Genomic DNA, 115358 nt, shown 5'->3' with positions numbered 1-115358 from the left:
GTCAATACCTGCCAAGTGTCAATTGTTCAAGCTGAAATAATTTCAATGACGATTTACATTGCGCTAGCGTCTTCAAAATCAATGAAAAATTAAATAGACGATAATGAGCTGAATGAGCGTTAGTCCTTGAACAAACAAAAAGAAACATTTGCATTGTGAGATGCGTGCGTATGTAGCCATATGGTCCGTAATCCCCTTGAGTTAGAGACAGCTTATTGCCAACATATCGTCAGTTATGATTGCTGCGCAGGTTTATTTTATTACTTGTATTATTTGTTACGTTACACCTATCAAAGAAGAAATGTGACGTCTGCCAACAGGTAGGTAATATCAGCAACGCAGAAGCTATGAACATATGTGAACACGCTTGCTGTTTATATGTATAGTTTATATAGGTACTGTATATAGGTAGGTGTAACGGTACTGTTTATATGTAACATGGCTTAATTAGACAATGGAACAAATACTTGATACACGTTTTTAGAGTGAGTCGGTGCACTGAGATGAAGGTGACAGCGGGTTTCCTTCTTTTGCTTTCACTTTCATTGATCAGCGAAAATGGTGTCACTTCACAGGTAAGTCCCCAGATACACAAATATAAATTTCATGTTGCCTTGTAAGGAGGCATATTTACTATGAGATGCCTGAATTTTGGATTAAGTCTCGCATTTTAACTTGTTTGTTGTAGAACCCAGCTACTTCAACCAATATGTTTGATGCTTTTTCTTTCAACCCGCAAGACATGATGGAGCTTCTTTTTGACTCTCTAAACCCGCAATATACTAACAGCTTCAGAGATAAGCATGTGATAGGCAACGCCTCTATCTACCTCGTTAGATTTATTAAACAGGTTAGAATTGGGAGTTGTTTTCACAACGAAGGTTCATAAAATCATTTATACCATAATCATATACAATCTCTGCATCTTGCTGTTTATGATGCCATAGAGGTGTTACTACTGCCAGAGGTGCAGTAAATTTTTTAGGAAGTTGTCTTCTGTCACTCGTTGAGTGCATATTAGCCATAGTTCTTCGAACATAGTTATTTGAGCAGTTTATTTTATCTGACAATGACATGAAATTTTAATGTCAATTTTTTAATTCGAGTTGTCTCCTCTACCACAGTTTTTGAAGATCAAAGTAGTGTCACATAGCTATTTTGTTAAAAATTGTGTCAAATAAAACCTTCAAAGTATGTAACATAGTTTTTTAAAATCGTTCTTATATTTTGGCAAAATAATCCAAATGTAATGTTTGCCAAAATTTACATTGATTTAGTTTAAACAAACCAACATTAAATGGATATTTCGATACTTCATACTTAAAAAAGCCCATAATTTAATCTACATCTTGTTGTTTATGATGCTGTAAAGGTCTTACAACTACCTTGAGAATTTTATTTAGTTTTTTGCATACATATGAAACATCAGACTTTTATTGTAGATTTTTGTCAGTTATTTGTACGGGATAACTTACGTTTTTTTAGGTATTTCCAGACAAAGTTGTTCAGCAGCTGATTGGCTCTAAACTAGGGCAGGAAGTGCTAGATGTAATCGACTCAGAGATGATCGACCTGTATAGGGTGAGTAGATATAAATAGCCACTAAAATAAGCCACACTAAGTTTTGGTGAAACTGAATTGTTTTTCTTTTGGCATGTAACAAACAAAACAATTTTTTGTTATTGTTATTAAGGATAATTTAAAATTATATCGTTTTATTTGCTCAAAGCAACTTAGTCAAATAATTTTGTTTGTTGCATATCTACAGGGTATGAACACAAAAAACGCAACAGTACAAGAGATGTTAGAAACGCTGATGAAATTTGACATGAGCAAGGTAGTGGCAGCGGCAGCAACTCAGTCCCTGTGGAATGTTCAGAGTCTGCTACCTACAGACTTCAAAATTCGACTGAGTGAGATAATTAGTAAACTGGAGAATGATGCGTCAATAGCCAGTGATCTGCAGATTGTCGTGAGTTCATGTGAATCTCAAAATCAGTTTCGCAACCAGCCAATAAAATATATATTAGTCTTGTGTTTAACATCACTGGATATAACTAAATTTGTCTTACAGAAAGTTCTGTAATGCAGGCAAATGAAATTAGAACAATCATCATGAGATGAGCACCATAAGGAGTGTAGGACAACTCTTAAATTAACTTCAGCATTCAAATAATAGGTCAACTACTGAACATGCGCACAGCATATCATTTATGTTGTTATTATTCATAAAAGAGAGAGCATTTTCAGCCAATGAGTCCAGTTTTGTTAATTTATCATTTTTGGAAGAAAGACTATTTTCTGTCAATGAGTCAAATTTTTAGATTTGCTGTGTTTGAAAGAGAAATAAATTTCAATAAATGAGTCCATTTTTTAAATTTATTATGTTTGGAAGAAACAACATTTTTTGTCAATGATTCATTATTATTTATTATGCATAGAAGAGAGATCATATTGAATTCATGAGTTGATTTTTTAATTATTTACAGATTGTGAATATGTCAGGTATTGAGGCTGATGACATAGCTATACAACTGGATAAGGCTCTAAGAGATCAAACAAAGGTGACTACCATCATATTCTCTTCTTTAACAGCTGATATGTGCCACTGACATTTTCCTGGCACAACATCATTAGTAGCCAGTACTTGTCTGAAAGATAAGCTTGTCTCACCGACATGTGACACTTACAAACAAGTGACTCGGATTGACTTATTGGTTGAGTCGGTCATTATATGGGTTACTTTACCTGAATATTTACCAAATGTGGCATCATCTAGCAGGTGACATGGTAGCACATGACATGTGAGAGTTAGCAGAGACTGTTTTTATGCTAAGCATGGTTTTTCTTGCCATACAGTTACTCATGAGGAATTCAAGCTGGGCTGGTGAGTCTGACCTTCAAAAGCTTCGCCTGCTTCTCATGAACTTCAACTACAGAAAGTTTGGTGAAGACCTTGTCCAATCACAGCTGAGTAAAGTTCAAGGTCTAATGTCTGCTGGCATGAAGAACCTTCTTGAAGACTTTATTAAAAAACTGAATGATTCACAGCCTCTCAAAATGGCAGAGACTCTTCCTCAGGTATCTTTTCCGATATAGCGTGTGTATAGTTGTAAAATTTCTAATATATTTTAGACAGTTCAGAGGTAAATATTGTGATAGTGATACACAACTAACTTACAGTAACGTACCTTAACTTATATTAACTTATACTGACTTATATTAGCTTAAACTAGCTTCTGTTAACTTATGTTAACTTATACTAACTTATGTTAACTTATACTAACTTATATTAACTTATACTAACTTATGTTAACTTATACTAACTTATATTAACTTACTCTAACTTATATAAACTTATATTAACTTCTACTGACTTATATTAACTTCTGCACACTCGTGCTTACTTGTGCACAACTGGGGCGCTTCTGTTTGTTAAAGTGATGTAAGGAGAGCTTTGAACAAACATTTAATTTGCTGAGCATTCTCTTTACTCTTAGATTAGGTTCTTCATTGTTTGACAGATATCCCATAATCCCAGGTTATTGTCGAGTTGATAATCAGGTGAAAGCTTTCTACACTGATCCAACTTGGCAGTTTAGAAGTTCCTAACTATCAGCTAATCATATGCAATCACTCACAGCCAATAATTTAACTTTCATTGAAGAAAAATATTCTTAACACATTTTAAATAAATGAAAACATGTACGCTGTCTGCCAGCTGTCTATCTGCTGACTGGCAGCCACTAGCTAGTCTGTCATTCGACAAGAGACTAAACAATCTTCGCAGAACTTTTATACCCAGGGTTTCCCTTTATGAAAGCCACAAAACATCCCCATAATGGAAACACACCTTAGTCACCCTGATGACAAAGGATTGCAAAGCCCTAACACTACATATACACTCTGTACATTCCAATTATACAGTACATATGTTTATATGTAACATAAAATGTATGTTTATATGCATATATATATATATTTAATACATGTATATGTTTAGTGACATAAAATATTTTAAATAAAAGAGATAAATTAAACCTTGTGATTTTCAAAACTTTTTTTTAAAGAAAACAAGTTTCATCCCGCTAGTGAATTAAGTGTGAACTTAATTCATTATACATTTTTTGTCACTCTGATATATAATATATATATAGTTTTTTAGTTTCTATGTTTATGAATTGTGCTGTTTTAGGGTTTACCAATAGTCTACGACTTTCTAAGAGATACGCTAAACATGACTTTCCTTCCTCCTTTCACAAGTAACATGAGTTTTGAGGCCCTCGAATTCCTTGGAGTGTTTGATGCTGTTGAAGAAACCCTAAATAAAACTATGGTCGTAAGTAGTACACTTGTGTCTTTTTTATAGTCTGTCATATGATGCCATATGTCTAGAAACCTATTTTAGGTATATTTTAGTATCTGGATTAAGTTTCGTAAAATATATTATATCCAATTTAAAAAATTGTGATAATGATAATGAAATAACAAATTTTATTTAATGTTTAATTTCAAAAAATTGTAATAATTATTAATGAATTTTCAAAATATTTATATTAATAAATAAAAATTAATTTTGTATTCATAGACTAGTTTGTAGTAGCCTGATGTTGATACTAATTCTGTATATTAAACATTTTTATGTCACTTTGACTTTTACATGATGAATCGATAATGACTTGGTTAATTTCTAAAAGCATCAAAAGATTACCCATAATTCAGTATTTCCTCTTAGCCTTGAAGGCCAAATCAATGACCATCTGCTTTCTTATGTTCAGTTTCTTAATGAGTTTTGGCACCACTGATTATTATGGCAAACTGTCTTAAACCCTCGATTATTTGTACATTTCAGCATATAAACACGGATAAAGATCTTTTATCATGGTGGTCTGACATTCACGATGTCTCCAATACAGAGCGTCTTGTCATGGTTCTTCGTTTAGTTGACTACACAGCTATTGGTCAGGGAATTATGGGAAATATAATTGAAATTATAGACGATGACATGAAGCTGAATCTTCTCATGCGTGTAATAGTTATGCAGGTAATATAGCTGATGTACTATTCACTATTCATTGAAAAATAACTCAATGATAACTTTAGTGTAGGTTTTTTAATCAACTTCATAGACTACTATAACTAGTTACTCTGAACGAGTGTAACTGCTTCTATAACCTATTACTGTTGCTACTCCCACAGATAAATACTGTAAGTACTATTCAAATAACTATCATCACTGCTACTCTAAATTACTGCTACTATAACTGACAATTATAACTGAGTAATTTTACTACTACTACAACTGACCACTAGTAACTGTGACTGGTTACTATGACCAAGTACAATTGCTATTACATGAATTCAAATAGAGGAGTCATTGAATTGGTCCTTATCTGGCTGAAGTATTGGCAGAAAGTATTTTCATTGGCTGAGCTGTTGAACTGACATTTCTTTGGCTGAGCCAATGAACTGAAGTTTTTTTATTGGCTGATCAATTGACCTAAAATATTTTTATTGATTGAGCTATTGAATCTGGCCGTTTATTGGCTGACCATTTGAACAGGAATTTTTTCATTGGCTGAGCCATTAATCTAAAGTTTGCTATTGGCCGAGCTATTGAATCTGATTATAGTATCAGATGAGTCATTTGAACTGTGACTCAGTTTTGTATACAGACTGATACTGACTAATCTGGCATTTTTAGTCATTTGATGCTGTCAGTCTGACAACAGGAAGTGAAATGCTTGTGAACCAGACAGCAGACATCCTTGCACAAACTTTTCATGAAAGTGTAAGTAGCTATATGTAGCATATGCTTGTATCTTTTTGGATCTGTATGGTAAGGTATAAGTACATGATAGTTTGTTGCATTTATGTACATAAAAGTTGACAAATGCTTGTGTTGTTCGGGATCCAATGCCTCCTCATCCAACTTGAAAATAAAATGGATGTTTATACCTACCACTTCTATGGTTTGTGATTTACATGCAATATTCACAGCAATTGACTTGAAAGATTAGATTTATTGATTTATTGGCATATTAATTTACTGCTTATTATGAAAATTTTTGGTTAGGTTTTTGTGGTATTGACGTTTCACTTATTTGCAGCTTTTGAAACAAAGGCAGCATGCAAATTGGACAATATGGGCAAATAGTGAGAGGCTAGGAAAGGTGATTGAAGAGGCGGACTGGGGAAGAATCCTGAGGCTATTAGTAGTGGTTGTAACTAAACAACTGGAGCCAAGTCTATCCCCAACAGAATTACAAGATATCAGGGAGATGCTTGCTCTGGTTCAATCAGGAAATGTGACTGAGGTCAACAGAAGACTCACAATTCAGTTTGACAAGGTGAACTGCTGAGTGAACGTGTCCTATAGTACATCTACATGTATCTTATAGTATTGGGTGGTCTGGGTGTAGCTTAAGGGTCAGGTGATGGTCATAGGTATGGCTTAGAGGTCAAGTAGGCGTAGCTAAAAGGTCATGTGGCTTTGGAGTGCTAAAAGAGATGACACCACAGGTTTGATGTTGTTTGATTCATCTCTTACACATCTTTCTAACTGGAAGTCTTCCATTTCTTTCAGATTTTAACAAAAGAATTACGCTTTATCACCTTCTGTAAAAACTATTAGGACATAATTTGCAGGTTTAGAATAAAGTTTTTTCCTGAGTTGTTCCTTTGGCTGGCGCTATTTCAAAGGAATAGTTATTTTTCGTGAATTTCAGGTGTTTGATCAGCTTTGGAACGGAACTATATCAGCAGATGTTAGTGACCTCAGAGATGATGTCTTGGAAAATATCTCTCATCAGTTGATAGAAACACACCAGGTAGCTGTATATTTGTATTTATTACTGGCTGCGAATATATAATAGACATCCATATCTATTGTGTCTTTATCACTAGCTGTAAATATTGTATAATAGACATCCATATCGATGGTGTATTTATCACTAGCTGTAAATATATAATAGACATCCATATATATTGTGTATTTCTCACTAGCTGTCAATATATATGTAATAGACATTCATATCTATTGTGAAATGTTTATTTCTTCAGCCACAGTAGATGTTTGTTTATTTTATATTGAATTGAAGCTTTGTTCAAATTTTGTTTGTGAAACTCTGTCTGTAGAGACCTATAGTTGGATACAATTAAATTTTTTTATATAATTATGAATTTATAATTTACACTTTTATGTTTTAATAGACATATGATATATTTTATTAATGTTGTTGTAGGTGATAATGAATGGCAATGAAACTGCTGCTACACCCATATTTAAACAGTTTAACAGTAACTACTCCCAGCTCAGTGACCTAGAGAAGCTGGTTTACATATCGATGTCTGAGAATTACACTGAAATAGGAGAGGTAAATCCTTATGCTTTTAAATTTGTGATTTATTCAAAAATATTGTTTCATCCAATCAGTGAACCCAATACTTTTATATAGGTAACCAATCAGAAGATGTGACCGATGTCCTCTAGCTGATGAGTATAGAACTGCTGTATCCAATCAGTAATCAGCTTTGTTTTTAAGGATGATGTAGATTAGCTTCTGTATATTTTCAGATTATATCTCAGCACATGGATAACATTCTGGAAAGAACAGCAGGAGACGTACTGGACACCTTGAAAAGGAAGGATTCCATCATCCCAGCTTTTAAAGATTTTATTTCTTCTGTTAAGCGAGTGGGTTTTATCTGCTCTTATCAACTCTTTACCATCATATTTCATGGTTGTCTAACGAGATGGGAGGCATCATTCGTTTGATTTGTTGTAAAATGAATTATGTGTGTATTTAGTGGTGAAAAGTCAAGTACCGCCCATACATTTACTAAAACTCAGGAAAAACTGTATTTCAATGTATTTACTACTCTCTAAGCTTCCCACAAAATGGTTTTCACACAATAAAAAACATCAAACTAAAAGAATACAACGTTAATACATTAGATTATAAAATTTGTTTACATTCCCTTTCTCATTTGTGTGAGATTTATATAGTAAATCTATATATATATATAGTAGATCTGTATATATATAGGAGATCCAATCGTTTGTGATGCGGATTTTTATTCTTTGATTTCAATCTCTAAAACTGGACAGAGGAAAAACTTAGATTTACTGTAGTTGGAGTGGCTAGTGCTTCCCAACGTAAGTTCTTTATTCTCAGCATCTGTTCCTACATTTACTTAAAAAGTTACAATGTTTGACACGTGAGAAACTGCTTGTTGCTTCAAGAGTTTGTTCAATCAAGTTCATAATCTCACTTCCATTTCAAGAGATAAAATACAAATGGAGTTCATTTCAGTGGCAGATAATAAAGAGATAACTCAAGCTCGCAGTTACACGGGAAAAGTTTCATTTACAATTTGATTTTTAGTTGTTTATTCAAATTGTAAATCATTTTATTTGTTTTCCAATTCAAATCTTAAACTGCTCTTGTATTTATTCAATTCAAATTAAATCAAAAGTACATGCACTCGAACCTTACTAAAAAATTTGATTCAAGTATTTGAATTGATACTGATTTGGGCACAGCTCTGACCACCACCTGATTGAATTATCACAAATGCCTCTATCAGGATAAATACTTTATCAGGATAAACACTCTATCAGGATAAATACCATATCAGGATAACTGCTCTCAGGATAAATACTATATCAGGATAAATGCTCTATCTGAATAAATACTGTATCAGGATAAATACTCTAGCAGGATAAGTACTCTATCATGATAAATAAAGCTGAAAAATGTGAAGGCGTAGAAGATCAGAAATCATTCGTTGTTGATTACATTTTTAAATCATTGTTTATATAATTTTGCCTTTCTTGTGTTTTTCCTGCTTATTATGTACAGAACATGAGGAGATAACCCTAACTTAGGTTGTTTCCAATATGCAAACCAACACTTTCTGTTGCAGCTCTCCATACTGAGCACTAATGTTACCAACTGGATAGACAATATTATCAGCTCTCCACCTATGAATAAAGTCTTACAGAGTATTGACAGTCAAATGCTTGTAGCGGTGAGTACTTCATGTTTGTTGTGTCTCTGATCTCTAAGGCTGTATTATGGCACTTTGGAATTAAATGAACCAGAAAACTTCAGTTTAAGCACATAGTTTTGCAGGTAGAGTTTGATGATAACAGGTTTCCCTGTGCTAACTTGTTTTCTGCAGGTTTTATGAAACTAGATTTTTAAACAAGATGGCGACTTGTATGCAACTGAGATAGTTTTTGTTATTTCTATGGTTTCATAATCTGTTAACCATCTGTAGAGTTATCATGTTTAATTTGTTCTCATTCCTTAGTATGAAGGCATCTCAAGTTCTTGGACAGCTAACTCCAGCAACAGAATGAAGCTTATGGATCTCCTCAAGCACTATGATTACGCTGCTACTGGGGATGCCGTAATACTGGACCTGCTGGCCAGAATGGACAGCATGCTGCCAGCCTCTGCCAGCTCTCTCATCTCTGACTTCATCGACAAAGTGGAACAGAAGAAAAGCTTGTTTGATGTACTGAAGACACTCTGGACAACGGTTTGTGGCTTATTGACTCCCTGATTGTCTCTCTCTGCATGTCTGTTGATGTTTTTGGAGTAGTCCTACCATGTTGTGTTTCTCTTGTAGGTACAAAAGAACTATCCCATAATGGAACAGCTCTCTTTTGATGTCCTCATGCCTGTATCAGACTATCTTGATCAGTGTGTACAAGATCTCTCCAAGGTAAATGAAGGCACATCACGCAATGTGTATTACTAATAAAATATTTATCCTTAAACTCTTCAAGTACAGGTAGTTTAAGGAGTCTATCATTTTCGCATCCTAATTTGGATGGTAATATTACAAATATACCATATATTTCATTTTACATGTAGGTTCAAGCAATTACACGTTTCTCATTTGTTTTTTATGGTCAACTGCAGAACTCAGAGGTAGCCAGTACTCTCTACTTCGAGTCGTCATAAATCGAAGCCTTTGTTCTGAAACTTGAAACATTTTGAAACTTGTTCAAAATGTTACCAATGCAAATATTAAAATTTTATTTTTGGGTAGATCAAATTTTCTTGTCGCGTGATATAGTTTTACTTCAAGCATTGCTTTTGTTTTTCTGGTCTTTTATTTACATGTGGTGCCAAAATTAACCAATTAGATTGTTGACAGTTTGTTAAACCTAGACCTTAACTGGTTATAACCGGATATTTTTCAGGAAGAATTGGAGCTTTGGAAATCAACTTCTGGCAAGTTGCCAAAGGTCTACATATTCCTCAAATCTATCAACTACACACAGCTGTATGAGACAACAAGCAGTGCAGTTGGTATGAGGATGCTGGTCAACTCTCTCCTTGGTCAAGCGGCAGCAACAGTTCCAGATTCGTATCGAACGGGCATGGTTGGGCTCATGAATGTCATGGAGTCTGGTAATCTTTCAGAGGCCATTATAGATACACTCCTTGATGTGAGTCGTACAACCATCGTAATCGTAGCTCATTTCTACACTTTAGTCATTGGGAAGGTGTCACAACTTCAAGATCCTGTAAATTTAAATGAAAGTAACTTTGATATTTTAACTTTTCTAAACTGATTGCAAATTTGTATCCTTGTTTTTAGAAAAAACGATTATTTCAACAGACAACTTAAGAGTTTTTTGAATAGTGCTAATGATTTTTTCATAAACTTTTTTTCATAAAATTATAATAGCATTTGGTTGAAATATTTAATATACAAACAAGAATAATTGTTGTTTGAAAAAATTGATGCTACATAGTTTTAAATTTATTTAATTCAATTTTTTTTAGTCATGTTGGTATTTAAATAAAATAAAACATATGCAGAGACCAGTAAAAAAATTAAATAGCCAAAATATGTACATGTAATATAAACATCATGACTGTATGGCTGAAAGGTGTCATAACTTCAAGATCCTGTGAAGTCCCTTGAAATTTGAATGAAAAGAACTTTGATATTGTCATTTTTTAAACTGATGTCAGTTTTTATTTTTATGGTTTTACAAAAAACAGTTTTAGAAACCAACTCCAGTTTTTGACTAGCGTAATAAATTTCCCATAAAATTTTTCTCTAAAATTATAATAGGATTTGGTTGAAGTATTTAATATAAAAACAAGTACAGGAATACCTCAAAATACGAGCTTAATACGTTGCAAGACTCAGCTTGTATGTCAATGTTCTCGTATCTCTAAGCAATATTTCTTATATAACATAACTAAATACAAATTAATTCGTTCTCATCCTGTAAAAAGACACATAAAACAAGATATTACAATAGAAACATGTTTTAATTGTTGTAATTCACTACCAATGTTCACAAAGAAACAAATACTTATCTAGTGGTTATGATCTGCAATAGACTGCAACATTACAATACTGCATGTTAAAGTATCCATACAGTACATTAAATGTACAGTACTGTATGAAGTTCTCACCTTCGAGACAGTCATAGCTGCTAACAATGATGTAAGAGACTTGATGGCAACATGCTCGGTACGCTACACTTTTGTGAGGCCGCTCACCATAAACTTTAAATTTAAATTTAATAAATTTAGCTTACTAAACAAGCATTTAAAGTTTTAATCGTAATTTTAATTTTGTCTTTTATATTTTTATATTTTATCATCATCTTCCGGCTTGGCACTTTTTGCTTTGCTTTCACTCTCACTTTTAGCAGGCCTTTTTAAAACATTTTTAAACAGATCTGACGAAAAAGACCAAGCGATGCTGTTCTTGAAAGCAGCATCTTGGCTATTGGCCACTTAATGGCCACTGTGAGAATTGGCTCGTATGCTCATATTTCATATTTGTCACGCCTTTCAAGGCAAAACCTTTTATATTTCGAATTTCTCATATGTTTGGGCACCCGTATGTTGATGTAGGACTATATCAAAATGTATGTTATTCTAGTACATTTACTAAGATATATTTTATTTGAATAATACAAATTAAAGTATGTTATTAGAATGTACTTATTAAAATATATGTTTTCTAAATATGTTTAATATGTTTACCACTAGTTTTAGTCGAAAAGTAATCGTATATCTAATTTAGTTATGAGAGAATGCCTAGCTGTGATATCATATTGTATGTATTAAAATATATGTTATTTTGGCATATGTATAAATATGTAGCACTTATCATAATATACATATAAAACATCTTAATATTTGTATAAATTATATATGTTATGCTAGCATATGTATAAAATACATGTCATTTTGTTATAAAAATATATCATCTTAATATATGTATTAACATATGCATTATCAAAATATATGTATTACAATATATTTTTTAATATACTTCATTTAGCACTGGTTCAAAGTAGTTGTGTGTCCAGTCTTTTAAAAAGCTAGTGAAAGGGGATTTCAATTGTTAAACTGGTGCTAAGATTAAAGTATATTCATACATTGTCACAGGTCAATAACTAATTTTTCACTCATTGAGTTTTATATGCAGAGGGTGGAAAACAGCACGGTCATGGTGTGGCTAGTAAACAGCGCTTTGAGCCATAACGTCATCAAATCTATCTCTGACTCCATTCTCCTTACTTATGAGGAAGTGAGAAAGAGGGCCGATTATGAGTGGAGATTGATGTCATCTGAGGAGAAGCTAATGAGGGTGTTGGATAGAGTTGACTGGGTAAGCAGGTTCTAAGGCTATAAGTTTTCTCTCTGAACTAGTCATAGGAGACAAGGTCATTATACGTAAGCTGGCTAGTATGAATTGACGAAATAGAATTACACAGTTTTAGTATGAAAGTGTGCATATTGGGTTATTCTGGGAGGGTTGAAGGACATTGTATCAGATATACTGATGTCAACATTGTGGTGCCGTTCTATGCACACATACGCACAGACGGCCAGACACACATATGGACAGACACATGACACACATACACACAGACGGACAGACACATATATAGACAGACACACAGACGGACAGACACACATATGGACAGGCACACAGATGGATAGACACACGACACACATACATACAGACGGACAGACACACATATGGACAGATGGACAGACACACACACATACGGACAGACACACATATGGACAGACACAACACACAGACAAACAGACACATGACACACATATGATCAGTTGAGACATTACAGTTAATCAAGTGGACAAAGTTATGAACAGACAGACAGTCAAACTGACATAAACACAAAAACAGACTTACAGGCGCTCTTGACTTACATGAATAATAGTAATAATAGTAATAATGAATATGGAACATAAATATCGTATATGCTCATGATAAAGTAAAGTTTGTGAGAGACAATTTTAAGAGAACATTTATGGAGTCTATTTATACATGGGTAATGTTTATGGACATGTTGCTGCCGAGTTGAATAAAATGTTAATATGAAAAAAACTAGTCAAAGTTATTTCACAAAATTACCGGTATCAAATATCAGTGAAAATATGGTATATATTACTTCTAAACAAGCTTAGAACAGCACTTTCGATCATAACATGGCAGCCACCATTGTTGTGCTGCACTGCCACTAACCGGTTTTAAATTTATAAAGAAATATATATAGAAAAATGTTGAGTGAAATTTAGAACTTTAAATTCCGCATTTACTTCGCTTTGTAAATATTTGCTTTTTTGTTCACAAGCCTCGGAGTAGCAAGCAGCTGATTGAGAACAAGAAATGCATAGCTCAAATTTTAGCGTGAGATAACCACTTACTGTTAGTACAAATAATATCGTAAGCAAGTCATTTATTTTTTAGAATTCTATTTATTGTATCAAATGAATCACTTTAAATTTTAAAAGATGTTTTTCTTTTGGATAGCAAAATCAATTCAGATTTGATATAATTATTCCGGAATACTCTGGAATAACGGGTCAACTTATACTTGAGTAATACCTATATTAAGGGAGGAGTAGAATACGTGGGCCTCTAAAAATGCTACCTAATAATTTGTTATCTGAATATATTCTGCCGAAAATGCCAAAAAGACTTCTTATTTCATGGCGTCATGAGTTAAAGCATTTTGTACAATACTATAATGGCATTAAACTCCTGCACAAAACATTTGATAAAAAGTGAGTTTTAAAAGTGTGGCCCATGCATCGACCGGTACGGACACATGGATACATGGACCGGTACGGACACATGGATACATGGACCGGTATGGAGGATACATAGTCCGCCGCCCTAGGATGAGTTTATAGTTTTTAATTCTATACTGCTTTTTTGACAGCTTTTCTCATTATATTCTTGGGTACCGCTTCCGTAAAATTGGGGCATGATTATCGGGAATAATAAAAAATAGGATAGATGGACCACCTTCCCAATCTTCCAGGTATCTGCATTCATGTAGGATACTTGGCCCGCCCGGTTCACCTATCCTACCATGGCGTGGCCCATGTATCCTCAGTCAAAGCATTAGTAATTTGATAATTTTTGAGATTAAAAAGTTTTAAATGTTTGTCTAAATGCATTGATTGGCTCATTTAATGTTCAACTTTGATATAAAATTAAAATCCATAACATTCTTTTAATAATTACAAAGACCCAACCAGTATTGACTTACTAGAAATAGTTAGTTTGCAAGCATAAGGCACCTCACCTGCAGCTCGTTGTATGAATGTTGAAAAATGTTAAAACTAGCAACCGTGGGCTCTTTGTTGATTGGCTAAAAGGATTATGACAGTGGAAAACATTCACAGACAATACAACTCCTACAATAAGGGGTGGTCTATATATCCTCTGTGACCATCTATCCTACTCCTCCCCCGATTCAGTTTTTGATTTAAAACACCTATCGACGACTTATACATAAAATTGACTTAAACATGAGATCGACTCATACACAAGATCAACTTATACACCGGATCGACTTATCCACAAGATCAACTTATACACAAGATCGACTCATACATGAGATCAATTCATACACAAGATCGACTCATACACAAGATCGACTCATACACGAGATCGACTCATACACGAGATCGACTCACACACGAGATCGACTCACACACGAGATCGACTCACATACGAGTGTGTATGGTCGTAAGAATAATAATCAAAGGACCCCACAGGACGGCTGAAAAACAAAAACAAACATCTGCTCAGATTTTGCACTGTTTGTCAATAAATGTGTACATATTTAGAGCTGATCATACAGTAAATTAGTTACACATAGTTAACATTCTTATACATGTAATTGGATGAAAGTAAACTGGTGCCCTTCGGAGTGTTAGCAGTTTCTTAATATATAGTTTGTCTGTTTAGTCTAGTTTTGGTGTAACAGCGGTATCTGAGTTTATCACAGAGTTTAACATATTTAACGAGGTTTTCGAACATACGTAAACATGTATGAAAGTTAATTGGTGGCACTCACAGGATGGATAAAATTAATGCTCAGTAAATAGATTATTTGTTTTGATAATAATTTTGATGAGAAACAGAGTGTCTACAAAACATGCTTATCAAATATGTATAGTATATATAGTTAAAGATGATACAGTTTATGTCATAAATTACAAAGAACATGAAAATTACTAGGTGGTCCTATGATTACGATCATCACTGTATCTATATGGCACAGAGAACTAACAAAGTTACGTCTTGCCTTAAAGAGCACAACTTATCTTTGTCATATGTTTAAAGTGACTTGGAGTTAGCCTTTTTGACACAAACCGAGAGGTCGGGACGTAACAGGAGCGCCCCAAAAGCTCTCATGCGCCTGCAGTAAACGTATCTAGCAATGGCAGGATAGATAAGACACAATAGAATACACGAATATATAGACAGATGCTATTTTAATAAGTGGACCACACAGGAAGACTGAGACGTAAGCACTAAGCTATTCTATAAAATCTTACAGCAAAAACTGATGAATGAAGCTGCCCAGGTAGCCAATCAGACGTCTAGTTCCTTCATCAACCCTCCTTATAGTCAGCAATGCAGCGATGATTTGGATAATCTTGGATTTGCTCTGAGGAATGCCATGTCCGATCCTGCAAGTTACATGTGGGCTCTTAGGTGTAAGTATTTTAGGTCATGTAAGTACTAGCTATGTGTGTGCTGTTTGGTGTAACTTTATACTTCATGTGTGTACTTGGCATGTGTGGGCTTTTAGGTGTAAGTATCTGGGTCAAGTAAGTACTAGCTATATGTAGCTCGTAATTGTAAGCATCTAGCTTATGCGCTAACTATATGCGAGCTGTTAAGTGTAAGTATATAGGTCATGTACTGTAAGTGCTAGCAAGGGAGAAGTAAGTATTTAAGTTATGTAAGTACTAGCTACATGTAGGTTCTTAAGTGTAAGTATATAGATCATGTAAGTACTAACTTTATGTGGACTTTTAGGTGTAAGTTTATAGCTCATGTATGTACTTGGCAGATGTGGGATTTTAGGTGCAAGTATCTGGGTCAAGTAAGTACTAGCTATATGTGGCTTTTAGTTATATCTAGTTTATGTACTACCTATATGTGAGCTGTTAGGTGTAAGTATATAGGTCAAGTATGTGCTTGACATTGTAAGCTCTTAAGTGTAAGTATGTAGGTCATGCTCAATGGTACTAGCTGTATGTACCTGTAAGCACAAAGGTTGTGTATGTACTAGATATATTTGGGCTTTTAGGTGTAAGTGTTTAGCTCATGTAAGTGCGTGGAATAGATGATCCTTCAATTGTAAGTGCTTATATGCGGTAATAGCAGTCTTCTCTGATAACAAATGCTTGGACAGTTCTCTGTCAGGGACATCTCAAACAGCAAAAATACTGCCTACATGCACGGTTGTTTACCCATCATGTATCTTTCACAGTGGCTGATGCTTGGGGTAAGCTGCCCTCTGCACTATTGCAAGCCAGTTTCACCTGGCCAGGAGACATGGACGAATGTGAAGCAGTAAGAGGTGACAGGTTTCGAGTTTTGAATAGCAGCACAGGTGAAATAGAAGTCACTGAAAAAGGAGCCCTCAAAGGTGCCTACACTAGAGCCTTGATTATGGTCAAACTGCCAGCTGGACTTTCTGGGGTTCCTAATATAAATGCAGTGAGTAATTATAACTATTACACATGCATACATACGCAGTGACAAAGTGGGATTCATTAATAAAGATGTCAAGGTACCTACAACACCTGCCACATGGAGTACACTTGTTATATAGTTGGTGCCAGCGATTGGGGTGCCTTTTGTATTTCCTATATTTACCCTAGAGTAGAACTCGTTGCAAAGTTTTGCTCAAATACCTGCAGTACGCATTCATTTAGTCGTATACATAACTATAAACTTGGAGTTATCTTCTTTTTGTCATTTTAAATGATATGTGACCGGCAAAGGACAGTAGTAACGCTTACGTTATAAAGATTTTACATTGCGAACAGTAAAATACAAGTAAATTGCCTAATCTGTTCCAATATCTTTTCAAACTCACCCAAGTGGCCCTTCATATAAGAAAGTCCTGCTTAGGGGAACTACGGGTAAAGAATCTGCAAGCACCCTTAACCACAGGCAACTAAAAACATGAAACTGTGACGCGCATCTCCTGAAGTATGTTAAACATGTCACAAAACTCTTTTATGAAGATCCATAAAAGGGTTTTGTGGTCTCTCTCTCCCGTTTCCTCTCTCTCTTTCTTGCTCTCTCTTTCGCGTTCTCCTTCTCGCTCTCTCTCGCGCTCTCTCTCTCTCTCGCTCTCTCCCCCTCTCTCCCCCTCTCTTTCCCCCTTTCTCTCTCCCCTTCTCTCCCTTCTCTCTCTCTCCCCTCTCTCTCTCCCCCTCTTGCTTTCTCCCCCTCTCGCTCTCTCCCCCTCTTGCTCTCTTCCCCTCTCGCTCCCCCTCTCTCGATCTCTCCCCCTCTCTCCCTCTCTCCCTCCCTCTCTTGCTTTCTCCCCCTTTTTTGCTCTCTCTCCCTCTCTCTCCTCCTCTCTCCCCCCTCTTGCTCTCTCCCCTCTCACTCTCTCCCCCTCTTGCTCTCTCCCCCACTCGCTCCCCCTCTCTCGATCTCTCCCCCTCTCTCTCCCTCTCTCGCTTTCTCCCCCTCTTTTGCTCTCTCTCCCTCTCTCTCTCCTCCTCCTCTCTCCCCCCTCTTGCTCTCTCCCCTCTCGCTCTCTCCCCCTCTTGCTCTCTCCCCCTCTTGCTCTCTCCCCCTCTCGCTCCCCCTCTCTCGCTCTTTCCCCCTCTTGCTCTCTCCCCCTCTCGCTCCCCCTCTCTCTCTCTCCCCCTCTCTCTCTCTCTTTCCCTCTCTCCCCCTCTCTTGCTTTCTTCCCCCTTTCTCTCTCCCCCTCTCTCCCCCTCTCTCTCCCCCTCTCTCTCTCCCCCTCTCTCCTATTGCTCTCTCCCCCTCTCTCTCCCTCTCTCTCTCTTTTCCTATCTCCCTCTTTCTCTCCCTCTCTCTTCATAAGCCTTCATAATCGGTAAATAAAAAATAATTTTTGTTTATTTGATTTATTGTGTGGTCTTCATTGAACAGACTACAATTTCCATAGTAATCCCTTTGATCCGAATACAGCTACATTTGAAATTATTTTAATAGAGGCCTCACAACTTCATCATTAATAAAAGAAGACTTTTTAGTCAATATTAATTTGTAATGAATGATTAAGTTCAGTATGAATATCAAAGCTTTTTATTTTTGTGTAACATTGGAAGTTGTTTTAAATGTACCAACTTTCATGCACTCACAAAATTTTGTGTATGCAATTAATGAGATGACTAAAATATAGGTGAATGTAGGGCTTAAACCCATACCATTCAGCTTATTAAACTCACACCCCAACTGACTGAGCTATTCAGCCACCAACTGAAGTGCTAGAAGAATTGTCTCAAGCCGTGAATACGATCACTTTGTGACAGAAAAAGCCGAGCAGACGGATGGACAATGACCAGCAGACGGATGGACAATGACCAATAATAATATAAATATTTGTCTGTAGGCTACAAGTAACAAGGTGAGCCTCAACTGGGGGATCTGTCTGCCTGCTTCCTGCAACTATTTTGACATCCTGAAATTCATGAAACGTGAGTTCGTCTAGTATCATCACTTCATCTGGTAGCAATCATATGGTGTGATCATTGCTGATGTAAACAATCAGATGTGTTGTGTGATTGATGATAGGGTGTAATCATGCAATGTAATCATTTAGTGTTTTGCCATTGTGCATATTGCAGTCATACCGTGTAATCATATTGCATGTTCACTGATTGTAATCATGGAATGCTTTCATATGTTGTAATCATGCAATGCTTTTATATACTGTAATTAAGTGGTGTAGTGTTCAGTGTGTACTTGCAGTATGTTCATGCAACCTGTTCACGCAGTGTGTTTAAGCTGTGTGTTCATGCAGCGTGTTTATGCAGTGTGTTCATGCAGTGTGTTTATGCAGTGTGTTCATGTAGGGTGTTCATGCAATGTGTTCATGCAGTGTGTTCATGCAATGTGTACTTGCAGTATGTTCATGCAACCTGTTCATGCAGTGTGTTTAAGCAGTGTGTTCATGCAGCGTGTTTATGCAGTGTGTTTATGCAGTGTGTTCATGCAATGTGTTCATGCAGTGTGTTCACGCAATGTGTTCATGCAGTGGGTTCATGCAGCGTGTTCATACAGCATGTTCATGCAGTGTGTTTATGCAGCATGTTTATGCAGTGTGTTCATGCAGCGTGTTCATGCAGCATGTTCATGCAGCGTGTTCATGCAGCGTGTTCATGCAGCGTGTTCATGCAGCGTGTTCATGCAGCGTGTTTCTTCCTGCAACAAACTGATGCTGTGTGTTCATGCCATTAGTTCAGCCAGCGTGTTTGTGCCATGTGTTCATGTATTCCTGCTTCATATTCATACTGTGTTTCACACTGCTTATTCATGTCTTAGCATGCCCTGTGTTCTTGCACCATGTTTATGCTGCATGTTAGTGCAGTGTGTTTACTTTATGTGTTAACTGTTAATGCCATGTCTTTGTGTTCTGGTTCCAATACATGTATATTTTTCGCAACACATCTCATGATGTCAACAAACTAACAGTATTTTCAATTTCTGCTAACAAGTGCCTTGTTCGTCTGTCCAATGCCAAGCTAAGAGGTTAGGAAAAATTATTGCACTGCACAAGAATCGAACACAGATATTTAGGTTCCCAGCGAAGTGCTTTGTAACTGTGTCATTCGATCACCTAGCTGCACCACAGAATAATTATGCAAATACTTATTACACATGATGGTCTCTCGCAGTGTACTGGACTATATGTGTACTAGTTAACATAAAAACAATGGAACTGGTATACGTTTGTAAATGTCTTACTTTGCAGATATGAGAGAACAATTCCAACTTATCAGTAACTTTGTAAACATCTTACTTTGCAGATATGAGAGAACAATTCCAACTTATCAGTAACTTTGTAAACATCTTACTTTGCAGATATGAGAGAACAATTCCAACTTATCAGTAACTTTGTAAACATCTTACTTTGCAGATATGAGAGAACAATTCCAACTTATCAGTAACTTTTCAATATACGCAGTTTTATGAGAGATGCTTTCTAAACTTAATTTATTGTCTACACACATAAATCTATAATATTATATATTAGATGTTTAATAGAATAATTCTTTGTATTTTTAGCTATAGTTTGGTTTACAACAGTTTTTTGCAGTTTTTGTTGTTAGACACTAGTGAATTTTCAAAAATGCTGGTACAATCATGTTTACTGCTATTAAGATTGTGTTTATCCATTCATCTAAAGTTATGGATAGAGGTTGGAAAAAGATTGCATCATGCTGGATTTGAACTCATGACTTTTAGTCTGGCTGCCTGACACACTATTATCTGCACCAATAATTCTCTTTCATCATGCATAGAATAATTGTACGCATAGTTACTTTCTCTACTTTATTAGCACACCTGACGATTTCTTACAGCAAACCAGACTGCCACAGTATTAGTGCACATAGTGTTAGTCCGCAAGCCAATCTCTAGGTTTTAAATATGTCCGTAGCCTGTTACGCATTCACCACGAACTTTGCCAGTAATTGTGACCTATGATTGAAGGATTGGAAGTACTGGGTGCAGAGGTGCCTTACGTAACACCTCGAGCGGAATATCCTGCTATTAAAGGAACCTGGAAAACTGATCCTAAATTCATTGGTGTAACGTAAGTGAAAATTTGACAAGTTAATTTATTCTATGGAAGTAGTTAAAATATTTCAAGGAACCTTGAATAGACTCGCGTTAATATAAATCATTTTGAATAGAGCTGGAAAGAGACCAAGGATTGCAGGGTCGGGCCAGACTCAGGGTCAGCAATGAGGGCCAAGATCGAGTTGGACCGAGTCAGCACACGCAATTTTTTATTCATTTAAGGTTAAGAGATAGTTCTATTACAGCCTAATGTTGTGACATCACGATAAAAGAAACCATTATCACACCAATCATTATATTTTGTGGCTTGGTTTATAGATGCAATCTACAATTTATGGCTAGACATTGGTGGATCAATGCTATTCAATGGGTGATAGATTAATGGCATGACTTCGGCTAGAGTGTTTTTATTACAGATTTTATTTTCAACTCTGCTATTATAATCAACAAAAAGAGATTAGTTAAGAAATACTTTACAAATATAGAAATAGATAAACCAGAGTAGTGAAAAGCAAAAATCCATCACTTCCCTAAAACTTATGGCATTGGTGAAAGAAACTCAAATTAAAAACAATTAGATGCTAGGTTCTTAGACGCGCTTTTAAGTTCCTCAGGATGCCTTCGTTGTAAATGCCTCAATAGTATTGAAGTGGACCCTTCTTCGTAGCTTAACTTGCTTCACCATATTGTACAAATAACTTGGTCTTTCCTTTTCATGACTGGCTTCTTCATGAACTCCCAGACCACCGACATGTTGATTATTTTTTACTAAGAGCGTAGTAATAGTACCTATAGTCCAAAGACTATTGTCGCAGACGTAAAAATATAGTATTGACTCATCTTGTCTTTCCGCGCTAGAACTATGCGCGACTCTATTTCAATTGCACTTAAAAAGTGATATACAATCGCTTTCGTTTAGCCATAAACCTACCCGTGTCTTTGTAAAGGAAGACCCGAGAGTCGGGTGGCCCGACCCGGGCGCCTCTGACCCTGTGGGTCAAGACCAGATGAGCTACTCGTTCCAGCTCTAACTTTGACTGATATGGCACGTTGAATGTTTTCAAGATTTTTTGTTAGATGGATTCTTGATGCTTGCAAGTTATCGCTAGTCTTTTGTAGCTAGCGGTAGAGGTTTTAATCACAATGTTATTGGTCCTGTTAGAAAGAGCAACCTAAACAATAATTTTATATTAAATATAAATTTTTAAGGTTCGCTGATACATTGCATTTTTGTTATCACTTTCACTAATCACTGCAAAGAGTGCAGACAGACGCACAAACCGACATACAGACAGACTGATTCCCAAACAAACACACACAGAGACGCACAAAATCACCGACAGGCGCACATGCAGACATACAGATCGGCACACAGACAGACACACAGACAGCTTCACAGATAGACCCATAGACTCACAGACAGATGCGCAGTCAGACACACATACGGGCTCACAAGCAAACTCCCAGACCAATACACAGACAGACTCCCAAACAAATTTAAGGACAAACTCACGGACAGATGCACAAACTCTTAGACAAACACAGGCAGACTCAGAGACAGACTCACAGACAGTCTCACAAGCAAACACACAAACAGATGCATAGACTGACACGCAAACGGACACACAGACAGAATTATAGACAAACCTGCAGACAGACACCCAAACAGACTCACATACAGACACACAGACAGACAAACAATTGCCAATTAAATAAGAGATCTACACAGGACTGAGAATGAATACTGATGAGTGAAGCTGTTTAGGTGGCCACCCAGACATCAAGTTCTGCCCTTAACTCGCGAATGTAGCAGTGATTCATGTAATCTCTGTTGTAGAGCCTTTTTTGCCGTTGTCATTGCCGTGATTGCCATCTGCACAGTGATTGATCGTTTAGTTCTTTTGAAAATGGAGGAAAGAAAAAAGAGGCAAAAGTCACATGAACTGACTGATCTGAATGGTGTGCTGCCACTTGACAGCAAAGAAAAAGGGATGGATAATGGAGCTTATGTGCATAACGAGAATCATGCTGAGGTCAATGGAAACTGGACAGGTATGACAGATATTTTTTTTATAGAGTTTATAGCAAATATGTACTACAGGAAGCCCTCAATTTTTGCGGCCAATCGGGATTAGTGCCACCCACGATTAGTGAAAATTGGCGGAATAGCAACTAACAAACTCTTATCTGTTGAAATCATTTGAGGGTCAAGGACATTTAAGAGGCATGCGAAAGGGTGTCACAAGCACTTTGCACTTTTACACTTTACAAAATGTAACAGAATAATAGCAAACCGCAGGAATTGCCATCATAACGATGCTCAGGGAGGGATCTCACTGAGTATAGGAGAGAAATTTATGTATTTTATATATTTTATGTATTTTAGTTATATTATTTTTATTGTGAGTAAAACAAGAAAGGGTTTAAACAGCACCAAGCTTCAGTAATGGCACAACAACCACCCATTTGCCACCAGCCCTGACTAACACCCCTAGTTAGTTACCAACTAGTTATTGCCAACAGTGCGCAAACACAGCAGTACCTAATACCAACACCTGTTTGCAAACCCTAACTGCTCAGCAGCTTTCGCTGCTACACGATGATCTCTGTCTGCCCAGACTACCACACGATGAAGGTTACTGTCCGTGAAAGAGAAAGACACGACAGCTCAGTAGCACAGCTTATTTGTTTTCTTCTTCACCACATTTCTGTTTACAGTAATTTAATGCCATTTATTTATAGTGAATTTGGGTAGCTAGTTTTCTGGTTTTCCATGCAAGCCAACTTTTGTATTACAAGCTAATCACAGGGAAGCTTTGAATATTCTCATAATATTCCACTTTTATTTTTTTTAGTCAATGTTTTTCAACTCGTCAAATACTGAAACCGCGAAAATTGAATTACAAAGTAGTGAGCAATTACTGTATTGATAGTTATATCACTTTGCTAATCTTTTGAAAAACATCTTTATCTATAGTAAAGTGCATGTCAATTCTCTAAAATGTCAAACTGTGGTGCCAATTAACTGTAATATTTTTTATTTGATTGATCAATGAGTGTTGATGATTTAATTATAGTTGGAGCTAAGGCTAATGGAGTAACAAAACATGAAGCTCCAACTAAAGAAGCACCAAAGAAATCAAAGAATCCAGGTAATATGTGTTTTGTGGGAATTGACCGTATTAGTAGCTTAGTCACCAATTACCAGTTGCTCTAATTTTGGCATAAAGCGTTTATAATCATGTTAGTAGTTAAAAGTTATCTATATAAAGTGAAAGAACAACTCCTTTTTTTGCTGCAAGCATACTGCTACTTAATTCATTTACTCTTAATGAGAATCTATGTAAATTAGGGGTTGTCTCTATATTAAAGGGACAACTCCTTTGCTTACTGCGGCCATAGAGATACCACTAAAATCCTTTAGCCTAAACGAAAATCTATAGCAATCTATAGCAATTAGGAATTATCTTTACCTTACAAGGACAACTCCTTTGCTAGTTGTAAGCATAAGGATCCTTTACTCAAGTCACTCAGTCTAAATGAATACCTTATTGAAGTTTGGAGTTATCTATATATTAAAAAGACAAATCTTTTATTTATTGCAGGCTTAGGGATACTGTTTCTCAAGTCCTTCAGTCTGTATGAGAATCTACCAAAACTGCTGGACTCATCATCAAAACCAAACCAGCTGCAGGCATTGGATGGCATCAGGTTCCTCAGCATGTCTTGGGTGATCATGGGGCATGTCTATGCATTCATGGGTGTCGGCCCATACACTAGTGAGTTTTACAGGATTTTTACAAACATCTTTTAGAGTGAGCACATAAAACCACTAAATGAGTAATGTTTTTTGTGCTGGGTCAGATGGTAAAATCACAACAAACAAGGTCAATAGCATCAAACAAGCATGGTAATGTTAGCTGGTTAATTTCTGCAACCTTTTGTAATGATTTCGAACTACTTAAAAAATTTGTATATGACGCATTAGAATTTTAGACACTAAAACATTTTCAAATATCATGTTTATTTCATGTCAGTTATAGGTTTGAAAATCTTTCATGATTTGTTTCCAAAGTTTTTCCTCATAATTAGTTACAGGTTTTTAACTTATACCAACTTACATAATATGAAAAAATTGCATTTAACCTATAGCCATTATTTTGAAAGCATGATCACTAGCTCTTTTAACAAGGTTTCACCTATTATCCATTTTCTTAACAGAGAAAAGTTTTTTAAATATATTTATACTGATGGACTAACATTTTCCATTTTTATGAATATCTACTGTACTTCGCAGATTTTTGTATGACCTAATTTGAAAAACATTTCTGTTTAAAATGAAATGGTTGCTAACAAAGTAATATCTATCACACTGTGTAAAACTGAGTGGAAAATGATTCTTTCTCAAAAGCATACTGTAATGTAAAATTGAAACAAGAAAATTTTGTTCTGCAACATGTAATATTAGAATAGCAAGACCAACTCTAAATTCTTTGTCATACAAACAAAATTTACAAAACGGTGTCGGCCAGTTTGACATAGCTAAGTTTGGAACTTGCAAAATTAGATTCATCGAACAATGTTAAATGTGGGCTACTTTATCAAATCTCGGATAAGTTAGTTATACTTGGTCTATGTGTATATGTTTGTGCCTGTGTATGCGTGTGTGCATATGAGCATGTGAGTGAGTGTATGTGTGTGCCTATTTGTGTGTGAGTGTATGTGTGTGTGTGTATGCGTGTGTGTGTTTGCATGCATGAGAGTGTGTGCGCGCATGTTTGTGTGCACATGTGTGTGCGCATGTTTGTGTGCACATGTGTGTGCGCATGTTTGCATGTGTGTCTGTGTGAGTGCATGTGTGTGTTTCATCTTAGCATGAGTAACAAATAGAACCTAGACAAAATAAGTCAAAACCTACTGATGATAGGAGTCTAACAAATATAGAGATATTTTAAAACTTGTGTGAATGTTGATCCGCTCAATGTTCACAAAAGCAATGTTTAACCTTGATGTGTTTAGTTTAACCTTGATGTGTTTAGTTTAACCTTGATGTGTTTAGTTTAACCTTGATGTGTTTAGTTTAACATTGATGTGTTTAGTTTAACCTTGATGTGTTTAGTTTAACCTTGACGTGTTTAGTTTAACCTTGACGTGTTTGGTTTAATATTGATGTGTTTAGTTTAATATTGATGTGTTTAGTTTAACATTGATGTGTTTAATTTAACATTGATGTGTTTAGTTTAACCTTGGTGTGTTTAGTTTAACCTTGATGTGTTTAGTTTAACCTTGATGTGTTTAGTTTAACATTGATGTGTTTAGTTTAACCTTGATGTGTTTAGTTTAACCTTGATGTGTTTAGTTTAACCTTGATGTGTTTAGTTTAACATTGATGTGTTTAGTTTAACCTTGATGTGTTTAGTTTAACCTTGATGTGTTTAGTTTAACCTTGATGTGTTTAGTTTAACATTGATGTGTTTAGTTTAACCTTGATGTGTTTAGTTTAACCTTGATGTGTTTAGTTTAACCTTGATGTGTTTAGTTTAACCTTGATGTGTTTGGTCTAACATTGATGTGTTTAGTTTAACCTTGATGTGTTTAGTTTAACCTTGATGTGTTTAGTTTAACATTGATGTGTTTGGTTTAACCTTGATGTGTTTAGTTTAACCTTGATGTGTTTACTTTAACTGATTGATTGCATTGATTGGTTGCAGAAAATATAGCTGCAGCATTGCAATTTGGCAAAGATGGTGAATGGACATACATGGGAGTGTATGGTGGTCTCTTTGCTGTAGACAGTTTTTTTTTGCTCAGGTAAACAATCAGAGTTTTCTCATCGTGTTGAGGGAGATGAATCTTAATGATGTATGTTATTTGAGTTTTGAATTATCTGATTGTTTATTTAAAAGTGTTTGTTAATGACTTGCAGTGGTCTGCTGGTTGGTTACCTTTTCCTCAAGATGATGGCTAAGGTCAAAGGCAAAGTTTCTTGTTTTATGATGACCATGTACTACGTACACCGTTATATCAGGTGAGTACTTTATGATGGCAATTTGTTATATTTACACCATTATCACCACTGCAAATAATTTGAACTTCCAGTATGGACACCTATTGACTTTGCTTGTTTTCAGGCTGCTGCCAGTGTATGGCGCCTCCATATTAATTGCTGTCGCATATGGCAATTACTACGGGTTTGGTCCTCTGAACAGTTGGTACACAGACCAAAGCCCAAACTTCTGTGACACCAACTGGTGGGTGAATCTTCTCTACATCAACAATGTGTATAAGGCCTCCGAAATGGTATGCTGTTTCATATATTCCTTGTAGCTTGATTGTATACAGCAGTTGTTGGCATGTTATCTTCAGATGCTTACTTTCTGTTTAGAACAAGAACCACAGTAACCCCTCACTTACTTCGCGCTTCAGCTTTGGCATATTCACTACTTCGCGAGGAGAAAATATTTATTAGGAAATGTTAAAATATCAAAAATAAATACAAATAAAATATTAAAATACATCAATTACTTTCATAGTCAATGAGATTTCTTTGCAAGCATCATTGTGATAGTTGCCATGGTTTGCTGCCTTTCTTGTTACGTTTTGTAAAGTGTAAAAGTGCTGTGTTAGTGACACCCTTCACCATGACTCTTAAATGCCCGGGATTCTAAATATTGCCTAATAAGCATGAGGAAAATGCTTACTATTAAGACAAATGTGACTTGATTAAATATTAATCTTTTAGTATCTACTTCGCCAATTTTTACTTTTTGCTGGCGGACAGTCACGACTTACCATGAAAAATGAAATTATTGCCAATAAAGTACTATATATGTATATATATACTATATATATACTATATATATATAGTATATATATGTATATAGTACATATATATATATATATATATATATATATATATATATACTATATATACATATATATAAATGAGGGGTTACTGCATGTTTGATAAACAGATATATAAACCTAGATTGGCCAATAATAGCTATTCCCATTGGTTGCCTTGTCAGACTTAAATAGCATGATGTAACGTCGTTGTATTGTACCTCATGCTTGGCTGCACTGTTGTTTACAATGGAGCTAAAGAGGAAAAGGTGACAAAATCACATTTATTCTCACATAAAAACCTTCTTGGATACATAATCCAGTAAGCCAAAGCGATTCTGTGATAATATCTGATAATCACCTTATATAAAATTATAAAAGTTATGAAATGTTGCACACAAATCATGAGCCATCAGGGCTTTATTTGCCACCCCCTCTCCTATCTCCCTTTTCTCTTTTCGCCTTCCCTCGTCTCCCAAGAAGAAGTGGGAAGGGGAAAGGAGAGAAGAGGGAAAGGAGATGGGGGGCAAATAGCCCACCCACATGAAGAGCCAGACCCTGGTTAGGTAAATAGACTAATATCATGCTGAACTAAACATGACTAAGTATGATGAGTATGCAAGTACATATATGTCTTAAGTCAAAAATGAGACAGAATGATTATTTTACAACTGGCTATGTATCTCGGTCACTAAAGCTGAAGTGTAATGATTGTATCACTAGCATCATGGATGTTACCAACTATGATGTCAACCAAGCAAGAATTCCCTAATCACAGTAAAGAATCGTGGTGGCTTGACTTTGTCTTTGCCTGTGGTGATTGAGATTTGCAACCACAGTGAGAAAGCGATGAGAGTGTTGCTTAGTAGTGCTGGGTTGGTGACAAACTTTCCCAGGCTAGCACTAATTGCCACCATAGAGAGGTTGCTGAGGTTCAACATCATGCTATTGTTTAAGTGTAATCTTCATGCTAGTAGCCTAGCTCGTGAGATAGCAAAGAGATATATTTCGATTAGGGCGCATTATGAAGCTAAGAATAGAGCTGGCATGAGTAGCTCGTCTGGTCTTGGCCCGCCGGGTCAGAGGTGCCCTGGTCGAGCCACCCGACCCTCGGGTCTTCTTATACAAAGACACGGGTAGGTTTATGGCTAAATGAGAGCGATTGTATATCGCTTTTAAGTGCGATTGAAATACAGTTGCGTATAGTCCTAGCGCGAAAGGACCAGGCGAAATAAAACAAGGTGAGTTCAGACTATATTTTTACGTCTGCGACAATAGTCTTTGGACTATAGGTTTCACAGCGTTTTTCGGCAAGAAGTAATCAACATGTCGGTGGTCTTGGAGTTCATGAAGAAGCCAGTCAAGAAAGGGAAATACCAAGTTATTTGTACAATATGCGAAAGCAAGTTAAGTTACAAAGAAGGGTCCACTTCAATACTAATGAGGCATTTACACTGAAGGCATCATGAGGAACTTAAAAGCGTGTCTAAGAACCTTCAATCTAGCAAATTTATTTTACTTTTAGTTTCTTTCACTAATACCAGAAGTTTTAGGGAAGTGATGGATTTTTGCTTTCCCCTATGCTGGGTTATCCATTTCTATATTTGCAAAGTATTTCTTAACTAATCTCTTGTTGATAATAATAGCAGTTGAAAATAAAATCTGTATTAAAAACACAAGCCAAATCATGCCATTAATCTATTACCCATTGAATAGCATTGATCCACCAATGTCTAGCCATAAATAGTAAATTGCATCCATAAACCAAGCCACAAAATATAATGATTGGTGTGATAATGAGTTCTTTTCTTAGGTTATGGATGTCACAACATTAGACTGTAATAGAACTATCTCTTAATCTTGAAGGAATAAAAAGGTCGCGCATGCTGACTCAGTCCGACTCGATCTTGGCCCTCATTGCTCATTGCTGACCCTGAGTCTGACCCGACTCTGCATTTCTTGGTCTCATTCCAGCTCTAGCTAAGAAAGCCACTGATTCCACTTCCCTGATCAGATCAAAACTTCACAGGCTCATCATATTTAGTCATGTTTAGTTCAGCATGATATTAGTCTTTTACCTAGCCAGGGCCTGGCTCTTCGGATGGGTGGGCTATTTGCCTCCCTCTCCTTTTCCCTTTCTCTCTTTTCCCCTTCTCCTTTTTTTCTTAGGAGAAGGGGTAAAAAGAGAAGGGGGATAGGAGAAGGGGTGGCAAATAAAGCTCTGATGGCTCATGATTTGTGTGCAACATTTCATAACTTTTTATAGTTTTAATCTATGGTGGTTATCAGATATTATCACAGAATCGCTTTGGTTCACTGGATTATGTATCCAAGAAGGTTTTTATGTAAAAATAAATGTGATTTTGTCACCTTCTCCTCACTAGCTCCATTGTAAACAACAGCGCAGTGAAGCATTAGGTACAATACAATGACATAACGTCATGCTATTTAAGTCTGACAGACTTTTTCCCTATTGGCCAATCTAGGTTTATATATCTATGTTGATAACTGAACCATCAGTATTCTATGTGTAAATTGTCAACCCTGATCAATATAACACAATTCAAACCAGTGTAGTCTATAGCACCAAATACTTGGTAAAATTTGAAAAATAGTGTGTATAAATCTTCTGATTTTCGAAAATTTACTGAGCTCCTCAACCTACCATATTTAGCTGCATTTCTGTCTTTTTTAGTGCAACGGAGTCAGTTGGTATTTAGCGAATGACATGCAGTTCTATGTCATCTCTCCTCTTCTGCTCATTCCACTCTACTGGTAAGTATGTAGTAAGGGTTATCTCCTCTTAAAAGCACAACTACTAACTCAAACACGTGCCTAAGGCTGTACAAATCAAACAGAAAATTTCAAAATTTATGAAAAATTTTTATGGTTTCAAAACTTTGTTTAAAATTGCTATGAAAAATTAATATCTAAATTGAAATGTCACACAAGGTTTAAAAAAATTCCAAACTAATTTTTGTTTGCCTGAAAATCTAAAGCATTAAATTCAAGCAAGGAAGAACATAAATTTTGTGTATTCGAGTAACACCTGCTTGTAATTCAAATGCTAGAACTTTGTAGTCTTGTAGCTGTTACTGTTGATTCAAGCTGGTAGCTTTCAGTTTGACAACTGCTGTCCGCATCTTTCAGGTTCCCAATGATAGGGATGACGCTCATTGCCTCTCTCTGGATTGCTACGACGGCAACCACAGCATGGCTGTGGAGCCAAGGAAATGGACAATCTCAGATGGTGTAAGAACTTTTATAGCCCCATATTGAATGAATTTGATTAATTTCTTAAATTTAATTAATTATTGATTTTGAAAACGGTAAACTTTTGAACATAAAGTCTCCCTGCTGTAGATGACAGGTTTGTTTGAGTTTTCACTATTAAAGACACGGCATATACTTTTAATCCCAGTTTGACTTTTTCAGATATTTATTTGTATTGTTTTTATTGGATTAGGTTTTTATTCAGACTAATAAAGTTAATAAAGATTACAAAAAAATTTCATACAAGTTTTCTTACTTGATTATTGTATAATTTTTTTATTTCAAGGCATTACGTCTAAAGTTAAGGTTTGACTTTAGTTTTGGCTCATTGTAAAATTTGGTTCAAATTTTGACTAAAGGAATAATAAAATTTATTGTTGCTCAATGGGCCATTATAATTTTTTGTTAAAAGCTGTTTTGATGATGCAGTGCATCAGATTAACTTGACTGTGCTCGTTCATTAGCAACCAGAGCACGACTCCACTCAACTACTGTGAAACAGCTCATTGTACACTTTATGTGAAGCAATTTTTTGTGAACATATTTTTGTTGAAGTATTTATTGGTTAATAGCAATGTAAAGTTATAGCTTAAGCTATATAGCTTAAATTAAGATTAGCTATAATACTAACAACTGTGTAAAATTTTTAAGGTCTTAGGAGCAAAACATGTAAAATATCTTTGACTGAATTTTTTTCAAATGTAGTACTTTTTTTTGCCATAATCAAAATGTGCATTAATTATGTAGGTAATTTTATTCAATTACTTGAAACTATATAATTTTACTTGCTCACTAGTACTGTTTTACGGTACAATTTTGTTTCAGTATTGTAAATTTTTAAGCCATGAATGAACTAAGCTTTACCCATGCAATGTAATCTTGTAAAAACAGCTGCTACATGTATTAGGTTAATAGAATCAATTCTTTTTTGCGAAATTTATTTTGGATTCCTAAATTGTAGCTAGCCGTTTATATTATGGTTTTAGTGATCAGACAGCGATGACTAAAATTTACATAAAGCCCTGGTGCCGTATTGGACCATATTTAATCGGACTTATACTTGCCTACATCCTCTTCAAGAAGGTCAAGATCAAGTCTGTGAGTATTGCTACGCATAATTATTGAAATCTTTTTTATATTAGGAGCAGTTGCAACTGTCATTTTAGTAAGAAAGGGTTTGAGGAAAGTGTATCATGTGTATGCTATGGTGATTTTCCAAGTTAGTCAAGTCTTTAGTTTAAAAAAGATGAAAGACTGTTTTAGTCATTTTTTGTGTCTTACTTTATAGATGCATTTATACAAATGCATTTATAATGTTTATACCGGTATATCTGAGTTTTCGTCTGTCTATCATTTGTGCGTTCAGTTATAGCGACTAAAATCTATGAAAGAAAAATCCGCTTCGCTCTGGTAGTGGAACTTAAACCACCAGTTTTTAAGACACATGAGCTGACCACTATGCTACGTTGTCCATGCAGTACCATGGAGGAATTGCGCACATACTTATGCAGTGCTTGAAAAATTACCATTGGTTACTACTAGCATGCTTGAATATCATGATTGCTTGACTGATCATGATGCGCAACTTTATGATACGTAATACCATGATGCGTAACGTCATGATGCGTAACGTCATGATGCATATCGTCAAGCTGGCGTCACAGGTCTTAATATAATAAAGAATTGGTGATGTAGACTATCTTAAGTTACTAAAAATCTTAGGCAATCATTTTATTATCCGTGGAACGCCAAACATTCATCTAATATACATATACTAGCATATATGTAGTATATACATATACTAGCCGAATGGCCAGCGTTGCATGAGTATTAAAAACAGTTTATAAACAGTGGCAGGTTATGTAGTTGTCTGCCACTTGCCATTAACCTGACACATTGACAATGATTAACTTGAGTAAGCAAGTATCCGTATTGCTAAACTTACTAATGTAAGCCGTGAGAGCAAGCTTTAGTCATATTGCGTTGCATAACGCAAAATGGTACGCCTATTTTAATCGACATAACAGCTTATATTGCCTTAGAATTCAAGGCGTCTGGCATAGTTTAATTGATAAGATAATATCTTATCAATTATTCCCTTATTAGTGAAATGTGTTACTGTAATAACATACAGTAAGTTAAGCGAATTTAATGGTTTTGATCTGCAAGAAAATACAACGTTACAATGTACTAGGTGCAGAACGTACTGTGAAGAGTTCTTACCTACGAGACAGACGTATAACATAAACGTTGAATTTACTTTACATGAATTTAGCTTACTAAACACACATACGGCTATCTTAAAGTTACTTTTAGTACATATTTTACTAAATTAAACTTAATTAAGTTGACTGGACATAAGAAATATTCAATTCTTATTTTATCTTAGAATGTAAATAACTTGATATGATTGGTTTTTTCCTTATTTTCAAAATTTTAAATCAAATAAAATCCAAACAGGTAATCTTTGCATCATTTATTTTGGGAGTTAAAATAGTATGTATTTCTTTTAGTGCATTATGCAAGCGATCTGGTGGATTACATCTTTGGGAATAATTGCTCTTGTCGTATACATCCCTTACGATGCCATGGATAATAAGGGAATATTTGCAAACACCTGGAACACAACTCAAAGGACTCTTTATGAAAGTCTCTGTAAGAATGCATGGGCACTAGCTCTTGGCTGGATTATATTCGCAAGCAATACTGGGTGTGGAGGTATGTTGACAAAGCCGATTAATTCCTGTCAAGGTCGTATCAAGGTCACCTTATACAGTCACTTTTTATTTGTATTAGACAGTTTTTAGAATTTTTATACAGGGTTTTGCTTCAGCTTTTTCATGGTTTTTACGCTTACTACTTGCTATGACATTAGATCATGGTGTTTATTTCATCACCATCGTGAAGTACAGGGCTACAGCGATCTTGATTTAATCTGCTTCAAGATTACAAACATGAAAATATCTATTATGCTTAGAGTAGTTCTCTCTAACCATCACTTATCGCATAAGTGACAAACAACTGCCCATGAACCCAAATACCCCTTTCCACACAGTGGAAAGGGGTATTCATGAGCAAAAAAGGTGCAATTAGATAGTGGTGATGAAGTGATAAGGGGTAGTTTTTTATTAATGTGCAAATCAGTGCAAAGAGTGAATTTTATAACATCTCAGACTAGCCCTCGGAGATGAATAGAAGCGAGTGTACCCCCTGGAGGCTAAAGCTGGGCGAGGGGCAATCAAGTCACTAGAGCTTTTTTTCAGTTGATTAGATCCCAATCGGTTTGTTGTTTTTTTTATTATTGCTAGTTTAAAATCACCTCTATGATTTTGCAGGGTTTATTGGAGATGCTCTGTCATGGGGTGGATGGGCACCACTGTCGAGACTGACTTATGCAGCATACCTCATTCACCCATTCATCCTTGACCTCAACTATAAAAACCGCCGCAACCTTATTTACGTCGGCAATGATGCTCTGGTAGGTAATAAATTGTACTCATGAAAAGTAACAATCGTTAGTTAGTTTTCCTTATAAAAACCTTTAAAAAACTACGATTGGCATGAAAATTTTCATACTGCCTGAAAGTTGTCTTTTCTTTAGAGTTGTCTTTTCTTGCAAGTTGTTTTTTAGAGTTGGGCTCAAAGTGTTGTAAGGTTTACAGAATTCTATTCATATGCATAATGCAAAAAAACAAAGTGATTTTCACCTATAAAAATATGAAAAAGTCTTTGTAGCTATATTTTATACCAGTAAAGCTCCCAGAAAATGAGGATAACATAGCAAGCAATACTATAAAGTGGTTATTTGAATAAAATTTAGTTTGAATAACTTTGAATAGATAGATCAATTATGCTAGCTAAAATCTTGTTATCGCTAAGAATTTGTGTAACAGATTCACAAAAGAATCTATGCCATGAGAAAACAACTCTGGCTTTAATAAAAATTGCCATCAAGTGTCTGGGTAAATCCATCTGGATGTTATTTGCTTGTAGATATTTGATGATATCGCTTTTGTCACCATCACTTACATGGCCTCTTTCCTCCTTCATCTGATTATCGAAGCACCAATGCTTGGAATAGAAAAGATAATTCTACCTCGTAGTAAATAACGCAGATTTCATGATTCAAATCTTCTACGCAGTCAAAAATGCAATAATTGTTGACATTGTTTCATTCTATATCAAATTTCTATATTTTTATGTTTTCACCGTAAAAGTAATATAACAATATACAGTTGGAAAGAACTAATATCTAAGGTGTCTTTTCGACTAGTGCTGCACGATATCTTTGCATGTACATTTGATTATTTGGTCTCTAAATATATCGAATATCGAAAAATATCGAACATTGGAGTTGTCTTCTTTCAATATACCCTACAGAATGAATTTATTCGCAGAGTTAAATTTCGCGAAAATTGCCTTTTCATGCATGTTCGTGGATTAATTTATTCGCAGCTGAACACTGTCACTCTCTATGAAGCGTTAACTCTATTGCGGCTAGCAATAGAGTTAACGCGAATCGGCGTTAACTCTATTGCGGCTAGCAATAGAGTTAACCCTACACATGCGCACACCGCCTGTTTCGGTGTACGCATATACCGAAACGGGATGTACACCACAGCTTGCAACTACGAGTCGATCATGCTAAGCTATAAATCTTTGCTGCGTTCAGAGGTTTTCACGAATATTCATCGACTTGGAGGCCTTTGATGAACCAACAATTTGTGGTAAGTAATGAGTTTTTTTAAAACCATTTACTAAATTAGATGAATTTTACTTTGGTTCTTCGGCAAAATGCAATATTTATTTTTTCCATCCCTACCGCTTCATTATTTGTTTTAGTGTGAGAGAGAGACTTTTCATCATACACGGAAGCACAATGACTGCAAGGGTGGTAGATGTCATTCTTAGAAGATCACCAATCATTCAGGGAGGTCTTGAAATTGAGGTAGAAGTGACTGCAGCTGCTAACGAGAAGAATATATCTGTTTTAAAAAAGGAGCAAAAACGCCTTTACGAGCACAAATCTTTGGCCAACCAGCAGAACTTTGCAATAGTAAGCCACGAGGAGAGTTCTAATAATAACTTTCTTACCAGTCATGTAGTAGCGAGAGAATCGACTTTAACCTCTACCCAAGACAGTGACAGCGCCAGAGGTGCTATTACCAAAATAACTAGTCAGAGAGCACCATTACACGCTAGTATTCACTTATCAAGAGTACCAGTTCAATTTTATTACTAGACAACCGCCATATGGACTAAACTGTTTATATTTACTCCATTCAATGTTTGTAAAATTTTATTTGTATTTGAAATATTTTATTTGTTTACTCAAGTTTGTAATATATTATAATATATCTGTACACGAAATAAAATATATAATATAATCATGTTTGCTGCAGCGATATCAAGGAGTTGTTGTCGATGAAGGGGTCTAGGTTGACTGGTTGCTTCTCTGCCAATATTCCTGCCTTGATGAATATTACTACTTGTCTCTAGTTTTCGTAATCGTAGTAGGTTGTTTCATTGTCAATCTGCAGTAAACACAAAAAAGAAAACATATTAATAAATGCAAAAACATTAGCTGAAATATTTAATGAAAGCGATCAGTTTTTAAACAAAAGAATTAACTAACGCAGTTAATTATGGAAAAACGTATTTACACTGCAAATCAAATACATACCATAATGTCTAGATCAGAATCATGATCCTCCTCACCTTCGCTATTAGAGATTGATGGAGTTGATTTCAATGTAAAACGACTAGGAGAGATTTTTTGCGATGACGAAGCCATGCCGAATAACTTGTGAAAACCTTGAATAATTTTGTAAAATTTGATGCAATCGCAATAAAACTCGAAGCCCCGGAGATGATTTTAAAGAAGTTTTAGAACTCGGCTAGATTTAGTACTTCTGTCTAGCGGCTATTTTTGTGATGATGCCATTCTGCATATCTTGTGACAACCTTGAATAATTTTGTAAAGAAATGTGATGCATTGGCAATGGTGTTAGCTCCAAGCCCAGGCAATGATTTTAAAAATGTTTTAGAACTCAACTACGTTTAGTATTTATGCCTAACGGCTAATTTTTAATTTGATGCAGTAGTTATTCTCCCTTGTGATTAAAAATAGAACTAATTATTCACGGAATTTAATAATTCGGGGAATTGACTGTTCGCGAAATCGCGAATTTTTATAACCAGCGAATACTTTCATCCTGAAGGGTATAGTGTTAGGCCTTTAACATGAGCGATAATGGTTAATATTGGTTGAAAAACAGGAGTTGTCTCCTCTTTACAATAAGGAGACTGGACCACTCCAGTTTGGCAAAATAAAATAAGCTGAAATTTCGATAAAATATTGGCTTCGATATTCATATCGATTTGAAAACTGACCCAATATAAAATCATCCACTAAAATATATCGTCACATCGAATTATATCGCTTTATCGTGCAGCACTGTTTTGGACTAGGTAAGTTCACAAGAGCACCCTAAACATTGGCAAACCTGATAGAGTTAGCCATTGTACTAATGTATCAGTTCAAATTGTATCACAATATAATTTTACCACACATTGTGATAGCTAGTATGTATGCATATGTTGTAAAGAGGTGGCAGCAGATGGGAAGTCGAGGTGGAGAGACATTTACTTTGTACCACAACTCTTGGCAAAGTATGCCCATGTTCTCAGGCTATGAATTGTCCTGTTCGGCAATAAATTGTTTTTAAAAAGAATGGTTTGCTCAATTATAGCCCATGCAAATATCTTTATATATTTTTTCTAAACATAAAGACAAATAAATTTAATTATGAATTATTTACCCTTCACACTCACACTAGCTGAATACCCGGCGTTGCACGGGTATTAAAAATAGCTCATAAACAATGGCAGGTGATGTAGTTGCCTTTGGCTAATTTGAGTGAATTAGTATCCGGATTGCTAAACTTACTAATAGGAGCCGTGAGAGCAAGCTTTAGCGACGTTGCGCCTAACGCAGAGTCGCTTTGCATACTTTAACCCAGATAATGACTCATATCACCTGATGAATTCATATCATGTTGTGTAGCTTGATGGTTTAGCATGTCACCTTGTGAACAGAAGGTTTCGAGATTAAATTTTCTGCAATACAGATTTCTATTCCTAAATTTTAATTGCTGTAACTGGACAGACTAACGATAAACTTTGAGATATACGTAGAAATGTGAGAAGTAAAAATGTTTTGGCAGGTAAATTTTGTAGAATTGTTTCATCAAGAACCAAAACGTTGTAAATTAAATATATACAAAAGCTTTTAACTACTGCTCATACTTCAAATATAATAATTTTATTGCAGTGTGCCCACTAAGTATGGTAATGAATACATTATATGGTCACTTATCAAGAGGCTGACAAAAACCTTGATAGATTGGAGTGCACAAGGAAAGTAAGTGTCACAGAAGAGAATCTTAATATGAATAGGTATCTCGTAAGTTGATGGCTTTAGCATAAATTATCGATATATAATTTAGAGGAATTACGCCAATTCTATACAGCTCATACGCTAAATACACATTCTTGTAGTATTTTCACTTGCTTAAGTTTTCTTATTTTATCAACTATACTGATGCAGATACATGTATATTACAAGTTTAAGATTTATTCTCCAAAAAATACAGCTATACAGTACAGATTGATTTGTTAAAATTTTCATTCATCGCATACTAGCACTATCATGTCAGTGGTACATCTTGAAATGGTAACATTTGTACGTTGAGTAACGTATCGTCATATAACTTTCTACTGACTGTTATCATCCTCATCCCATCGACAAATATTCTTCAAAGTAGAATAGAAGGATAGAAAAGCAATATATTCTAGAGAATATTGGTAAGTATCATTATGTATATTACTTTGTTTAGCTTGATATATCAGGAACCCAACACTGAGAGCGTGATAAGTGGATTTGCCGAGAGTGACGAGTGACATTCATTCGTACAGTTTGCATGTTTGTAAAAGTATTTTGTGGTCGTGATTGGCCGCCGGAATATTATAGGCTCTAACTAACTACTAGCCGCTAACGTTTTTTTAAGTAATATTAATCAGGTTTGTATATACATTTTCTCAATGTTTTGTATTTTTTATTTCTAGTTGTCAGGCTATGCGCTGCTCTTTCTTGAGAGTAGGGGGCCTACTGTTCCTTACCTCTTACACGTAGTTTTTTACTGGCTTTTTGTTGGTGGCTAGTGAAGTAAACCCTATTAGTCAGGGCTAGACAATTCCCAATTCAAGGGCGGGCTGACAACAGACTCGAGGGCGAGCTGATAAACAGACTCGAGGGTGAGCCGATAAACAGACTTGTGGGTGCCTTCTCACAACTTTTACACCCAGGTAAGCCAACCGCAATAATTATTGATGTTCGGTCAAAAGCACTTATAGTTAATGCAGCTATGATAAGCTGGCTGATATCACAACGCCAAAGTCAGAAACAGTGACAAGAATTTGATACACTATTCTCCATTAGGCAATCAAGCAGAGCTATAGTTAAAGAACGCAGTATCTTTAAAACTCACAGCGCCAAGCACTAACGCAACAAACAATGAAAAACTGAAAGGTTATATAGCAAACCAAGAGAAGAATTCACAGCTTATTGGCTGCACAAAAATAAGGTTAACCGTTGCCACAATAAAATATTTCGAACACAAAAACGATACCGTAATATTTGTCACTAACTAATCACGTAAAACGGTTATTAACAATTTTCTGAGCATTTATGGAGTAACATGCAAGTCTTAAAACAGTATGGTAACAAATGATTAACATAAAAAATTTGCTATTATAAACTATACATATATACTACATCAGACACGTGTTAAATGAGTGCCTTGTAACTAACTATTCAAATTTGACTAAACCGCGATAAATCCCATCAGCTAAAACGTAATATACCTAGGTACATAAAAACAGTAACTTTTAGCGGCCAAGTTATAGACAGAACCAGAAAACACATCACCGACTCTATTATGCATGCTGGCAGCCTATAATAGGTATGGAGACCGACTTCTGAGTGCCAGTAGTCCACCTCCCATCTTGGTCCTTTTCAGGGCTACAATTTCTGTTTCAAGAGTTTCTTAGTTCTGTGAAGATAATGGTAAGAATTTCATGTAATAAATATTGTCAATTCTTTTATTATACTATCTAGTTGTACCATAATAGCCGGAATTCATTCAATAATTGTTTATTGTTGCAAAGCAGGCAGTCAGCAAAGCGATGTAATTGGTCAGTTTGACCAGTAACTGACCAATTACATCGCTACATTTATATTGCATAAGTGGGCCAGCTTTATCCTGGCCCACTTATGCAATATAAATACTGCCGCGATTTGTTAAGCAGGGCAGATTGTATTTGGTTTTTAAATGAGACACGTAATACTATTACTAAATTAAAATTGTTTATTTGTTGGAGAAATATCACTTTTGATCATTATTTAATGACTGGCATAAAGCTCAGACAGGATTGCAACAATAATCAGATAACTCAGTAATTTTTTTTTCTCCTGCTGGTTTCAGAAGGTTGTATTTTAGGAAGCGTTGGTTTCAGAGCGGTCTGTTATCATCAGCAGAGCAAAAGTAAGTTAGTTGCAGGAAAGTATTATAGATACACCAAAAAAGAGAATTTTCTCCACCCCACCCGTGCCGAGTGGGGTAAGGTATCTGTTTTCTTTTGTTGTCTTTTAGTTGCTTTGCTTAAAAAACTTTTATTATCAGACTGCATACTCGTTCGTTCCAAAGAAATTTCACTAGCTGCTAAACATTTATGGCAGTGTTGTATAAAAGTATTAGCAAAAACAGATAGAATAATGGAGAAACGCCTAAACACCGGAGACATACGCAATATTACAGCAAACATGACACCTAATACATTAGAGGACCAGCAATTAAGACAGTCCTCATATACTCATCTACAAGCAGCTTAGAGACTTCCTGTGGAAATGGGCCATGAGGAAAGGAACATCAATTGACATGCCAAAAAAACTATTAAAATATATCAGACTTGTACCAGACACGACTAAGACAATTGGAGTTAGTCATCATTTTCCATCATTATAGTCTCATGATGTACTTAAGACAAGCTCACTCAATTGCTAACCCTATGCAACATTACAATGAACATGACACCTAATACATTAGAGAACCAGCAATAAAGACAGTCCTCATATACTCATCTACAAGCAGCTTAGAAACTTCCTGTGGAAATGGCCCATGAGGAAAGGAACATCAATTGACATGCAAACAAAACCATTAAAATATATCAGGCTTGTACTAGACACGACTAAGACAATTGGAGTTAGTCATCATTTTCAATCATTATAGTATCATGATGTTCACAAGTTTACTCAATTGCTAACCCTCTGCAACATAAATAACAGAATCTGAGCACCTTAACACCTTCTCACAGGCTAACAGTGACATCTATAAAAGAGAACAGCTCCAACGACTCGGCGCCGATTGATCTATCTCTTTTTCTTAAGGACCTGCCGAGGCTCTCTCCACCTGCTAAAGTGCGTCCCTCTGCCTCTGAAACCTCCCTCTCTTTTCCCTTTGCGTCTGAAGCCTCTTTCTTTTCCCTACCTATGGAGCCTCTTTTTCCATCATCAGCTTCCATCATCATCTCTTCTACTTCCCTATCTGAGCTACCGAGCCTCTATATATAAGGACTGCCATGACAACCATCTGAATGTTGAAACTCACAGTCGTACAAAACTGAGCAAGCAAACATGGACAACCGTTCGAGTGAGGGTGTAACTTTATTGGCTATTTTCACCTTTTGTCATTAATATTATTGTTTTTAATTTTGTTAGTTGTGTATTTTAATTGTTGTACTTATAGAATAAAGATGTACCTACTGCTGGTAAATATCAGCATTGCTTACAATAGTTTAACACCTTCACCTGAACCAGTAATAATCAAATTAGTTCCCACACGACACATCAAAAGTACACAGCTGAACATAGTCAAAATAGAATGAAATGACAAAGCAAATTCGACACAGATATTGTGTGTAAATTTGGATTAGTTATGCATAACATAATTTCTCCATTTCCACCCATAACAACAGTTCGCTGACTACTAAATTGGCGATAAGATGGAGACATATTCAGATATATGTATTGAATAGTTTATGATGAGCTCTACTAGGGTTGAGGCAGCACCCTAGTTAGTGATAATTGGGGTTTTTCCTTGCATCAATGGCCAAATTAGCAATAATATAAACACTGTTTACAGTTCGTTAAAAACTTGTAAAACATGTTTTTTTAAATAGTATGCGAAGGCGCTATTGTAATGATATACTGCGATTCGTTTGTCTAGTATAGGCGGCGTCTGGAGTCATAGCAGGACGACTGTCGCCATGTATTGTAACTAGAGTTACGTCCGTAGGGAACGCGTCCCGTAGTGACTAGAGCAAATTGTTGAGCTCCGTTTATTCTAGCTTAGTTCCCGAACTCTTTTCGATAGCTCGAGTGAGCTATGAATATGACCCTAGCATCGAATGTTCACACTGGTGTTAATACAAATCGTATAAATATGAAGGCTCCCTGATTCCGTTTATGGATAGTTAACTTTATTCAACTAATCGTGGAACAAAGTCAACGGAAGTGCTGCTAGTTTTCACCATTTGTACCATAAAAGTTCCTGTTAGTTATAATAAAAAGCCAAAATGTCATTGAAAGTTTATATAACTTTGATTTCAGGAAACAACGCGGTATGTAGGTTATTTTCCATTAGTATAAATGTAAGATAATTGAAATACCGATAAGTATTAAGCGACTCTCTCGTTCACTCAACCGTTGCATCAATCATTCGTTTTGATGCAGAAAACCGTTGGGTTTGTTGTTGATGCGTTATTTCGAAATTTTTCCTTTTGATTTTAGTTTTTTTACTTTTTGAAGTTGAGAATGCTTGTGCACATCTTTGGTGTAGCGAGTTCCATGTCCTCAAGGATTGGAAAAGTGCAGAATTGTTTGTGCTCTGGTGATAGAAAGTATGCTTAATCAAATCACGGTAGTGGGCCTATCAGAAATTTATTCTTTTTATTTATGCCATTTTATTTACCACAAACCTGAATTTGGTTTCATAAACCTCATGGGCTGTAATTCTAGGATTATCTTATTCATAACGATAGCCATTCAAATGACCTATAATGCAACAATCTGGAATGTGAAATATACCCGTATAATGTCAAGGCTAATTGCTCACACCCTTGGCTTGGATGTAATGACAACATAGTTGATAAGCAGTGTTTTGTGATAGCGTTCATAAGCAAACAAAAGGTGATTAGAACGAGTTGACCACTCAGTCAGAACAAAACTGAGTACGTTGCTATCTGGAAATACAAAAGCCGCAATAGTGTAGCAGAACACAAAATGTCTGATGCAAAAATGTGTGAAGATACAACTTAAAATTTGTTTATGAACCCCTAGTCATTGACGAGTTGAGCACTGAACAAACAATAACTAAATTGAAGGAGAGTAGGGTGAATAAATTGCTGTCATTTCGCAGCAATGCAATTTTTATAGGCTGTAAGGTGTCATGCTATTACACCATAAACATATTTACTACATTTAATACATTCAGCATCATATATTGATTATGCAAAAATGTGTTATCTACTCAAAAATGGGAACAACCTTCAACATCAGGAATAAAAATATGTCTGTTTTATTCTTGTACCTGACGACCTGTGTGATATGTTTTACTGAAATTATAGGCCAATAGGCTTATTAGGTTAACCTTTGGGGATGCTTAGCTGCACTATAACAATTGATACACTATAGATAACCTGTATGGCTGCACTAGCGGTCTAGCAATCAGCTAGCTGGGCAAATAGTTAGAAAATAGATACCATATTGCTTACATGAGTTTACAGAACATTAATCTTTTTAGACGATACAAAAAAATGGAAATTGGCAATAGAAAAATCACGAGCAACACTTTCATCTATTAATTATATGACTGTCAATTCACTTCACATCTGTAGTAAAGCAAATAATTGCTCATAGATGAGTATTATTTGTTTTACTGCAAAGTGTTTTGGAGATTAGGTAATAAAAACTTTGATCTACTTACCTTTGCAAAAATGTTTTCTGCTAATCAGGAACTTAGATAATTCCTTGAATAATGTTTGTATTCTTTTAGATTAGCAGGCTTCTAATACTTTCAGCTTTTTCGCTTACATGAAATGTTTAGGCTAGTCATAGGTATTTTGCTTAAAAATGAATATCTAGTCGATCATTTGGTAGCGTTGAGTCGCTGCATGTGGATTGCTCCAAGTCACTCCTTAAAGCATTCTTTAACAGAAAGACTTACCAGCTCAGTACATGACAATGTATTAATTTGGTGGTTTGTATACAGAATTCTATTACTTCATCTTTAGTAAAACTTTGTTAGTTGGATTTATCTATGATTTGGTGTAGGTACGGAAAAAGCAGCAGGCAATATTGGACGCATTGGATGTGAGAAACATTGACTACTCAGTGGTAGATGTCAGCGCTCCAGAGAATGAGGAGGAAAGGGCTTACATGAGAGAAAAGGCAAGGCCATCTCAAGGACATAATTGCGCTCTTCCTCCTCAGGTCTTTTACGGAGATGAATATGTCGGGGTACGGATAAATTGTTTTTTAATTCGATTATCTGTATTCAACATGTTTTCTATTGTTGCATTTGCGTTTTACCTGTCCGTGAACCAAGCTATGAGCTGCATGCTCTTTTCAAACTTTCATTCAACATTATCACTCGAAGGTTTGCATTTTTTTAATGGAGTTGTTTTCAACATAGAATGGAGATCAACATGTTGGTGTTACTTGAGAGATCTTTAGCATCTCTTACGTCTCATTGACTGATGCTCTCACAAGTGAGCCCACTTATTGCATTTTGGAAACTTTCTGGAAACGGTCACTATTTCTTTAATGTTTAATAAAAATTATGGTCTGTTAAAAACAGCTTTGAAAGTCTTACTATATTGCCCAGTATGAGTAAAAATGATTACAAAGTATTAATTTTGTATTATAATTGCTTGAAAACAAAATCTCCTTACGCTTGCTCAGACTGTATCATCACTAAAGCATCAGTATGTCTTGCTGACCTTGACCTTGTGACCGAAAATAACCATAGTTTAAAAATAGCTCATACTATGGCAGGTCTCAGCGTTCTACCGGGTTTAATCTAGAGCTTCACGATTTTCAAAAGTCACCAGACCTTTTGATATTACAAATAGATGATTAATGATATACCACGGTATTATTATTGCTAATATTATTATTATTGTTAATATTATTAGGTAAAAGCAGCCGTAAATTTTTGTTAATATTTTTGGTATATTTTAACTTGAAAAGGAACTGTTTTGTGTTCATGACATAGAAATGACATGAACCTGACATGACATGCATAGAAACATTTCATGGGTGCCCATGTGGAAGGCTATGGAATGAGCTTAATATGAGAGTAGAAGGTCCGTGCGTTTTAGTTCCAGTGTCACTCACTCTGAAAATTGTCAGGGTGAGATAAATCGTCATTACACGATTATATCATTTATTGGTGATATGTCTTTAAATGGTGGCGATTTTCAAATCCCCTACCTTAAAAATCCCCACCAAACAATTAAATCGTCGTATCGTGAAGCTCTAGAATAATCTATTCAATAGTGAACTGTTTTATGTTGCCAGATGCATGATATTAAATAAGTTTTCATAGGTATGTACAAGCTATATGTCAGCCGTTTATATCCAATGTTTTGTAGGATTATGAAAAGTTTGCTGAGTCACTAGAGGACAACTCTGTGGAGGCATTTTTCAAACAAGCTCCACAGGTACTTGACTTTGCAGTTCTTCAAATTTGGTAGCTATTTATTTTCATAAATGCTTGTTGGAAGTTTTTCAATGTCTGTTGTAAAGGGCTTCTGATCTGTTCTCGCTGTCACAAGTACCGCAACACTATTGGTATAATGTAGGCGTGTATATAATTAACCAGAATTCACCGGGTAATCTGAACAGGTGATGGCTTTAGCAACTTTAACAAAAAATTGATGACAAAAATTGAAATATTTCATAATTTAATAGTCATACATTAATTCGATCTGCTATCTTGTACTCAGGAGCAGTTTGAAGCATCCATAATAAATAATGGCTCCTTTTGCAGACACGATTTTATTAGATGAAATTTAAAGTAATTGTTCCGCATATTGTACCAAAGTTTTGATATTCCGAAAGCTTTAGAAACCTGGATTAATTTTTCAAGTTTAATGGAGACACGAGTCCAACCTCAGTTTTTGACCGCTATCTGGTCCAGAAGGCGATTTGTTTGAATTCCAAAAATAAAAATTTTTCATTACCAATAGTTAAAATTATTCAATCGGTTTCAAGACTAAAATTAATAGAACTTTAGATTATTTTATGCCAAAAGTTATATTAAGAAAGCAGATAATATATAAAGTACACCGAATTTCTCATTAATATTCTATTGTAAAAAGGCATATCTGTAGGGGGATAATTTTCTCAGAATTTCACGTGAAATTAAAAATACAAAGTGTATAGCAATAGGTGGTGTGTTTTATTGAAATATTACATAAATAAAAAAATGTGTACTAATACACTATGCAAAACACAAAAAATTAGGTCAGTATTTCATAAACCTGAATGAAAGTTCCTGTGTACACCAGTTAAATACCATAATAGTAGCAAAAGAGAGTGTCAGTCGGCACCCGAGTCGTCACATTAGGTTTTCAGCTTATTTCGAGGACGTTTAAGTTCTGAATTTTTGGTCAGCATTTCAATAAAAAAGTCTTAAAACTTTTTGCTTCAACTTTGATTTGTCTGCAATCTAAGTTGGTCTAAAAGTGAAGTTAGACGATGCTGTAAGAGAGCATCATTTGTGAGTGATTTTCATTTCTGTGTTTTTTACTAGCTACTCCATTTTGTTGCTTTGTTAAGTTGCTTGCATTGTAAGCCTCAGGTGGTCAACTCACACTATGCTTGACAACTTACAGCAAGTGAGTGAAACAACCACCACGTTGAGGCTATCACTACTACTAACACTCTTCGCATGTCAAATGATTTCATTTTATTGTGTTTTAGACGTAGTGACTGGTGTTGGCATGGCTCAGTGTGCATCGTATTCATTTCCATTACATCGCGTTCCCTTACATCTCTTCTTTTTTTATCAACTAACCAATTGACTGCTTCATTCAAGGTTGCTGGACGCATGATACTAGCGTGACTTTAGTCCGACCTTGAACAACATTCCACTCTTGGCATAGCTTCAATCAGTTTTTTTGCTGGTATGACAATCTATATTTTACTGCACAATTGTTGTAGACTCGGTGCTTTATTCTATTTTCAAAATACTACAGAGTGGAAGCTTTTTCCTGCTTTTTTTGATGCAATCAAAGTGTAAAGTTCCGGGCCTTAGTAAATGAAGCAGTGTTGCTGGTGATAATTAGTGATATATTTCTGTTTTATTCTATCTTTTCAAGTTATTGTCTCCCAGATGATTATCTAATATACATTTAAAAAGTTTTAGTATTGTTTTTAAGTACTTGAACTATTTTGAATATACCCAGTAGTTTATTTCAACTTTCTATTCCTGCCCAAGATGACTATATATACGCATGTCCTGTTTCATTTGTCTCACGCTAAGCCTGATTATCTAATTAGCAGCACTTAGCCCTAATTCCATGAAGCTTAGCCTGAGAGCGAGAGATGATCATTTAGTTTCCTTGAACTAATATTTAATTTTTTGATTTTGTTCCAAATTATTATATTCTGTATTATGATTTATCCAAATTTTTATTTATTGTACGTTTTGTTCATCTATATCAGGCATGTTACTGAGGTTGAGCCTAGTGTGTCTATGAACAATACATGAGCTACTATCAGGCTATCCGTTGCATACACCAGTTATGTTAATTAGCAGCTAGCTATTCCTATAAAGCTAAAGGTTTAATGAGTCTGGCTAGCTGGCCGGCTTTCCTGTGAGTCACTGGATTTGATACGCGGTGTTAGCGTCGTTGACTTAGAGGAAGAGTTGAGAGAAAGGCATGGATGACATGTGGAAGCGCGGAGCTCTGCTCGCTTTCACTGGCTGGCTCAGCATGATGTTCTGGAGATTTTTAGTAAGGATTTAAGCATGACATCTTCGGTAACTGTGTTTTCTGGTTTGTTATTATTTATGCATGAATCTGTGAGCATATTTGACATTTTAGATTTGTTAGTGAAAGATTCTATCGATGGGATATTCTGAGTGCGTTTTTAGTTTTGCACAATTTGCTTTAGTCACCAGGGTTGGCCGTCAATAGTAGCATCCTAGAATTCAACCCTCTGAAGGAATGCCTGTACTGCTTTTTATTCTTATTAAACTGTTGAAAGTTGCAGTTTACATCTTTTTGGTTCAACTTATCTGATTAACATTGTAGAGGTAGGTTTAAGGTCAACAGTTTTTTCACAGAGGTTAAACTAGTTTATTGCTAGCAAATTACTCTTGTAGCTTTTAGTAGGTTATGGTAGATAGAAGCCTCTGCTATATAGCGTACCAAAAAGCGTAGCCTACTTGTTTTGGTTGAGCGTGTACAGTATTTTTTGTACAATTATATATTTACACTTTCAAACAGATGCTGGGATTTCTCATTTGAATTAGTTACATAATGCTGTTCATAATGAAAGTGCAGTTTAGTTCACATGAAATTTATCTGGAGCAGGTTGCTAAAAACTACATTATAGCCAAAATTCTTCAGAGGGTTAGTAATGCTTTATAGTAGTAGTAGATGGAGACACAAACTGTTGTATATCTATGTCAAGGTCAGGAGCTTTACACATGGTACAATTGGGGTGTTAAGCCTTAAGATTTTAGCCTAAGTTTATATTGAGGCAGCCATGTTATAAACAACTGACTAAATCTATTCATGTCAAGTTCAAACTACGGTGTTTAGTCTGCGGATGATTTTGAGGATGCTTTGGTATGTAGAAACGAAGCTTGAATGACTCTGGAGTTGAAAACGTCAAAGATGAAGTCAGGACTGAAACAAAAGTAAGTGATAAGACAAGAATGCCTTCTTTGATGATTATCTAGGCTTGCCTACTACGGCAAATATAATTATGTTTTTACAGTTGTCTAACTTAGTTAAGTACAAAGATATAAATCTATGTCATACGCGCTACATCATACGCGCTACATCATACGCGCTACATCATACGCGCTACATCATACGCGCTACATCATACGCGCTACATCATACGCGCTACATCATACGCGCTACATCATACGCGCTACATCATACGCGCTACATCATACGCGCTACATCATACGCGCTACATCATGCGCGCTACATCATGCGCGCTACATCATGCGCGCTACATCATGCGCGCTACATCATGCGCGCTACATCATGCGCGCTACATCATGCGCGCTACATCTTGCGCGTAAGATCTTGCGCGCTACATCTTGCGCGCTACATCTTGCGCGTAAGATCTTGCGCGTAAGATCTTGCGCGTAAGATCTTGCGCGTAAGATCTTGCGCGTAAGATCTTGCGCGTAAGATCTTATGCGCTACATCATCTTATGTAGGTTTACATCATCAAAACCTGCAGTTTTGATGACAGGGTTGTCAGCACCATGCAACATGAAGTTAAGCTACGACACTTGCCAAAGATAGTGCTGTTGGCATGTTTGTACGGGTGACGCGCAGTTATCATTATTGCGAGCTCATAATCTACACAAAATTTTACTAAAACATGTTTGGTCACTGGCAGACTTTGATGTTGCTTTCATTTAGGAATTCCGAAACTTGAACTAAAAATCCCTCTTTATCTTAACACTTGGAAGCCTGGACCCAAGTTGATTCGGGGAGTTGTTTTCCATTTGATTCTAAACTAAACTAGGTTGTTTCATTTTGTATTTCTGCATTTTTGAGTTACGGAGGATTAAAAAATTTTAGTCGGTTTTTGGGTAACACTTTTCAGAATAATCTAAAATATCAAGGCACTTCTAAGTGACTGAGAAATTAAAAATGGCTGCTGATAGAACATCAGTTTCTAATAACTCACTGATTGAAATTCTTTGTAGCGAAGGATTAAAATCATACAAAGCTTGAAAGCTTCTCCTCAGCAACAGGAGCTTCACACTAAAACTATTAGTTTTTCTATTGATTACAAATATACAAACTTTATCAGACTTTGTGTACAGCAACCATTATATTTCTTCAGCGACTTTTAAAACATCACTTCTTTGAAAGAGTGAGAAAAACCATGTTCTCTAGTTGATTTTTGTTGTATTTTAGAGTTCTACAAGCTTAGAGCTTTAAAATGCTATTCAGTTTAAAGGAATTGTGCTATTCTAAGCACGTTCACAGTCAGTGGAAAGTTGTTGATACTGGTCAGGTTCTGTGGACCGGCTTGTATATACATGGCTGGGCTTCAAAGTGCTAAATGTGTTAAATGTTGAACTCTATCAGGCTTGGTCTACATCAACCACTATATTTCATCATTGACCTTTACAGCATCACATTTTTGAAAGTTTTGTTCACATTCTTTATTTGTGTTTCTTTCAAGTGATGTTCCCTTCAATAATATCATGATATTTAATTTCTAAGCAATGATTTTGATGATAGAATACTAAATTACAAACACTAAATAGAGAAAAACTAAATTTCTTCACTATTATGTCGATAGAAAATTCAGCTACTATGGCGGAGACTGACAACTAGTTAGACATATGTGTGATCTATTTTAGGAAAGAGAATCTATATTCTATGGATCATTCAAGTCTAATTGAAGATTTTTTTTTCAAACTGCCGAGAAATTATAACTTTTAGCCGAAGGTTTAGCCTATCAGCCATAAAATCTTTCATCTCTCTGTACATGTTCTGCTATACTTCATTCTAAGCTTCAAATAATCGTGGGTAAAAAATCATGCTTTGGTATGATAATCTATAAATTGAGGAAAAATCACTAAATAAAAAGTTCTGTTTGATTGATGATAGGTAATTAATTTTTTAGATATTTTTATAGTAGTTCCTTGCCAACTTTATTTGGCCACCCTGCTCTATAGAATCAAAGTGAAACTAATCAAGGGTCCAGGATAGGGTAGTCTGCTGTTTGATGTTTATATCGATTTTAACGCTTTGTAGTCTAGTCTTGTATATACAAGCAAGTCCCTTGAACTTGGACCGTGTAAACCACTTTCATCAGCTGTGACAGAAAAAAAGTGAAGAAACCAATTAAATACAGTAAATATTTTGTTCACATTTATTGTGAACAAAATACGGCTAATGTGCAATATCAATCTCTGTAGCCTATCAGACTGGCGAATGGAAGGGTCTGTGATCAAATCTTCTTTGGTACGAATTCTTTATTCCAAAATTCTAATAATGGCTATAGCTGGACATACCGTAAACAGATGTCAAACTTTGAAAAATATAGAATATAGATTTATCAGCCAATGTCAAAATGAGAAATGCAAAAATTTCATTTAATATGGTGGCTTCTGCATGAAATATGTTTTGGGTCTATTCTACCATCATTAGGCTTGTCTTGTCCTAGGTAAAAGTCCTAAACAATCAATTTTCAATTGTGTATTTTCAATTTTTGTGTGACTGACTCCAGGCGTCTGAAGAAGACGAGGAAACTCTAAAGGAGAGATCAGATGTGGAAATTGAAGAACAGGAGGAGGTTGGTCAGCATAACTTGCTTTTCTAATGGATGTGTCATTTCGCTGAACAGTAATCAGATAGTTTTTGCATAAGTTTGAAATGTTAGAACCACTTTTTTGTAATGCAATCGAAAGTATTTTTTGTTTTTCTAAAAAACATGAATTTTTAAACTAAGTTGTAATTCATGAAAAATTTTAAGAGCTCCATTTTCATGTTATCCTACCAAAACATTTAAATTGTTTTTTTATTCATTTCAACCTTAACAATAGCAATAATGCGTCCATAATATATTTTCAACTGTCTTGATGTGAATGGCTTCAGGAGTCGGAAGAGAAAGAAAATTCCGAAGAAAGACCAGACATGGAAATTGAAAAACAGGAAAAGGTTAGTAAATAAAACTTGCAGTTTCAAATACATCTTTTCACTGAATGATTGTGGCTCCCACTCATTCAGTGAGGTATTTTTTTTAGACATTGAAAAAAATTTTCAGAAGGATTTTTTGCAAAATTTGTTTTACAAACGTGTTTGTATTGAAAAAACTATTTTGCTTTTTGATGATAAATTTTGAGAGCTCATGATGTCATGCCACGATAAACTAAGATAGTCACAAATCACAAACTAGTTCAAGCTGATTGCTCCACCCATTCCCATCCTCATCATCAGATTGAGGTGGTTTGAAGAGGCTCATCAGTTATTTTCATCACTTGAAGGTCAACTGACAAGATTTTAAATCATATCTATTTAGACCAATAATATCATGATATTTAATTTCTAAGCAATGATTGATGATAGAGGAACAAAGACTATCTTTGCAGGCAAATACACTAACAACGCATGTTTCAAGCTGTAATGTCAAGCGGTAATTTTTTTGGATGGAATAATTGCTAAACATCAACAAGAAGATTAATAAGTGTTGACAAAATAAAATCTTTCGGTATTACTAATGATATACAGCCCCCCAAGGATAGCCGACAGCTGTCATATGGGCGGGGTTAAATGATGGAGCTCTGTTAGGATTATGCTAGCCTGGGTTTCAGAGCTAACACAACTCTTGCGGGGCAGTCGCGTTGCCTTGTTAGGTTTTGAAAAACACGACTCGCTGTTATCGTTTCATTAGCTCATTCAGCCAGTAGACCCCGCGGTTCATAATAGCAAACCTTGAATTTCTACAAGGTAGGGGTGATACCGAATCAAAATAATGCATCCATACAAAATAAGACATTTCAAATTACCTACTTACCTACTAATGGTGACAATATTGGGATACTATATTTATTTGACAACAAAGTGAATTCAACAGATAAGTAAAATAACCACTATAGTTCATAATATTTTTTAATTTACAAGTGGCTTTATTCAGCATATTTGTTTGTTCGGGTTCCGTGTTCGGGTTTATCCCAACAGAGCTCCATCATTAAACCCCGCCCACATGAGAGCCGTCGGCTATCCTTGGGGGCTGTATATCATTGGTATTACAAAGAAGCTGGTTTAATAAAATAATCATAATTTAGTGGTATTTGAAGCAAACACTACTAAATAAGTAACAATCTGTAGCTAGCAATGGTCTAGCTGTTAAAGATTTTATTTCATTTTAGCAGCTTCAGTCTGAAATATGTTTTGGGTCTATTCTACCATCATTAGGCTTGTCTTGTCCTAGTTAAAAGTCCTAAACAATCAATTTTCAAGTGTATTTTCAATTTTTATGTGACTGACTCCAGGCGTCTGAAGAAGACAAGGAAACTCTAAAAGAGAGATCAGATGTGGAAATTGAAGAACAGAAAGAGGTTGGTCAGCAAAATTTGCTTTTCTGATGAATGTGTCATTTCGCTGAACAGTATTCAGATAGTTTTTGTATAATTTCGAAATTTTAGAACCACTTTTTTGTAATGCAATCAAAATTCTTTTTTGTTTTTCTAAAAAAATTATGAATTTTTAAACTAAGTTGCCATTCATGAAAAATTTTAAGAGCTCCATTTTCATGTTATCCTACCAAAATATTTAAATTGTTTTTTCTTCTATTTCATCTCTAACTACCAGCTGAAATGCATCCATAGTATATTTTTAATTGTTTTGATGATGTGAATGGCTTTAGGAGTCGGAAGAAAAAGAAAATTTCAAAGAAAGGCCAGACACGGAAGTTGAAAAACAGGAAAAGGTTAGTAAATTAAACTTGCAGTTTCGATATATGTTATTCTACTGAATGATCGTAACTCGCGACCATTCAGTAAAGTGATTTTTTTAGGCACTTTAAAAATTTCCAGACTAAAATCTTTGCAAAATTTTTCTACAAAAATGATTGTTTTGTAAAACTATTTTGTTTATTGATAAAAAATTCTGAGAGCTCATGATGTCATGTCGCGCTAAACTAGAATAGTCACAAATCACAAACTAGTTCAAACTGGTTGCTCCACCCATTCTCATCCTCATCATCAGATTGAGGGGGTTTGAAGAGGCTCCTCAGTTATTTTCATCACTTGAAGGTCAACTGGTGGCATTTTAAATTACAACTATTTATATCAACGTTATCATGATATTTAATTTTTCAACAATGATTTTAGTGTTAGAAGAACAAAAACTAGCTTTGCAAGGCAAATACATTAACGACGCAATTGATGGAGGAATGGCTAAACATCAAGTTAAATAGGTGTGGACAAAATAGAATCTTTGGATATTAAAATGAAGCTGGTTTAATAAAATAATCAGTGTAGTGGAATTTCAAGCAGCCAAAACGAGCAATAATATGTGGCCAGTAATGGTCTAGCTCAAGGATGGCCAAATAATTTTGACCAATGTTCGTTACAGACAAATTTGACGAATGAAGGATCCAAACAAGCTAAAGATGTGTATCTTTATTTTTTATCATACATAAACATGCAATTAGTTTTGTACATCTTAAACAAGGCGTCAAATACGATTTTACAAAATTTTGCTCGTATACATAATTTGACTGACTAAAAATCAGTGAATAAATAATATTATTTATAACATATAATTAAATAATATAACAATATAAATAATATTGCACTGCTATAAATATGTCTGATATCAGTGAGGAAAATGAGGAGTGGGCTTTGACTTCACAACACTATCAAAAAGCAGGTTTTTGCTACTTACAGCGACTCTTACAGTTTTACTCTAATTTTTACAAAATTCATTGCTGAAAACAAGGAATTTACTAAAATTCAAAGAAAAGTTTACAAAAATCTTTTTTAAAACAAATTTAAAAAAATACTTTAAAAAACTTTTCCGACAGCTAACTTGAAAGATCCACAAAAAAGCTACAAAAATCTGAATCCAGATCTGAATCAGCCATTTGGCCATAGCTGGTCTCGCTGTTGAGGATTAACAACAAGGATATAGCTGCAGTCTCATTAAAGAATTAGTAGGAGTTGCTCAATCCCGTCCTTGCTGTGAATCTATCTGTTAGTTCATGGTGTACGACACTTGGTTTGTTGTACACGTTCAGTTTTATTGATAACACATTTTATCTTTTTGTCCACAAAATAGTTTGCGATCACCTGCTGCCATTTATAAAGGCATTTATGAGTCTTTTAAAATTGTGCCGATTTCAGTTACACTTATTTGACACGCATTTTTATAGAACTACTATAAAGGTTTTTAGTTTTTATTTTTGAAACCAGTCGTACGTTAGGTTTCACATTGGATCTTTGCCTATTATGAATGCAAAAAATGATGTCAAACAATTTTGCGATTTAAACATGCTTAAAAAGTGCACAAATTTTTTCTAGTCCAGTTATTCTAACAAAACTTAAAATACGAATTTGAATTTCATAAAAGCAAAACTAGAATTTTTCGAGTAATTGTTTACTAATGTGGTCTGATTTAAAAGTTTCGTTTCATTGCTTGCCTCTCCAGCCAAAAGTAAAATAAATTAAGACAACCGTTTTATTGCAGTTTAAGGTGGTCGACTATACAATGCCGTAAAAAAGTTAACCACTGCGCGGTTGATATATACTCTTTCAAAAAACTCATTTTAGAAAGATCATAGTATTTATATAACTTATTGATTATTTGTGATATTTGTACCTTGCTCGAGCAGCTTCAATTATGTTTATTTGAGCTTAACAGATCTTGTCTTAAAATGTTTTTGTAACGTAGCCTTTTTTTTCACATTGACTAGGGAGGAGCTTTAATGCCCCTCACTGCTTGAAGGTAATATTTATTCAGTTGTCCAATATTGAGGCTACGCCGTATCAGTAAGCCATCCCAGCAGAGTAGACTTACTATCTATCTGCTGATGATCACTTCAGTGTCTGAATATAGCAAATACAATAAAAAGTTCTATTATATTTTTTGTGAAAAATTTTTCAGTAAGTGTTTATTTTAGATTAAAGATTGATATTTTGCAACCACGATAAAGGTCACTTCAAAAGCATATTGCACTTTTTGGTGTGAAAATTTTTTCATTTATTTCTGCAAATTTTGAAACAGTTTTGAAATTTTTTGAATTTTGAAGTTTTGTAAACAGTTCTCTGATTGGCTATGTTGGACACTCTATTACATATAAACACTTTGATGGCAAATCAATTTTCAACTAAAGTAGTATTTATTTTGTGATTTTGTAACGAACATAATACACAGCCATGTATACGTACAGGTGTCTGCCGAGGAGGGTTCAGGTGCAGACGAGGCTACTGATGATTCAAATCCAACAGAAGACAAGCCTACTGAGGTAAGCGAATTAATATTTCAGTACCGGTGTCAATATATCAAATGCACACATGGGATGAGGGATGAAACTGATGGGTGGCGTGTGAGACAAAAATGAATGAAGACACAAGGCTCAATAAATATGGCCAGATATCAACTTTTGTTGCTTAGTTCTGATTGGTTGATAGTGACTCAACTTTTACTACTTTTGTTTTAATATAACAGGAAGTCTTAAACATTTATGTGGAAGTATTTAGCACCAGAATAGTTGTAATAAGCTTATACCCTGTGCCTCACGATTCTCAAGCATATAAATGAATAGATAACAGCCGAAGTGCAAAACACAAAAATCTTTTTATTGGATTCTGTCCAATTTGTTGCTACATTTTGTGATCTATTATCGGTTATCATTAAAAAGTTATGGATTTATCAAGACAGCTTACAGTCGGTCATTTTTATAAGATTGAGTGTGAGAACCTGTGCAATAGCTTGTGTTTTTCCAGCAGGTTTTATAATTGCACAAGTAAACAAGTCTGAAGTTGCTAGTTTTTGAAAAACGTTTTGGTAATGCTCCACAAGATTCTTTTGATAACCATTTCACTCGCAAATATATAACTATACCAAAGTCGAATAATGAAGTTTCATTGGTTCTTATTTGACATTCAAATTATTCAGACAAAATGAATTAGAACAGTAAAAATTGACAAGTGTCTTAAGTTTTCCTTTTCCTAGTTGGAGAGTTATGTACTAAATTTACTGCACATAAAACAATTAGCAGACATAAATTAATTGGAGTTGTGGCACCTTTGAAGAGACTAATCTATTGATGCATAGACTGAAAACACTTTTGATAATCTTTGTGCGAAGGATTATCAAAATTTTAGGCTGATGACGCTGAGGAAACTCAATTATTCGGCAGCAATGATAATATAAAGGAAGAAAAGGAAAATGAAGAAAAACCCTCTGGGGTGGAGGCTGAAGCTGTTCTTGAATCTTTAGATAAAAAAGGGGATGAAGAGGAGACAAACAAAGAGGTAGTATGAGCCAAATTAAAATCTTATAATAAATATATTAAAATAAATAAATAAATTATGATAAATATTAATTCAAGCTGTAGACCTAACCTACTGTACGTAATTTAATTAACAACAGCAATAAAGAAATATGTTTATTATATCTCTGAAATGCAATATTAAAAGTAAAATGGCAAGCTGCCGTGTAATATACACAGCTTGAAAGTTGTGTTGGAAAGTTGAAAGTTGGTTGTGTTGAATGTAGAATGGTTTGACAGCGATATGTAACAGAAAGCAAGCATTAACGCGTCTGGAAGTTTTCCGCAAACTGGAGTAAAATAAAGAAATATTCTTGTCACAAAGGGGCATTGTAGTTCGGCCCTAGCTGATAGATAGGATGTAAAGCTAAGATGTAGCTTTCCTCACTAAAAGTTTTATTGAGCCCAAGTTCTCTGCCAGCAACGTAAATTAAATAAATTTGATTCTATTGTAATGTTTCTAATTTCTTTATTAGTCAAAAACCCTTTTTAGTAGTTCACCCCAAACTGATGTCAGCATAGTTCATCTTGTTATCAACAACTCATTTGTGTTCTCACTGATTTGAATAACTTCAGGCTTTAGAAGAAAAAACTATAGAAGACAGCCTGGTCGCTGAAGTTGAAGGTCAGAAAGAGGCTAGCCAAGGAGCTGAAGAAAAGGAAATTGAAGAGAACGTGGATAATAAAACGGCTACAGATACAAAGCAGGAAATAACAAGTGACAAAGGTAATGCCAATGATGACAAACACCTCGAAGCTGATCATGCAGATGATGACAAGGAAAGTGATGGGAGACACTCGCCAGAAGCGAAACTGGAATCTCAGAATGTTGAGGAAGAAGATGGTCGCGAAGAACCCATCACTGAAAAAGAAACTGACGTCGCAGAAGAAAAAGGTGACACAGTCGAAGAGAACAAGGAGGGATTGCAGTCTGATCAGGTGACAAATGATGACAAAGCTGTTGCTGATATAGACAAGAAAAGACAATCACTCGAAGATCAATAAAATTCTCATGTTACAGAAACATTTTAGAACCTTCTGGAATAATAAATGGTCATCTTTCAAGAGCAAGAGCAGTTTAAGGACCAGATTATATAATTCATTGGTTCAAGATTGCATTGAAAACATTGGTGTGGGTTTGCATAGTTTACATAAATTCTTGTTCTAGTTGAGAACAAATATAAAATAGAAATATAAATAAATAAAAGCTATTCAAAAAATTGAGAAAGATAATCAATTTCAAAGAAGCAGATTTTAAGAAAAGAGAATATTCTAGCAAAAAAAGTCTACGATTTTGGATATCCTCTTCTTTCCCTACTTGCGAGGTAATATTATCTTTTCTATTCCAAGCATTGGTGCTTCGATAACCAGATGGAAAAGGAAAGAGGCCATGTAAGTGATGGTGATGAAGGCAATATCATCAAATATCTGCAAACGAAAAGAATTAGCATAATTGGAGTCAATGCTATAGATTTTAATCCCATAGCCATGCCAAGTTGAATTAGACAAAACCAACAACTATAAACAAATACTAACACTGCCAGCATAAGATTGGTTTGGAGCTCCAAACCAATGGTTTACTGTTTAATTATTCCTTAAAGATTGACTTGCAACGAAATTCACATTACAGTTATTTGGTATCAAAAGGTTCACCATGTCTCACTCTGCTGTGTTTTAGGTGCAAAATATAAGGGAATGTGATTACAAGCTTTTAAAAACAAAAAAGTGAACAGTTAATCGCAGCCACACGAGACCGCTGTAGTTTGGATTCGCTTTCCAAAACGGCTCCAATAGGACGTAGGTGTTACAGGATGGTTTCTGTTTACACCTTCTTGCAACCTCATTAGTCGAAATATTTTCACAAAATATTTTAACGAATGAGAATAGATATGATTTAATGATGACGAACAATAGACATGATTCAATAAAATCATGTCTATCGTTCTTACTCGTCTATTTCATCATCATTGTAATGCTGTCACTTTGAACACTGATATCTCAAAACCTCCCAAAAAAATCTGTTCAGTTTTTAAACCTTAACTCGAAGGAATGCATATCATTGTCTGATAATCATGATAAGCCTGTTGGTCACCTGTGATAGTCAAAAAATGCTGCCAAAACTGTTCGCGTTGTTTGGCAGAAAGTATGGGTCACATAATCAGATTACGACTTGCTGATTAGACCAAGCCGAAACGAAACTGTAAAGTAGCGAGCATCTATATTTGATACGGGCTTTTCAGTAGAACCCGAAGTGTTGGTCATAAACTAGTGCAACGAGACGTTTTATATCAAACCTTTTATTGGCTTTAAATTTCACATGATAATATCATGTGTCAAAACAATAACTACAATGTTATAGAACGTCATCAAAATAAAGAAATTCCAAACAACGGCATTTTCGTGATGGCTGCGATTAACTGTTCCGTTTTGAGCTTTTAAGAGCTTGTAATCACATTTTCACATATTTCGCGGCTATGACACCGCAGAGTAAGAAATGGTGAACCTTTTAACACCAAATAACTGTAATGTGAATTTTGTTGCAAGGTAACATTTAAATATTTGTGCATGTGTGTAAAAACAATCTAAAAACTTTCTTGAAACTTGTAAAAAAATTGTGCAGTACAAAATTTTATTTGAATGGCAGTTTTATTTGAAGCATTAGTCTTTCTTGAAACTTGTGGGAAGGAGTGCTGAAAAGTTACCAGTGTAGTTTAGAAAATTTCTAAACATACAGGGACCAAGTTAAGAAATGGTTCAGTTCTTTATGCATCAACTTGTGACCAGAAGATCAATGATGTGGTCAGATGTTTGCAGTCCAGTCCACTCACAACTGTGGGTCACAATGAATTATTTATCAAGACCGGCTGCGAACCTTTTGAAAATTAGACACACACGCACACCTAATGACTCACCACCAATTTTTTGTTACTTAATTCACATTTTTGTATCAAACTGGTTTTGTTTGGAAACATAAAAACATGACTAAGATTGAAAAACAAGAAAAACTGCTTTTGGGCAATCGTTCCTGACAAACTCCTTCAGCTCAGCACATATGATGTCAAAAAAGCATTTACGGTTGGCGCAATGTGCTTTTCCCAAAATAATACGTCATAATAATTATAATATGTTGTTAATAAATTGACAACTATGATTTAGGCAAAACAAAAAACCAATACTCCAGAATTTGTTGTTTTATCACAAACAAATAATGAAGATAACATTGTTCGATTAGTAGCTGATGCTTAAAAATGATGTTTAATTACATGGTATGTGACTATTAATTTGTATCACTATTAAATTAAACGTTATCTACATTATATTATGCAATCCTTGTCCATTTACCTGTCCAAAGTCACAGCTGGTTAAAAAAAGGATTCCGCTGTACATGATTTGAACTCACAACTTTCAGTATGATAGACTAATACTCAAACGACTACACCAATCGTTGCATCTTCTAGCTTGAGAGAATATTTGTATGCATAGTTATTACACCTGATGATCTCTCACAGCGCACTAGACTGTCAAGGTACATATAACAGGGTATACTATATGTAAAAGGGTGTTTGTATATGTAAAAGAAGTTTATCGATTAGCCACTTACCAATGAGTCATGCCCAACGTAGATAAGATTGCGTCTGTTCTTGTAATTGAGGTCAAGCATGAAAGGGTGGAGAAGGTAGGCTGCGTAGGTTAACTTTGAGAGTGGTGCCCAACCACCCCAAGATAGAGCATCCCCGATAAAGCCTAAAAGGTGAAGGTCACAAGTTGAATAGAGCCAACAGCACTTCATACTTTGCAATAAAATTCAATTAAAAAATTCAATATGGTAAATCTCTAAACATGATGACATACCTCCACAACCAGTGTTACTGGCGAATATAATCCAGCCGAGTGCTAGTGCCCATGCATTCTTACACAAGGTTTCATAAAGACCTCGCTGCGTCGAGTTCCATGAACTTGAAAAGAGGCCATTCTCTTTCGTGGCATCGTAAGGAATGTAGACGACGAGAGCGATAATTCCCAAAGATGTAACCCACCAGATCGCTTGCATAATGCGCTACAAATGCATATGCGAGTTAAAAAAGAAAGATGCCTACAAAATGTCACTGCTCCTACTTTTAGACAGAAACAGAGTTTTAGTTGTTAAAAACTGCTGGTCTGTTCAAACTTTCTCAAAATTACTTCAAAACAGCGTTTCCTGTGATTTTTGTTTATGTTAATAGTTTAATTTTGTATTTTACAATATCAATAAATAAAATAAAATTTTAATTAAATACATTGTTGTTCTAGTGTAATCATTTTGCTGCTTATTTAAAACACTATTTTTTTCTTCTCCTAATTCCTAGTACAATTCAGCATTACTGATGAGGCTAGCCTCAGATCTGTGGGTACTCAACAATGAGCAAGATAACACTTATTTCAATTTGTGAAACTTTTTCATAAAGTGGAAAAAAAACAAGTTTTCACTTTGGTCATTAGGTGTTCAATGAAATGTATTGGTATCACATGAGGGCACTCACTGATTTGACCTTGACCTTCTTGAAGAGGATGTAGGCGAGGATGAGGCCTATGAGGTATGGCCCGATCCGACACCAGGGCTTGATGTAGATATCATTGAATACCTCTGGATCACTACAAGAAATTATGAAATATTTCGAATTATAATTGTGAGTAAAATTAAAAAGCTTAATATTTCAAAAGAGGCTGCATTTTTATAACATATCAAATAAGAGTCATAATTTTCTCACGTGATCTGTGAGCCACCAGAGCGCTTGCCCCACTCATAGCCCGTGACGCCGAGGGAGACAAACCACAAACCAAAAATGGCTGCAAATCCGAGGCCAGGTAACCTACAAACATACATTATATATTGCACTTTTACTTTTTGGCTATCCAACCAATAATCTGTGAGCTTTTGTTGCCCGACACAAAATACACTTCATTTTACACCAATACACTTTCATAAAGTTTTTTGCTGAAAAAAAATTATGATTTTAATCAAGTGTTGTTTAATACAGCGTCACACACTGACACATACATTATTTTCAGCCAACATGAACAGCATTACTTGCAAGAGATGAAGCTAAAAACTCTTATTTATATTATTGTAATTAACATAATTATAGATTTACTAATTATTAAATTGAAAGTAAAATTTAAATATTTCTAAATGCTCTAAATCTGAAATCCCCTAACTCTGACCAGCAATAAGTCCGGTGATGCGCTGAATTTATTTCATTTTCTATCAAATAGCCTGTGTTCCTAGGATCCAGACAAACAGTTTAAAACCAAATATTTTTGCCAAGCTGGTGGAAGGTACGGAGCACATGTGAGTGAAGTCTAGATGAAATTAGCCAACAATGTAAAAATGAGTTGTGACCAAATCATTGATGAGCGTAATAATTTATTATTCGAATATTTGAGATAATTCACAAATCTGGTGGTATGAGTCAAATATTGTTTAATTTCATTTGAATTAGGTTAGAACAAATTTAAGAGTTATATATGAGCAATCTTTCTTGTGGTAATCAATAGTCATATTTTACAATATATTTTCCACAAGGTACCACGGCAAGTAAACTAACTAAAAAGCGGTGTACAACAAAAAAAAAGGACCTCAAAGAAACTATAGTCTAACTAAAAAACTAGTGAATAGTCTGAATAGTTGCTTGTGATTTGACATGCAAAGCAAATAAAATGATTTCAGATTTGACAACAAATCAAATTATTATTACAAAGCTCGTTTCAACGTGCTTATTTTAATGAATAATTTATCGATAACAAAACGAAAGTAAAAGTTAGCCCAGATGCTTAGCCTTATTATTTTAACATTACAGTGAGGGGCATTTCAGGTGATATGCTTTTTACAAAACCATAAGGCTAAGTGTAGCATTGAATAAACTTGCTTTATCAATGATATTTGTAAGCAGGAGACAGATAGCTGAAAACCTCAATTGTAAAATGGCAGATAACACTCTAGAGAAAGAAAATATTTAAATTGGCTGTTTTTCATTTGTAGTACATCTGATGCATTGATATTTTAGTTTCTAATATTATAACTACTCATTCATTTAATTGATTAATTTGATAATAGTATATTAAATTATGAGTATAATAATAATAATAGTTAATTTAATTGATTCGGTAAGAAAAAATAATTACAATGAAATTGTGGCTGGTGTCTAGGATAACCATTATAATGTTCATGAAACTCAGGCTGATTAGCAAAAACAACATAGAAGTTGCATTTTCTTGAAAAATAAACTCGCGTTTAGTTGTTTTTACTGTAAAATCTTAACTGAAATAAGAGTTGTGTCCACTTGGCCAAAAAAGTGTTTGGAGGCAAAAAATATTCGTTTCAAGAGATTTAAACTCGCAACTTTCAGCTTGGCAGATCAACCACCTTGCCACATTTTGGAATAATTGTAGATGTAGCTATTACACCTGATGATCTCACCCGGTGCATCAGATTGAAAGGGCACTCATAATTCTATAAATCATTGGAACATTTGTTTATACAAAAAAATTTTAGAGATTTTGATAGCATATCTGATTACGTAGACTTTATTGGTCCAGGCGTATATACATAGAATTTGTAGAAGCATTTAAATATATAATACACATTATATATTTGATATTCATCTGTCCCATGTATTTTATATAAATAAAAAATCAAATAGTTCTGTTAATTCTAAAGGTGAATTAATTGAAATTAATTTATTACATATTAGAAATTCCCCTGTCGCACAGCCCACGATCAAAGTGATTTTGGAAAAAAGAAAGGGTACTGATAGTTGAGAAATGCAATATTAGCAGTCAAATGGCCCTGCAGTGCAATAGGATAACTGCAATGGTAGCTGTAATGTACTGGGTGTGGGTGTTATTATATACAACAAACAGCAATAATGAAAGGAAAAAATTATATGCTTATATCTCTCCCCCGCAATAGGAGAAATGCAATATTAGAAGTAAAATGCACTGATATTATTAGAATAACCAATATTATTAATATAGTAATACAGTAATAGTAGAAAACCAATGCTCAATTTTGTTTACATTTCAAAAGGTCATAGCTAACAACATCAAGAAGTTGTGATATTTATAGGCCTATAGATTTTTAGAAAGTCTATTTACCAAAACTATTTTGAAAAAATAATAACAGTAACATATTGCCCAACATCGGTCACTATATACTTCGATTTTGTAAATTCGAATGCTTATTCTTATAATTAAATCTTATAAAATCGAATAATTATTCTTATAATTAAATCTTATAAAATCGAATAATTATTCTTATAATTAAATATTGTAATAATCTCATAAGAATCGTTAGAAAAATATCATCGTCATTTCTTTTACTTCTACTGCTTTGGACAACAGTTGGATTACCAAAGTACTCATAAGTGTCCAAATGTCAGTTACTTTGAAATCGGCAAAAAAAAAACGATTACATTTCAGTACTTCTACGTTAATTACAGAAACCTTCGGCAATTGAACAAATCTATAGACTGGTGAAATATGCACGTTTTTTTCGTGAAATGCGCTCGACTTAACGATTCTATTCTTTGTCGCTCGGCGTTTTGTTCGCCGGTCTTAATTTTGATAAAAATAAGGCTTGTCAAGTTTTAATAACGATTTTAGGCCGAATTAATCTGTCTATTTATGTATAATCTGATCAGATGGATAAGGTTTAGGAAACTTTCTACAAATAATAAAGACTTGGTAACATATTTAAATAGGTTTATATGTGTTTTGTATTGTTATTATACTTAAACGACTCTATTAAAAAATGGTTAAATTTGTTGATGAGATTTCGGTACAAGGGTTTGTGACGGCCGTTGATGAATAATTTTTGTGAGTTGTGTGCACATATGCATTTATCATAAATCTCCCAAACAATCGCTCCGCTTGTGTTTGGTCGTGGGATCATCATAAATCTCCCAAACAATCGCTTCGCTCGTGTTTGGTCGAGGGATCAATAAAAAATAAGCTTTGCAATTTGCTTACACAATTATCTTTGTTTAAAAAATTTAGCTGTCGAACTGTAATACATGATTTCTTCATCTGTTTAATATTATTAGATTTTGTCAGGTTATTAAATGGAAACTGAATTTCTTTGATTTTCCTGTTTCAGAAGGTATATCATACGTAAGCGCACAACACGGCGGTGTTCACAAGTAAAACAGTGGAAATCTACTAAACCATAACAGTGTACTATAACCATTATTTTATGCATGACCCATGTACCAGCTCGTTACTGCTCACCAAAACTACAGGAAAGAGAAAAAAAATTTGATACTTTCTGTCCAGGTTATAAACTTACCAGTAAAGTGGAATCAGTATGAGAGGAGAGATCACATAGAATTGCATATCATTGGCTAGGTACCAAGTTACGGCATGGCACTGAAACAGCCAATAAACAAGCAGTGAGATTCTCTAAAGAGTGTGAACAACTCCAACACACCATACATGTATTTAAACTTGGCCAATAGCTTGTTTATTTTAATTAGTAAGAAACTAGTTTTCGGTGTGGACAATGATATACAGCCCTCTTCTCCAGGATAGGCGACGGGCATCATGTGGGCGGGGCTTTTGGGGGCTGTATATCATTAGTGCGGGTAGCGACGGAACTGTGCCGATACAAAGACCTTTTTCTGCATAGTTTGCTTGACAGAATTACCGTAGACCGGTAGAATTGGTAGTCGGTACTCAAATGTTTACACAGCATTTAGAAGAAGCTAATATGACAAGCTTTTAATTTTCTTTGTTTGAGGCATTTGAAACATTGGTAATAATGTATCTGTAGCTGGATTTAAAATTTTATGCGAGCCAACATGAGCAAATACAAAATAAAATATATGCCAATAGAGCCGCGTAGGACTAGACTTTTATCACAATAGCTGATGTGAATACGAGAGATAGAGAGAGGTTGTATCACGTGTTACATGACTTTCGGCAATTCTGGGCATGTTTTTTTGGCCTGAGCATTTTTACCACAATCAATTTTTTTCGATTTTAATCTTCAAATATCTTGACATTGAGATTGTCTAACACAACAAACAACACATCAACTGATAAACAAAGAAAAATACTTTCTTTTTAAAATCAACTTAAATTTGATGCAACCACATCTTTAATTCCCAATAGCTTTTGGTTTAGATCCTTCTGATGACAAATATTTTAAAAATATTTTATATATATATTTTTATTTTTATATTTTTATTAATATTTTTACATATATATTTTATATATATATTTTTTGCAAACTAAATCCTACATTCAAAAATATGTATATGTTATTCTTCCCATCACCAATTGATGGCTCACCAGCAGCGTTTAATAGGAAAACTTATGAAATATTGCTTATAAAAGTTTTTAATAAGAATTGTCTCCTCTTGCCTGTTATACATCGATATGCCAATCAGGATATAAAACTCAATGTAAATATAAAGCCATAGACTTATATAAACTTAATCATCCTACCATTTCCTTGTCTTTATACACATTGTTGATGTAGAGAAGATTAGTCCACCAATTGGTGTCACAGAAATTCTTGAGTTCACCAGAGTACCAAGTATTGAGGGGACCTCTTCCTAAGTAGTTGGTGTAAGCGACAGAAATCAATATGGCTGCACCGTAGAGTGGGAGTAATCTGCAGAGTTAAGCATACATTAGCAGACAAAAGACGAGCAAAGAAGTGCATGCAAAAACACAATCAAGTTCTATACCCAAAAACAGCAATGAATAACATTAGACATACAGACATAGACATACACATACACATACAAGCAAGTTGTATATACAGTGCACTCTCGTGTCACTATTGCCCTATTATACAGTTTTTTTAGCCTTACAATGTGAAAAATGATGCTTTTTCTCCTTTCCATAAAACATTTTTTTCGCTATACTACATCAACAAAAATTTCTCTCGAAATTCAAATTTTGCAATCAGTGTGCCAAATATGTCAGATTCATAAAAAAGCTGATATGCTGTTGGCTGAAATTCTTCCACAACACTTGAAAGCGATATGATGCATACACTCTTTCTCAGTTCAACTTTATTCATTATAAGTTATTGTGAAGACGAAACTAGAAACAGATCTTTGAGGGAATTTTAGATGGCAAACTTAACGTTTAGTTTAGTAAAATACATACTAAAAAGTTTTAAGTAAAATAAACTCATTTAAGTTAAATAAAATTTAAAGTTTATGTCTCGAAATAAGAAATAAGTACATACTGCAAATAGAACATTGCAAGATGACATATTATTGCAAATCATGACCTCTAAATACACTAAAGTTACTGTAGGTAACTATAATTACTCGGGTTAACATACTATTTTGTTACTTTTAACATGTAAAGTACGTATATAAAATGTTGATGCTTTTTACCAGGAGGTAAACACCTAAGCATTAGATAATTACTACGGGTATTGAAACCTCTCAGTACGGCACTTTCGCTTCACAGTGTCGAGACCGAAACGAATTAATGTCTGTACAGCAGTACAGCGGGAGTTCACTGTATATGTATACATACACACATACATACAGTGAACCTCCGCTGTGCAGATGTACAGCGAAGGCTCACTAAATATTTTTTTATATATATATACATGTATATAAAAACAAATATATATATACACGTATATATAAAAAAATACATATACAGTCAAACATGGATAACTCGTCCACGGATAGCTCGAACACATGGTTAATTCGAACAGTTTCTTTGGTCCGTTCCCACGTAATGATAAATTGCTATAAATAACTCGAACTCAACACTGTTAATTTGAACTGTTTTTTTGCCCAACGGCTACCGAAACGGTTGTTATCGCTTTAGAAAATCACTTAATTCAAAGCCATAGAGGTAAACCTCATCTTTTCGTAATTCATAGGCGTTGTTATTACCACCATCGGCAAAATAATTTTGTCAACGACTTTTCTAAAGGTTTGGTCAAATTTGATTTATACTGCTATACGATTAATAGCACGGGCTTGCCGGGTCACGCGCGCAAGGATTTTCGCCACGCACATACAAAACAAAAACAGCATGTTGTTTTGTATGTGCGTGGCGAAAATCCTTGAGTGCGTGACCCGGCTAGCCCGTGACGAATAGTTTTCCGACGTTGATTCCGTGTTGAATCAACGTCGGAATGTTGAATGTTTAAAACGTCTTAAAATTGTTTTTATTAAACGTATACGTTGTCTTAGCTAAAAAAAACTCTTCATCGTTTGACCTAAACACAGAATACGTGTGTACATTCAATAAGTATCCCTTCAAAAAGCATGAGTGATATACAATGTACCGTTAAACCTCGTAAAACTTTTAATTGAACTGCCTCGGAGTGTTGCTCTTAACGAATCCCAGGTAAAGTAAGAGATTTTTCTTTGGTAACTTTTTCTTGAAGTTGCATAAACTTCAAGAAAAATCGGCAAAATTGATCGTGGGTAAAATGCTCAAAAGAAAAAGATGTCTTTTCTTTTGAGCATTTCAACAACGATCAAGTTTTGCCAATGTCAATCTAAAAAAACGTCCTGGCAATAACATCACCTCAAACAACAAACCAATCTCAAGTGATAGAAAAATCTCTATACTTTTTGATAAAAACGTTTTAAACTTTACATTAGAAGCATTTAATTTGAAACAAGCCATTTGTGCTTTTGATTTATATTATAGTTTGCATATGTACATGTATCTACTAATAAATAAGTAAATACATGGACTTGTGACAGTGCTCTGATAACTTGAACGCTCTGATAATTCGAACACTTTTGCTCGGTCCCGTGAAGTTCGAGTTATCCATGTTTGACTGTATATATACACGAATATATAAAAAAAATTTATATATATATATATATATATATATGTACGTATGTATGTATATATAGTGCACACTGTATATGTAGTACAAGTACACACCTGATATAACAGTGTACATTGTACATGGTCATCATAAAGTACTCACCTGATATAACGGTGTACGTAGTACATGGTCATCATAAAACAGGAAACTTTGCCCTTAATCTTAGCCATCATCTTGAGGAAAAGGTAACCAACTAGCAGACCACTACAAGTCATTAACAAACACTCAAAATAAACAATCAGATAATTCTAAACTCAAATAACATACATCTGTAGGAGTCATCTCCCTCAGCATGACTAGATAACTCTGATTGTTTACCTGAGCAAAAAGAAACTGTCCACAGCAAAGAGGCCACCCACCACTCCCATGAATGTCCAATCACCATCTTTTGCGAAATCTCCCGCAACTGCTAAGTTTTCTGCAACAAGTATTACACACTCTATAACAAATCTGTTCATCGAATAAATATGATATAAAGCAATTCAAATGTTTTTAAAATAAATAAATGTATGATATAATGTAACGCAAAAATATTTTATCTTAGAAAACGATTATTTTTTGTTAATCTGCTTGCTGTAGTGAACAATTTTTATAATAAGAGTCTATTATAATATTTTATAGAGTCTATTTTTTTATAATAAGAGAATATTTTTATAATTATAATAATTGATAATAATAAGAGGTAAGTGTGTCGTCAAGGTTGGATGTTGCGACAAAAGGTTGCTATAAACGAGGTTTAAACTCATGACATTCAAACTAGTAGACCGACACTATAACAGCTGCACCAATCAAACCCTTTTTGGTTTAATTGGACAAATATTTATTCTTTGTGCTTTGTTGGCACAAAGAATAAAGATCTGCATATATTTATTCAGAAAGTCAGGTGTGCATCTCTCGCAGCACACCAGACATCCAGGGTACTAGAGTTATCTTATCTATATATATATAAATCTCAGTATTTGTTTGCTTGCCTGTCTGTCATCAGACATTCATCAGTCCAGTTATAGCAATTAAAAATCCAAGAATAAAAAATCAGCATCACACTGGATTTGAACTCAGAACCTTAAAATCTACTGCCGAGCACATCTAACCTTACGCTACGTTGTTTTTATCAACCATTATATCCATCCTTTTCTAAAATCTATTGATTTGGCAGGGTTTACCTGCATTGCATCGGTTTGACATATCGGAGTTGTATTACCACTTTTACTTCTTGCCATAATTGCAGGTTACAAGCAAAGTATGTAGTTTTTATTATTAATTAATATTACCTTTTGCATTTATTTTTAAAACCATTAAATTCTTTTTTTTTTAATTTGACATTTCAAACATGCCATTTTAATATACATGCCTTTAATTTCCAGTTCTATTAGTAACTGTAAAAACTAAAAACTTTTCTCATGGACATGTATGGGCTTAATCTCAATTAGAAATGGCTTTTACATTCTCTCCTGTTCAAAAAGACAAAATACCCTCGTGCGCTACACTGCTTCAGTGATATCTTCAGATGCTTCCGATATCTTATTTTTACGTTTGTATCAGTACAGTTGTATTCAAAGTTTTGACAGATAATTTCTGCTGCAACAGTAACCTTTTTTTAAACACACTTCTGTGGACTCACTGCTATTATTAATTCAACATAATCATGATTTTTTGGTTTTCTCAGTTCATATTAATTTTATTAGTATTTAATAATTTTTCATTGTGGTAGAACAGACTTAATCTTGCTAACACTTGCTTATTATTTTACATTTTGAAACACCTTCACAGTTGTTTCATTTTTTCTCCAAATTTATATTAACTGCACAAAACACTTCTCTGAGTTTTCTCATGATATGAAGTTTAAAAGTTAGAAAGGCAAATGTTGAATATGTCAAACAAAAACTAAATTTTCTGTGCAAAAACTTTCTTATTACCCGCCGAACATTCATCTAGTATGAAAATAAAAGAAAAAATGGCATATTTTTAAATTTTTATCTTATTGGAAGCATTTCAAGGAAAAAGCTGTGAGGTCATTTGAATGAGTCTGTCAGCCTAATTAAGTTAACTCAAGCCTCCATGGCCATGAAGGCTTCCGATTTTAAACCTCCAAGAAAGTAAATTTTTAGCAATATTCATATCAGATTGGAGTTTATGCAGAACCTTATGAATTCTGAGTTTCACTATAGCATTTGAAGATTAAAAACTAATGAAGTCATTTGATTAAACATCGCGCAGCTGAAACTCTGACCAATCATAACCAGGTATATATTAAGGGTCTGGCAAACCGTGCCACCCTGCTTCAAAATGTTAATGCTAATAATACTCAAATAAAGCTACTAACTTAGCAAACAAATTCTCAACCAAAAGGCCCATGTTTCCGCTAAGCACTGAGCAAGTCAAGCTTGATTTTTAAAATTCAGCTCCGATTTCAAACAGAACTCAGCTCAAATTTGGGTACGGGTTTTGAAAAAATTAGTATCTTAAACGGCTCGTATTTTATGGTAGCACTTGTATCTCAAGGTATCTCAAGGTATCTCAAAGTATCTCAAGGGATCTCAAGGTATCTCAAGGTATCTCAAGGTATCTCAAAGTATCTCAAGGGATCTCAAGGTATCTCAAGGTATCTCAAGGTATCTCAAGGTATCTCAAAGTATCTCAAGGTATCTCAAGGTATCTCAAAGTATCTCAAGGTATCTCAAGGGATCTCAAGGTATCTCAAGGTATCTCAAGGTATCTCAAGGTATCTCAAGGTATCTCAAGGTATCTCAAGGTATCAGTGTACTAAGACATTTAAAGCTATTCCACAATATGACTCAGATAGGTAAATTGTTAGCTAAGGGCCAAGAAAGGGAGACAACTTACGAGTATAGGGGCCAAAAGCTATAAAAGAATAGACATGCCCTATGATGACCCAAGTCATGCTGAGAAACCTGATGCCATCTAATGCCTGCAGCTGATTTGGTTTCGATGTCGAGTCAAGCAGTTTTGGTAGATTCTCATAGAGACTGAAAGACTTTAGTAACATTATCCCTATGCCTGCAATAAATAAAAGAGTTGTCTTTTTAATATATAAATAACTCCTAACTACTTTATATTCTCATAAAGACTAAAGGACTTGAGTAGCAATATTTCTATGTCAGCGGTAAACAAAAAAGAGTTGTTTTTTAATATATGGGTAACTCCTAACTACTATAGTTTCTCATCACGATTGAAGAACTTGAGTAATCAGTGCATAATGCATAAGAAGACCTTAAATCTACAATAAAGGCAATGTAGATTGTAGGCGATGTACAATGTAGGCGTAATGTAACACACTCAGATTTGAGGTAAATGCTAAGTGATTTGAAATCCTTAGTTGTTACCGCAAGTCACTCAAATGTTCATGAGATTTTCAGTCATCACTGAATTTTTTTTACTTATGAAAAATAATGAAATTGACTTAACAACATTAGAGTAACAACGTCTAGACCAGATGTAACAAAGTACTTCAAATCTAGATGAAGACTTTATTACGCCTAGGTCCAACAATTCGTGAAAAAGGTATACTGTAACAGTATTTCTATGCTTGTAATAAATAAAGAAGTTGTCCTTTTAATATATAGATAACTCCTAACTATTATAGAATCTAAATTGAAGGACTTGACTAACAGTATTTCGGTGCCTGCAATAAACAAAGAAAGAATTGTCTTTTCAAAGTTTAGATAACTCCCAAACATTAGCAGAGTCGCTATTTAGCTACAGGCTAAACATCTCATAAGGTATTACGTTGCCAAGCAACATAACACAAATTTGTGTAAACTGTAATCACCTGGTTTATTGGTGGCTTTTTTAGCTGGTGTAAGATCCTTACTATCTTCATAAGCCTCAGCACCATCTGAAACAATAAAAAAGCTTTTCAAAAAGGTAGTCTACTGTCATAACCAGATTAGTTTGAGCACAACAACGCAAGTCAAGTGCATTTCTTAATTAGTTACATATAAAGTATTATTTTAAAGAAGAAATTTATTCAATATTTTAAATAAAAGCTTGCTATTGTTTTAAAGTGCTGAGAATACAGAAAGTGAAAACGCAATCAACTGGAAACTGGGCTAAGTGACTGATGCAAAAGTACATACTAGTCACCGCTAACTTCTGATTGGCTAGCCAAGTTTATGTCAATTCAACTAATCCTTTTTCTAGCTGAGCAGTGAAACAATTTTTTTTACAGTTTTACACTGAGTTCCCTAAAGGGCACGGAAAAATCTTGTCATATCAAATATTATTTTATCATTAGATTGTAGTAGTCACCATTTACACTAGAGCACAGATGTAAGTCTTACGTTTTATGTTTCCATTGACCTCAGCATGATTCTCGTTATGCACATAAGCTCCATTATCCATTCCTTTTTCTTTGCTGTCAAGTGGCAGCACACCATTCAGATCAGTCAGTTCATGTGACTTCTGCCTCTTTTTTCTTTCCTCCATTTTCAAAAGAACCAGTCGGTCTATCACTGTGCAGAAGGCTATAATCCCGATAGTCAGACCAAAGAAGACGCTAAAGTAATAAATGAAAACAACATAAACAAGTTTTATTTCAAGTCTTCTTTATTAACATGGAACAGATTTTACATTAGAACACAGTGAAAATGGAGTTGGAAGCAAAGAAAGAGGTGAAGTGGGTGAAAGTGAGATCGCAGCTGGTAGCAGCAGGCAAGAAGCGAACAATGCTACATAAATTCATGAAATTGTTTCTATTCTGGTTTTTGCTCAGTCTTATAAACAATATACGGTATGTATATGTTAACTTCTAATTTCTGTTATACGTATTAACTTCTAACAATTGATTATTGACAAATATTCTATAAATTTCTAGATTTTTATCATACCATTTAATAACCCCAAGACAGTTACCTAAACTGGACTCGCAATGAAGAGAGTCTCATCGCTAAACTGTTATTGTACATCAATAGGCAGTTATTACTGCAAATTGTACCAACATATTCTACATAAAACTCTACATTATCAGTACAAAAACTCTACATTATCTGTACAAAAACTCTACATAATCTGTACAAAAACTCTACATAATCTGTACATAAACTACATTATCTGTACAAAAACTCTACATAAAACTAAACGTGCCATAAATTGTTCCAAAGTTTGAAAAATAATCAGAAATAGACTGTGACTTATCATCACAAATCAACATTTGCAATATCTGATGTGTAGCAAAAAATCCAGCTTATTTTGAGTGCTTCATGTTTAATTTGTAAACATTTTGACTCAAAAACTATTAACTTATATTTAACAAATTAATAAAATCATGAAAATCATATGCATTTGATTAGCCAATACTGACGGTAAATTATGCATTACAAAAGAAGTGTTAAATTTTATAGTAATTTTTTAAAATATGTATTTAGAAAACTTGCATTTCTTGTTAATCAATTAATGTAGACATATATAAAATATATCTATTGGTTCCATTACTTTTACACATTTTCTAAAGCTTGTAAACCAAGTGCTCACCTGAGTTTAGTTACTAGAGATCAAGCTTTCCGGGTTTAGTAAAACGTGTGATGCGTGAAAAATTGCGTGACGCTGCGTGATGGCTAAAATTATGCCAGATCGTCATAAAATTGCTCCCAATGGCTTACCAGATTGGGAATGGCTATAATCTTGAGATTAGTGTCCCAACTCTCAGGTCTCTAGTAGGAGACCAGAGCTTGAGTAGCCATTACCACCATTTGTATAACAGTTATTATATATAAACATATAAAAAATTATATATAAACTATAATTATAAACTAAATTATAATAAAATATATAAACAATTATTTTTTATACATATCACTAATTTTGATGTTGTTGACAATATTTTTCATACCTCCCTGACCTTGCTGCCAGTATTCTCACACACTCACCTCACTCCAATGAACTTGGGATCAGTCTTCCATGTTCCCTTAACAGCCGGTGCCTCAGAGTGGGGTAAAAGATAGGGCACATCTGTACCAATTACCTCCAACCCTTTCAACAGAATGTAGACTTATTGTAAAATAACAATTTCAATGACTGCTGCTAAGAGTACATTTAAATTCATTGGTTGATTTACATAGATTGATAGATATGAACTTCATTATCACAGGTCAAGGCCGCTCAAAGTAAATTAGATTTTGAGACAAAAAATAAAGAATAGTAGGCCTAATGTAAAATAAGGAATATCGAAAAAAAGCTATTTTTGCAAAATGCTATGCTATAATGTGGATTGGCAAGGTTTCGGCATCTGGTATAAAGTGTAGTTGTTTTTAGGGAAGTAAGAATGTAATAGAATGTAATAGATGATCAGGTAGATTGGAGATGTTTAGATAGCAAATATCTAATAACAAAGTTAGCTTCTCAGTGTTGAGTTCATTTAGAAACTGATCGTAACTGTCCATATCCGGTAGCATAACCCTAAAACACAATTTTTGAAAGCGTCCTAATATTTCGTTATCAGTTTTTAATACAATGGTATACTAGCTTGGAGCAGCGTAAAACAAAATAAACAATGTGTAATTCTGCTGAAAAAGCAATAGGCCTTTATGTTTTACACCTATTCTGTGATACGCGGTAACTTTGTCACAAATGAAAGATATCGGCTTTTCAACTACTTGTGGAACATTTAGAAGTTGTGTTTTCTTTCTAATTAAACAAAACTGACCAGAGACTTAGTATACAAAATTGTTCTAAAAATACTGCTCTTTAGCAACATGTTAACTTGCTGCTATCTTGTATGCTTCAATCAATGATTAGAAACAAACTTGGCAAACAGCCAAATGACTAATCCAAAAACTAAAATTGTTATGCTAACTAGACAGACAATATTAAAAAAAATTGTTAATTGTGATGACTCGCTAATATTATGTTAAAATTTAAAAGCAATGACATACCTTTTATCAGAGTTTGAAGTGTTTAACATAAGCAAGCAGCAAGATTATAACATTTTTATTTAACAAATTCCAAGTGTGTAGCCACAGTTGACAAAACCTAACATAACGGAATAATTGAATTAATTCAACAGAAAAGCTGACCAATTGTAACTAAGGAAAGGAAAATTGTAATAAAGCAATTGACCAATCATAGTGAAGCAAAAGATAACTGCAGTCATGCAGTTAGCAAATCACGACCTTAATAAGTTTGTGGAAGAAAAAGGCTGCATCAGCAACCACACAGTTTGTGCAAAAGGTTTTCAGAATGCAGCCAAAACACAGCCACTCACGTTTCATAAATGTCCAGATGTCGACATAGTTACATGAAGCAGGCAGGCAGATTCCCCAGTTCATTGGTACTTTACCGGATTTACTCTAAAAGAAATACTTTCAGTAAAGATACAAAAGATTGATTTGCGCTGTCTTAAAGAACAAAGAATTGAGTTTAAGCAAAAGTATGCCTTGTTCTTCAAATCCCTACACACACACTAAAGCAGTGGTAATGTGCTGTCATGTCTATTCCCCTAGGAGGAAGGAAAATTTTGCAGCACCTCCTCGCGACTGTAGGTAATAGCATTTGTCCACAAAAATATTATATGTTCACCTCTGCATAACACTGTATCCTTATCAACATCGAGTGATCAACTTACAACGGAGAATAACTTTACTAACTTTGACAACAAAAATTGACATTTCATAAACCCTGCTCTGTGTGCTGTGCACATGCTCAGTACAAACCAAGCCCTGACACCACAGAGGAAGGGCTCCTTGCGCAAACAGAGTGCCACTGCCCAACAATGTAGTAGAGGTGTGATTTCGCTTATTTTAGGACTGTAAAATCAAGATAACAAAATATGTTCCTCGAGTGAATGCAAAGCCTTGCACTCCCTAGACCTAAAGCCTTGCACCCCCTTGACAGAGCCTTGCACCCCCTAGACAAGGCCTTGCATCTAGTAGACAAAGCCTTGCTTCCCCTAGACAGAACCTTGCTCTCTCTTGACAAAGCCTTGCACCCCCTAGAGAGAATGACAAAGAATGACACATGCGCCTATATTATACTTATACTGTATATCTTTGGATTAGTAAATACATAGGTATTTTTTCTAAACTGAAAAGTGCTTGTTCTTTTGGTAGTTGGCGGTGAAAAGTGTCAGGGAATTCTTTACACGCCTATCACCTGGTTGCACTCTACTATACTAGGCCTATCATGACTTCCTGTATCTGAAGTACATCCAAAACCCCTGTAACTCTCCCACAACTGTGAGAATTACGCAGTTAAAATTTAAACGCCTCACATACATGTATTTCCAAATTGAGTATCCCTTATGCATAAGTAATTCAAAATTCTCCAAAGACCTCTAAAGTATACCATTGAATGAGCAAAAAAACTGCAATAATTGTGATTCAAATTATTCACTAGAAATAAACGCACCATCATCAGACTTCCTGCTATCACGGAAGCACCAGGCATTGCGACCTCTAAGTGTGCCATTGTGTAGGCACCTTTGAGAGCTCCTTTTTCAATGACCTCTACTCCACCTGTACTGCTATTCAGCACCTTAAACCTGTCACCTCGTACTGCTTCACATTCGTCCATGTCTCCTGGCCAGGTGAAGCGAGCTTGTAATAATCCGGCAGGGAATTTACCCCAAGCATCAGCCACTGCAAGATAGAGTTACTCAATGAACATGCAGAACAAGTAGGTAGCACATGGAGGGAGTAATTTTGGTGTTTGGGTGGTCTTTCACAGGAAAATAGCTCCATCGTTTGTTATCGGGTCCTAAAACTAGCAATATATAAGCGACTAAGTTTAGCGAATCATGTGTTGCTAGCATTTACAGTACTTGACCTATATACATACACTTAACAGCCTACATGTAGCCAATACTTACATGATCTTCATGTATATACTTACACCTAACAGCTCACATACAGTTAGTACATAAGCTAAATACTTACACTAAGAGCCACATATAGCTAGTACTTATTTGACCTCGATACTTACACCTAACTACCCACATATACCTAGTACATACATGAGCTATAAACTTACACCTAAAAGTTCACACATAGTTAGTACTTACATGACCTATATACTGATACCTACATATAGTTGGCACTTACATGACCTATTTACTTACACCTAACAGCTCACACATAGCTAGTACTTACATGACCTATATACTTACACTTAAGAGCCCACATGTAGCTTGCAGGATCGGACATGGCATTCCTCAGAGCAAATCCAAGATTATTCAAATCATCGCTGCATTGCTGACTATAAGAAGGGTTGAGGAAGGAACTAGACGTCTGATTGGCTGCCTGGACAGCTTCATTCATCAGTTTTTGCTGTAAGATTTTATAGAAAATGCATAGTACCCATCTCAACATGCTTAGTGCTTACATCTCAGTCCTCCTGTGAGGTCCACTTATTAAAATAGCATCTGTCTATGTATTCGTGTATTCTATTGTGTCTTATTTATTCTGTCATTGCTAGATAAGTTTATTGCAGGCGCACGAGAGCTTCCGGGACGCTCCTGTTATGTATCGACCTTTCAGTCTGTGTCACAAAGGCTAACTCCAAGTCACTTTAACAATATGACAAGGATAAGTTGTGCACTTTAGGGCAAGAGGTAGCTTTGTTGGTTCTCTGTGTCATATAGATACAGTGATGATTGTAATCATAGGACCACCTAGTAATTTTCATGTTCTTTGTCATTTGTGACATAAACTGTATTATCTCAAACCCCACGTACTATAATGTTTGATAAAAATGTTTTGTAGTCACTCTGTCTGCTACCAAAAGGATTTTCAAAAAATATAATCTATTTATTGGGCACCCGTTTTATCGTACCCTGTGATTGACAATACGGGCTGGCCAACTAAATATTCAAGCGCCCAATATTATCTGCAAAATCAATGCATTGCCAAACATGCTTTTCCATCCAATAGTCCAACCAACAATATAAGTATTATATAACCCTTCCTTTTACTAATTTTTATTTGAACAATTTAACTTGTATATGTAATGTGAGTTTTAAAGTTTAGTTTACTACATGTTTTATTTAGCATATTTTTAATGCTATATATTAAGAATTTATCAAAATTTTTAGAAGGATAGCTAAACTTAATAGAATAATACAACTTAAACTTATAACAAAATTTTCCTTTAAATTCGTATCCCTTATACGAGATTATATACGGTATTTATGCTTAAAAGTTATTATTACTATTATTCATGTGAGTGCCTGTAAGTTTGTTTTTGTGTTTATGTGTCAGTATGATTGTCTGTCTGTTCATAACTTCGTCCACTTGATTAACTGTAATATCTCTACTGTCCATCTGTGTGTCTGTCCATCTGTGTGTATGCCTGTCGTGTGTCTGTCCATCTGTGTGTCTGTCCATCTGTGTGTATGTGTGTCGTGTGTCTGTCCATATGTGTGTCTGTCCATCTGTGTGTCTGTCCATCTGTGTGTATGTGTGTCGTGTGTCTGTCCATATGTGTGTCTGTCCATCTGTGTGTCTGTCCATCTGTGTGTATGTGTGTCGTGTGTCTGTCCATATGTGTGTCTGTCCATCTGTGTGTCTGTCCGTCTGTGTGTATGTGTGTCATGTGTCTGTCCGTCTGTGTATCTGTCCATCTGTGCATATGTGTGTCTGTCCGCCTGTGTGTACGTGTGCATAGAAAGGCACCACAATGTTAACATCAATTTGATACAATGTCCTTCAACCCTCACATAATATCCCAATCTGTACACCTCCACACTAAAACTGTGTAACTTCATTTTGTCCATTCTGACCAGCCAGTTTACATGTGATGACCTTGTCTCTTATGACTAGTTCAGAGAGAAAACTTTTAGCCTTAGAATCTGCTTACCCAGTCAACTCTACTCAACACTCTCATTAGCTTCTCCTCAGATGACATCAATCTCCACTCATAATCAGCCATCTTTTTTACTTCCTCATAAGTAAGGAGGAGGGAGTCAGAGATAGATTTGATGACGTTACGGCTCAAAGCGCTGTTCACTAGCCACACCATGACTGTGCTGTTTTCCACTCTCTGCATATAAAACTCAATAAGTGAAAAACTATAGAAATAATTATTGACCTGAAACAATGTATGAATATACTTTAATCTTAGCACCAGTTTAACAACTGAAACCCCTTTCACTAGCTTTTTAAAGGACTGGACACGCGACTGCTCTGAACTAGTGATAAATGAAATACATTAGAAAATATATATTGTAATACATATATTTTGATAATACATATGTTAATACATATAGTAAGATGATATATTTCTATATATAACAACACAGCATATATTTTATACATATACTAGCATAACATATATATTTTAATATATATTTTATTATATGCATAAAGAAAACATCATTTAACAGATATATTAAGATATGTTTTATATGTATATTATGATAAGTGCCACATATTTTATACATATACTAAAATAAAATATATTTTAAAACATACAAAATGATGTCACAGCTAGGCGTTCTCTCATAATTAAATTTACAGCAAAGTAAAAAAAATGTAATCACTTTAATTTTTTCATTTACCAATGAATTTTCACATTGAATTAATGAGAGTAAGATGCTTAGAGAGCTGAAGTAAAAGCCCTTGCCTTAGCCTAAGGTCCTTTAAGTGTGCATCACGCATTTCAAACCTTCCAACAATCATACATGTAGGTATAAGTGGTAAGAGACGTGCGTCTAACAATAAGTAGTGAATACTTGTGTTTGAAACAACTAAACAACTAAACTTGAGCGTGCAGAATAAAGTCCCAAATTTTGCTTTTATTCAAGCAATTGTTTTGATTTTTTTATAGTCCTAAATATTTCTAAAAAAGCTCTGAAAGTTTTTTTAACTTTTTGTATTTGGTTATTTTCTCATTATTTATGTTTGTAGTATATTTTTAATTGTTTTATTGTATTGTTATATTATTGTATTATTGCTTTGTAGTACTATTAGTATCACTATTCTAATTATATAATTAGTTACAGCAACTGACAGACAAACATCATTTTTTATTTCGTGATCAGCTAATCTAGTCTCATTTTCTCTTCGCACATTATTTGACAAACTTCTTTAGTTTTTGGCAACAAATATTTAGAAAACTTTGAAGTTTCTCTATTCATAAAATTATTTAGCTTGATATTCAGATTTTTAGATATCTTGATAAATCTCTTGATTCATTTTAATAATTTAAGCTAAAATGAGCATTTGTGATATTAAATTTATGATTTAGAAAAGGATTTCTGCCTCGTACAGAAATTTATCTAAGACTTGTATCTTACCAATTACATATGCCAGCTTGCCACACTTCCACACATTTCATCACAATTTTTTGAACATATTGCCTTTTCCCGAACTTGCACATTTCTGCAGGTTTTAAAATTCTGCATAAATATGCTCAGAATATTTATATTTACAAGTATTTTTCCACTCAAATTACAAACACCATTTTATATTCCACGACACCAAAATACTACATACACCATTGTATGTTTCAGTTTATGAACTTTCTGTTACTGCAACCTCCAATTCCCTATCCTGACTCTCCCGCAATACTATTAGATTATTAACTTTTAAAACCTTTTTGTTCCACTCACTCAAGAATTTCTGATCTTGGCTTTTCATTTCCGTTTTGACATGTAACAAAAAACAAGAAAAATTTTATTTTTTTGATGATTACTAATGGCAATAAAAAGTTATGAATAAATAAGTTATAAACCCAGTAGAATTCTGTTGATGCACTACCCATAGATTATCTATTTTACCATACATCTAATCATGTAGTTATCTCCTCGCTAAAACGTATACAACTCCAAAAACACATTCTTTGTTTAAGCCATACAGTCATGGTATTTATATTACATGTCCGTATTTTGGCTATTTAATTTTTTTACTGGTCTCAGCAAATGTTTTATTTTATTTAAATATCAAAATGAATAGAAAATTTCGAATTAAATGAATTTAAAGTTATGTAAAATCTATTTCTTCGAGCAACAATTATTCTTGTTTGTATATTAAGTACTTCAGCCAAATGCTATTATAATTTTATGACAAAAAATTTACAAAAAGAATCATCAGCACTATTCAAAAAACTTTTAAGTTGTCTGTTGAAATAGTTTTTTTCTAAAAACAAGGATAAAAATGTGCGATCAGTTTAGAAAAGTTAAAATATCAAAGTTACTTTCATTTAAATTTACAGGATCTTGAAGTTGTGACACCTTCCCAATGACTAAAGTGTAGAAATGAGCTACGATTACAATGGTTGTACGACTCACATCAAGGAGTGTATCTATAATGGCCTCTGAAAGATTACCAGACTCCATGACATTCATGAGCCCAACCATGCCCTTTCGATACGCGTCTGGAACCGTTGCTGCCGCTTGACCCAAGAGAGAGTTGACCAGCATTCTCATACCGACTGCACTGCTTGTCATCTCATACAGCTGTGTGTAGTTGATAGACCTGAGGAATATGTAGACCTTTGGCAACTTGCCAGGTGTTGATTTCCAAAGTTCCAATTCTTCCTGCAAAATATCCGGTTATAACCAGTTAAGGTCTAGGTTTAACAAGCAACCAACAATCTGATTGGTTAATTTTGCTACCACCTATAAATAGAAAGCCAGGATAGAAAAAGCAATATTCGAAGTGAAACTATATCATAAACATAAAACAAGCGATTTTGATCTAATCATAAATAAAATTTTCATATTTGCATCAGCAAAATGTTCAATAAATTTCATAAACGAGTATATCGATTTATGACTACTAAAGGTAAAGAGTATTGACTAGCTCTGACCTCAGCAATCAGTCATAAAAAAGCATGTAATCGCTAAATCTTAAAATGAAAAATATGGTATATATTTATAATATTACTTTCAAATTAGAATGCGAAAATGTTAGACTCCTTAAACTGCCTGTACTTGAAGATTTCAAGGATAAATATTTTACTAGTAATACACATTGTGTGATGTGACTTCATTTACCTTGGAGAGATCTTGTACACACTGATCAAGATAGTCTGATACAGGCATGAGGACATCAAAAGAGAGCTGTTCCATTATGGGATAGTTCTTTTGTACCTACAAGAGAAACACAACATGGTAGGACTACTCCAAAACATCAACAGACATGCAGAGAGAGACAATCAGAGAGTCAATAAGCCACAAACCGTTGTCCAGAGTGTCTTCAGTACATCGAACAAGCTTTTCTTCTGTTCCACTTTGTCGATGAAGTCAGAGATGAGAGAGTTGGCAGAGGCTGGCAGCATGCTGTCCATTCTGGCCAGCAGGTCCAGTATTATGACATCACCAGTAGCAGCGTAATCATAGTGCTTGAGGAGGTCCATAAGCTTCTCTCTGTTGCTAAAGTTAACTGTCCAAGAACTTGAGACGCCTTCATACTAAGGAATGAGAACAAATTAAACATGATAACTCTACAGATGGTTAACAGATTATAAAACCATAAAAATAACGATGATTATGTTAGTTGCATACAAATCGCCATCTTGTTTAAAAATCTAGTTTCATAAAATCTGCAGAATGCAAATCTGCGAAACCTGCTGTCATCAAACTCTACCTGCAACACTATGTATTTAAGCTAAAGTTCGCTGGTTCATTTAATTCCAAAGTGACATGTAATAGCCTTAGAGGTCAGAGACACAACAAACAGGAAGTACTCACCGCTACGAGCATTTGACTGTCAATACTCTCTAAGACTTTATTCATAGGTGGAGAGCTGATAATATTGTCTATCCAGTTGGTAACATTAGTGCTCAGTATGGAGAGCTGCAACACAAAATGTTGGTCTACATATTGGAAACAACCTAAGTTAGGGTTATCTCCTCATGTTCTGTACATAATAAACTGGAAAAACACAAGAAAAAGACATAAAGTTGTGATTTAAGAAAGGTGATCAACAATTAACGATTTGAGATTTTCTACGACTTCATCTTTATTATCAATTTTCAGCTCTAGTTTTTTAGTTTTAGCTTTATTTGTCAGGATGGAGTTCTTGTGAGTTTGAAGAGGTGATCGTAAGACTTGTGCCCAAAGTACAAATTATAAGTACAAATTCAAATACTTGAATCAAATCTCTTTGTGAGATTTGAGTTCATTTTCAATTGGTTCAATTTAAATAAATACAAGAATGGTTTAGGATATGATTTGGAAAAGAAATCAAGTGATTTACAATTTGGATAAATAACCAAAAATCAAATCATTCATGTACACTTTTATTAACTTTCATCTCCAATTGATTTTTTGATTCTTAGATAGTTTTTCCTCAATAATTTGTCAAATATTTCCAAACAATTCCAAATTATTAAGTAATTTTGAAACTTTTGGATAGCAGACAGCTGCTTTGATTTGTTAGATGTTATTTGGCATGAGTTGAATTTATTTGAATTAAATCGGCTTTAAACTAACTGATGTGAATTCAAAGGAAGATGATTTGGGCACAGCTCTAGTTATGGCCACAATATATTGAGTTTTTTGACTAACAAACAAGTCTAAAAAAATCTCAAACATAGCAACTTTTTAAAAGGTCGCCGCAAATTATAAAAGATTTTATCCTAAAAAGCTGATTTATTTATCAGGTTTTAAATCTGATTTTGAATCAGGTTTATTTTTATCAGAAAAATATTTTATAAATATTTTTCTACAAATTGTGATTTTGTTTGTTATTCTGGGTGATCTGACTTTCATGATTAAAGTGAACTGAAGTTGATTGCAGGTAAAACAACAAAACCAAACGACCTCCACAAAACTAACATCAATAGTCGCATTGTTTTAACTGTGATCAAATTTTCCTGATTTTAGTTTTGAACCATCCTGGCAGTCAGATCTCCTTAAATATCAAATAAACTCTCAAACGATAAAAAAATATCTATACTTTCTGATAAAATCTACTAAAACTTTATGAGACCATTATTATTATTATTAAACTTTTGAAGTTTAAATTATGAAATTTTGAAGTTTCATATTATGAAACTTCAAGTGGATGTAGAAACAGGTGCTGACTGGCACTGTAACTATACAAACAGTAAATCACATACATCTATTATATGAATCTGACTCAATTGCGAAATTTAAATAAATTTTATAGTCTGGAAATTTAAGTTTGTATTCTTTTAGTTTAACGTTTTTTATCATGTGAAAATTCTTTTGTGAAAAGCTCAGAGAGCGGTGAATCTATTAAAATGCAGTTTTTCCTGTGTTTTTGTAAATGTATGGGCGATACTTGACTTTCCACCACTAAATACACACATAATTCATTCTACCACAAATCAAATGAATGATGCCTCCCATCTCGTTAGACAACCACGAAATATGATGGTAAAGAGTTGATGAGAGCAGATAAAACCCACTCGCTTAACAGAAGAAATAAAATCTTTAAAAGCTGGGATGATGGAATCCTTCCTTTTTAAGGTGTCCAGTACATCTCCTGCTGTTCTTTCCAGAATGTTATCCAAGTGCTGAGATATAATCTGAAAATATACAGAAGCTAATCTACATCATCCTTAAAAACAAAACTGATTACTGATTGGATACAGCAGTTCTATACTCATCAGCTAGAGGACATCGGTCACATCTTCTGATTGGTTATATATAAGTGTTGGGTTCACTGATTGGATGAAACAATATTTTTGAATAAATCACAAATTTAAAAGCATAAGGATTTACCTCTCCTATTTCAGTGTAATTCACAGACATCGATATGTAAACCAGCTTCTCTAGGTCACTGAGCTGGGTGTAGGTACTGTTAAACTGTTTAAATATGGGTGTAGCAGCAGTTTCATTGCCATTCATTATCACCTACAACAACATTAATAAATATATCATAGGTCTATTAAAACATAAAAGAGTAAATTATAAATTCATAATTATATAAAACATTTTGATTGTATTTAACTTTAGGTCTCGAAAGACAGAGTACCACAAACAAAAAGTAGAAAAGAACTTCAACTCATTGAAAAATAAAGAAACATTTTCTGTGGATGAAAAATCAACTATTTCACAATAAATATAATTGTCTATTATATATTTACAGCTAGTGATAACAACACTGTTACAGCTACCTGGTGTGTTTCTATCAACTGATGAGAGATATTTTCTAAGACATCATCTCTGAGGTCACCAATGTCTGCTGATATAGTTCCATTCCAAAGCTGATCAAAGACCTGAAATTCACGAAAAATAACTATTCTTTTAAAATAGCGCTAGCCAAAGGAATAACTCAAGAGAAATTTTTTATACTGTAAAATTGTGCAAATTGTGTCGTAATAGTTTTTACAAAAGGTGATAAAACATAATTCATTAGTTAAAATCTGAAAAAAATGGAAGACTTCCAGTTAGAAAGATGTGTAAGAGATGAATCAAACATCAAACCTGTGGTGTCATCTCTTTTAGCACTCCAAAGCCACATGACCTTTTAGCTACGCCTACTTGATCTCTAAGCCATACCTATGACCTTTACCTGACCCTCTAAGCCACACCCAGACCAACCAATACTATAAGATAGATGTACTACAAGACATTTTCACTCGGCAGTTCACCTTGTCAAACTGGATTGTGAGTGTTCTGTGGACCTCAGTCACATTTCCTGATTGAACTAGAGCAAGCATCTCACGGATATCCTGTAATTCTGTTGACGATAGACTTAGCTCCTGTTGTTTAGTCGCAACCACCGCTAATAGCTTCAGGGTTCTTCCCCAGTCAGCCTCTCTAATCACCCTTCCTAGCCTCTCACTATTGGTCAACTTTGTCCAATTGGCATGCTGCTTTTGCTTCATAAGCTGCAAATAAGTGAAACGTCAATATCACAAAAACCTAACCAAAAGTTTTTATAATAAATCAGTAAATCAATATACCAATAAATCAATAAATATAATCCTTCAAGTCAATTGCTGTGGATATTGTATGTAAATCACAAACAATAGAAGTAGTAGGTATAAATATTCACTTTATTTTCAAGTTGGAGGAAGAAGCATTGGATCACGAACAACACAAGCATTTTTCAGCTTGTATGTACATAATTGCAACAAACTATCCTGTACTTATACCTTACCATACAGATCCAAAGAGATACAAGCATATGCTACATATAGCTACTTACACTTTCATGAAAAGTTTGTGCAAGGATGTCTGCTGTCTCGTTCACAAGCATTTCACTTCCTGTTGTCAGACTGACAGCATCAACTGACTAAAAAATGCCAGATTAGTATCAATATCAGTCTGTAAAGAAGACTGACTCACAGTGCAAATGACTCAACTGCTATTATAACCAGATTCAATGGCCCAACCAATAGCAAACTTTAGATTAATGGCTCAGCCAATGAAAACATTCCTGTTCAAATGATCAGCCAATAAAAGGCCAGACTCAACAGCTCAGCCAATAAAGAGGCTTCAGTTCAACAGCTCAGCCAATGAAAATACTTTCGGCCAATAGTTCAGCCAGATAAGGACCAATTCAATGACTCCTCTATTTTAATTCATGTAATAGTAATTGTACTTGGTCATAGTAACCAGTCACAGTAGTGGTCAGTTGTAGTAGTAGTAAAATGACTCAGTTATAATTGTCAGTTACTAGTAGCAGTAATTTAGAGTAGCAGTGATGATAGTCATTTAACAGCATAGACCTATTAACTATAATGTATAGTTAATAGGTCTATGAGCAACAGTGATAAGTTGTAGAAGCAGTTACACTCATTCAGAGTAACTAGTTATAGTAGTCTATGAAGTTGATTAAAAAACCTACACTAAAATTATCATTGAGTTATTTTCCAATGAATAGTGAATAGTACATCAGCTATATTACCTGCATAACTAATACACGCATTAGAAGATTCAGCTTCATATCATCGTCTATAATTTCAATTATATTTCCCATAATTCCCTGACCAATAGCTGCGTAGTCAACTAAACGAAGAACCATGACAAGACGCTCTGTATTGGAGACACCGTGAATGTCAGACCACCTTGATGAAAGATCTTTATCGGTGTTTATTTGCTAAAATGTAAAAAAGGTCAAGGTTTAAGACAGTTTGCTATAATCAGTGGTGCCAAAACTCATTAAGTAAAAACTGAACATAAGACACCAGATGGTCATTGATTTGACCTTCAACACTAAGAGGAAATACTGAATTATGTGTAATCTTTTGATGCTTCTGGAAATTAATGAAGTCATTGTTGATTCATCATTTAAAATTCAAAGTACCATAAAAATCTTTAATATACAAAACTAGCATCAATATCAGGTTACTACAAATTAGCCTTCAAATACAAAATTAATTTTTTATTTATTAATATAAGTATTTTGAAGATTCATCAATAATTATCCCAATTTTTGGAAATTAAACATTAAATAAAATTTGTTATTTCATTATCATTATCACAATTTTTTAAATTGGATATAATATATTTTACAAAACTTAATCCAGATATCAGAATTTACCTAAAATAAGTTTCTAGACATATGACATCATATGACAGACTATAAAAAAGACACAAGGGTATTACTTACTGTCATAGTTTTATTTAGGGCTTCTTCAACAGCATCAAACACTCCAAGGAATTCGAGGGCCTCAAAGCTCATGTTACTTGTGAAAGGAGGAAGGAAAGTCATGTTTAGCGTATCTCTTAGAAAGTCGTAGACTGTTAGCAAACCCTAAGACAACACAATTCATTAACATAAAAAGCTCTATATATCAGGGTAAGGAAAAAGGTATAACTGACTTGTTAGTTATTTTCTTGAAAAACATTGAAGAACACAACATTTCATTTATCATACTAAATTTTTTTATGTCGCTATACATATATTAAATATTTATATATACATGTAAACATGTATTTTATGTTGAATGTAAACATACATGTATGTATTGTATAGTTTGAGTGTAGAGAGTGTATATGTAGTGTTAGGGCTCTGCAATCTTTTGTCATTAGGCTAAGGTCATGGTTTACACTAAGGTGATGCTTTGTGGTTTTTGTAAAGAGAAATCCTAAGTATAAAAGTTTTGCAAAGATTGTTTAGTTTTTTGCCTCGAATGACAGACTAGCTAGTGGCTACCAGTCAGCGGATAGATAATATAGCAAACAGCGTACATGTTTTCATTTATTTAAAATGTGTTAAGAATATTTTTCTTTTATAAAAGTTAGTTTATTGGCTGTGAGTTATTGTATAAGATTAGCTGATAGTAAGGAACTTCTAAACTGCCAAGATAGTTGGTTCAGTGTAGCAGGTTTGCACCTGATTCTCAACTCAACAATAACTTGGCATTATGGGATATCTGTCAAACAATGACGAATCTAATATAAGAGTAAAGAGAATGCTGTGCAAATTATATGTTTGTTCAAAGCTCTCCTTACAATCACCATAACAACTAGAAGTGCACCAGTTGTGCACAAGTAAGCACGAGTGTGCAGAAGTTAATATAAGTCAGTAGAAGTTAATAAAAGTCAGTAGAAGTTAATATAAGTTTATATAAGTTAGCATAAGTTAGTATAAGTTGGAATAAGTTAATATAAGTTAATAGAAGCAAGTAAGCACGAGTGTGCAGACGTTAATATAAGTCAGTAGAAGTTAATATAAGTTTATATAAGTTAGAATAAGTTAGTATAAGTTAATATAAGTTACTATAAGTTAGTATAGGTTAATATAGGTCATTATAAGTTAGTATGAGTTAATATAAGTTAATGTAAATTAGTACAAGGAAATAAAAGTTAATATGAGTTAATATTAGTTAATATAGGTTAACGTAAGTTAATATAAAGTAGTATAAGTTTAAATAAGTTATTATCAATTTAAATAAGTCAGTATAAGTTAATATAAGTTAATGTAAGTTACTGTAAGTTAGTTGTGTATCTCTATCACAATTTTTGCCTCTGAACTGTCTAAAATATATTAGAAATTTTACAACTGTACACAAGCTATATTGGAAAAGATACCTGAGGAAGAGTCTCTGCCATTTTGAGAGGCTGCGAATCATTCAGTTTTTTAATAAAGTCTTCAAGAAGGTTCTTCATGCCAGCAGACATTAGACCATGAACTTTACTCAGCTGTGATTGGACGAAGTCTTCACCAAACGTTCTGTAGTTGAAGTTCATGAGAAGCAGGCGAAGCTTTTGAAGGTCAGACTCACCAGCCCAGCTTGAATTCCTCTTGAGTAACTGTATGGCAAGACAAATTATCCTTAGCGCAAACAGTCTCTGCTAACTCTCGCGTGTCATGTACTACCATGTCACCTGCTAGATGATGCCATATTTGGTAAATGTTCAGGTAAAGTAACCCATATAATGACCGACTCAACCAATAAGTCAATCCGAGTCACTTGTTTGTACATGTCACATGTCGGTGAGACAAGCTTATCTTTCAGACAAGTACTTGCTACTAATGATGTTGTGCCAGTAAAATGTCAGTGGCTCATATCAGCTGCTAAAGAAGAGAATATGATGGTAGTTACCTTTGTTTGATCTCTTAGAGCCTTATCCAATTGTATAGCTATGTCATCAGCCTCAATACCTGACACATTCGCAATCTGTAAGCAATCAAAACAAATTAAAAATGGACTCATTTACTGGAAATAAATAAAAAATCAACTCATGAATTTGATATGATCTCTCTTCTACGAGTAATAAATAATAATAATGAATCATTGATAAAAAATGATGTCTCTTCCAAACATAATTCAATGAAAAAAATGGATTCATTGACTGAAAATGATCTTTTGACAAACAAATTGAAAAAATGGGCTCCTTGAATGAAAAATTGGAAACGATGCCTTTTCCATAAATAAAAACAAAATAAATGGTATTCTGTGCACATTTTCAATAGCCGACCTACTAATATTGAAATGCTGAAATTAATTTAAGAGTTGTCCTACACTCCTTATGGTGCTCAAATTGTTCTAATTTCATTTGCCTGCATTACAGAACTTTCTGTAAGACAAATTTAGTTATATCCAGTGATGTTAAACACAAGACATATATATTTTATTGGCTGGCTGCGAAACTGATATTGAGATTCACATGAACTCACGACAATCTGCAGATCACTGGCTATCGACACATCATTCTCCAGTTTACTAATTATCTCACTCAGTCGAATTTTGAAGTCTGTAGGTAGAAGACTCTGAACATTCCACAGTGACTGAGTTGCTGCCGCTGCCACCATCTTGCTCATGTCAAATTTCATCAGCGTCTCTAACATCTCTTGTACTGTTGCGTTCTTTGTGTTCATACCCTGTGGATGGGCAGCAGTTGAATAACAAACAAACAAACAGTGTTATTTGAACTGGTTACTTTAGGTAAAAATACAAATATGATATCACGTGGTTTTTATTAATAATACTATTATCATTATTATAACTATTATTATTATATTACAAATATAATATTACACTATATACAGTCATACACCAACTTAAAACCACTTCTACGTGCAAATTCTTCTCCATGCTATGTAAAATTTAAGAAAACTATTTTTTCAACATGACAACCATTATTACAAAACTAGGACCAGATTTAAATTACCTAGTACCGTAAACCACAAAAAACTTAACAGTAACCTGCTAAATTCATTTAAAAGCCTCCGCACTTATTTATAACCTCTTCCTCTGCAATTTTCAAAAACTGAACTCAAATTACACCTATTATCTTTCAACTAATAATACCATTCACCATCTAGCCTCACCTATTTTAACATTTTTCTATTATATTTTTGTTTTCATAACTTGAAATCTGTTGTAATAGATATGCATAGCCATATTCACAGAGCTTATCCTTAGCCACTTTTTGTTTAAAATCATATCAATTCTCAAAGCTTGATTTTTACATATTTTATGCTTTTAATTCCAACATAAATATATTAGTTAGACCGCTCTATAGTTTCTTTGTCTGTTTAGTTTGTATGCTGCTATTTAGTTTACTTGCTGCCGTACTGCAAGTAGAAAACACATTGTGTAATATGACAATAATTGCTTTTCACAATAAAGATTGCTCAGAATAATGAACAAGTAATGTCCAACATTGATGATGTCCGAAATTTTTCAAAATTTTACAGTTTTGTAAGTACAAGTAAAAGCCCTGAAAGAATAAAAAAACGTAAAAATATATATAAATAAAGTTATTTTTGCTGTATCTAGAGTAAGTTTGTTATAAGTTGTTTCCCCCTGTTTTATCCATAACCTGTTAATAAGCAGTAGATGCACTACCAAATCTGTTTACACAAAACCCTGTTTTATGACGTCCTGCGAATATGTTAGCACAAAAGCTTAATCATGCGTTCATAAGGCTATGCAATACCATCAGCTATTCCTAAGAATATTGCCGTGTCATGATGGTCCTTGTTACTAACCCTGAACAAGTTTCCCATCTCCGTATCGATAACATTCATCACTTCCTGTCCGAGTCTTGAGTCAACCAGTCTCTGGGCAGTTTCATCTGGAAATACCTGACAAGAAAATTCGTGAATAAACATGGAGATGTTTAGAGGTTACTGAAGTTATTTTTAAAAATCAAGGTTCCTTACGTGTGCAGGGGAGAGAGCTTATATTCCCTATGCCTACTCTAAACGCATGGCTAAATGTTGAAAAAATGTCTAACATGAAATCGTGTACGCAATAAGCATTTGCCTTATGCATATCCTTAAACTAGGAGTTATTGTTCACACGCTTCGTTTAGCGATATGCGAATCATACAGGAAGATCTCTATCAAAAACTTATACACGAATCGAATAAAAATGATAGCTAAATTCATCTGTCATAAGACATGCATTTAGTTATCATATCTTGAAAACAGTATAATATTTACTATACTAAGAACTGTATCTGTCTGTATTTTTAGAGCCACGGTTTGGAGTTGTGAAATTTTTTTGCGTTCAGCAGAATTCGATCATGCAGCTTTCAGGTAAGCTAATACTCTACTACTTGCTCTAATAAACTTTCCTATATTTTGGAATAATTATTCATTTACTTATTACACCAGACAATCTCTCATCGCGCATCTGATTGCCAGGACACTAGTATTGTATTTACTATAATAAGAGCAGTGGCCAACCATATGTCCATCTGTCGGAAGCCAAGGGTCGAGGTTGTAAAAAAGAATGTATCATGCTAGATTTGAACTCACGGCCTTTGGCTTATTAGCCCACAACTGCAGCAATCAGCCACACGAGACAATGCCAAATATTTGTGCTCTATGTTATTATCTGTGCTTTATGGGCTCATCTGACAATATCTCAGGAGAACAGGAGACTGCCAGGATGCTAGCATTTATAATGATCCTCAGCGACAGCTTTTGCTTACATTTGGCCGAGCGTGCGACTTATTCAGTATTAACAAGTTCAATTCTCATGTACCATTGTCTACCAAAATCAAGCCCAAAACTAATTTATTGGCCCTACAATTGTGAGGAGTATGTGCACTTTTCACATGTACCCAATCAAATACCCTGTACTATAACAGTTGATTCATATTAGCGCAGACATCTACATATATTAATAAATTTAACTTAGTCATTGTGTGTCTCTTAGTCTATGTAGATGCTGTGTTTTTAAATTTTTGGGCCGATTTTATCCAACCTTCACAAGCATATGCTCTGTGCCATTCAATAGGTCACTAAAAATATCTGGTTTCAAAACTCTATCTATGGTCATTCATAGATAGAGTTTTGAAACCATATCAGCCAGCTGTTACGGTTGGTTCCTGAGAACTAGAACTATAACTGGTTGTTATAGTTCTGGTTCTCAGGAACTAGAATTTTAAGAGTCTAGTTCCTGAGAACCAGCCTCTTAAAATTTTATTTAAGACTTCAACTAAACCAGCTAAAACTTATTATGACCTCAGTTCATAGAAACTCTGAAAGCATTTTAATTGAACTCTTAAAATATTGGTGATTACTCTATAGCTTTATACAATGTTTGAGCAATTCATATAGTCTAGGATAAAGCTGACTTTTTGCATCTGTTACGGCATAGGACACTCTTCAAACAGCTTGATACATCGATTAATGAAATATCGCAACTGTCCTACAGCAAAATACTTGAATAATTGCTAGAGAGGATAAAAAAGAGACTTTACATACTCTTTGAACTGTGTTTTTTGTAACTAGTGCTTTTGTAACTTCATTGAACTAGTGTTTTGATTAAAATTGACTAATCTGAACAAAAAAGCTATTTAAATTTTGGGTTTTTCTTCAAATATAGGTTTTGGAATACCTATTTAACTATGGGTTGTCTTAAACTGAAAAAATGAAAATTTTAGCAAACAAAACGCTATTAGAATATTTTGTCAAAATAAAAAGATAATTTAAAAAACTATGTTACATACTTGGCAGGTTTTGGTTGACATAGTTTTTGATCAAATTACTTTGACCTTCAAAAAATGTGGTAGAGCAGACAACTCGAATTCCAAAAACATTGACAGACTAAAATTCCATGTCGTTATTGAATACAATAAACAATGAACTGCTCAAATAATTATGTTCGAAAACTATGGCTAGGTCTTCAGTGAGTGAAAAAAGACAACTCTCTAAGCAGTTTATTGCACCAACCTGTTTAATAAACCCAACTAGGTAGTTAGAGACATTGCCCATAACGAATGAATCTTTGACATTGCTTGCGTAGTCAGGCTTCAAAGAGTCAAAGAGAAACTCCATCATATTTTTAGGGTTGAAAGAGAAAGCATCAAACACACTGGTTGAAGTAGCTGGGTTCTGCAACAAACAAGTTAAGATGTGACAATAATCCGATAGCGAATATGCCTACTTTAAGTCCTGCAAGAAACAAGTTTTCAATGTACTTTTACAAACATCCAGATCAATGGCTCTTCACCTTGTTGGCTGTACTAAACCTCACCGAACCGTTCTTTATTGAAAAATAAAATATTATGACACAAGTATATGTTTTACTGGTGCAAAAAGTGATTTGTCCATTAAGAGCTTGAACTTATTATAGACTTGTCCAAAGAAAAAAATCAATCAATACAGCCTATCATGGAGAAAAAGCACGGGCGAGGATAAACGCGTCCCTTAATGAATTAAAAACTTTGCTAGTTGAGGTGCTACAAAAAGAGGTGAGCCTCATCGAAAGTTTCTATTGTTATTATGTTGGATGACAGCATCACATAGCTTTACCATGAGCAATCCTGGTGGCACTGATATCTACATCAGTGGTTCTCAACCTTGTTTGGTATGTACCGAACCTCACGGGTGAACTTTTACCAAACCGTTCTTTATCAAAAAATAAAATATATGATTTTTTCACATTTAAGACAGGTATATGTTTTACTAATGCTCAACATTTAAGTCATAGATACATATATGATTTACTGGTGCAAAAAATAAACTATGCATTATTATCACTGTGTTTGAAGAACATAATTAATGCAATGCATGAACTCACAACAAATTACATAAATTTTCATAAAAATACGACTTTGAAAATCAGTGTGACTTCCACTGTTGCTTTTGAGAGACCACTCATGTGTCTTGACCTCCACTGAAGCTCTGAGAATAACTCACTGAACCCGTAGGGTTCGATCGAGTCAAGGATAAAAATCCAGATCCAGAAATTTGTAATGCGCTATGAAATCGAACGCTATGAATCAATTTTGATAGTGATTCAATTGATATGCTACAAAAGTTGAACTAAAAACCTTCAACTTACTTGAGCTGAGACACCATCTTTGGTGATTAGAGTGACGAATAGTAGAAGGAAGATACTAGTGATTCCCTTCATTTCAGTTCACGGTCTTCTGTCTTGTGCTAAAACAACAACAAGTTTTAACTTTCATAGTCGTAAATGTCAATTACTGGCCTACGTGAGTAACGGTTGTCATAACATCACCCGCTGCCATGATGGTCGCTTTTAGTAAATATTCGCAGAGTTGATATAGAGAAGTTGATAACAGAGTTGATATCCATGCGTGATACAACCCAACTAGTAGAACCCAACTAGTAGAACCCAACTAGTAGAAAGTTCAAATTGAATCAATATTCCAATAGTTTTTCATCACAAATTCTCCGATTATATGTGGACACCATAAACTAGATGCTTAAACATTTGCCTAGAGGTCCTTTCTACGCTAAACACAAAGTTACGCAAAATTCAGATTTGCCTATTCATGGCCAAAAGGCGCTGCTGTTGCGCTTAAATCAACAAAGTCTGCTACTCTAATCTCGTTGCAAAGCCTTATCAATTATTTTGATAAGCTCTATTAACAATGATATTGTTAATATTATTATATTATAATAACAAGATAACTAAGTTGATTTAATCAACCACTTGAATATGACATTCTCCGTTGTTACATACTAGGCTTATAAGCTAACACCATCTCTATGAAAAACGATATATTTTTTATTTATTTTATTTTTTTTTTATTATATTTTTCTTACCGAGTCAAATCAAATTTAACATAATGGTATTAAAAACTAGTGATTTTTCCATCGTGAAGAATGAATGCCTAACTTGTATAAGCATTATTCACTATACATTATCAAAGCGCATACATGTATGAGTTGAGGTCAAAGGTCAAATGGGTGGGATCTACAGCAATATAAAATTATAGCTAAAATTTGTACTTGAAAACATATATTAGCCATATACTATTTTTAGAGATTTACCATATCCGCAATTCAGAAAGAAACCTAAACTATCTAATGCAAAAATACCAGCCGCTAAAACATCACATCTTTTGACCTGCTCTTTCATAATTCCAGTCAAATAGCAATAGTCGACATTTTTACCCATTTTCGCTGGTGTGAATTTTTGTAAATCAGACAGCAATATGTTTACATTAGTTGTGCATTGTAATTTATGTATTTTTATTGTTATTATTATTATTTACATATTACTAGTTCAATGTGAAAAATAAAACATAAAACATAAATTTCACAATTATTCCTTCAGCAATACTTCTGAAATGTATGTAAAGTGTGATTAATTAATTAATTGTAATTAAAACCTTCCAATTAAATAATCCGGTCTATCTTTGCGTAAGAATACACAGATTAATGGACTGACATATTTCAGGCCAAAGTTCAACATATTCAAGATAGTAGCAAGCTGAAAGCTAACAGTAGTCTTTTGGAAGCACATTTGCTGAACCAAGCTTCAAACTCTTTCATTACTTATATCTAATAATACAATTTTAGCAGAAGATTATAAAACGGGAAGAAACAAGTTAATATACAAACAGTAGCTGTACTACCTGGCGTTGCCCGAGTATTAAAAATTAGCTTATAAACAATGAGAAGTAATGCGAGTTGCCTGCCACTTGCTATTAGCCTGGCATATTGCCAATGGATAATATGAGTAAGCTTACTAATACAAGCTACCGCTTCTCATGACGTTACACCAACACATTACGTCGTGACAGAGAGCGGTAGCGTATTTGCTTCCATACAGCAACATATACATGTATTGCCAAATGTATACTTTAAGCTCGTGTAGCTGAATTGATACGGCGTCGGACTGTTGAACCGGAAGGTCCGAGATCAAATTTTCTGCGATACGGATTCTTTATTCCAAGATTTTAATAGCTATAAGTGGAATTATATGCTTACACACACACACACAAACTTTAGGAAATATATATATAGAAGATACAAAAGCCAGTTTTTTGGCTGTACGAGCAGTCATGATTGTATCCACTAATATTTACAAAAAACTTCTAATGGTTAGCAGAAACTTCTACCAATTTTCTAACAAACTAAAAACAAGGGCCAGCAAAACTAAAAGCTTAATTTTCATAATGGCCGTTCTCATAAACGAATCATCGGTATGTCTCTCTGTTTGCATGAATGCAAACACCATTAGCATATCCCTGAGATAACGGTCTGGTTGGTGTTAGCCTCATTTTCAAAAAGTGTAGGTTTTTGAACGACAGTGTGACAGCTGTTAAATGCCCTCTCTTTCGCTTAAGAATTCTGACTACACTAGTAGGTTACATCACCATGACACGCTTTTACTTATTGATCATCTGTTTTAAAAGCTACAATCAAACCTCTTTACAGTCAAACCTCTTTACAGTCAAACCTCTTTCCAGTCAAACCTCTTTCCAGTCAAACCTCTTTACAATCAAACCTCTTTCCAGTCAAACCTCTTTCCAGTCAAACCCCTTTACAATCAAACCTCTTTACAGTTAAACCTCTTTACAGTCAAACCTCTTTCCAGTCAAACCTCTTTACAATCAAACCTCTTTACAGTCAAACCTCTTTCCAGTCAAACCTCTTTACAATCAAACCTCTTTACAGTCAAACCTCTTTCCCGTCAAACCTCTTTACAGTCAAACCTCTTTCCAGTCAAACCTCTTTACAATCAAACCTCTTTACAGTCAAACCTCTTTCCAGTCAAACCTCTTTACAGTCAAACCTCTTTACAGTCAAACCTCTTTCCAGTCAAACCTCTTTACAGTCAAACCTCTTTACAGTCAAACCTCTTTACAGTCAACCTCTTTACAGTTAAACCTCTTTACAGTCAAACCTCTTTCCAGTCAAACCTCTTTCCAGTCAAACCTCTTTACAGTCAAACCTCTTTACAGTCAACCTCTTTACAGTCAAACCTCTTTACAGTCAAACCTCTTTCCAGTCAAACCTCTTTACAGTCAAACCTCTTTCCAGTCAAACTTCTTTACAGTCAAACCTCTTTACAGTCAAACCTCTTTACAATCAAACCTCTTTACAATCAAACCTCTTTACAGTAAAACCTCTTTCCAGTCAAACCCCTTTACAATCAAACCTCTTTACAGTCAAACCTCTTTCCAGTCAAACCTCTTTACAATCAAATCTCTTTACAGTCAAACCTCTTTACAGTTAAATCTCTTTACAGTCAAAACACCAACGTTAATCTTTACTAAAATAAGAGAAGTATCTGTATGTCCGTCCGAAACTAAAGTTAAAGCCTAGGATAAAAAAATACATTCACAGAGATTCGAACTCGTAACATTCATCTTTAAAGCCTGACACTGCAACACTTGGTCTAATGGTCCACTTTCCAGGGCTATGGAATGGTTGTGCAGATATTTTCTGTGCTTTATCGGAGCACAAGACAATCTCTCACAGACAAGTAGACTGTCAGCGTACCAACATATTCTAGTATGTGTGTTGTCTTTACAAACCATAACATACTAGAGTAAATATCTTATTAGACTACAGTGAATTTCGTTCAATTCTTAGCAGAACCAACAAAATAATAATAAATATTGCAAGAAATATTCCGTATACGTATGTCTTGAATTTTGTGCAAATTAACTATAACAATTAAACTAAATAGCAAGCAATTATAGCAAATGCATCATAAAAAGCTTTGTAAAATAAAATTTGAAAACGTATTACATGTAAGTACTTACATGTACATTATAAAAATAACAATCGGTGAGGTTTATATTATTGATACAACTTGAAAGAAAGTAGCTGATGAGAGGCATAATTAGAAAGTTAAAAATATTTTGGAGCCTATGCTCTATGAATACACTCTATGAATATACTCTATGAATCCACTCTATGAATATACTTTATAAATCCACTCTATGAATATACTCTATGAATACACTTTATGAATACACTTCATGAATACACTCCATAAATACATTCCATGAGTACACTCCATGAGTAAACTCTATAATTATGACTACACTCTATGAATACACTCCATGAACACACTCTATGAATACACTCTATGAATACACTCTATGAATACACTCTATGAATACACTTCATGAATACACTTCATGAATACCCTCCATGAATACACTCCGTGAATAAACTCTATGATTACACTCTATGAATATACTCTATGAATACACTCTATGAATACACTTCATGAATACACTTCATGAATACCCTCCATGAATACACTCCGTGAATAAACTCTATGATTACACTCTATGAATACACTCCATGAATACACTCTATGAATACACTCTATGAATACACTCCATGAATACACTCTATGAATACACTCTATGAATATACTCTATGAATACACTATGAATACACTCAATGAATACACTTCATGAATACACTCTATGAATACACTCTATGAATACACTCCATGAATACACTCTATGAATACACTCTATGAATATACTCTATGAATAAACTCTGTGAATACACTCTATGAATACACTCTATGAATATACTCCATGAATACCCTCCATGAATACACTCCGTGAATAAACTCTATGATTACACGCTATGAATACACTCAATGAAATAAGCCAAGTGCTCACTGGGAAAGTCTTAAAACTAACTAGAACTGTTGCAAAATTTGTTGTTAATGAATGCCAGACTTTGAAAACGTCGAGCTTCTTTTGTCGATAGATTGCTAAAGCGAAGTATTATGAATGATGGTTGCTGTCATGCTTAGTGTGAATGATGAAATAAACTTTAAAATGATGCCCTACAAATAGTGATTGAGTACACAGTGACCCCTACTGACCCCTACAGCTGCCGACAATTAAATCGGTGTATAATGAATGCTTCCAGCAAAAAGGGCAGATAGCCACTGTAAAATATGGAAAAGTAAATGAAAGTTCATTTTAACTTTTCCTTATAGCATCAGAGTTGCACTTTATGGGCTGTTTTGGAAAAAAATCTATAGCCTATAGATTACCTTTGTCAGATAATACAGCAGAGGAAATGTTCTTATCAATCATATTGACCATACACCTTCAAATTGTGATTACACAAATATAAAAATACCTCTTTCAAAAATGAAACCATAGCTCCTTGTTGAAATGTTGTGCAGAGTTTAAAATATCAGTCAGCAAAGTTAGTAAAGAATGAACCAAAAGTCTGTCCCATGTCTCTTAAGCATTATGGTTAATTTTGCCTACAAAATGGTCAAGTTTAGAGACATCACCCAATGTAGCAAAGATGGGAGGCCCTTAACAGAAGTACACTTTGGTTTCTTTTGAAGCAAGTTTAAGACAACTAATTTTTACAGCCTACTGTTATTCAATTTGCATACATGTTATTTTGACAACTTGGATGTGTTACTATAAACTGAACTGTCTTACCTTTCCAATTGGAGTCAGCGCTGTGTGGGTAGTATCTTAGCTACAGCGTCAGCTCGGTGAGGGTGCTTGACAGCAAGGCGCACTGACAGTGCATTTATTTGGCTGGTGCTTGGCATGATATACCAAGAATAGGTGATTATACGCGATCACGAGGTTTCTGTAAATATGTACAGAATCAGCTTATCAGCTATCGGGGATAACACAGGAGTATAGGGGAGTTTTTACTCAGCTGATATTATGACATACATCCAAAAGTTAACCGCTGCCCATACAAACATGGATATCATGCATTCACTAAGCACGTGAACTACCATAACACGGGCATCACCTGTGTCCTTAGATTATTTATCGTTATTCATTATTCAAGTTGTTCAACAAAAAATAATGCTTCAGGTGGTTTAAGAACTTTTCGGTGCCTTGTACCCTGCAAATCTAAAATTCTATATTAGTTTAAAACCTTTTCTTGGCCTTGCAGATCAAGAATATATAGGGTGTTGGAAGCTTAGTTTTGTCTGAGTAGGCGCCTGAACAAACGTATTTGTCATTTATATATATTAGATGTTATCAATCTATATTATTATTGGCCATTGTAAGTCTGTTAAATTTTTCTTCTCCAAGCTTAGAGAACTTAAAGACTTGCCCAATTATTTAGAGGCTTTAAAAGGTGCTAGAGTCGTAGTCTAGTAAACTAAGTGTCATGTGTTTAAGCCTCATACTTGAGACCCATATGAGCCTCATATACAAATGGGTTTGGGCCGAAATTGTACTCATTTCATTACTTGCATGTACAGGATTCTAAAACAATTACTATTGCAACATAAAAATGAATGACTTTGACATTCATACTGAAGTTTATCTTTTTTAACAAATTAAAATTGAGTCAAGTCACCTTTTATTAATCTCAATCACATGTAAAATAATAATTCATTTTTTTACCTAAAATTCAAAAGTTTACATAAAAAGTAACAACTGATGATTTCTAGCAGACAAACGCTACCTCTTTGAACCTTTCATAGATTGTTATATAATTTAATAGAATAATAAACATTTAATAGATTGTTATATAATTTAATAGAATAATAAACATTTAATAGATTGTTATATAATTTAATAGATTAATAAACATTTAATAGATTGTTATATAATTTAATAGATTAATAAACATTTAATAGATTGTTAGTAATAGATAGATATAACCAAACAATGCCGAGAATGAGCCTCAGCCAATCAGTTTACTAACAACGACAAGGGTGCTTTTTTCAGCAGATTTTAACTCCACATTTGTGAACATTTTAGTGTCTCAATCATTGCACTTACAGAGTTTTGTGATTATGCAAAAGTTTGCACATTTAAAACAAAAGCTATTGTAACAAAAAAATAAAAGGCTTTGACTAACATGCATACTGAAGTTTATAATTCCTAACAATTTAAAAATTGAGTCAAATGTCACCTTTTATTAGTGATGAATCTGTGAATCCTCTTAAATGAATATCAAATAAAGCTGATTTCAGATAGAAGGAATTACAATAGAAATTATTATCTGTCCAATGACATCCACTCATTTTAACAAATCAAATATAAATAAACCATTTTTTATTCGTCAATTATGAAGGCCTCTTAACTGAGAGAGCAGTATCTATCATTTAACTTGTACATATATTAAAGAATAGATTTGTTTCATTCAGGTTTATGCACTGTTTTGGATATAAAGTAAAGGTCAGAAGGTCATTAGAGATCAGAAGGTCATTACAGGTCAGAAACATTTTAATAAATTAGAATTCTTACCAACATGCCATTTGTATAATTCACGACCATGAACACTGCTTTGGAATAGAAATAGTTTTATTAGACTAGTTTGTAGCATTATCTCAGAAGTTTTGTATTCTGCAATAAAAAGTTGCTTTAAATAGTAAAAAATGGCCATAAAATTAAATACTTATGCTAAGACATGGTTTAATTCAAGTCACAAAACTTTACACAAAAACATAACTTGCAAGCAGAGGAAGCATGTTTGACAGATATTCATGCTGGGTCTAGTTCAACAAACACGTCTGTTCAACAAACACAAGTCTGAAGAAAGACCTACTTAGCTTGTGGCTCATGATGGTAAGAAAAGTGTTGAAATTAACTGTTACTGCTGTAAGATATTGCAGCATCAAGTGGGTATATTGTAATATTCCCTATCTCCACAGATGAAATTGCAGACTGTGTGTAGGCCATTATGTAGGCTAAACATGCTTGAAAATATTTGTTTAGAGGCCCTAATCTTTTTGTGGGTGGAAGAATCACCTGAATTGTCTAGATAGTAAGCTGTTGGGCTTAGGCTTAAAAGGCTTTGACGCAACCAGCAAGTGCTCCGAAGTGCCCCCGAAGCAAAAACCGGGTGCCATTACGCAACTAGAAGGCGCTTGAGACGACGTCACCTTTATCAACAACGCTATCTGAAGCCAAAGTCCATGACTTTTTCATCAGAGTTAGTCAATCCATTTCACCAGACGAAGCTTATGTACACTGTAATGGTCACCTCATTTGTTTGATAAAGCAAAGCCTTAAATAACATACCTTCTGCATGATAACCCTGTCAGTTGATTCATATCGGCACAGATATCGATAGTAATAAACCCCATTTTGTAATTGTGTGCGTGTCTGCCTACGTAAATGCTATGCATTTCCAGTTTACAGCCAATTTCATCTAAACTTCACACTCATATTCTCCATGCCTTCTGTCATGTCACTAAGAATATTGGTTTTAGAAGTTCATCTGCTTCCTGAGAATCAGCCTCCTGAACACCCACCTGCGGGCTATCTGATTGATAATAAAAGGAATCCTGGGTATCATCAGGAATTACTGCTTGTGGGATAAACAAAACTTCTCAATTTTCCCATTTGTCCAGTTGTCCCATTTCACAATTGACCAGTCAATTTGAGATGAACATGTTTCATTATATAGCCATAGTTTAGATATAATAGCCAGGCTGAATACACACAATTGTCTATTTAAATGCATATTGTACATATCGGTGAATGATACAGTTTACATTCATGCTAAATGCTAACAAATACAGGTTTAGAACATTTAACTGATGGTGTTTTATAGACAACATAAAGCATCAACATTATGATATTGTGTCATTCAGTTATATATAGAAAACTAAATAATATTTATGAGTTTGCATGAGTCCAGAACTTTATTAACACCGTGTGTCTGCCAGTTGATACTGAATATATCTACTAAATGTGAGAGCAGCTGTGGTCTAGATCACCTGACATGCCAACAACAGGTCGATGTTTAATTCCTAAAAAAAGCTACTGGTAGTGACAGGACTGACATTCAAACCTTAAATTGCTCTCCGCAGCTGGGAATGTCTTCAGTCGTTGAGGTTTCTTTGCCACTGGGCTCAGACATGTTTAACCAAGATCACAGAGCCAATGTTGGTACAATATTGCTTGTAAAAACTCCCACAGCCTTTGCTGGCATTAAGCTAACACTATACTCAATTTTTGAACGACTGCTCATATATGAGTAACATACATGTATGTAGCAGTCTTAAAGTTAGGTTATTATTTCTGAGTCTAATTAGCGTGGAGCTAGTGGTACAGAATATTTAGTATCTTGAATATTGTTCCAGTCTAGTTTCGATCATAATTTTTATATAATAGTTAAACCTAGTAATAACCTTTATTAAAATTGTTTTAATAAGTCTTAAAACAGCAGGGATCAACTCACTTGGTAAAAACCGAAAGCAGTGATTCAATTAATTATGGTTTTACTGATTGAATTAGACTTCAATGCAGCAATGACTTCTTCGTTATGGTCACGCTTAATTCGCAATAAACCAAACAATGACATACAATGTGTGAGCTAACATTTGCTTCTACATCTAAAGTAACTCGAAACATTGCGGTTTTGTAAGGAAAAGTAAAATTGTTATTTGAAATAAAAAAATGAGAAAACTAAGTTATTAAGATAAATCTAATTTAAATTGAAATCTTAATAGTTTTATCCCATACTTTTGTACCATAAACTCACCATTATGTAACAATGAGTTGAACCAATGATATACAGCCCCCCATTCCACTAGCTCCCCCCCCCCCCCATGAAGGGCGGTATATCATTCGTTGAATGCCGACGGTGCACAGATAACAAAATAATTACCTAATGAATTTGAGTAACATTATCAGCGTTTTGGCCAGCTTAACAATCGTTACACAAAGCAGTCACCAAAGCTAGTTATCAACTCCAATCAAGGGCGAGTATCTTAACCAATGTAAAGATTATTTGCCCAATATATCTATTGTATTCTGTGTAGTCTCTAAATTTAGAACCTCCAAGATTAATTCCAGTGTCTTGTGAATTTTTCATCGTGAGAATTTAATTGCTACGACTTGACACAGGATTTAACAAAACGCCAAACATTGAGCGTTATATATACCATGTTTACGGTGTACACAGTCATATGAAGATAAGTTGATTTACAAGCTTGCAAACTAAGAGATAAGCTCATTATTATGTAACAATAAATTATTTTACAAGCTACCTCTTGCGCGTGTACGCAATCCCTCAAGTATGCCTGCTTAGCTTACGACAAGCAGAGGCTATCAATGTTTTTAAGAGCAAGACCTCTCAAAAATTGGCTCTGCAATCTTGGTTGGACATGTCTGAGCTCAGTGGCAAGAAAACCTCGATGACTGAAAACATGCCCATTCGCGGTGAACACCCTTCCTATAACAACTGGTAGCCTTTATGGAAATTGAACCTATTTAGGAGATTAAAACTGCTACACCACGACCACTCTGAAGCTGCCTAAAGCCCATTATGTCATCACAGGACAATCACTGTTTCCATGATGCGCATGATGCGCGTTTCCATCACTATGTTTCCATGACTCGCATAATCCGCATGTTTCACATAATTCGAACGATCCGCAAGTTGAGTTACTTAGCAATTGAGCGTTTCAACGAACACCTGGCGATGGGGATTTAACACCAGTACTTGACCCCATAGGTCAAGTATTAGCCTAATTAATGACTCTATAAATAGCTAAGCAGTCTCATCACGCTTAGCTTAGTAGCGATCGTTCGTAACGTTGGCGCATTTAGACTGCTGAAATCGAAATAAAAACGACTGAAGCGTGAAAATGTTTTTAATGTAATAGCCAACGATAATCTAATGCGCATCAATCGCAAGTACCGTTACCATGATTCGCAAACACGATGGATTCGATAAAGTTTTGCGGATCGCAAAACTCGCTTAGCTTGCGAATTTATGCGGATAGCTTGCGGATTTATGCCGTTTCCATGACGCGGATAACTTGCGGATTGGCTCTAATTTGCGAATTATGCGGGTCATGGAAAGGCGGTGCATGATGTGCATCATGGAAACAACAGATATCCGCAAGCTAAGCGAGTTTTGCGATCCGCAAAACTTTACCGAATACATCATGCTTGCGAATCATGAAAACGGCACTTGCGAATCATGCGTATTAAAATATCACTGGCTATTCCATTCTAAACATTTTCACAATTCAATTGTTTTTATTCCGATTTGAGCAGTCTCAGTGCACTAATGTTCTGAACGATTGCTGATTAGTGTGACAAGACTGCGTAGCTATTTATAGAGTCATTAATTAGGTTAATACTTGACCTACAGACCTGCCAGCCCTGGAGTGGGGAAAGGAGTGAAAGTCAATTTTGGGGGCAATGAAAACGCGAAGATTTGATAAGTGGGGTAAATTTTCATAGCGTATAAAAACACCACAGCGAAAGATAATATAGGTAACTCAATATGGAAACCACATGTCGTGGAGGTTATTGATAGATGAGAATGTCACAAATAGGTTTATACATGGTTGCTTATTAGTAGTAAGTAATAGGCCTAAGTATATGATTACTACTTGAAGATTGAGGCAAAAAACAGGTTTGCTTGGGTAAAAGGGGCAATTGCGTGTCACGGGCATGAGATGCGTGAGGCATGGGGCAATTGCATGAGTCTCACGCCCAATGCGTGAGAGTTGGCAGGTATGTTGACCTATGGGGTCAAGCGCTGATGTTAAAACATGCATTAAACAGGTGTTCATTGCAAATTAGCTGAGCTTGCTTATAGCCCCAAATGCAGATCATGCAAATCATGGAAACATAGTGAATGTACATGATATACATGTTCACTACTTACTGATACAAAACCTATACGGACACAAACCACACACTTTTTAGCCGTGCATTTAACGGTGTGCTGCTTTGTGTCTCGAGAATGCATGGGATTATGCTTAGCCAAACAGAGCCAAAGAGCTAAGGCACGAAATCCACAAGCCCTGACCAAACAATGTGTAAGGATTTTTTACTCAATGACATTGAAATAAATGCCAAATGATATTTGCAATGTCATTAGAAATGAACCTACACCTTAGGTGACAGCGGGAGGACAGTCTAATAGACCTATAGTTTAATCGCTGTACATCTAGTCATATTGCGTAAGTAGGTGGATGAGTGCGGAGTGTCTTTATAGCGCATTCTGGTAGTGCATACAACTTTGTCTGCAAGTGGTACTTACCTGCTGCCTTATATTTTGAGAATCATTGTAGATGCCAATTGAGAGCCTCCCTCTTGATATACAAGTTAGGAAACAGCAACTACTCTGAGTAGAGAGTGTGTGCCAATGAGAGCATCACGATTTCAAAAAATTACTAGACAATTCGATATTGCAAATTTGCAATATCGAATCGTGATATATCGCGAATCGTCTATTTCTAGAAGATTTGCGATATATTATGACATTTTATAAGATAAAAAACTTGCAAATTTTGTTAATAATCATCTGTACATTTTAACTTGAAAAGAAACTGTTTTGTGTTCATGATTATTAGAAAAATTCATTTCATGAATGTTCATGTGCGTGGATAGAGCTTATTATAAGACTAGAAGGCCCGTATATTTGAGTTCCTCACTTCGCTCACCCTGAAAATCGTCAGATAGGAAATAAATCACCATTACACAATTACCATATATTTTTTATGCATTTGACGATATCTCTTTAAACAGCGATTTTAAAATTGTTCACCTTAAAAATTGCCAGCAGACAGCAAAATCGCGAAGCTCTATTATTAGTTGATAATATTGTCCAACAGCAATCAGTGTTTCATAATACTGTATTGTGATTGGTTAGGCTGTGGTCAAGGTACGACTTCTACCACAGCGGCACCATGGACTATAAAGACTTCTTGAGGCGACTTGGAGTACGAATCATGGAGCTGCTCCCACAGACAGACAAACCTTTGAGTGCATTACAGTATTATGGAGATGTCTTGTTCTGAAGTCCTTAATCTATATATAGGGAGTTACCCTTTTTAGAGAATTTATGAGGCTATCTTATTTGAGGCTATTTATGAGGTTGTAATACTGGGATGTAGTACTAAAAAGCTCAATAAATTTCCAATATCGCTCACTCTCAAAATCTTCAAGTGTGAGATAAACTGACATTATATCGATTTTATGAATGGCGATATCTCTGTAAATGTTGGTGGTTTTTAAATCGCCTGCCTTCAAAATCGTTACAAAACAATTGAATCACTGCATCGCAAAGCTCTAACGCCCATACAGCAGTTGAAGGAAAAACTAAATTTGAGTTCTGTGACCTGCAAACTAAAGTTAAGAAAATGGCTTGGAGTCGCTTCCAGCCATCTGTTATGAGAGTATAGAGCTCACCCCAGCATCCATTTTAGCTTGGTTCAGATGCAATTCACATCAGAATACAAGTAATACAGAGGTTTTTTGCATGCTTGATAATTCACACAAAGGTCGAATGAGGCGAAACTTTCAAACCCAAAGAACTCAAGCACATCATAAAGTAACTTGCGTAAACCTTTCTATGTTTTTGGCGCCACAGCTTTCTGTTCCTGCTTGAACTGACTTCACAAGAAACACAAGTTGGCATGTGTGCACTACCAACCAGCCTCTGACAAGTAGATTATGTAATAGACCAAAGAAAGTAGTTGCAAAACAACTGCCAATCTAGTTTTCTGTGTGCCAAGGCTTTACTCTAAGTAAATCTACTTTAATACAGATGATACTAATAAACAATAGTGAGGCTATATTGTGCAAAATCCAATACAATGATATAAATAATATTACGAAATAAATATTGTGCAAATTTTATCATTGACGCAGATGCATCAGCAAATTCATATATAATCTGCAGCATTTGATGATGGTCGGCACAATATTTATACTATTTTATGAAACAACACATTTTATGACAAACTAAAACAGGTGATAACACATTTAACTACTTGTCAAACACACATAAACCTAAAAATACCTGTTTAAATCAAAAGCTGGTCAATGTTGTTTGGATTATCAAGAGTCATTGCTATGAAATCTACTACCAGTTACACCGCGTAAAATTGTAAATGCTAATTCTTTCAAAATTGAACTGAAGCGCTACCTCAGACAACCAGACTAGACTAAACCAACTAGACAGACTTCTGCTGACTCTACTTTCAGGTTCCACGCCGTGATTAGCCTTGCTATTGCGCACAGGGACCTCATCATCACCTTCCTTGAAGTGATTTTTTTTCTATTTCTCTTGTTTTTTTATAGTGTAAGAAACACTCTTCATATTATTATTTGTGGTTATATTATAGATTAAAATAAACAAACAAACAAAACTATAATATAAAATATAATAAGGACTGCTGAGTTGTCAGTCAATTCACTACAAAATCGTTTCAAACAACTATGGATCTGCTATCATTAGGTGATACCAAACATACGTGGTATAGCGACATTTAACTCTTAGCACGCTAGTTCACTATCTAATCATCTTTTGAGGATGATAACACAGCCACAAATAGGATGAAGATACCCTAATCTGACCTTTGTTGTTGTTACTAGTTTATCATGAGCAAGCATTCTATATTTTGGGCAAAATACAATGGATGCTCCTATAACATATAACTCTTATAACATAAATTTCACATAACATAAATAATTTATATAAAGTTTTTGCTTCGTACTAATAATTCGTCATAATAAATTCCATATAATGTAGAGTGTCAAGTGGGTGCTAGCTCTCAAATTCAACTTAAATAACGATAACCTACTAGTGAGCCTTAAAACATCCTTCTTTCCCTCTGTGCACTTGTGAGAAAAAAATAACGACGTTCGTTTAGCGTAATATTTATTACATATTATCTCTGTTTCATCGATGCGACTGACGATTTATTATGGCGAACTAGAATGTCATGGAACTTGTATAAGTAACTGCGCAATTGTTCAGAAATACTTAGAAGTAATCGATTGGTTCAGGTGTTACAGCGTTGGTCTACCAATATGAATATCACGAGTTGAAGTATTGTTGAAAGCTATCTTTTATCATAACCTTGACACCTAGAGATAGATAGGCGATGAACAGGTTGACACTGTTTTTATTATAGTAAAAATATATTTTTGTTTTACTTTGTTGTAGACATATACAATATTCGTTATTAGTTTGCCTTTGTAGAATAGACCATGCTGCCCAGAAAAATAAACAAAACATTGTAAATAGACGTCGGAGATGTGCCCTTCTCATACCTTATTAGAAAATTATCGCAATCTTGGACCATAAAATGAGTGAGAGTGATAAGAAAAAAGGAGAAAAGTTGTCGATGCAAACCATTGATACTGCAGTTACTGCACAACCAATAAATCATAGAATAACGTCTAGCTCTTCCTTTGTGTATGGCCAAAGGGGCGAGTTGGAAAAGATCTTGGAATAAATTAAGCAATTTACATGTATGTTATTGTTCTTATAGCGAAAAATCCTTCTAACGTAAATGTTCCTAAAAAGGATTATTTACGTTGTAGAAGTGTCTACTGTATATAAAAACAAAGATTGCCCTCATCTCAAATCTACCACCTTATTAACCAAGTTCAATCTACAAATAGTAATTTGGGGTGCGTTCAGATTAACAAAAAATGAATGTTGCAAGTGTAAGGCAAATAAGCTTCGGCAAAAAAAATTGTTTGATTTCAAACTTGTCAAACACCAATAAAAAACTTGAAAGTCTCACTTGAAACTCAAGTCATCGGTTCATGCATCTCTTAATTATTTGCCGACGTGCATCCAAATTTGTAACACCAATTGTCCTTCGCAGAGTGTGACATTCAGGCAGAACAGAACAATATTTCATCTTATCAGACACTTGAAAAAAAAATAAAATACTCCGCTTGGAAACAATGTGAGGCCGAGATATATTCATGAAGAGTCAAGGACTGAAGTGAAGTACTGCTTCCTGCACACAATCACTTGTTTAAGTATTATTATGAGTATGCCATGAGCCCAGATTGTGTCATAGAGATAAGATTTACAGAGACCATTATATCTCTACAATAATCAGGGCCAGCGCTCCGATTCGCAAGTTGCCTTTGGCACTTGTTTATCAGCCTTATATCCTTCTATCATGTACCAAACAGCTAAAAATAAAAAACAATTAACACGTTCTTCACCACTACACAACATGCATAGACATCAGTTGCATCGGAGCTACTCTTATCCATCAGTTTATCAAACATATTCCAAGATTTATGAGTTCTAAAACATTCAGTTAGCTAACATAAGCATGCTTTTCTCATCTCTATTGCTTATCATGGCTGCAATGATCCTCCAAAGTAACATATACTCAATAACTGTGGTGTTTTGCTCATATTAGCCATTTACTCATTATAGGTGAGGGGAGATGAGTTAAAAAATGGTAAAGAAAAACGACGATCATCGAATGTTCCATGGCTTCTTATGCTTTATGATAGGGAGGGCTATGCACAAAATGTTTAAATATGGATAAAGTGTAAATGATGATTATTCTTCACAGGCTTACAGCAGTTCAATATGGAGAACCCACAGTTAAAGGAAATGTATCGTGATGAAAAGATTATCCACTAAAATATTACCATATTTTTTAAAACAAGCATAAGACTACTTCAACTGGTTACTAGGTCTGAGCCAAGCCATCGCTGGTACAGATTTTCCAGAATTTCTGTAAGCTGCAACAGCTTTTTCTGCTTACCATCATTGTTTGAAGTCGATAACACTGACTTATGAGTTATATGACTTTACGTACCAATGACCACCGGAAACTGTCGTTTGCTTTTGAAAGGAGCTCTCCATTCCCAAGATGTCTTCAATGTAGGCAATACAGTATCTGATGTCAGTAAAACTAGGATAATCAAATACAAGAGTAGAATCCCGCATTCATTGGTTTGTTATTGAAAAGTGCACAGTCTAACTCTGTCGTGTATATTGTCATCCGTTTATTATACAGGAGAGCCTGAGGTCAAAAGGTGAGCCAGATTTATAAATGAAGTTAGACAGTTTACTCTAACTTGCACAGGGTAGTAATGTGGCTGTAAAATAACAAACTGTCACTGAATTGAAAGCTTTTATAGAAGTTGTCCTTTCTCATTATAGTTAGCAAAAAGACAACTCTTTAGTTAGTTTTATACTAAACATCAACCATACTCAGATACTAAAATGACAGCTCCTGCAACTATCTTTTAGTGCAAGCCATGATAATGAGTTATCGACTTTTTTTGCAACACTGTGTAACCAGAAGACCAAAGTATCAAAAAAGATATTACCAATCAAATCTACTCATTCACACACACGCACGCCAAGAATTAAAAGCAAAGGCAAGCTATATGCATCTGTTGCACTGTACCAACAATTGTACACAATCTTTCAACACTAACAGAGAAGATATAACTTATGCATAGACAGCTAAAAGTTGGCAGTTCCATTAGTCACCATGGCCTGAATGTATAGGTTTTTCCATTATCGATTTGAATGCTTGTCAGAATTTTGCTTTGAGAAATATTCACCAATTATTTTTATTTGCTTTTGTTAGAATGATACCGATGACTTACTAACCAAAAAGCCGATATCAGCGGTTCGGAGTCTAGAACAGGATGACGAGTGTGGCAATGCCAGTTTTTTTAAGTCGATGTTAAAAAAATGAACAAACTCTCAGTTGAAAACGGTTGTATTTTTAAGAGTTGTCTACCCCATGCTTATATTGTTGTTAACCACACCCACTGTTCTGGAAGAGTCTAATGACTCATGTTCTATTGTGTGTGACTTATGAAAGACACTTATTAAATGTTGAACATTCAGACAAGTTGTTTTGTTTATCTAGCTGTAATAATCTAACAAAAACCAGGTGAGGTTTCAGCAAGATACGATGACAAGATATGCTGAGTTACTTAGACAGCAGAATATGCCACCACCATCTCAGACATATTACACCTACCAGCATCCTTCGACACCATCCAACTCACATTTACCACTCTTATTGTCATCACCTCCATCCCAAAACTCTCCTTATCATTATATCTAAATATATATAACTAATATACATAATATATATTACATTTTATTCTATTATCTTATCATATTATTATATTAAAATATAGTATTTTATAGACTGTATACAATAATTAAATAGAACATGTTTTGCGCATCAATCCACAATTTCTTTTTGTGCAAGTATCCTGTGCTTTTTATTTGGCACAATTAGTTATTCACTAACTTCCCAAGGTCAAGGCCAAGGTGTGTTATTGAAGACTTCAAGAGTTATAAGTTATACATGCAGTTTAGTTAGATTTATAATTAAAACTGCAAAAAAGGTTTTTGTAGTTTAAACTATGGTTTACTACAGAATTAATTGATTCAGCAAAGAAGCATGCAGAAAATTATCAATTATCATATATTATGAATGGCAACTGGACAATTTTTGTGTAAATCATAATTGTACAGGTTATTGAAAAACTTAAAAATGCAAACGAGTTGTGTCATAATGAACCAAATGACAGATGCTGTTGTTACTATTCGCTGTCTGCATCTACCTGGCCCCAACTAGTTAGGCTACATGAGTTTCCTGCCAGTTTACAGAACCTTCAGTACTATTTATGTATCTACACAGGTGATCTCTTTGGCATCATAGTTGTAGTTGCGTGTGGCTATGCGTGGAGGTGCATGGAAAGCAGGTTGCGGTCGTCTTGAACCAGTGACCGCCAATCTCCTGGCCGCATTTTATCATTGTTGAATGAATCCACAAAACCTGATGTAACGTATTTTGTGTTCTCAGTTGGGAGTATGTAATTGTGCAAGCAGGTCGTAGCTTTGTTATTTACTCAACTAAGGTTAGTCGGCGTCGATAGGGCAATATAATATCCTCCATCTTGTGGAAGGTATAAAATGCCGACGGCATTTTTAATTGGTGGCAAGACCGAGATAGACGGTAGTTAGATACCTGCTGCTCATTTGTCAAGCTACGCCTGCTGTATGGTTTCATGAGCCAGGTTTTTAAGGCAAATATCTCATCACCCAGTATATAATACGGAGTGTCCACCCCACCAACAGGTGCCACCTCTGGCAGAGGAAGCCTATTATCCTCTAGCATGTCATAAAGCTCATTCTAGCTGAATATACTGGCATCATTGTCTTTGCAATGGTGTCCGTGAAAGTCCTATGGTACTGTGAAAGTTTTTGCAGTTATAATACATGAATCCTCCAAACTTGGGACACTCCAATCTCACATGCTACTCTGTAACAAAATATAATGATGGTTATGCAGCTTTATTCGGGCTTTAATTTTTGGCAGCATTGGCCTACACCTAGTGCAGCCTAGACTTGATCCTATGGTTGCTGTTGAGTGCAAAAGGACAAACTACCAATACGGACACTACCACTTGAAGAAGTTGTTTGTTTGTAGACACAGTTTTTCAAAGCAGTAGTCTGAGTGTTGATAACGTGTACAACAAATTTCGACTAAAGTAGAGCCATACAATCTTCTCTGCTACAATGAGTGGTAAAAGTATTATAGTATAAAGACAAATAAAAATGATAA

General features: G+C 34.7%; 4 protein-coding genes across 5 annotated transcripts; 2 read left to right on the top strand and 2 right to left on the bottom strand.

Moving 5' to 3' along the window:
• The first annotated feature begins 21040 nt into the window (after positions 1 to 21040).
• On the top strand, positions 21041 to 35513 carry LOC137404671 (nose resistant to fluoxetine protein 6-like). Its single transcript, XM_068090898.1, has 13 exons — positions 21041 to 21139; positions 23023 to 23178; positions 24204 to 24278; positions 24732 to 24905; positions 26838 to 26937; positions 27053 to 27154; positions 27258 to 27426; positions 30665 to 30744; positions 31120 to 31221; positions 32229 to 32340; positions 33756 to 33960; positions 34578 to 34720; positions 35236 to 35513. Exons 2-13 carry the CDS (start codon positions 23034 to 23036, stop codon positions 35350 to 35352), a joined length of 1524 nt encoding a protein of 507 aa, XP_067946999.1. The 5' UTR covers positions 21041 to 21139; positions 23023 to 23033; the 3' UTR covers positions 35353 to 35513.
• Positions 35514 to 42864: 7351 nt separating this feature from the next.
• On the top strand, positions 42865 to 58839 carry LOC137403611 (myb-like protein X). 2 transcript variants are annotated; one of them, XM_068089582.1, is made up of 11 exons: positions 42865 to 42981; positions 44693 to 44878; positions 46015 to 46083; positions 49233 to 49295; positions 51869 to 51934; positions 52237 to 52299; positions 53634 to 53699; positions 54008 to 54070; positions 56534 to 56608; positions 57471 to 57620; positions 58214 to 58839. In XM_068089582.1, exons 1-11 carry the CDS (start codon positions 42937 to 42939, stop codon positions 58640 to 58642), a joined length of 1275 nt encoding a protein of 424 aa, XP_067945683.1. In that variant the 5' UTR covers positions 42865 to 42936; the 3' UTR covers positions 58643 to 58839. The 2 variants fall into 2 exon arrangements, with proteins under 2 accessions (XP_067945683.1, XP_067945684.1); XM_068089583.1 differs by lacking the exons at positions 42865 to 42981; positions 44693 to 44878; positions 46015 to 46083 and adding an exon at positions 47352 to 48384 and having other exon boundaries at positions 58214 to 58835.
• Positions 58840 to 58951: 112 nt separating this feature from the next.
• On the bottom strand, positions 58952 to 80368 carry LOC137403610 (nose resistant to fluoxetine protein 6-like). The gene is made up of 17 exons (XM_068089581.1): positions 80307 to 80368; positions 78619 to 78778; positions 77862 to 78091; positions 76720 to 76804; positions 75386 to 75488; positions 73802 to 74016; positions 73291 to 73356; positions 72345 to 72518; positions 69819 to 69918; positions 69603 to 69704; positions 67121 to 67289; positions 65961 to 66040; positions 62386 to 62487; positions 62158 to 62269; positions 61490 to 61694; positions 61239 to 61381; positions 58952 to 59065 (listed from the first exon to the last, which is right to left on the bottom strand). The coding sequence occupies exons 1-17, from the start codon at positions 80352 to 80354 to the stop codon at positions 58952 to 58954; spliced, it is 2208 nt and encodes a 735-aa protein (XP_067945682.1). The 5' UTR covers positions 80355 to 80368.
• A 1850-nt stretch (positions 80369 to 82218) lies between these two features.
• LOC137404792 (uncharacterized) lies at positions 82219 to 96312 on the bottom strand. Its single transcript, XM_068091024.1, has 18 exons — positions 96277 to 96312; positions 95009 to 95170; positions 92813 to 92908; positions 91496 to 91699; positions 90921 to 90995; positions 90406 to 90627; positions 88982 to 89125; positions 88277 to 88468; positions 87575 to 87661; positions 87015 to 87254; positions 86538 to 86639; positions 86143 to 86274; positions 85827 to 85946; positions 84142 to 84246; positions 83631 to 83861; positions 83446 to 83541; positions 82738 to 82986; positions 82219 to 82257 (listed from the first exon to the last, which is right to left on the bottom strand). The coding sequence occupies exons 1-18, from the start codon at positions 96310 to 96312 to the stop codon at positions 82219 to 82221; spliced, it is 2532 nt and encodes an 843-aa protein (XP_067947125.1).
• Positions 96313 to 115358: the final 19046 nt, after the last annotated feature.

The sequence above is a fragment of the Watersipora subatra genome, chromosome 9, assembly GCF_963576615.1.
Source record: "Watersipora subatra chromosome 9, tzWatSuba1.1, whole genome shotgun sequence".
Classification (NCBI taxonomy): Eukaryota; Metazoa; Bryozoa; class Gymnolaemata; order Cheilostomatida; family Watersiporidae; genus Watersipora; species Watersipora subatra.
Note: the sequence above shows the minus strand (reverse complement) of the source record. Positions and strands in the feature narration are given on the sequence as shown.

Excerpts from the sequence above, each read along its gene's own strand:
- LOC137404792 (XM_068091024.1), bottom strand. The coding sequence starts at position 96,312 with ATGGCAGCGGGTGATGTTATGACAACCGTTACTCAC. Across the intron at positions 90,996-91,495 it reads CCAGTGATCTGCAGATTGTC|ATTGCGAATGTGTCAGGTAT; the intron begins GTGAGTTCATGT and ends GATTGCTTACAG. Across the intron at positions 88,469-88,981 it reads CCCTAAATAAAACTATGACA|CAAATAAACACCGATAAAGA; the intron begins GTAAGTAATACC and ends TTTACATTTTAG.
- LOC137403610 (XM_068089581.1), bottom strand. The coding sequence starts at position 80,354 with ATGTCATCTGAGGAGAAGCTAATGAGAGTGTTGAGTAGAGTTGACTGG. Across the intron at positions 76,805-77,861 it reads TAGCAGGAAGTCTGATGATG|AGTAAATCCGGTAAAGTACC; the intron begins GTGCGTTTATTT and ends TATTTCTTTTAG. Across the intron at positions 62,270-62,385 it reads TCTGGTGGCTCACAGATCAC|TGATCCAGAGGTATTCAATG; the intron begins GTGAGAAAATTA and ends AATTTCTTGTAG.
- LOC137404671 (XM_068090898.1), top strand. The coding sequence starts at position 23,034 with ATGGAGGAAAGAAAAAAGAGGCAAAAGTCACATGAACTGACTGATCTG. Across the intron at positions 27,155-27,257 it reads TACGTACACCGTTATATCAG|GCTGCTGCCAGTGTATGGCG; the intron begins GTGAGTACTTTA and ends GCTTGTTTTCAG. Across the intron at positions 27,427-30,664 it reads TGTATAAGGCCTCCGAAATG|TGCAACGGAGTCAGTTGGTA; the intron begins GTATGCTGTTTC and ends TGTCTTTTTTAG.
- LOC137403611 (XM_068089582.1), top strand. The coding sequence starts at position 42,937 with ATGTCATTGAAAGTTTATATAACTTTGATTTCAGGAAACAACGCG. Across the intron at positions 46,084-49,232 it reads TTTTCAAACAAGCTCCACAG|AAACGAAGCTTGAATGACTC; the intron begins GTACTTGACTTT and ends TTTGGTATGTAG. Across the intron at positions 49,296-51,868 it reads AAGTCAGGACTGAAACAAAA|GCGTCTGAAGAAGACGAGGA; the intron begins GTAAGTGATAAG and ends GACTGACTCCAG.